Raw genomic sequence first — 130583 nt, forward strand, 5'->3', positions numbered from 1 at the left:
CAGTAACTTGTGAGGCGAATACAGATGTGAAGGATCGAGGGGGTCAGAGAGAGCGAGAGAAGCAATCACGTTACTAAAAATCCGGCCGGCGCGACGAGAAAGAGAAGCTCATCTTTCACTGAGGCAGAGGTGTCGACTCTGCAGGCTAAAAGGGGAATAAAGGAGGGCGACGGCTAAAAAGACAAAACAATAAACCCTGAGCGAGCACTTCTCTTCCTGAGCCCGGTCACAATTACAAGGAAAGGAGAAAAGTGTGTGTGTGTGCGTGCAGGAGAGTGTACGCGTCTGTGGTACTGCGTGTGTTACACAGCAGAACTGCACGTTTGTTACCTGAACTACTCTTACAAATGTTCAGTTACTACAAAAGTCGATGCATACGTTCTGTATTTGGACAGCGAAGCACTTTCTGTTGTGACTAGAGGAACGGTTGATGCTAGACCATTCAAAACGATCATTTATGGCCTTTTGTGATGCTACAATGTCGCTATTTCAAGCTACAAATTTAAGCTGTTACAGTTAATAAACTCACAGCAGACTGTAATAAGAAACAATAGTAAGAGTACAGTGTGATGTGAGGGCGCATTCAGACCGAAACAACGCAGCGGGTCCAGCGGCCAATCACGTGCATGCGAGGGCCGATTATCTTTAAACATGAATGCAGTATTTCCACTGTTTATCAGGACATCAACACAATGACAGATGATTACTGCGCTGATCATTTTTTAAAATCCTGAGTCTCATTATGAGCCTCTGCTCAGTGTATACATGCGAGGCCCGTTAAACAGCCTGAAAGCTGACAGGCAGCTCTTTAAACTCCTCAGCTTCATTACAAATTGAATGGCTTTGTCTATAAAGCCATAACCGAAAAATGTCTCAGTCTGCATATTTACAAACTGCACTGTGAGTTCATTAAACAGCTCATTACAGAAACTATTTAAAACACTTCTCAAACTCTCTCTCACACAGCCGTTTGTTATATTTTTAGCTCTATAGCTGCTTTGTGGGAACGTTTGTGAGTTTCTGTAATTGATTGCTCGGGCGTGTAACTCTCCAACACTTTGTCATACGTTAACAACACACTGCCCCGAAGGCTGTAATAGATGGATTGAATGATGCAACGCTACAATAGTAAGAACGCAGAGGAAAGTTGAAGCGAATCCAGAGCTGGGATAAATGTGCTCCCACTGAGCCCGGACTTTATGGACGAGATAAATCAAAATGGAGAACTTACCATCTTCAAACGGTGTTCCCACAGGCCTGCAGGAGGCAGAGAGAGAGCAATGAAATTATTTCCAAACTCCAAACATCCCCAGTGCTACCAACAAGGCCTTAGCTTGTAGAAGAAAAAACACAACCATTAGCATCTACCCTTGAAGGACTTGCTCTGCACAGACACCAGAGGCTGTATTTACTCAGCTACTCACATTCACACAGTCTGTGTAAAGGGGCCAATTAAATCAGCCGCCTACGCGTTTTACATTTCTGGCAGCTTCCCCTTTGACTCTGAATTAGGTGAGGAACTATTAGCAAGTCTATTTCTATTTTAAACCCGAGTGTGTCGCTCTGGTTTGTTTGTGCTGCACCCCGCTGCTGCGCCTTGACTTTTCAGTCACACTCTGATCTTGCTTTCGATCTACGTGTGTTCTTGACGTTTTAATATGTTTTCGCTTCGGCTTTTGAATTTCATACCACCGGGATGCTTTCTGAAAACTGAAGAGTTTTTTTTATAAAAGCACGCTTCTTCTTTCAATTGCATTTCAAATTGTGAACCAGGAGAGATTACAAATTTGAAAAAAAAGGGTATTTGGTTTGGTCTTCATCAATACTTTTCCTTCTTCCAGCCCTTACTTGACCCCATCCACACGAGCCCTAACAGTGTCTCCCAGTCGGTTCTTCCATCAAACACCCACTGAGTCTCTACATGCTGATTTTCTAGACTGTTCTGTGCCACAATCAGGGCTGTAATCAGAAATATTATAATATTGCGGAGGGGTGGGTGGGTCGGGGGAATCTGTGCATCACAATCACAGTGGCACAGTAAAGACAGCAGGGCGGAGCTGGATTTAGAGGATGACTCACCCAAAAATAACAGCGTTCCAAAGCATGATGTTGTTCTCTGATGGTGCTCCACTCACACCGGTGGGAGGATCTTCTTGAAGTCTGGGCAAGACGGAGACAAAGAGACATGGTAAGAGAAGAACAGGAAGAAAGAGACAGAAGAAGGGACACAGAAAGGCAGCAGGAAGACAGACAAAGACAAATGAGAACAGAACAAAAGGGAAAGGTGGGAAGCAAAAATAGACAAACGGATAAGGGGACGTTAAAAGATGAGAGACAGAATTGAACGGGGATGGAAAGAGAACAACAAAAAAAAAAAGACACGGGGGAGAAAGAAGGGCGAGACGAGGAAGGGAGAGAGTGCGAGGATTTTAATTAACACCTTGACTGCAGGATAATTGTCAGTCAAAACACGAACTGCTGTATCAACATGACTTCAGTGGACGGGCGGGATCAACGGCACGCTGCCCGTCCCGCTGTCACATGTCAGTTCACATCAGCTGCACATTTAACACTCGTCTGAAGCACGACTGCACCGTGAGCGTGACCCCCAGCAGGCGTCGCAGACCTGGACGTGCTAATCGCTTTAGCCAGTGAGTCAACCTTCGCCTGAAACGACTCCTAACGAGCGCTGTCATGGTCAAGACACCTGGATTAACCCACAAACCCCGAAGGCTCGTCTATCTATACGTGTTAGCTTTTACTCTCCATTGCTGACCAATAAGAAACACAGATGACCGAGTCCACGAAAGCTCTGGACGCTCGGTCTGCTCTTCTTCCAGGACACACAACCTGGTGCAGATGAGCAGATGTGTTTTACATTTGCAGCAGTGGCGACACCGGAGTGATTGGGATAAACAGAAGAAGTGGGCAGTGAGCAACAGCAGCGCAGGACGTCGAGAAACTCAACAGCACGAAATCCAAAGAAACAGTGATGCAACGTTAAACTGATTGATACATCACTTGATAGAAAGTAAAAAATCGGGGGGTTAAGTGATCAATTTTTTATGTAAGTTAAAGATGTTGCTGGTTTCACTCATGTGAGGAAAAAAAGACTATTTCAAAATTAAATATTTGCTCGAGTTTCAAATCAAGCCTCAATTTTCAAAATAGGAGCAATTTAGAGACGTGACATTAATATTTCTTTTCCAGCCCAAGAAAATCTGAATTAGGATAATAATCATTGGCTCCAGCTCTGCAAAGGAAACCGCCCAGAGCTGTTTGACCGACGCGCCATCGCACAAGCGCCACAGCAACAGCTGCCGAGCGTCAAAAAGGTCAACAAATCAAAACACATGGATGCGGCCGGTCAACATTTTTAATGAAGTTTCCGACGACAGCCTCTTGTTTGTTGAACTATTGATCTGTAGGCAATAAAGCGGGTTCCGGGTGGATTAAGGCCACGCTGGCAGATAAAGGCGGCGCGTTGAATTGAGCCTCATTCCTCAGAATAAACCACAGTCTGCTCTGTCGGGCTCCCTGTCGAAACACAGCGTACGTTATTGTGTCACGCTGCTGCAGATCACCAATGCATGTAGGCCAAATGTGGAATCACCACAGACGACTTAGGCCTACAATCCCATGCCTCGTATAAAAGCTGGTTTAATAAGAGCTTACAGCTATAAAACAAGGTAGGCTGATTTGTGTGTGTGTGTGTGTGTGTGTGTGTGTGTGTGTGAGGATCCATGTCCCTAGCTGCAGACAGACCCGCAGCAATTAACCTCATTTACCATAATCTGCCTGAGCTCTGCTGGTGGAGGATGCTCCACTCAACTTCCCGACTAGACTGAATGATGGTTACTTTAGTTTACTTGGAAACCGGGGATTACTGACCAGCCTGCAGGCAGCAGATTAGCCAACAGCATGAATGTGATTTTTTTCTTCAGTCCTTTCGAGGGTGATGTGGGTTGGGGGACATAGCGCGATGGTTCGTTTTGTTAAAAAGCTGAAACAAATAGTTGATTAATCAATTAGACCAGTCTCTCACTGGCCTCGTCAGTGATAATGAAAGTAATTTTAACGAGATGAAACATCCGGGTTACAGAACGACAAAGTAAACACAACACAAACACTCAATGCCAACAAGACTTTAACTGAGGTTAAATCGCTTGTCGCTCTGGAAGAGGTTGCTCTAGTTTCTCATGATCAATCTAAATTAGACCCTTCAGCTACAGCAGCCTCCAAACCGCCGCTGAAGACTGATGGGTGTTAGTTTCGTTATGTCAATCGCATCTAAGAATACACCTGGAGAAGAAATGAAAGTAACACTTTGCTGAATGAAATCTGAAGAAATTCAGATGGTTTCTGAGCTGATTGTTCAACAGAAGGGATGAACAACTAATTGAAATATTATTAAAAAAAAAAAGTAATATCCCAAGTGCAATTGCAGGAGCTGCAATTTTTGACAAAGTGTTTGATGTGTTGATTAATCAATGAGTTGTTTCATCTACAGAATGTCAGAAAATGGTGAAAAATTACATGCTCAGATGTCTTGCTTTGTCCACTACCCACAGATAATCAGTTTACTCTCAAAGAGGAGTAAAGAAACCAGAAATTATCCACATTTAAGAAGCGAGAAAAGAGAATTTGGACCTTCTTTCCAAATAAATTAGTCTTACTGATTAATTAATTACCTAAATAGGTGGTGATTAATGTAATAGCAGACAGCTAATTGGTCAATCGTTGCAGCTCTAATGTGTCACAACATATCATTATAAATGAGGCATAACAGAGATGCCCCGGGCTACAAATCATGTCCTCCAGACATAAGAGAACATGTTATTTTGGTACAGATGCCAGCAAAAATCACATTTCTTTTATATGCAAATATCACCATTCCCACTAAAACTGAGACTCCTATCACAAACACAACATCTGCCAAAACAATCGCAATCCTATTTTCTTTGCATATTGTTCAGCTCTATTTAACAGAGCCACAAAATTGCTTTTTTAAGCAGGGTTTTCGACGCCAAGGTGTCATTTCACGTCCAAGGCACTGTGCCAAAACATCACGCCAAAGTGCCGCTGCTCAAACAATCACATAGCTCAGTTTCAAGACACATATTGAGCAAATAATTTGACTTACAGATCAAACAAGGGAGGTTAGGCAATATCACGCAAGGCTGAGTTCAATCAGCCAGCCTTGGCGTGGACACACAGGCTGATCCAGGAATGTGCTATTGTGTTTTCCTGGCCTCAGTGTTACAGTTTGCTGCCTGGGGACTGGCACAGCAGATGAGAGCTCCGGTGACACATAATCTGACCTGCTTCGTCGGCTCTTCTTAGTGGAATAGCTTAGGATCCTTTTTCCACTGACAGGTGTGTGTGAATGGCACAAACAAACACACACAGGTACGGCAGGATGCCATATGGAGCAAGACAACAGATTGGGGATAGCAGGTATTACGAGCAGCCCCCTGCCAGGTGTGACTCTCCCTGGAAACACAAACATATCCTTCCTGTCTTCACACCACGAGTTTGAGAATATACAATGGGATAGCTGAAATATGATGATTCTGAATTAAAAATAAGTAGCATATCTTGCCATCCTAAACATCTATATGGAGCACACAGGCGGAGTTGTGCAACACCTGTGAGCCACGTTGCTACCAGGGGGGACTGAAACCATGGTGCTGGCTGGCTGGGTGAACTTAGCTTCCTTCTGAAACAGAATTTAAACCCCACAGTTTGCAGACTATGCGGAGAAATTAACTAACGTCAATCAGGGCCAGTACAAGGCAAGACAAAGGCTGAACTGCACACAGGTCTTTCGTCCAGACAAATTTAAGCCACCTCAGGTAACACCGGCTAGCTTACGTCTCACCTTCCCAAACAAACAAAGTAACGTCAGTCAGAAAAAAAAAGGGAAAGACCAACGTTATTCCCTGGACAGAAAACACTGCATAAAGCCAGGGTACCCTCTTCGGATACCGCTAAAAAATACAGAAAATATACAATGTCCCTTCTATCAGCCCCCTCGATACCAAGTGCAGAGACAAACCACACAAACCAACGGGTTTAATTCACAATAACTCGCCAGGCTTTATATTCTTTGCAGCAGCAGCTAACGCTAAGCTAAAGCTAGCTGCTTCATCAGCTACCGCTGCTAGCTCCACACACACAAACAGAGATGTCTGCCAAAACGCTGCGGTACCTTTTAAAATCTCTCATAAGCCGTCTCCTTGCCGGGGTCGACATTATTCAAAACGTATAAAAAAAAACAAAAAACTAAACCAGGACCATAAATCGAATACTGTCCGAAACTAAATCCGCTGTTTCTTCCGCTTGTAGCCCTTTTCTTCTTCTTCTCCCAAAACAACTGGCTAGCTTAGCTGCGTGCGGTGACGTCGGTGGCTTACAGCGCTGGCCAGCAGAGGTACAGCCCCTTTTATGTCACAGACCATGTCCGTGGCAATTATAACATCAAATGCTAATTATAACGCTTATTCTACACTACATTTCTCTTACTGTGAGGTATACGATTATGTAACTTAGCTCAATTCCGTTTATTATCTGGAAAAGGACCATATTATTATGCTGCGAGCAAAGGTAACCAGCAGTGTGTCATCATCTCACAGAGCCATTTAAAACACATTGAAGCTGAACTGATGTGATATCTGTGATTTATTTTTGAGTAACACCCGAGCATAAATACACTATATTACTGCAATGTTTCTATTTAAATTTAAAGTGCTACTGTAATACTTATATCAAAGCATTTTATGTATAACCCCATGCAGCTAGTATCACTAGTATCACTGTAAGTGAATCGGTTTCTGCAGTGTGTCTGTCATATGAGTACAAAGTGATCTGAAGATGCTTAACAGTGCATTTTTGCATCTGCTATGGTTCATCAGCAGATTCTGAGAAAACAGAAGCTACACCAGATATAGAAGACCTCTTTCTTCTGTCCGTCTAAAGAAAAATGTTAATAACACTTCAAACAGAGGCTCTGTCTTCAGGGCCGACTGACCGTTTGGGCCCCTGGGAGTGTGCCTGGTACACTCTTATTTATTATTATACTCAATACTAAGTTTATAAGGACCTTATCATCATCCCAGTTTTCATATCCAATGTTCTGCACTAGCCTGTGTAATTCCCTTAATATAATTACAAGGTGCTTGTCTTACTGCACGTTGCATTTATCACCAAAGATAACTGCAAACAATTGGTGAAGTGGAAAAAAGCACACAGTGGAGAGAGGGTGCAATGTTTTTTTTTTAATTTTAATGGACTAACAGTATCACTCATGTCATCCATCTCTTCATGTGTGCAGAGGGAACCTGTCATCCACCTAATACACTCACCCCACTTTGACTTCTGGGCAGATGACAGCTGAAATAAAAATTAATGTGCACCAGTCTGATAATCTACTCAGCAGTAAGTGGCTTACCTTAAATTTACATAATCCATCTGTCGCTAATGCACTCTGCCTGCACGGTCCTGCTTGTAAATTGATTAACATCAAGTCAAAAAACAGCATGGACGAACTTTTAAATGAAATACAGTGACTTCACCTGTTGATGTTCTGCTGCAGCCTTTGCAAAATGTGCTTGTAAAAAACGAGTAAAACTACACAGAAGGAACAAATGAACAGTGACTTTGATACATGCACCTAAGAAATATACAGTTGTGGTAAAAATGCTTTCTTTCAGTAATGAAAATGGTTTCATTGATGCAGAGTTTGCTTGGAGAAAATGTTCCAGGGGTCTAAACTGTAGATGGTAAATGTCAGGTTTTATGACGAGCTCCTCGGCATCGAGCAGCTTTTATGGCTTGCTGCAGAGAACCTGCTCCCCTGCCTGTCCACTGCAGCTATACAGGGAGAGGTGAAAATAAAAAATGCACCAGCATGCACTGCAGCTATAAGACAGGTAGCCTTCAGAGGAGGGAGTGCAACTTTTCCCTTTTTCCCAGCTCACAAATCTCTCACTCGCTACCCCACACTGCACATATCACCTACAGCTGAATGCAAACAAGCTCTCGGGAGGTTTGTAAAAGGCACTGTGGGAACTCATTAACCGAAGCAGATGAAGAAAATCCACAACATGGCATTCAAAAATAATTGTTGGAATGCATTGAGCGTCATAGATTGATGGCGTGTAATTGTGGGAGAGTGGACGTTTACTGCAAATAGGAGTGCTTTCAGTGCAAAGGCATGAGATATCGTCGTATAGGAAGGACATTACAACCCTGCTCTGAGCTCAGTATCAGGCAGCACTTCTGTCATTAGATTAGAAGACAGCAGAATAGAAATGTCAGTGGAATTGATGAGAAAAATACATCACAACGTACCAAACATAAAAAACTCCTCTTGAAGTGTTCAGAGTCAAATGTTTTCTTGCCTTCCCCTCCGTCACACTTGTTGATATGTGATCACAGAGCGCGTGTGTGTGTGTGTGTGTGTGTGTGTGTGTGTGTGTATTTGCACAGCCATTGTCCATGAAAATTACAAATAGCACGAGATAACTAACCGTCCTGGCTTTCATGCTCGCGCAGTTCTCCACGATTAGGACAATACTGCAAATACAACAGGCCGCATGTAAACACAGCACTCTGTTAGTGTGATTATGGCTGCAGTCAGGGAGAAACAAAGCAAAGTATCTGTCTGCCAATGCTGTCGGATGTTTTCGTCACGTGCTCTTAATTGCTCTGTGGTGCTTTCCTTTTTGTTGTATCACAATTATCAGAGTTTTTATTGTGTGTGCTGCCTCCCTGAAGCGTCCAATCACTTCTTCCGGTAATTATTTTCCTTCCAGCTTTTATCTGTCTTTTGTTTTCTTTTTTCTTCATCTGCATTCCCCTCAACAGCTCCTCTCGTCTCTTCTTCTTTTATTTGATGCCCGGGCATTTTAATTGACTTGCCTGGTGGGTTAAATTCACCTTCATAGATCAGTAATAGACACGCTGAGGACTCCGATGACAGAGGCGAGCCAGAATATGTTTACAAATTACAGATATTACAGTTACGTGTGTTCTCAAAATGAAGTGATTAGCTGGTTAATCAGTTGTCACATGAAATAATCAGTAGCCCGTCTCTCGCTCACTGTGATCTGGAATCGGCTACAGCCCCTCTGCAATCCTTCAAAAGATAAGTGGCTATTGCTAATTGATGGATGGACTATTTTTTATTATGGATCGCTCGTTTTTGACATTTTTCAAGCAAAATTGCCAAACATTCCCCCGTCCCAGCCTGTCAGTTGTGAGCATTTGCTGCTTCTCTTTGCCTTATGTGACAGCATGCTCTCTATCTTTGAGATTTTTTCACTATTTTCTGACATTTTATGGTGCAAATGATTCACCAAGAGAATAATCTGCAGATTAACTGATACAGCAGCAGCTCTAACATGTTCTGCCATCATTCCGGCACTTCTGTTTGAATTAATATGATGCAGAAAGCAGATATAAAACAGTTTATTTACACTGTTTTATGCCATCACTACTTTTATTTTAAAGTATCTGCTAAAGTTACTGCAGACCTTTACATAACTTCATCGTCCTCTTTGACCTTTAAATGGAAGAAACTGTTGCAGGAATCGACAAAGGCCAGGATCACATGGCACGGCTCAATACCGTGACTCACACATTGAGTTTGCTGGAGCAACAGTCCCACTGCAGGGCTTCAGTGAAATCCCACTCAAAGCTCCAGCAAACTGTCTATTTAATCTATCTTAATCATTCTCTTGACCATTTCCCTGTGGCAGTCCAGATCGCTGCTATCAATAGACCCACTGCCCTGTTAGCGTTTCACTATTGTGAGAATGTAGGTCACACATGGACAAAAGGGCCTGGCTGCAGCATTAGTCCAGGAATGAGCCAGGAATGAAAGGCATGATCTTTATGTAATGCAAAACACATTTACATCATGTGCTGCTCTCTGGGCTCTTGGGGGAGGAAACAGGTCTATTTATGGGATTTCATCACCATAAGAAAAGCTTGATTTTATCAGCTGGGAAACAGAGACGGGGTGTTTGTTCAGGGAGGTCTAAGAGGCTGGTTGTAACGGATAAAGGTTTTAATCAAGCGTGGAACATTTTTAAAGCTCACTCGACTTGAAATAACAATATAGTTTTGTAATACTCGTCTGGCTGCTTCATAAAGCAAAAGATGACTCTGTGTGTCTGTCTGTCTGTCTGTCTGTCTGTGTGTCAGAGGCTGGACAAAGGCCTGGATCCAGCCAAAATAGGCAGGAAGAGAGTATCATAGCTGAGCTCAGGTGCTTTTAATAGAAAGGGCAGAGAAATGGTGCATTGCTTTCTCTCACTAACATACTGAGGGAGACTGTGGTGTGTCTCTTTAGCTCTCTCTCTCATGGTATACCTACATACTCTGGATGAAACAGTAGATATGTATGATCACACTTTTTTATGGGGAGTTATGATACTTTAACAACTGATGATGATTTTGGACATCAAGAGTTATTTTGTGCATAAATAACTCCTCATGCACTATGAACTATGCAACAGATTGTGGTTTATTGTACAAATTCATGTAATACTTCAAACATAGGTTTCAACTTGAGTGGAACTTATCTGTTTTCACCAAAGAGCTGCTCTAGAGAGACTTTAAAAACCTATGAATACACTGTATACTAGTGAGAAACTTCATTAAAATTGAAATCAGAAGCCTTGAGGCGGAATAAATTGATGATATATGATGGTAATCTTAAACTCTCCCTGAGTCCTGTGGGACCTGAGGCTTCTGAAACATTTATGGACCATCTACATGCAAGTTATTACAGATATAAAGCAAAATGCATGAAAACTCATATCTAAACACACATGCATCTTTAACATCACCATCATCTATAATGACATACAAAGCTCAGATGTTGTTGTATGTTTGAGTCCATAGATGTTAAAATTGGGCTTATACTTCAGAGTTAAATACTGACTATTCAGGTCTCCTCCAATCACAGCCACCTAAAGTGATCTATGGATTTGAAATGAATGTAGTGATTTTCATTTACATGGCAGGCCTGCTTTTTATTAAAGCAGCGAATTGCATCATTTTGTCTTCAGTTGCAGAGCAGCCTTCAGTCGAAAAACATCAGTATTTCTTGCAGCATTCAAAGAGTTTAACGTACGTTTCCCTCCCGTTCTCTCCCTCCTGTTCTGTGGATGGGGAGGTCACTCAGGCCTCTTTACCTCACTCATCAGTCGTACTCTAATGATCCATTAGTCTCCACAGAAACCTGCTGGCGACGGCTGGAAGACTCCAGTCTGAGTGTTAGGGCGGGGCCGTGATGGAGCCATTAACGTGTTCTGAAGCCATCAGTGCTAATGAGGAGCGAAGCTTTAAGATGGTACGGGCTAATTGTCTCATTAGAGCAGCAATGTCTTGTTACATCTGCATGGGCGATGGCGGTAATTAAATTACACAGCTGACTGGGAGTGTTTGGGCAGTCGGTCAAGCCTGCAGCCGGGTGGAGTGTCTCGGTCAAATTTTTGGATCTGTGAAGGGCAATGGTGCTTTCAGTGACGGTGATGAAGCTTAAATTGATTAAAATGAAGCCTTCATTGGAGCTGGAGGAAATTAGATAGAATCTCTTTATAAGATGGCGTGAGAGAGAAAATGTTGACAACAGAAAGGTGTTTTTCAGTTTTTTTTGTTGTTGCAGGATCTGCAATTTGTCAGATGCTAAAAGTGTCTCTTTAATTTCTGATTTATGCTCAGTCTCAGACACACATCAGCGTGGCTCGATGGATGTCTGTCATTTCGGTTCAGACTGAAATAGGTGGGTGGGTTACAATGAAATTTGGCACAAACATTCAAGTCACCAACAGGATGAACTGTAATAACTTTCATTTTTTCATCATCGGGCATTTGGACGTTCCCATCTGTCTCAGCTCTACTTCGTGTTTGGTGCAACTAATTTAGTGAACATGCTAAATGTACATTCTTAAGATCAGCGTGTTAACAGTATCACTGTGACCACCTTAGCATGCTGATGTCAGCATTTTGCTTAAAGCGCCACTGATCAAAGAGCCGCTAATGTGGCTGCAGACTCATGATCCTGTTATCATGTAGCATGTATCTCTTGGTAATGTGGAGCAGGATGTCTTCATTTCACCGTTCTGTTATAAAACATGGTGTCTCATGGAGGAGCGCAGGACGAGATAAAGAGATAATATGGACTCCAAGTCATCAAAGAATCCATGTTTTTTTCCCGTCACATACTTTTCATAGTATTGCTATTAGAAGCCTCTCACAACCTCTAGATAATTTTGAAGTTGCAGAAGACCAAATGCAAATGTACCATTTTTGATTACTATGAGCTGCAATTCATTATTCATTACTGATGCAACAGCAGGGCTTTCTGTAGCAATACCTTTCTCTGTTTCAGTGAGGCAGGAAAAACAGTGCAGTTTACAGAGTATCAGAGGTATATTAAATGTTAATACACACTCAAACACTGCACCAGACCACAAACACAAACTGTGCCAGTTGCACTTCTGTTGCCCTCTGCCAGTCTTTTTATATCAGGTCTCAATCAAGACTTGGGGCTCTCTGCACCTCTAACAAGATTTGGATTATTGTTTTCATCATGTAACAGAGGAGCGTTTGTTTGTCTGACTCGCTGCAAAGTTATGTGGTTTAGAGAGAGAGAGAGAGAGAGAGAGAGAGAGAGAGAGAGAGAGAGAGAGAGAGAGAGAGAGAGAGAGAGAGAGAGCACTCATCCCAGGAGAAGTGCCTCCTTTTCATAATCAGGACTGAATTTGTGCTTTCAGACCTCGAACTCTCAGACTGGATCCACTAATTTACCCCAAACCAGTTTCTGAGCCTGAAAGTTCATTCTTTACCTTTGGGAAATAGTAATCTGGAAAAACAATTTGAATTCAATGATTACTCACTTCTTTCTGAGTTTTCAACAGCATCTCGTGGTGTTTGTCCTGTTTTTGAACAGAGACAGGAGTCACAGTCTTCCATATACGACCGCCTCTCATCACTTGACCCAAGATCAGTACTGAGGGTGTGTGAGCAAACTGACAAACACTGTGAAATGCTGTTGAAAGATGAGGAAAAGCTAGTAAGTGGACCAGGAGATAAGATCTTTTTTTGTCGAAATAGCCAGTTCCTGAGTGAAATCTTTATGAAGACAGTAAAGCTGCATTCGGTGATGTATGTCTACAGAGGCAGAATTTACTATATAAATGCTGCAAAGTGCAATAATCAAATACATAAAAAGCACATGAAAAAGGCTAACAGTGTCTCTGTGGCTGAGCTTTAATATGCTAAAACATTCAAACTCCATGTTTCTGGACTGTTGGTACACATTAGTTTCCCAAAGCTTGTCCTCAGCGGGACTGAGGACGTTCTCTTTGTTAACACCAGATGGAGCTCAAGATATCAGATGGGACCGTAACCTGCTGTTGTCATGGTTTCAGGTATCCTGGAGACACAATACTAGATGCTAATTGGTGGAAAGAGAAAGAGAGAGAGAGAGAGAGAGAGAGAGAGAGCTGAGAGGTTGTTGCTGTCTCTTTCCTTCTTTCTTTTTTGTTTTATATCTGTGTCTCTATATTTAGCCCGCCATGTAAAAACATCAGCAACAGTGACTCCAGTAGACAAATAAGATGAGGGAGATGGAGGAATACTGCGGGGGAAACATGAAGTTATAACAATGAAACTAAAAAGAGTGAAGATGAGATGTTAAAATTGTGGAAAATGTGGCGCGGCGTCAGCCGATATGTCCCCTGCAATGTCCTGTTATGCACATATTATGTGCCGCTTTACTTTTTCCACACCTTACTTGTGTGGCTGCAACAACATAAGTTCTTAAAAGTGATCATAAGTGTCAGCTTGTCTCATTTGCAGTGAATTTGGACATTTATATCTAAAGCTGCTACTGAATAAACTTCGTCTGTGAGTGCATGTACATATCTGTCTCTCTGCCTCTCTCTCCTTATTTGGAGTATCTCAAGGTCATGCAGAGAGTAATCATCACATGACTCCCCAATCCACCGCTGATGTAATGTTATGTATGTCTGATAAGCTGTTGTTATACAAGCGGTGTTTGATTTGGGGGGTGTGGACGATGTCTCTGAGTCCCGGCCCTCTCAGGGTTCTGCTCTCCTCCTCTCCTCTGACATCACAAACAGTATCATCACCCAACCATCCAAAACAACCCATCCATCATGAGCCTTCCCGGGACACATCACAGACATATCTCTGATGGTGCTGTTCTACAAAAAAGGTTCAGCCATTTTATCCTGATAGCTTGGCGTCGGCATCAAACGTGCGGTCTGCATCTGCCTGCCTGGAATTAAAAGGGCTTTTGTCCAAACCTCCTTGGCACACGCAGAGAATTTAAATTTAGATGTCGAACAGGAGCAGCAGTAGGTACCTGAATAGCTGGAACAACAACAAAGAGTAAGACCCAGTGATAAATTACAGCCGTTTGATTGGTGGTGATAAATGAATGATGGATCCCGGTGTGTCCTTAATGGCATGTTGGAGCTCACAGAGGCTCCGACCTGCCACGGTGCAGCTGAGAATTGTGTTACTTGGGATTAAGCTCCTGTATTGTGTTGCCTGCCTCTGTCCATGGCCTCTTCATGCAATGCTGGTCAACATGTCATCGCTCCCATATCTAGAAATAAACCTGTGAGCCACTCTGTCATCACTGGAGACTGGGTGCTCCACCTGTCCACGATGTCTTTTCCAATGATTCAGTTTTGTTTTTGTTTGTGCAAAGTTCCAGGTGCCATTTTATTGTTTAACGTGAGTCATTCATACTTAGAAATACAGGGCATCAAAGGGCATATAGACCAGCATAAACTGTGGAAGAAAACAAAAGCAGAAGGAAAGAAAAAGAAACAACTTCATAAACTTATTCCCACTTTCTTTACGTCTTCACTGCAATAAGATTTCAGCTCAAAAACCTCACAAAGAGACGCACTAAATAAAGGGCGTCCGGTCACATGATGAGGCTGGATGAGCTGCTGGGGTGTGCCAGGTTGGACGCCTGCCCGGTCTGCTGACTGGGGAAACCAGGGCCACAACAATCAGATGAGCTCGCTCCCAAATTGATTGATGAAATGTTAATGTGGAAAACAACGATCCGCAGAATGCTTATCATGGTCTAAAACAGGCTGCAGGGTCACTGTTTAAGAGACTTGACACTTGATGGACTGGTGGCTCATCGTGAGTCAGACAGCTGAGGAATGAAATGTGGAAAACTGCATCATGAGCCGGATTTTTTTTTTTTTTTTTAGGAAAACACAGTGGAGAGATTGGAGATAAACAGAAGAATGATCTGAAATTCAAGTCTGAAGCTGATTATCATGATCCAGAGGGAGACGCCGGTTAGGTGTTTTATTTAAGTGATGCAGCTTTCTGCGTCTTGTCTGTGCAAAGCTGAGAATCATCGGCCGGTCTCACCGTGAACCTGCAAACGGAGATTTTCAACTACGAAGCGAGTACGCCGCTGACTGTTGCAGAAGAAGCTCAGTCAGGAAAACAGAAAAACCACAGTGCAGAGGCATCTGGTTCTGCCTGGCACGTTTTATTTGTTTTTAAATAGAGAACTTATGGAGAAATGTGTCATTACAGCACACACACACACACACACACACACACACACACACACACACACACACACACTCTAGGACTTTGTGATTGCTGTAGGAAGAAAATAGATTTGATTGCTTTCAAAATAAAGCTGAGCCAAAGCGGAAGATGGACCCTGTAACCTGCTGCACTGCTTTGAGGGTATCTTTACTTCTTGACCTGAAGTCTGATGGTTGTAAATGAAGATAAGGGATGAGAGAAATAAGAGATAAGATAATCCTGCATTAATCTCACCACGGGGACATTTTCAGTGTCATAGCAGCAAAGTGGATATCGCAATAGCCAAAAGCATTAGTAAAAAAAAAAAACAAGATATGATAAATAAGTGGTTCAAATTCACATTACTGAAGAGGGACCAAGTGTGCACACATTCAGGCAACAATATTCAGGTGTGAGATAAGAAGATTACTGCAGGCAAAAAGTAGAAAGGGTCTGCACACTGTTAGGCTCCAAATAAATATTTTATTTATCTCTTAGAGACATGAAACCAGCGATCTGTAACTACTGTAATTCACATTATTGCACATAAGGAATATTGATAGTGCACACTTTAGTATGCACTCATATTGCACATTCACACATGAATTAGTTTCGGTGTGTGTGGTCTGCGGGGAGCAGTGTTGATTGTGCAGTCTGACAGCAGCAGGAAGGACCTGCAGTGTGTCTCCTTCACACACTGTGGGTGAAGCAGCCTGTCAGTGAAGGAGCTGCCCAGTGCTGTCAGAGCGTCCTGCATGGGGTGGGACACGCCATCTCCTTCGAGGGGGTCAAGGGGCCATCTCAGGACAGAGCTGGCCCTGCGCTTATCTGCAAAAGTAACCTGCCGACTGCTGTGTGCCAGCAGTGGAACAGTTAAACAAAGCGACCTTCCCTCCTGTTTAATTTCAGCATATATTGCCCGCTGCTCCTGCCATTTGTCACCCTCTGTCATCTTCCCTTGTGTTTTATCATGCTTACAAAGGAGCCTAACAGGTTTGATTCAAGATAAAATGATTATTAATTAAGGTGATTAATGAAGGTGCTGCTTGTGCGTGTCTCAGTGTGTCAGCGAGTGGCCCTGAAAGGCAGATTCAGCCTTTGATCGCTGCTTTTGTTTGATGTGCGGCATCTTTTAGTGGAGACTGAGGTTTGCATTTTCAATGGGGGACCAAATGGACCAGGAAATATACTGTAACTGGGTTTGTGTCAAGTTTTCACACACACACAAACACACACACACGCAGTATGCATTCAGTACAGAGGAGAAAGTGGAGCATGCACGCATACACTCCTTTCCTTAACTGGGTGTTGTTATTCATTTTAAATGACCTCTGTCAAGCCCTGCTTAAAGCATTCCTGACAACTCTCTGGCACAGATCCCTCCCACTGAGTTATGGTGGACTTTTGCTAAAGCGAAGAATCAGGTTATACTGCAATTTTACTACAGAGAAGGGCCTGTCGAGCAGAAATCCTACAGATCTAGAAAAGAGATCAGATAAGAGATCTGCGTTCGTGTCTTGATATTTTGTAGGTTAGGAGGATACTTATTAATGATCATAAATAGGAACTGACTATCCTCATGCGGAGGCTTGTGCAGAGGCACATTCAGACCGCAGCTTGCTGAGGTAAGGAACAAAACATTTTCCTCAAAGAACGCACTGTACCTGTGATAATCCCACAGACATGTATAAAATCTGCTGGCAGTGAAGTCGAGACAGCAGGAAATGTTGTGTCAGAATGTTGGATTTGGTTGGAATATATAGAAATTGATGAGTCACAACCTGAGGCTTCTTACACTGGAAAAATAAAGACGAAAAAGTCTTTAAAAATGGCTCACAAATATACACAACCATTATAAAAGACACTAAATCATTTCCTAAAACGGCTGGGCACTGTCGCTTTTAGCAAATCTTTCACAAACAGGACTAAATTGTGGAAATAAGGGGACTGTTTTTAGCAGCGGATTAATATAAATTTTTTGGCAGCATAACAGTCTATGTGGGATGGACTCCAAATAAGTTTCAATGGCCATGTTCATCGCAGTGAAGAAACAGGTCACCCAGTCTAACAAGGTGGCTCATTTATGTGCTCTTAATCATTTTGGGACAACAATGGAGGTCTGTGGCGCTGAGGAACGAACTGTATCAGCTTTTGGATGAACAGGCAACGGTTTAATCAAGACTTCTATTGATTAAATTCCAGGCTGAGGAATAAATATCACGAGGCTTTATAGGACTACAGTCTGAATGGGAACAATGCTTAAACACACTGTGCACATCAAATATATCATATGAGAAATGATAAAGCATGTTAAGTGGCTGTTGAAGAGCTTATATTCATGATTAAATGAGATGAACCTTATGGAGGCGCAGGATTCAGTTAGAGGGATTAGCTGCTGTCTTTGACTTTGTTTACCTCATTTTGGCTGCATGTGAAACACTGACATCATTGCCTCACCATAAAATTCACAACATGCTGCCGGGGAGCGATGATGTATTCTCTCTGGGATGTGTCGGTAACTTCTCTATTAAACGGTCAGCCAATTAAACTGCAGTGGAAGCAGCGCTCTCAACCAATGGCAGAATTTTCGTCATCAGTCTCTGGTTGCTATTTGTGTCAGACGGCGCACTGCTGCTGCGTCAAGCTCAACACAATCAACCAGAGGGAGACCGGAAGCTGGGAGATAAAAGGGAGGGAAACTTTGCAATAAAAACTTCTGCTCTATTTTGGCTGCTTTAAGGCTGCTTAGGTTTTCTATTCTTGGGTAACAAATGCTGCTATGCCTCTGAATGTCCCTCTTTGGAAAACTTGGACAGCTTTCCTCACCCTGTCTCAGAACGTAGACCCAAAATGGCCAGACAAGGAAGAAATCAGAAAAGCAGATGCAGCTGCAGAGACAAGCGTGTCACTACAACTACAAGTACAGGGTGAGAAATCTGCCTTTACTGAAACCAGGAGACAGTGTTACAGTGAAGATGGACAATGGAGCCAGTTGAGGATCCAGTTCTACTTACCTGGTGGACATGATGAGTACAGATGAAGAAGACGCCATGACACACAGTTTTCTCCATTACCCCTGACAGACCAGGATGAAAGCTTGCGTGTGTGTGTGTGTGTGTTTGGATGGAAGAAAGTTGTCTCATATATTTGAAAAAACAAAAATTAGTGGGCGTTGTCTCACTCAAAACAGGAGCAAAGGGGGCAATGCTTTTATTTAGAAAGTAATATCCGGAAGTACACGGTTTTACTGCAGTCAGCTCCACACAAACAAACCAGCAGGGTGGATCACCAACTGACGTCTCTCCCTCCCTCCCTTCACTTTCAATTCAGTCGAATCATAGCGACCTGAAAGCCGGAGGTGGTCACACGCGTCTTTTAGTAAGACAGCAATTAGCAGCTTGTGTGTCCGCTCCGTGAGCTCTGGAAGAGACGAGAACATCTGGGGGAGTCGTCTCGTAACGGAAAGCAGCCCACCGCGTCGGCAAACGAACCGCAGCGACCCCGAAAACACACAGAAATGGACGAAAAGACGTTCACGAAAGAAATCGATCAGTGGATCGAGCAGCTCAACGAATGTAAGCAGCTGTCGGAGGGACAGGTGAAAACACTGTGCGAAAAGGTGAGATATTTCTAACCTCCCCCCCAAGCCCCAACTTACTGTCAGCGTCTTCTCCCTCCTTACCAACGCCTTCCAGACATTCTTAAAATGGCGTCTATAGTGTAGATTTCATTGCGCTGTGCGTATTTTTGACAATCATATTGAGCGGTTGGTCGTTTTCTTTTGCGGCATTTCGGCCGTTGCGTGTCAGAAATGTCTGGAAATAATGAATTACGAACACATGTTGTCGGTTGGTCCAGTTTCACATGCCAGGAAGGGTCCGTCGTACTATGGAGTGAACCACATTCCGCATTTACTGCCCCTCATTGAGACTGTCACTGTGACCTGTAGCATCTCTTTTAGCTTTAGCTAGCTGCGCCACTGACATGTCACTCAAGTTTTACTGTGTGCGACTTCATTACTGTGCGTTGTGTCTCATGTTGTCTGTCTGTAAGCAGAAAACGAAGCGGCAGGTCGGTGTTGGTGTCAAACAAGCATTGATACGTGAAGGGATATTTCAAAAAGCAGCTTTTAAAGCCTCTCCATCCTAAAAGGCTGTTTGTTATTGTGAAGAAAAAGGTAAATGTGGCTGGACTGAGCTCATGTGTCATCCTGTTTGCATGTTTACTACATGATTACTCTGCATTTGTCAGAGTCCAGAAAGCTGCTGTAAACATCGGTCCCTGTCCTTCATCTAGCTTCTTATTGACTTCTGTAGTCAATAAGTGGTGAGGCTGACTTCTTTAGTAGCCCATAAACTATCAATTTTCAACCTTAAACATGACTCTACATGGCATAATTCGTGGAAACTCTTAACTTTTGAACCTTGTTAATCCTCTGCTCTCGTTTCTGGTTTACCTATTCATGTTGAAGGACAGTTTGTGGACCTTGTTTTTATGCTGAGACTGGAAATGACTGATTTGATGGTCAGACTTTTCCTCTGATCCCACAGAGGTGCCTCATCTTAGCAGGCTTTGACCTCTCAGCCCCTTCGCCGGTGGTTGCTTGTTGCTGAAACTTCTCGTTCAGCCAGTCAGCTGATTCTGCAGACTTCTCTGGTCTGAGCTGAAGCTTAACCCCAATCTTCCCCCTATATCCCTTCTGCTCAGACCACCTGCTGATTTCCAGCCCTAAATGTTTTGGCTAAATGAAAAAAAAATCCTTGCTGAACTCTTAAACTGCTTTTTATCATCAAAATGTGGTGTCTTTTGTTTCTTGAATATCTTAAATGTGCCATCTATAGAAGACTTTTCCAGAAAATCCTGCACCACTGATCCAAAGTGCACGGTGTTATTGCTGCCTTATGTCTGCTCTGTTCAGGCACCGGTTGCTGGAGAAATCTCTGTCAGTGATTGTTGGATGTCAGCGTGAGAAGTCCTGACTGACAGGAGAGCCTGATGTCAGTGGCTAAGTTCATCATTCGATTTTAAAATTGCTGTTAAGATTAACCCTGATTACGGAGGCTAGATTTGGACAGATGTTTCTGCAGATCTGTTTTTTCATCCCTTAGCGCAGCTCTGTCCCTCTCAGCTCATAAAGGGACTGAAAAACCAGGACCACTACCATGTTTGGAGTGCTGTGCGCTGAAGGTTAATGGCACGCTATTTTAAAGTGGTTCGTTAATCCCCACATTTGTTTTCTTTTTTTCCCCCTCATATCTGATAAGTTCAGTTCCAGTAGTTTCAAGTACATTATTCAACCCAGTTTCTTTCTGTCAGTCAAGATCCCAAACTGGACTCTCTCCACAAGACAGACAGGTGGTTAGTGCTGTGACAGCCTTGTATCTGCACATTTTTACCTTTGTGTTATCTCCTATTTAATGTGGGAAGCTTGGGATGACATGAAGTTGTCTGCTGTGCCTTTTGGAGGGAAATGTCACTTTTTATTTGACTTATTTTGACTTCACAAGCTCCTTTTCCGCTGATGTGCTTTGACATGTCGTTGCATTTGTCGGGCTTGCAAAGCTGGGCAGTCTGATTGATTTGTAGCCCTTGTCAACAGTCGTGGTATGAATCCTCAGGAGAAGTGACACCATCAACTCTGAACACGTAGAACTGCACAAATAATTTTGTTTTTTTTCCTGTTTTCCTTTCCTTCCTGCTGCTAGTTGAGAGGAAAGAGGAAAGCTGCAGTTTCCTCACCCTGAGGCTGTATCATTGCCACAGCTCCTACGAGCTCGCAACTGCTCCAAACTACTGTCGACGTGCATCTATCCATCCATCCCCCTGTGACTTTTGTTAATATATTCAGCAGAACGCACCTACACAGCATCCCCCCTCATTTAAAAATAGAGGATATGATTGATTTTGAGTTGCATCACTAGCATAACCAAAGCCATTGTTGCTGAGGGGATCAGAGTGTGTGACTCAGGATTACACTGTTCATTGTGACTCAGAGAGAGGCCGTCTCTGTTTTTGGGATGTATGGGGGTGTGAAGGAATGAGATGTGCTGTGTAATCTGTCCTTAGCCTTTTCATTTCTGCTTTCCAGCTTTCTAAAAGGCCCAACATACCGGGGTTTCTGTCTGGTGTCTAGTGTGCAGGGACGAGGGAATACTTATAAGCTTTATTTGGTTCATCGTGATCAGTGCAAATTTGTCAGTTTTCAGCATTGCAGCATCTCCTCCCTGTCGGGGCTCTAGATGAATTTTGCCAGTGTTGTTTGTTCCTAAAGTAGTGACGTCACATGTTTGATCATTAGCATTTAATCTAGTTGCTGTGTTTAAGTGGAGTGACTGCAAACAGTACTTTGTTCACTGGAAATTGGTTTTATGTTGCTGTCAGTTATGCTGAGTAGTTTTAATTAAATGCGTTACACATGCTTCAGACAGGGCCGTATCCTTTTGGTGACCTTTTGTTTTGTTTCCCTCTGCAGAAATAAACCTTTTGAGGTTATATAACCACTCAGACATATTTCTCTGTAAGTTTCAAGCCCTGTATTGTTTATATCTTTGCTCATTTGATTTCCTTATGAGGTGCTGTGTGCTAACCATTTAGGCTAGATCCAGTTCATTTGTCTTGTCTTGACTTCGGTGCTAGGAAGATGTTATGTAAGCCGGTAAATGATGCAGAGCCCAGCAACAATACAGAAGTATAAAAAGAAAATTTGTCATTGAAAGATGGGGGAAATTTGTGTGTCTTCAAATATTAATGTCTAATGACATCATAAGAAGTGTGTCAGAGTGATGTAATGAATTCGTCATGTGGTGACATGTTGCCACACTTGCTGGAGCTGAAGTCCCCTGTATGACCTTTGTTCATGTCCAAACCAGTTTGATATGTCTTGCCAAGGCAGAAAATAATGCTTTGTTTGCCAACAGAGGGCACGGTTTGACTCAGGAAAATTAGTCAGTGAGAAGGGCCGTTCCAAATGATGATTGGTGTTCCAGCGTCTAAGCAGAAATCCCAAGGTAGTGTGACACGATATCTGGAAAACATTACGAATGGATATCAACAACACAAATGAAAATATGCAACGATGCAGTGATCCCTGTGAACACCCTCCAACCAGAATGACTGACGCTGACAGAAGGTTGTTAAATGCATCTCAGCAAAATTCACAAACTGATGGTAAAAAAGCTGACAAACACATGCTGCTGCTGATTCTTACACTGATTATAGTGGTGTTGACAAGAAGATGTTTAACTTTTAACGACCATAATTGCCCTGCATGAGGTCATCGTTTGTGGTTGTAGCTTTGCCTAGTCGTCGAGCTTAATTCCCCCCAAGTTGTCTTCAGAAGAACCTCTGGCCCCGTTAAACTCACTTTAATGGGATTATATTGCGGCAGTCGGGAAAATGCTGACTTCACTTCTCAGCACTCGGCTAAGCAGTTTGTTGACTGTGTGACGTCTGATGTCTCGGACATGGCTGTAATCTGGGTCGAGGTTCCCTCCCTGCAGGCTGTCTGTGGCATTTCTGTTACAGGTGTGGTCTGCGCTTTGGGTGGAGCGCTTACGTAACCTCTGCCCTTATCCTTTTTGTTTGCAGCTGGACTGGCATCACCGCACAAGCTGTGACTCACCGTCTCATGCGTAAACCAGTCTCATACAGTTTGAGGTGGTCGCTTCGTCCAAGCTTAAATTTGTAGGAAATGTATTCCATTTTTATAAGTGAGGCAAATTAGCTGTTTACTGATTGCAGTGGAATTGTCACAAATGAAAAACTTGTAGCTGGAACCACGATTGCAACCAGCTATAAAGACAGATATCATGAGTTTTATTTACAGCTGCAGGGTTTTGACTGAAGGTTAAAAGTCTCTTGAGTGGGCAGGGAAATAAGGGGATAAAGACTGAATAGAAACGAAATCAGTGGTTCAGTGCAGCATACAGAAAGAAAATAGAACTCGCATGTGTGGTCAGAGAAGCTGGCAGAGCGCTGGCCTCACACGAAGTGCACATTAACCAAGTTATAATCAGTTGAGCCAGTTTAGTACACAGAGGCGATATCTGATGCGTCACTGAACCTATTACTCATACAGTTCAGTGAGTTTTACTCAGCTGTAGACCTCTTAACTGTATCATGAACTTGCAAAGAAACTTGTAGAGTGTCCTAACGTGTTATTGGTGGAAAGACTTGATTGTTCTTTACACTTAAAGCTCAAAATCATATCTATTTGCAAGGTAATGCTAAGTTCTGCTCTACCCAAATTATACCATCTTGAATTCATGTTCTAATCAAACGTTTTAATAAAGGAGAACAGTGAAAAGTGGATTACAGTCTGACCCAGCCCACTTAAAATGCATGTTTGTTTATTTTGCCTGCCCATGTTTGTTTATTTTCCCCTTATGTAGAAGTAACACAGATGAAAATATATTTTGCCACTTTAATACAGGCATGTAGAATATTCCCTCTGGTTTAGCCTGGTCAGTCTGTCATCGGCAGCCCTATCATTGAAAGGCCTCCTGCCACATGGTTGCACGGGCACGTGGAGGGCGTGTATGAGTGTGTAATTTAGGTCAGCATTGTGCAGCGCTGCAGTCCGCCCTGGTCACTCTGGGTCAGTCTCTCTCTGTCCCATTTGTTGGGATGACAGGCCAGCTTCAGCACTCTGTCCATGTCAGTTGTCACTTTCTCTGTTTTGGTTGTTTAAAGGAAACTATGAAAAGACAGGTGGCTGCTCAAAATGTGCTGCAGGCAAATCACCGGGCATTTTGTGGGGAGCAGTCGTGTGTCTGCCCAAACCAAACTGGGTGTGGCTTTCAAATAGTCCATCATGTGATAACAGCTTTCCACTTCGCCCAGCCCCTGCTCTCAAGCCTATCACAGATGTACAGCAATCACATCTCAACAATCACTTGAAAATGGTTGACGTACGAAGAGTTAGTGTGATCCTTCATCGCCTCCCTGTTTCCATTGTCCACCTGCCTGTGGTTTTGCAGATGCCTTGCTCTTCCTGCTGGGTATCTCCCATGTGGCTCAGACATGTCCGGTGGTCATTCAGCTCAGAGCACTTCTCTTGTAGCCCGAGGATTTGTTTTCTTCAAAGCTCCTTAAAAGAGCTCATCCAGATGACTGACCCCTTAGTCAGACCTGCCAAACTAGACCGACTCCAGGAATAGGCCTTGTTGTGGGTCTCCAGATTTAGTGTTGGTACCGTTTAAAGCTTTACCACTATTTTTAGTTTTGTTTTAAAGGGGCAAGTACTGGTAAAGGCTGCGTAATCAATCGACACCCGCTTTGTGAAAATGATTAATATTTCTAAGTTAATTGTGCCAAATGCACGTCGTTTCTCCTGCAGTAGCTGACCAGCGAAGGAAAATCCTCTGCATATTGTTTCATCTTGTTTGCACTGAACCGACAGACAACAGTAACCAAGTGTTTTCCTCTAAAAACTCTCGCTGTAGGCCACATACTGAGTCATACGCTGCTGCAGCAAGTTTTAGTCTACGCCTTGATGCATTCTGGGTAGAATGAACCGTGTCCAAAAAAACATTTTTGACAGTTCCACTTTTAGATGTAGTTGCTGACTGTTGTGCTGCCATTGCCCTCCTAGCTATAACTGAGTCCTCTTAAAACAACGATCTGAAGAAAACTATGTGTTTCATCCAAAAACACCAGCGACTGTTTCCCCCTCTGTTCTCGGCTTTTGGAGCATCACTTGAATAGATTTTTGCGAGTTGTTGCTGTGCAGCCAGAGCTGCCTTGCCAAGTGCTGCAAGGCATGCCCACAGGAAATGACACGCACGCACACACACGCACACACACAGGGTAGGGGCTTATTTCCTTGGAGAGATTATGGCGGTGATGTTGGGGGTTGTTTTTGTAATCACTGCGTAGCATCTTAATGCTCACCCCACTGGAGGCTGATGTGGAAATTGTGCAAAGGGGTTGGCAGGAAATTGTCCATTCCTGAAATAAAGATGGAGAACAAAGAATAACATAGAAAATTACAGTGTGTAGAGCATGTGATTACAGAGCAGGATCACATGGATTCTCCTGCATTTCAACAAGCAAAACAGTGGAGCGGCACAAAATGTATACACTGTGCAAAATTTGCTTTTGAGCTGTTTTGATCCCCTGTGGGTTTTTATTGACCCAGGGTTCAATGTGTCTCTCTTTCTCCAGGCGAAGGAGATCCTGACCAAGGAGTCAAACGTTCAGGAGGTGAGATGTCCGGTGACGGTGTGTGGCGACGTGCACGGCCAGTTCCACGACCTCATGGAGCTGTTCAAGATCGGAGGGAAGTCTCCAGACACAAACTATTTGTTCATGGGAGACTACGTAGACAGAGGGTACTACTCCGTAGAAACCGTCACTTTACTAGTAGCACTTAAGGTAAGTAATCATTTAAACCGTCCTTGGAAATTTGAATTGTTTCAAAACGGACATTTTACATTCAGCTCTCTTCTCTGCTTGTTTCAGGTACGTTACCCGGAGCGCATCACAATCCTCAGAGGCAACCACGAGAGCAGACAGATCACACAAGTCTATGGCTTCTATGACGAGTGCCTAAGGAAATATGGTAACGCCAACGTTTGGAAGTACTTCACAGACCTGTTCGATTATCTCCCCCTCACTGCCTTGGTAGACTCTCAGGTGAGAATACATGTAGGCTGGTTTCACACATATGATAAAAAAAGCCTGAGCAACCACTGGACAGGAATGTTGTGACAGAGTTTAATGTTGCATCGCAGAGAGGTCAGACACGGTCACAGAGAAAGACCACTTACGCTCAAATTTCTTCTTGCCCTTGCAGATTTTCTGCCTTCATGGAGGTCTGTCACCGTCAATAGATACTTTGGATCACATCAGAGCACTGGACCGCTTACAGGAAGTGCCACATGAGGTAATTTCAAAAGCAAAGTTAAAAGTGCTTCGTGGCCAGGAACAGGAAAGTTAAGTGCAGTTACACAAAGAATTGAACAGGAATCGACAGGACTTGGTTCTTAAATTAAAATGTTTGTCAAAGCAACTTGATCCTAATCAGTACCTGAGAAGCAAAAAGGAAGCAATGTGACGATTTCCCTTTTCTCCATAATTCAGTATGTTTACAGTTTAACATAATGAGGGCTGTGTAGGTCATCAGTAGCAGTGTTGGTGTCTTTTTGTTAATTTGCTCCTCTTACTCCGCAGGGTCCCATGTGTGACCTGCTGTGGTCGGACCCTGACGACCGCGGTGGCTGGGGCATCTCCCCTCGAGGAGCTGGCTACACTTTCGGCCAGGACATTTCAGAGACTTTCAACCACGTCAACCGCCTCACACTGGTGTCCCGTGCCCACCAGCTGGTCATGGAGGTACGTGTCTGTCTACAGTATGTGAGCAGAACTATTGCGTATCTGCTGCTCAGGATGATGTCGTCTGGATTTGCATCAAGTTTAACCAGGCAAATATCCATTTTAGTGTAGTTCAAGACTGCAGCTGTTAGAGTACAGAGGTTTCCCAGCTATAATGAAGAATTACCCACTTCAGTGATGTTTATTTATTGAGGAAATGTTTAAGAAAGTCTTATTTTCACAGAACTGTCTCCCCAATCCCACTGCTACAGAAAACAATAGGAGAAACAGTTATATATTACCAGCTAGCACTCTCACTCTGAGTTCAAAAAGAGTTTAGATTTGCATTATAGTAGCAGTCTCTCCTGAATTATACATCTCTGGTGAATAATGCATCTGCCTCCCTCAGGGTTACAACTGGTGCCATGAGAGGAATGTGGTGACAATATTTAGTGCTCCCAACTACTGCTACCGCTGTGGCAACCAGGCAGCTATCATGGAACTAGACGACACCCTCAAATACTCATTGTAAGTATGAAAAATAGCATGTAATTCAGTGGATCCCTAAAAGCTGGATTGTACAAAAACAATATACAACAGGCAACACGTGACTTTAAGATGATGGTCAACCAACAAATCTTTGGTTTTTCTCCTTCCTTCTCCTTGTAACCAGCTTGCAGTTCGACCCCGCGCCTCGCAGAGGGGAGCCTCACGTCACCCGCCGCACCCCAGATTACTTCCTGTAAAGTCTGACCTTTGGCCCTCGTCCAGTCAGGTCCAGCATTGCCATGATGTATGACCTTCAATCGATAACAACATGAATGAGGAAGAGGAGGGTGAGAGACTGGGGTGGCTACACAGCAGTGCACATTGTATATCCACACAAAGACCTATTTAAGCATTTAGCGAAAACCATGTCTGTGTGTCTGTGAATGGACCAAAAGGTGCGTGCCATAATCATTACAATATTCATTGCTGAGGACTTGTACTGAAAATCTCCCCCACTATGTAAAGCAACAGTGATGTTTGAACTCCTCATCCTGCACCTGTGTAGCTAGACCGATGGCACCGAGGTCCAAGGCGGAAATTTGCTCCTTCGAATGCGGCTGTTTGAACCCCACGCACCATGGCTTCTATTTCAGAGATCTGAACACGATCTGTTTGCACACTTTTGTAAATCTAAAGAAATGTAACATATATCAAAAGAAGGAAATTATTTCACACTACATGTTTTTTTTTTCTTTATTTTTTTTTAAATTACAAATAAAGCCCCCATCAGGCAAATTTTACACAAGGTTTCTTTATCCTGTGTAGCTTTTAAGGAAGACTCTTCTTATGCAGTCACCCAGCTTGGTGTATATGATAAGACAGATGATGGAGTGTTCATCCACATCAACTCACTGACTCCCTCTGAACTACAGAGTCTGTATTAACCAAACCATTTGAATAATAAAGATGAAGGTGGCTCCTTGATGTGACTGTGGTCTTTCCTTTCTTTTCTCTTCATGATACTCCAAGTCTTCGCCCTGAATGAAATGATAAGTGGTGCTATGGTTGGGCCTTCAAGGTCCCTTTGATCTGTGGTTTAATTTTGAAATGAACCAACTGGAAGTCAGCCAGTTCACCAACAAGTCAGTAGGTCAGCCATCTGGGCCACAGGTTGGCTGGCAGTTTTACAATTGAGGAATTAGTTCAGGGTGTGTTTTGGAGAAGTTTGCGTACCGATTACGTTCTTCCTCTTGGAGAGTTACTGTAATATAACTAAACTGTCTCACAGCTCGTTAGCTTATCAGGACATCTTGGCTAATATCCGAAAGGTAATTTCATCCACAAATTTTAAAGATGTGCACATAGTTATTTTCAAGCTTCAACACTTCATGAGTATTATTGCTCCTGTGTACTGTAAGTCCAATTTATTAGTAGGATTCCTCAGTCTTTACCTCGGAACAGTTGCTTTTAAATGCTATTATAGATACTGGTATTATGATTAAAACTCACATGGAAGACCCAAAAAAGGTCACAGCACAGAGAAGTCACAAATTCATGGGGTTGAAGAAGTGTGATGTTTTGTGGGCATAAATGCAACTTACAGTAGAATTGATGTAATGAAAATATTACAGTTTGTTTTCCTATTTGTCATGCGTGCACAAATTTATTCCAGATGAGCATGCTGTGTTTTATTTTACCTACACGACAAAACGTACTTTTAACATTTTTATTATTATTATTTTTTTTTTAAGGAAAAAATAGCAGTAGTGACGCACCAGTCAGAGTCAAAGCAGCATTAATGCACTCAAAACTGGGGAGGAAAAGCTTTCGAGGAGCACTTGAAAGCACCATGGAATCTGCTCGAAAGGCTCTGAAAAGAGGAAAGCGCCACTCCATGGTGGCTTTAAATACACTAAATCCACTTTTCAATACAGTACAATTCAGTACACTATGACGACACACCTGCACATAGACCTAAAGGACGTTTTCTATTAGTTTTAAAGTAAGTTCATACTTTCTAAGTCTAAATTGATTTAATGTATAGCAAAACCGCCCGAATGCCTATGAATTGCAACTTACGGCAGACTTTGCATAATGCATGCAGCTAGAAACAATTAAATTAAACCAGTGTGGCTGTACATAGTAAAATCTTAAATATGAAAATATGAATAGATATGCTGTGATCAGAACATCCAGTAAAAACATTTCAGTTTTTATTCAATAATCAAAATGTCATCCATAAAAATACAAACTCGCGCATGCCTCAAAATCTTAATAAAGATTACGCAAATGTCAGAATAATTTAGTATGTCAAATGCCGAGGTTATATATATATTTTTAAACTGCTTTAGGTTAACAGGAAAAGCAGCATTCGTGTGGCCGCCCCTTTTAAGCGAAGCATCTGACAAAGCGAGCGTCAGCCTCCGGGCGGCAGGCTCACTGGGCTGATTCAGAGACTTCCAGCCGATATTGGTGCCTACACGTCTGCCAGGCCGTGCTGTTGATTACAGAGGAATTTCACCTCTGGGTCTGAGTTGAAACATTTACGGTATGTAGCTTCGCAAACCAGAATGTGTTTTTTTATATGTTGTTCACTTTTGGGAATTTATTGTATTTTATTTTTTACATTTTGTTTACATCTTTGTTTGAATAGCCGTCGCTGAAGGCCTCACTGACATCGTAAGGTGCTAGCGTAACATGAAGCTAAGATGCTAGCATTGTGCATGGTAATGCTAGCTGCCAGCATAGCCTACATTTTAATAAACATTAGATACTTGTTTTGGTTGTAAAAACACACATTGCAGCTGTTCTTTAACACGTGGACCCGTTTAATGCAGTAGTGAGCACCCCATCAGTTAGTTTTCGAAGGAATCGAAAAGTAAGCAAGCTACTTAGTTAGCATTATCGTCGTTTAGCCTGTGTTAACAGTTGGCTAGCCGAACGTTGGTTAGCTTGGTGCTAGCTTGATCTCGCTCATAACAACGCCCTTCTTGGTAATATTAAGATATGTTTGCGTTTGTACCAGGTGTATCATTAGTGCTGTAGCTACCTGACTATGCTGTGCAACGTTTCTGTTTTTAGCGGGACAACAGGCAAGCTGTCAGCTAGCCATCACGTCAATATTAGCTTAGCTAGCTGAGGCGTTAGCAATGAGCTGGTGTCAGCTGTTAATGTGAGTGTACGCATTTGGCTAATCACATTTTGCAGAAACAGCTAGTTACATTTTAGTGTGTCTAATGATCTTGTTCTGTTCCACAGATAATGCCCACAATAAAATTACAGAGCTCCGATGGAGAAATCTTCGAGGTGGATGTTGAGATAGCCAAACAGTCGGTCACCATCAAGACCATGTTAGAAGGTATAACTTTTTAAATCATGACAAACTTTGTAGTCCATTGTTTCACTTGACGGTTGACTTTACATGGTATCCTATAGCCTATAATGTAGGCTTTATGATTATATTTGTTAGATACATTAGACAGATGAATAACATTCATTGATTATTTGACAGATTTGGGAATGGATGATGAAGGCGATGATGACCCAGTTCCTCTCCCAAATGTGAACGCTGCCATCCTCAAGAAGGTACAGAACACACACACACACACACGCACTCCTCATGCACTCCTCATGCACTCACCTGTGATGATCAGTGTTCAGCAGGCTTGTTTGTTTAATGAAAGGGGCTGGTTTTGTTGGTTTGTGTTGTGACATGTTTTTTTCTGCTTCAGCAAACAAGCATAAGTTAGTGCTGGATGTTTATGGGTGTTTTTAATATCTTTGATATTTGTGCGTTACACTGTGATGCAGCTTAAAGTCAAATCTACCACACAATGTAATTTGTATACGTGTACTGGTCACTCAGTTGACAGATTATTAGTTGTATTGATCAGCTTTTGTTGAAGCTGTTTGAGAGAGATGTTGATTGATCTTAACCTATTTTGGGAGACTAGTGTGTGGTGCTGTTGAATTGTTCTGCAGATAGTGAAAGGTTTTTCTAATATTTCGGTTCAACAACAAAAAAAAACCATTCTATCCCTCTTGTAGGTATTAAAGTTCCTTTGTTTAAGTGAGGCGGGCTGAAAAAGCTGTCAGATGTGTGCATGGTTTGTCTTCAGATTCTCTGCCCATTTTTACCCACTGAAGCAACAGCTGTTTGTTCCCCCTCTCCCTTGTTAAATCGTTCTTGCCTGTAAACCAACTAATGACATCTGTGGGAGCAGAAGGCTGCGATGACCTGTTTCTTTTGCCTCTTCTACAAGTTCATGCTTGTGCTTCAGAGCTGCAACTACTTCACGAAGGAGATTTTAAGATTATTTTGTTCACACCTCTGTTGGAGAACTGAAACACAATCTTATTAATGATGATTTTCATGAACACATTTCTAAGAAAGTTTTCAAAATAAGGAAGTCAAACAAGGCACACAGTGCAGTGTTTAATATGTTGGTTGTGCTCCAGTTGTGCTTATTGATGCCACAATATTTTTGCCTGCTGATGACCACTGTAACTGGTTAAACCGGTGCGTGTGTTTGTGTTTCCCAGGTGATTCAGTGGTGCACTCATCACAAAGACGACCCCCCACCCCCTGAGGACGATGAGAACAAGGAGAAGAGGACAGATGACATTCCTGTATGGGACCAGGAGTTCCTCAAAGTGGACCAAGGCACCTTGTTTGAACTCATTCTGGTAAATACAGTCATTCATTGTATTACACTGATCCACGTTATTCAGGTTGACACTAACCTTAACCACAACCGTTACAGCCCAAAGCCCATCCTCACCTAAACTTTAACTCAAAACAAAACTGTATTAAGTAATATTTAGCATTGCTATGGCTTTTCCCCCTGCATGGCAGGTGAGTCCTCACAGTGGTAATTTATAATGTTATACAGTATTACTAATTAACAGACACACATGCAGATGGCCACTAGAACTAAGCAGTGGTTTGTGTATGGTGGGCTGAGTTTGGCACTAAAGCCTAAACCCCATAAGTAGAATTTCTTTCCCATAAATCTGTTGTTCTGATGTTTTTATGTAATTTATGCATTTGAAGTTCAGTTTGAGTGAAGAAGCTTAGTGCTGTTATGCAGACCATGAAGACAAGTCAGCACAACTACATGATGAATATAAGATACTGTATCATTGGTGCTTTTTTTCCCCTCCGTTCTAGTGTCATCTTAATGGAAAATAGAGTTAATACTGACATAAAGAGACTGCTTTAATCAAAACCTTTCAAATGGAGAGAGACCAGATTATAGTAGCATTAAAGTGACTCTCTGGAGTGCTGATTCAGACTTATGGTAATCTATAACTTGATATCTGAGGACATTTCCTGCAATACACCTTCATATCACGTTGCCATTGCAGATATTTTGTCGCTTCACTGCCTCTTTGTGTCACCTGTTTAAGTGTGTGTTTTCATTTGCAAAGCTCGTTTCTCTTGTGATGTTTTCCATCCACTGCTGTGGCAGAGCGTTTTCCTTTGGTTAGCACAGATACAAAAGTAGCTTAGCAACAGCTGGAAGATTGGTGGTTTGGGCAACTGCTGTGGAAGAGGCAGGGGTTTAAAAAGAGTGTTTCAAGGTGAAAACCCACAGGGAGTTTGTACAAACCCAGGAGCAGGGTTTGTACGAAGTCTTGAGAGTAATTTTAATTTTAACCATTATGTTTTCAAGGTCAAGAACATGCTGGAATTTGAATGAACCCTCTGAGAAATGTTTGATTTTCAACATAATCTGGTGTTTCATCTTCAAACTCACTCACGTAAACCAAAAATCTGGTAATGTTTGAGAAGAAACAAGACAGGCATCATCTCAGTCTCGTTGTCTTAGCACTGTAGATGTGATGATAAAGGCTTCAAGAGCCTGGAACTTTTTGGCTAAGGTACTGCTTGAATTTTACTCTTCAAAGCCGTGTGTACCCTGTGGGACTTGAATTGATTTTGGGCAGCAAGTGACGGTAAACAAGCACGTGAACGGTAACAGAGGTGGCCTCTGCGAGTGATTGGGAAATAGGTGTTGGACAAGCTGTGGGCTTCCAGGAAGTGAAACACAAGTCGGGGTGTTTGTCAGTTTTGATCAGCTGTTTGCTTATGTTGACATGCACAAAGTGACACATGCACGCTCTAATTCGTGGTACTTTGTAACATGAGCGCTCATTTCTGCTGTTTACCTCATGATTGTCAAATTGGAAAGACTGCCGTTGTGATAATTCTCCAGAGTTGTAAAATCCTGTCTCTTGATAATCTAAACTGCCTTGCTGCTTTGGTTTCTGATAAGCCTTCAACTTTACAGATCTGTTACTCAAAGTGGCCTTCCTGGATGTTGGGCCCCATTTACACGTTGTATTAATATGATCCATGTCTGGATAATGACATCTGATCCACAGGCCTTTGTGTATTGATCTGATATTATTAACCTTTCCTATCTTGACTCAGTGAATCTCAGTGTGCCTTTAGTAGGTGGGCTGGTGGACAAGTACACATGTCAAGAAAAGCGATGGCATGATTCATTTTTAAAGAACTTTTTGTTAGGGAGGATTTGCTAGCTACTGCTGCCACTTGTTGCTTTTGCCTCAGCATTTAAACGCTGACAGTGAGAAGAAACAGTCGTGAAAACCACCAGGAGCTTCACGTGTTGTCGTCCCTGAAATGAATCCAAAGCAAAAACGCCCTCGGCTGGCTGTTAATGTAGCTGTAGGTGTTGATATTTTCCTTGAAATGCTAAGCTATCTGTCTGTCCTCGCTCCCCTTTTTCTCACCGCCACCCCCCTCTGCTCCTCTTCATGTCAACGTTGTGTTTTCCTCTGTTTAGGCCGCCAACTATTTGGACATCAAAGGCCTGTTAGATGTCACCTGCAAGACAGTGGCCAACATGATCAAAGGCAAAACCCCAGAGGAGATCAGGAAGACTTTCAACATCAAAAATGATTTCACAGAGGAGGAGGAAGCCCAGGTAGCTATTCCACCCATCACCTGTCTGTTGATGAAGTCATACGAGAAATGAGCAGCTCACTTTGGAATGATCCTGAATATCATTTAGAAAATAGACCCTTTTATTCTGCATGAAGGGTCACAGCTTCACCAGTTGACCCGCCGTCCACGTATTTTTGGAAACTCAGCCCGTTTGTCTGTCCTCTCGTCCGCAGGTACGCAAAGAGAACCAGTGGTGCGAAGAGAAGTAAAGGGGAAGATCCTGCCAACACTACCACACTGAATAGGAATTGTCCCTGCTAACTGGTTGCACTGGCGTTGTTCATACTTGTCAATATTTACATTTAGTATATTTAGAGCCACATACCCACCTCCCTCCCCTTCCCTCAATTTCTGTATACCAATAGCATGAGCAGTTTAACTTGGCTGTGTGTTGTAATTTAAATAAAAGAAAAAGCTCTTTTGTTTCAACTCGTGTATTCACATTAAAAATACTTCTGGTTTCATGGCTTTGTACCCTTAAAGATTAGAAGACGGTCCTTTCATACTTCCCCTATTATTAATCGCAGTGGTTGTCTTTTTTACTGGACATGTTCGTTTTCTTTTAGGTTAATTGATTGAATGAAATGACTTTTATGACAATGGAAATGAAAGGGTGGATATTTTATTTTTTGCTCTGTACATGCATATGTTCTGTGAATCCATGTTGAGAGAGGTTGGGCTGTGCAAAGGAGATGTGAAGTTTGAGGTGGAAAGATGTTTTTTTGGCATAACGTCCTTTGGACTCGAAGTACTTGAGCGTTGTCACACAGCATTGGGTAACTCATTCCTAATTCATGTTGTATTGAATTGGAAACTTTTCTCAGATAAGCTCTGATGCTGGCTTTTGGGATGATCAAACATAAACTGAAGGAGTAAATAAAGCGTTTAAAAAGGTTGAGGTTTGTCGTTTTTGTTCTGATGGTGCCAGTCGCAGAGGAGCTCGACCTTCTTTGGGACATTTAGCTTTATTTCTTCAGTAATTTGCCTCAATGAAATCAACATATTTGAAATGTCAGTCTTAACTACAGTAGACATGGACAAGATATTCAAAACACTTTAATACATCAAACAAAAACAAGTAATACATCAGAGGCGTAAAAAATACAAAAGACATCCTCGAGGTGCTGCCACTGCTGCGGCGAGACACCCTCCAAAATGAAACAAGCTATTTCTAGCACAAGAGCGCGCTCTGCTGGAGGAGAGCAGTGTTGCTGTACAAAAGCTCAGCCTACAGTCGCAAGCAGGACAGCAAATTAAAGCCTTTTTAGTTGAAACCTATTTTTGTTACATTTAAGTCGGAACATGCACAGATTGAGAACACAAGATATCATCTGAACTGCCGCAGTAACACGTGACCAAGGAAAGGTTCTGCACGAGAGGACAAACACGAAATGTTTAAAGAAATAGTAGAAACTAAAAATCTTTTTTTTTTCGTTATTTCACTTTTTTTTTTTTTTTTACATAAAAACATATAAAAGTTTAATTATAATAGGGAATTCCAACATTTATAAAACTTTACAACACAATGCAATATAATAGTACCCATTTGGTCTCAGATTAGTTGACGGAGCTGCAAAATGTTCAGTCGAAGGAAAACAGCCAAGAGACATTAAAAAAAGAAAAACCTTGTCTTTCATCTGACCTAAAAATGACGTGAGATTCATACAAATATGCCAAAAGTTATGAGACGGCAGACTGGAAATGTGATGATACAGCGAGAGACTGACATGCTGAAAGTGCCCAAAAGAAATAACTGATCCTTTCTTTTTTTTTACCTGATGAAAATTTGTTTTTTTCCTTTTGTCAGCACTAAAAAATGTTTGGAAATGGAATGAAACTGAAGTCGAACTGTTAACAAAATGGCAGCTAAAAAAAAAAAGCCGATCTGTGGCTCTCCTTAGACCTGAGGTTCTGCTGGTCTGCGCTCCCCTCGGGTTTGGTCTGAGTGATAAAGTGTATCATGTAACAGCACTGATCTCTGACAAAGAGTCTTCTGCGGCGAACCGTCTCACCTCGATGCCAGAACTCATCTCTGCCTCATTTTTCGGTCTGTGTTCGTGTGGAATATTTGACAAAGAGCTCATTTGCAGTAACGATTGTGATTGTCATACAGGTCGACGGCTGTCCTCAAGGCAGAACTGAACCAGGCCCAGATTAATTCTGCCTCTGTTCAACTTGAACTCTTTGTGACGAGCTGGGAATCAGTCGCCAGTTCAGGGGCTGGATCCTCTCAGGGATGTGGCTCAAACAGCGGGTCCTTCAGTGGACCAAAGGCCTCTCACAGACTCTGCTGTCTGCCTCGTTAACTTCTAAAAAAAGTAATTCAAAATTCACGACCAGGAAGTCGTCCTCATACCATCACAAAATACTTAACTGGGACAAGTTTAGAATCACTAAACTCACACTATGACAAGGTAAAGTCTAAACTTATGTCCAGGCTGGCAATGATTGAACCAGCATCTGCCAAATGTGCTGTGGTCATGTGACATTTCCAGTCTTTCAGGTTGAAGACCACCTGAGTGCTTTATCAAAGAGCCGACAATTTTTGAAGACTGGAGAGGATCCGGCCTCTGACCTGAGACACAGCCACTCTGGGCCACATTAGTGCGGATGCTTGGAGAAATGAGGAGGAGGAGGAAGATCTTCATAGCTCTGGGGGGAGCTGAGGTGGGCGGGGTCTGGGGTGTGAGCGGACCGGGGCGATCACTGAGTCTCTGTTAACACTTTGAGAGAAAGTCCTGCGGCCTTGGCGGCCGACAGCGCCGTCGCCGGGCTGTGCGTCTGCTTGCCGGACAGTTCCAGGTGCGCGTGGGCGTGTTTGGTCACGGGCTGACGGAGGTCGCCGCACTTGCCCGCAGGCTGCTGCAGGGGCAGGCGTGCGTGTAAGCGTGTGTGTGTTGGCGGAGACAAGGGGAGGCATGTCGATGGGGAGGTGGGCGGCGGGGAGCTGCCCGGGGAGGGGGGGCGCTGGTGCTGGTACAGGCGGTGGCGGGCGGGGGACGGGGGAGAGTCTATAGCACTTAAATCTGAAGAAGTTGGGCTGGGACAGCCTCCTCCTTGAAGGTAGCGAATGCACTTCTTTTTCCTCCTAGGGACAGTCAGAGAGAGTTATCTGTGAATAAAGTGTGGATGGTAAACGTCAGCAGGCTTCAGTGAAGATGCATCATTCACACGATGACAATGAACAGGGACACACATGATAACAATGAACGAGACGAGTATTAGTGCCAGAGGGACATGTCCTAAACTAGAGCCTCCTATTCTAGACAGAAAATAATCGAGTTTTTGAGAGTTTTTGAGTCTTCTCTGTCGCTCTCATTATTATCGAGGGATAATCTCTCTGTCAAACGTTCCAAATCACACCCGTCAGCACCTGCAGCTCACTGGTTTACATGTTTGTATCTCGTTGGTTTGAAATGTGCACAAAAGCAAGTGAAGAAAAGCAGCAGTTTTTGGCTTTAGGAGGAGGAACATGCTGGAACGAGCTCTTGGCGACTTCCTGGAGTTTTGTTGTGACCTCGAGGTTGCCAGGCAAGATGGATAAACATAAATGAACAGTTACACTACATTTGTCTGTGATCCAGCTGCACAAGTGAGACGTACAGTGTGAATTACTGAGCTTTACAGGTGTTAGCAGGTGTTAGCATGTGCATCTTTGAACTTCAGAGGGTCAGGCTGCCTGCTTCCCTCTGCCTCCAGTCTTCATGCTGAGACAAGAAGACATGGCTCATGCTAACACAGAATGATGACAGTCCTTTCATCTCACTTCAGGTGAGAAAGTGAATAACATTTCCCAAAATGCCGAGCCACTAGGAGGATTTCTGCTATTGTCTTTTTTATTTGAGAGCAGGGAATACCACTCAAATCTTAGTTCTGTTAGCTCAGACATGGAGTTGCCCCATTCTAAGCATCATTAAAGCAGTGTTTATTGCGCCACTGCGTTATACAGTCAGATGTTTCCATTTTTTTGTCCACCCCATGTGCACAGTTCTCCTGTTTGCACCGAGCACGCTGCAAACAGGAGTGACGTGCTGCGCTTGGTGAGGTGCTGTACTCAAAGGCAGACCTGTGCACCGCCGAGCGCAGCATCAAAGCAGTTAACAGGATCCCATGATCATTACCAGAACATGAAATGAGTCACCAGGTTGAACCGCAAGGAGAGGCGCTCGGCCATATTTAGACAGAGGGAGAGAGGGAGGAAGAGTGCGATAGAAAGTGATTTCTAAATGTCAGAGTTCACCATCAAAAGGCGCCTCTTACCACATCGCATGAATGGAGAAAGTTGAAAGCAGATGGGCATGAGAACGCCGTCATAATGCAAAGCTGCAGGGAGTGTGTGTGTGTGTGTGTGTGTGTGTGTGTGTTGAGCTGTGGTTATAAGGATTTGCTCTAACCACATTCACCCCCCCTTTGTTCTCTCAAACCGAAACACACACACAAACACGCTTAGATTTCCATGACGTGGTGGTGGGGAGGACTGCAGGGCTGCAGCAGTGCCGCGGTGCTGGGAGCTTTTTCTGCAGAACCCCTGATCCCTGATCCTGATCCTGATCCCTGCAGCGCCCCGTGAAACTACTGTAAGACCTGCTCTGCCTTTAACGGAGCGGCCTGTTTCTGATCAGCTCTGAACCGAAGTTGTTGTTAAGTTTGAGGACACTCAAATCAGGTGATTTTGGGTGCGCAGCCCCTGCAGATCAGTAAATCTAACACTGTGGTTTCTGGATATTCGCGTATCCGCGTCCGGGGGCAGCAGCCTGAGAAAGGAGGCGCAGACCTCTGCTCCGAGCTCCTCACCTCGTCTCCACGGCTGAGCGCAGACACTCTGCGGAGGAAACTCATTTCGGCCGCCCGCGTTTGCGAGCCTGTTCTTGTTTCAGGATATTTCATCACCAAATTAATCATAAACTCTGCAAACCAAGTTTCCTGATTTACTTTTCGGACTGTGAGCACTGAAAGCAGTCAGGCTCAGACGAAGCCTTTGCTCGCAGTGGGAAATCCCCAGCTTTAGTTCATAATAACAGGCAGGAGAGAAACGCGGCCGCTGGCATGATGTAACGGCTCTGATTTGGCAGCCTTTGCTACTGAATTAGAGCAAAGCTTCAGCGACTATGATGAAACGTTTGTGACTGTTTGACCTTTGACGCAGGTGCTGCAAATGAGTCTTAATTGCTGCTGCTGATTATGTCAGAGACACAGCTGAGCAGAGGCTCCATGTGGGCTGTTTTTAGCTGAATTTACAAGCTGCAGCAGAATGTTTTTCCTTGTGGAAAAGTCTGACTTTTTGGGCATTTTATAGCACAAACTCATGTGAAGTCATAAATCTGTCGAGCACATGTTGTGAGTTGCCAGGAACAAACTGAAAGGCCTTGTTTTGGTTCAGTTTTGATTGAGGTGGAGCAACGTATGAACCTTTCTTTCTGATATCACTCCCCTCACATGCAGGTGTGTTTTCACTGAGCCACTCTGCAAACACTGCTTTGTTACTGAGTGGTATTCCCTTTTACCCACATTAACTGCACGGGGCCCGGATGATACGGAGCATTACAGCTGCAGAGAAGAACCCAAACCACCTCTGACATTTAAGGCGAGACATCACAGGAAAATGACGATGAAACGGGAGAAAATCCGGGTTGATGCCTCGCCCGAAGTCACAGGATATGACAAGATTACTGATCCTGGAACAGCAATCGTCTTGAGCCTGATCTTACTGACTTTAAGTGATTCCAATCAGAATGTGTTTAGTCTGTTTACACATTTCTTGGCTCTAATGCCTCCGTTTGCAGAGCAGGGTTAGTGACAGACAGCATGCAGAGCTCAGGTTGGATTCTCAAACGTCCTCCTGAGGCAGAGCTCGACTGGAGGCAGATATCATCTCATTGGTTGGGTTAATAGTCAGTGGGTGGAGGAAACTAAACTGATAAAGTCTTTTGAATTTGATCAGATTGAGGAGATCATTATCACTGCCTCCAGATCAGCTCACCCTCTGAGAAGTGTTTGAATAACCCAGACCCCATCGGGGGGGTGGAGTGATGGCAGCAGACGGGTTAAATGGGAGCAGAGATGAGGACGTTTGTTGGACGACAGCAGCGCGGCGCGATGGAGTGGGTGGGGGGTGGATGTTTGGTACACACCTGCAAGGACCGCACCAGTCCGTTTGTTGGTTGAGGCCGAAGCGAGCCCGGCATTTCTTAGGAGAGCCCGGGTCTGAGCGCAATGCACAGCATGCACAGAACGAGGAGGAGGAGGAAAATAGAGAAGAGCAGGAGGAGCGGAGACGGGGTTAGAGGGACGAGGACAGAGGGAGGAGACATAAAGACAGGAAGAAAGAGACACAAGAGCTCATCAGGGCAGGGAAAAAAGCTCCGACCGGGCTGTCCGCTCGGAGAAAGCCATCTGTTAGTAGCCGGTTACAGCACAGCGAAACAACCAACAGAGGCACCAAACAAAACTCACACACAGCCGAGTTAAACAAACAAGTCAGACACCCTGGAAACAGGAAGTTAAGAGAGACTCAGGGGACACTCTGTTAGTGCAGGGCTTCAAAAGGTGTTCGCAGTCACCAACCGCCTTCTCACGAGAGAAATCCAGAATACTTCACTACGTCTCTGACGCTGGAAAATATTCTTTTTATTGATGAAAATCAGATTTCACTTGCTGCACTTTAAACTTAGTTTTAGTTCAGCAGAGGCACTAAATCTGAGCTGGCATTAGATTGCGGGCATCGCTCATGCTTCACCATCACCAGCTTGGTTTATTAACAGCCATTGCTTCCTTCCACGCCCTTATATAAAAGACCAGAGATCCTGCAGGACATTTAAGACCTGCTAAAAGCTGCCACTTTCTCACTTTTGATGCTACCTGCTAATGCTAGATTCCACCGTATCGTTGGCATGAGCATTCACGCACAGTCAGCGATCTACTGGGGACGTGTGGAGGACTTCTGTGTGTGTTTTTCTAATAGTTAAGAGATGGGAATTTGTGTTCGGCCGCCCTCACACGCTGAAGGAAAGGGGGAAATGCCCTGATGTGTGACATTTTAAAACTTGCACAGCTCAGATCAGGACATCAGATTCTGTACACAACGTTTAGAATTCAGGTTATGTGGAAAGCCGAGTGGGTGGGTGGTTTGACGTTAGAGACACATCCTGCCTCAAAAGACGACGAGGTGTGCTGCGCAGCGCCAACGCAAGTTCGAGCTCAACTGAATTTTCTCAAATACTGCCGAGCTGACGCCGGCCATTTGTTTTCTGACACTGAAACATGGTGTGGTGACGTCTGTCTGACAAGAAAAAGGTGTTTTCAGATAGTTTACCTGCATTGGAGTCCTGCAGCTTCTCCCTTTTTCTCCTCTTCTTCTTGCCCTGTGGGAGAAAAAAACAAAATCCCCCCAATGAATTACTTATTTTGTCTAATGTGACATTATTTCTAGATTCCCCTTTGCTTTCCCGGTTAGCTTAATATGTTTGTTTACTACCCTTGAGTGCAAGCCCCCTTTGAGAGCGACACTGACAGGGATGAAACATAGTCCCAAACTCTAACAGAAATCTGCACCATATGAAAAATGCAGGTTTCTTATGTGTCAAGTTAAAAAAAAATGCAAAGTTGGAAGCAGCAACCAGGTCAGGCAACCGTCTTTAATGGTCTACAAAAGCAAGGAAAAAGCAAGAAAGATAAAGAAAAATACGCTAATGTCACTGTTCACTCAATTCATGCAAGACCCGATGCGTCGTCACCAAAAAGCAATCCCTGAAAAGGAGATCTGAGACGCTCCCAAACTCTTGTTTTCATATTTGCAGCCACATATCTCCAGGCTTGACTGTATTGTGCGACTGTTGAGGTGAACATCAGAGCTGTTCACGCAGATCCGGTGATGGTGGAGTGAGGCCTCGTATTTGGGTGATATGAAGGATGTGGGTACAGAGATCTACCGCCTACGCCTCACTGTCTGCCCTCCTCGGCTCGCTGTCAGCATTGTCTATGTGGTTAAAACAACTGCACCTTTCTGAAGCTTTGTGAGGGTGGGCGTATGTGTGTGTGTACTGTGTGCAGGCTTTTTTAGGACTCGGAGGAGAAACCCTCCACAGCTGCGGGGGCGATATATGGAACTTCCTTCCTGCTTTGCTGGCAGGTCCACTGACTTCTTTTTTCTAACCTCAGGAGGAGAGCAGAAGAGAGGGGGTTTCTTAAAATATTGTCTGCTGCACTTTCAAGCACGGCCAGAAGCCCTGAATGCTCGTGTATACGGACGGGTGACAAATTAAAGGAAAAACCAACACAAAGTGTTGTTTTAAGGAGATGGACCACCATGTGCTGCCAGCACAGCGTCAGTGCGCCTTGGCATTGATTCTACACGTCTCTGGATCTCTACTGGAGGCATGAACACCATTCCTCCAAAGCATCTTCCCTCAGTGATGATGGTGGTGAAGAGCGCTGTCAGACATGTCAGTCCGAAATCTCCCACTGGTGTTCAAGCGGGTTGAGATCTGCTGACTGCGATGGTCTCAGCATGTGATTCACATCCTCTTCATGGTCATCAGACCATTCAGCGAGCCCCCGTGCCCGATGGATGGAGGCATTGGAAAGACGTGTTCCATCAGAGGATAAAGGTGATCGCACAAATCAACAAATGTGTTGGTTTGCAGTGAGCCTTCCCTCTAAGGGGATAAACCAGCGTAACAGGATCCCCTCAGGGGTCCAGCATTCAGGCCTGCACTCTTCTCTTGTGGACGCCACACATGCATTCGCCCACTGAAGGGTGATACGTCTGACCACATCACTTAGTGTCAATGGCTTTTTCACCGCTGACCTCTCTAATGTGCGTTCATCTTTGCAATGAGGGGTTCAAACCTGGACTAATAACCCTCTCTATGTAACTGTTGACTGCTAGGTTTGCCCTTTGTCACCCGTCCGTTTGCCGTCTTTGCACGAGTTGTTCTATTCTACACATGCGAGCGTATCACACCCTGCTGCCCTGCGCCTGACAGGACAAATCACTCATGTTTTTGGTTTCTTTCTTCCTGTCACTCAAAGGTTACAGCATAAAGTGACCTGCCCAACGCGCCTTTAAATAAATACTGTGAAGACGAGCCTGTCAGTGAGCCACCACGTGTGGATTATGCTCACACATACAGCTACACTGAGTCCTCATCAAGCACCATCCACTGTTCCGTCTTGCTGAGCTGCTGGGAAAATGCTCAAAGCTCCATGCACACAGCAGCAGCTCCTACACCGACTGTATGATCACAGTTTACTCCAGCTCTGGTTTATAACACATTCAGAACACCGTGAGGATGTTTTGGAAAAGTGAGCTTCGAAGTAACTCTCTACGACGAGTGTTAGGTGCTTTTATTTTGAAATATTAACTGGCACCGCGTTGTGCTCCTCTGTCAGCCACAGCACTGAAAAAAAGTGATGAAAACCAAATGAAGAACATTAAAATGGAGCCGGTGTGCATGTTAGTGACATGAAGCGCTCGTTTAGATGCCGCAAACGTGTTATAAACCACAGCCAGAGTGAAGCGCCACCATAACTCGTGCGTCATGCCTGCCCCTCTACAGATCTCAGCCCAGTCAGACCAAGAGGGAACAAAGACGGTACAGCAGAGAAAAGCATCAACAGGTTAACACTCTGACAGTGACTGAGAAGCAGCTCCTGTTACAACCAAAGCCTGAGGGGGACACTTTCCTCATCGTCCTCGGCTAGAAAATATTCATACATTACAGTTATTAGAAAAGCAGAATAACAGAAAAATCACTACTTAATGTCAAAAGGTTGTGCGTACCATACGAACGTGTGTCAATGTCGTCTAGCTACATTCATGACAAAAATGAAGGTGCTGTGTTTTAAAGGGATGCCCATTAAAAATAAGGAGGCAGCGAGGCCAGCCATGCAGCCCTGCTCTCTGTTAGTTGAGCAAAACGGGTCGATTTATACCTCTGTGTGACTCAGCGTTTTACCGTTTAACTGACTGGTGGTCAAAACCATGGAAATGTGCAAGACTTGGGTGAAACGTGTTCTTAACTGACCAATCAGGTGTGCCCTTGCAGCTGCTGTTCCTCGTGTTGTTGCTGCGAGGTTGACGTGTGTGAGTCATTAAGGGTTTTTGGAAGGTGCATGCAAACGTTGCACAGGAATACCCACAACCCCTTTCATGCAGCTCGTCACATACTCATGTTCTCCCCACCACAGAGGCATAAATCCACCGTAAGACGTGTCCCTACCCAATCAGCTTTACTCTTTTCCCCTGCGACCCCGCTAAGGCCCGCCTCCTGCAAGAGTTCAACAGCAAACTGACAAGTCAGAGGCACACAGCAGCCCAGATACAGCACATCCCCAAAACATGAGACCAAAACACATGCACCACACAGGTTCGACTTCCTCCTACAGTCTGGGAGACCAGTTTAGTCTTTTCATGCCATAAAAGTTAGGTTTTATGACTTCTGACTGACAGGTCTGGGAGCCAATAATCATGCAGGTTGTTGAGACATTAGCCAGGAGGGGAGGGAAGCTGAGGTGGGAACAATGACATTATTAAACCCAGTTTAAAAAGTTCTGGTTTTATTGAATTGATACCGTCCTGTTTTCTCGTCTTGGTTGTATTTACAGGGAGTCAAACCAGAGAGAGAAGAAGTCAGGTGGTTGGACCACATCCTGGTGACATCAAATGTTTTGGACTCTTCACAGATTTTGGCTTTTTATACTCGTCGTGAAATGCAGTTTAAGCAACTGCGTGTCACTACTAATATAGTAAACACTTCATAATATAATAACTTATCAAAGTATAAATAGCTCTCATTGCTTTCTTACTCTTATTTTGAAGGGGGATCAGTGGCTTTTATTTTCATATATTAAAAAAAAATTGAAATTCAAGTTCAAACAACAATCAAAATGATGTCCGTGAAGGATAATGCAGCACCCCTGACACGGGTCGACAAAGACATGACATATAAAAACTAGTTTAAATATAAAATAATAGTATAAAAATGAATCTAAATATCTTTACGCTGATATAATTATTACACAAGCACATCGTTTTCGAAGGTAATACTAAAGACACAACACGTGACTTCTTCACTCCCCGACAGCCCAGGTACAAAAATCAAGAAAACGCCTCCTCCGCTTCAAACTTTTACATCTCCCTGGTCACGTTTGGTTCAGATCAACTTTTAAGAGGGTGTCTTTTTTTTTTCCAGTCAGTATGGAGGAAGAGGAGGAAAGAGGAAGAACGAGAAGAGAAGTCCTTACGTAGTTGTCCCTGGCAGACCAGGTCGGGTAGAGCTGCATGTGGAGTTGTCTCTCTTTCCTGGCCAACTCGTAGTACTTGGCCTGCTCCTCCCGGGTCAGTGCATGCCACTGGACAGACACACACACACACACACACACACACACACACACACACACACACACACACACACACACACACACATCAAGAGAGAAATAGTTAGTATTTTGATCTAATTATCAGACATAAAAACAAGGCTCTGTTTTTAATTCCACACAGAGGAAAGGTGAAAACTATGTTTTTACCTAAATCTAAAATTATGAACACTGCAGGAAGTAGTATTTTTTTGCCTTTGATCACTCTACTACTACTACTACTACTACTACTACTACTGCTTCAACGAAGGACAAAAGAGGCAGTAATAAAAGTACACAGCAGAAAGTAAAACCAAATAAATGAGATAAAATAATATATATTATATAGATACTATATAAATATACAAAAATATTTTTTTTTATAGCACTTATGTACTACTATTAAAAACAAAGTAGCTCTTCCCACAGTTCCTAAGTGTACAATACAACATACTTCACTGTCTTATCGTTCCACAGGATCCCAGTACTACCAGCACTACCAGTCAGTGCTCTGATCTCCTGTCATGATCCGTATGTGTGAAACCACAGACTGACCCGGAAACAGGATTAGTCTGCGTTTAGATGTTGAACGTGTGTGTGTGTGTGTGTGTGTGTGTGTGTGTGTGTGTGTGTGTGTGTGTGCATCCCTCACCCTTCGTCCCAGAATCTGGTTGATGGCGGCGCTCTCCTTTAATGTGCACTCGGCGATGACCTTCGCCCTCATCTCCTTCATGTAGAGCATGAAGGCGTTCAGGGGTTTCTTGATGACCGGCTTCTTGGGCTCCTTCTCCCGCTTGACCTCCTGTGGTTTCCTGAGGAGGAGGAGGAGGAGAAGGAAGACGTGAAGAAATTGACGCAAGGATGGAGCGAGAAGCAGAGCCTCTTTTTCCTTTTCATTTGTAGATTTGTGTAGACAAAGAATTCGAGTGTGTGTGTTGTTCACAAACAGGAAGTTACAGGAAACGTATGACAAAACAGACACATCAAACAAGTTTAAGTGTGTCAGCGAGAGGGAACTTTGACAACAACGAAGCAAGTGTGGCAATACTTACACATACATGCCTCTGTCATACTGGTCATGATGATCCTGTTTGCCTGTAGGGGGCACTATGGCTGGATGGGGGATCCCTGTGGGATGCATGCCTGATGGGCCCAGCATCAAAGAGTGAGGGAACCTGGAGGTGGAGGTGGAGGAGAGAAGGGTGGAGGAAGACAAAAGGAGAAGAGTTCAGAGAAATGCGTCGAGTCGGGGGCCCAGGGGACGGCGAGCGTCAAAGCAGGAGCAGGAGTTCTGCTAAGCTGCGCTGGAAAGCATGTGTCACCACTAGAGGGCGTCCTAGCATCACTGAATGAGTACATCTGAATCATCCCTGTTCATCTCAGCCTCAAAGAAGGCCGTGTGAGGGACTGTGTTTCCTGATAAGTCTCTCAGATAACAGACAAAAAGATCTTTTATGACAAAAACGGGGTTGTTTCAGTGCATTTACAGACTGTGGAGATAAAGAGGGGGGAAACACTGACTGACACTGAAGCGGCACTGAGCATCAGCTGCTGGCAGCTCGTGGCAGACGACTGAGCGTCAGGGTCAAATAATAACCACAAAATATTCATATTGTTTGCTCCATCCTGCGGCTCATAGGTGGGTTCACTGCGCTAACTCAGGTATTAGCATCAGAAATACATAAAGGCTGACAATTCGGTTGAAGCAGATCATATGACACATGACCTTTTTCTCAATTTAGACTCTAAAATCTTTACTGGCTTTTAAGTTGGTGTGATTTTCTAACAACCTGACAGCCGCTGGGGCAACACCCACCTATGTGGCCTGACGGAGGGCTGAATGAACTGTATGAAAGGTTGGTTGATGTTTGGTTGCCGTGTGACCGAGGCCTTGTGCATGAGGCCCTGCAGAGAACCAGATGAACTGGCAAAGCGCTGCGGCGAGAAAGCGTCTGTCTGCTGCAAGCTTCCAATCTGCATGTGTGATCTTTGCCGGGGGTTCAAGATCGAATGTGTCGCTTTAGATTCGCAGCTTAAGCAAATATGCAAAAAAGAAAACACCTGGCCGGACAATGTGAGGACTCTCTCGAGCTCACGGCGGGGGTCGCCAGGTTAACGCTGGTATTTTTTGTGCTCCTGTGTGTCCTTGAAAGACAAAAATGCCCACTGCTTTTTAAAAAAAATCTAGTTTCATTAGCGAGGGTCAGGGATCAGGAACACACACAAAACAGAGAATGCATGAAAGGGCGGCAAAGCGAGGAAAAAGCTGTTAATTTCCGGACGGTGCTCAACATGGAGTGTGTGTTTCTGTGTGTTTGTGCGTGTGCATGTCAGCCTTTTGTGTTCTGCAGCGGCGGCTTGCTTGGCTCGGCTCGGTTTGCCTCGGCTTCTTTTTGGCGAAACGCTGAACTCGTCCTGTTTATAGCACACTGGCTCCGACGGGACAGCAGCTGCCCGGCGAACGCTGACACACGAGCTGAACACGAGCTCGGCCAATGGAAAAGTCCGGCTCAGGCATTCTGAATGTGCTATAAACAGGAGGCGATGATGCAGAGCGGTTTGTGCTCCCGCTCTTTTGGCTCGGGCCGGCTTCGTCCGACCAGCCGGCTACAGTACCTGGAATAGGAGGAGGCGCTGGAGAGGTTGGAGGTGTAGGGCTGCCTGAATCCACAGGGGGACAGGGCAGGATAGACTGGCTGGCTCTGCCTGCCACAGCACAGCAGAGGGGAGAGACGGCAACAGTTGTGCCTTTGAGCTTTACAGGTACAAACATCTGCTGATCCCCGCGGGGACGTTTGGCCATTAATGTCAACTTACTTCAACTGTAATCTTGATTTAAATGCAATTTCATCATGAAGATACACTGAAAAAACACTCGACAATGATACAGAGAAAACTTTTTTTTTTTTGCATTTCATTGTTAGACAGCAGGAGAGTGAAACAATCTTCATTTTCTTGACATTTCTTTGCCTTTTGGAGTTTTAGGTAAGACGTTTGGACAGCTTCCCACCTCCCCTGTTCAGCTGTATGTGTGTGTGTGTAGGTGTGTTTGATGTATGAGTGTATTCATCGTTTACATTGCTGTATTTTGTAACACACAAATAAATATCTATGCAAATTTGAAAACAATCTCATTTGTCAATATAGTGGAATCTCGTGGTTTAACGCTGCTTTGATTTTTCTTCCCATCTATAGAAGTATCTGTTGTAGAGGCTCTTGTGATGCCGTGATGCATGGCGATCCCCCGTGGAGACTCTGGATCAGCACTGTTGACAGCTGTGTGTCAATACTTGGCTTACCGGGAACAGAAACACACACACTCACACTCCGCGGGAGGTCGAGAGTGGGGCTGGGATTCAAGCGAGAGCCTTTGATATGTATAAAACCACACTTCTACCTCCTGAGAGCCAACACGACCAGCCCCCGCTTTCAACTGAGTCGCCCTCGTGCTTCAGCGTATGCGCACACACACACACACACACACAGGCTCCAATCCACATCCAGCATTTAAACCACCTTCACAATCATCGTCATCACACATCCTCCATCTGCAGCCCCAGGACGCCGCACAGACAGTAAAGCCCAGAGGCCTTCAGCTGGGGAGAGATCTGGAGATCAGAGCTCCTGGAGGACCACTGGTGATGTAATCCTGTTTTACACTACAGCTCAGGTCAAGTGTTGTTCAGATACGGTCGGTTCAAACTGAGCAGGCGGTCCGCTCTTCATCTCTGCAGGCGGCCGCACGCGCCGGGTCTCAGAGTCCATCAAGAGGTCCATCAATTAATGTGATTTAATGTGAACAGCCCTCATACGGGCCACCATACAGGTCACACACACCAACATCCAGAGCTGCAGAGTGACGCTGTCGCCACACTCCCACAGAAGCAGACCTCCCATGTGACAGGCATGGCTGGCCAGAGGAATGCCGGGAATGAAAGGAAAACGAGGCCGCCTGCTCCGCCGTGCCGGTGAGCGCCTTCAGTGACAACAAAGTAAATACGTCCCTGCAAGCTGATGGACTCAGTCAAAGGTACGCAGCCAACACGAGCTGCTTGTCCCGACACCGCAGGCCTCAGAGGCACGTCTGACTGCTCTCCTGCTCTTTGGTTAAAGGACCAATGCACAAAAAGTGACCATAAAAGGTGAATTTTGGCTTTATTTTCCTTCTTTCTGCCCATTACTAAGAATTTTAGGCACACCCAACGTTCAGAGTCCTGCATAGTTGCAATTTCAGCCGCTCGATGATGGAGGACGGAGCAAACAAGACGTTTCTGCGACAAAGGCCGAACATTTTGTCCTTCAGGTCTCTTATTACTTCAGTAATTGCCGGTGTGATGTGTTATCCTTTCGCTGGAGCTCTCTGTTCTTATTGCTTTAACTGCTTGTGTCACTCAAAGCCGCAGCACACTCCATCAGGACGGCTGGTCGGATCATTTCTGAAACCCCTTCCCCCGACACCTTCATGGGGGGCAATCTGACGCTGCGATTGGTCGATTGTGTGGAGAAAGAAGGCAGGTTTGAACTTCTCTCTCTAGCTCTCTTTTTTCTTTTGCTACACAAACTATTTCTGTCACTTGGACGAGGTCTGACAACACGTATGAACCAGCTCCTTCCGACCTTCGGGCCACCTTCCCTGTGTGCCGCAGCCTCGCTTGGCTTTGCTTTCTACAAGTTAAAGAGGCTTTCTAACATCCCCTTCAGCTCTTGTTTCACACTGTATTTAATAATGCAACATGTTTGGGAGACTCCCACCGCAGCGGTCGCCACCGCAAAGCTGCATCCTCACAAACAACAAAACGCATCTCAAATAATTCCTGACCCCCCTCCTGGCGCGGGGCAACTCACCCACCAGCCGGCAAGCCCTGGGGGAGATGCACGGAGGTGGTCATGGAGGGACAGGAGGGAAGGGAAAGGGTTTGACATTTAACCACTCATTCTTTTGAGCTGTCCCCTCCTCCAGCAAAGAAGCCCACTACAAGAGGCCAAAACAAGCAGATAATCTGGGTTAAAGGAGATTAGCTGTTAATAATATTTGTGAAAATCCACAGTGAAGTGTGTGAAAAAGATAAAACGTCCATAAATCACAGTCTTGAGAACTATCTGGAGACAGAGAGCTCGTCCTACAGAAGCATGAAAAACACACACACGTCAGCGCACAGTTTTAAGCTCCCGTTCCAAATCTGCGTGACATTTGATGTAAGCCTTTAACTGCTCCTGCAGGGGATTTTGTCCAGGCACAGATACCGTAGGTTGTAATAAATGGATTTGTGTTGATCCATAAATCAGTGGAAGTCTGACATTAGAAGTCACAATCAACCAGCATGACATCGCGAGCTCACAATCAGACTCACAACTGATGGAAACTCCAAATGAAACGACTGAATATGGACCAGATGTGGCCGTTTCAGACGTCCCGCGCTGCAGAGAGCTTTCTGCTGCTGCTGCTGCTGCTTTATAATGTTCATGAAAGGCCAGAATCCACCTGAACCAGCAAGTCCAGCATATTGCATGAAGATGAGTTCTTGGCAACAACATCCACTTGAAACCACGTTAAGTTTCTTCATCAATAACTCGATGTTCTTGAGTAAAAACATGCACTCAGAGGTGAAAGTAACACTGTCGGTAAGACAGTTTGTGCCAGTTTCTGCTTTTGGTTGACATTTCATTTAAATCCTGCAGTTGTGCACATTCCTTTAGTTCTGACCAGAGGCCACAGGTTGAAGGAAGAGTCCCAAACACAGAGGATCAAAGGGGGTGGTTTCAATGCCAACGGGGCCTCGGGTTCGCTGCTCTGACACCAGGTGAGACAGTGATGTATGCAAGCCTGACCTGGGTCACGGCGCGTATGGGAACGTGTGTGAGGAGATGATGACGGGGATGACTGTGTTCGGGAAGGTTGAAGTGAGGCCGTCAAGACTTTTCTGGGAAAATGAGTGTTGGGGGGTCAGAGGTCACAGGTTCATGGTGCAGACTCTGTGTCGACTTGGCCTCTTACAAAAGGTTCTTTTCATTTTTGATTGAACCGCTGATTATCTGCTCGATTAACCGCTGCGCTCTCTATCACTCATCACTGCATTTCCTTGTTTGCTGTCGATGTGAAGTTTCACAAATGTCAGACAGAGCTGCAAATTACTTCAGTTATAACCAACGTAAGTGTCCAAACACCGATTGTTTGGTCCATCAAATGTGAGGAAGTGCTGAAAAACTACTGTCACTGAAGGCTAACCAGGAAGGTCTTTGCATTTAGAGGCCGGAGTCAGTGAATTTCTGTATATTAGCTGTATATTTTTATTCTCTCCCTGTTGATTTATCAGCTAATAGTTTCAGCTGTAAGTCAGCTCTCAGGCAACAGACAGACCTTTAATGTTAGGGAAAGACTGAGTTACATGATCATCATGACTACACAAAGGACTCAGTGAGTCACAGTGTGTGTGTGTGTGTGTGTGTGTGTGTGTGTGTGTGTGTGTGTGTGTGAGAGAGAGACTCACCAGCCCATGGAGGGAGTGATCTGGCCGACGCCGCCTGGGGGGAGGGAGTAGTACCCTGAGAGGTCCTGGGACTGGTGCCTGTGAACGCCTGGAGGAGACACACACACACACACACACACACACACACACACACACACACATATTAACATCAGTATAATCACTCTCTTTCATTTCGTCACTCAATACATCACAAGTACACACACGCACACGATAAATAATTTCTCCATCTTTTTGTCTTTTGAACACCCTCGTTAGGTGAGGTCAGCGGCCCCTGGCTGTGGCCCCGGGTCTGATGGACTATTAGCGCTATTAGCAGTCTGGGAACCTGGCATTAAACACAAAGATGCCCTGAACACAGGTCACACACTTCTGTTCCCATCCCTGAGATGACGCTCTGTGTGTGTGTGTGTGTGTGTGTGTGTGTGTGTGGGACCCTCCACTGGGAGCTGATGTCGCCAGTTGGTTTCACTGGTTTATCCTACACAAGTTACTGGCTGTGGTAAAAGTTCCCACATTTTAAAAACACACACAGACACGGGCAGACACACACCCAAACATGCACACAAACAAACCATCTCGCGTACTTCGTCTCTACTTTTAGCAAAAATGTTTTCCAACAAAAGAAACACAGACAGCTCGACTCGGTGCCCTCACACAGTAAATATCCAGACTCCCTCTGTCTCCCTCTTTGTGCCCTTCAAAGGAAGTCATTTGTCAACAGGCAGCACCTAGCACTTAGCGCGGCCCGGCTGCTAACCTGTGTTTGCAGCAGAGGAATGCTCTCGATGACTGTAATTTGGCCGCGGCTCGGGGCCTGTTTCAGGACCCCGAGCCGCCATAAATCTGGACGACAGGAATGTGACTCAGTCGGTCGACCTGTCTCACCACTCCGAGCCTCCCTCCCCTCCGTCTGTCTGTCCCGCCACGCCCTTCCTCCCTTCTCCTCTCCTCCCTCATCCTTTCTTACGGCCCTCCGCCCTTCCACTGTCCAGACCCTCGTACTCCTCGTTTCGTCCTCCTTCTCACCTCTCTTTTACCTTTTACCCCTCTTTTCCCTCCGTCATTACGACTCTCCACCCTCCTTTATTACTCTCCCAGATTCATTCTCGCCCTCTTCTCTAGTTTATTTCTCTACTGTATAACAAATCCATTCCCTCTCAAATAAATGTACTTGACTCGATTAACTAGACTAACTAACTAACTAGATTAACTACCCAGCGATGGAGCTAATTGAGCATGAATCTAATTGGTGTAAAACAAGGCAGTAATGGCTTGCTGATGAGACATCATAAGTGTCTTGTACTGCACATTACTCAGTGGACATGTGGCGAATGCCTCTACAAAGAGCTGTGAGAGCCCTGAAGGAGGCAGAGCGACTTTTGGCTCTCTGATCCTTGCTGTTACATCTTCCATCACAGGTCTGCACGTGTCTCGGTTACATCATGGAGGAGGTTTCTCAGCGGCTTGTGTCAGACACATAAACAGAGCTCCACACACAGAGGCCTTTATCAGGATGAAATTCCACTGGTTATAAACGCAGGGTTTACCCTCAGGCTGCGTTCAGAATGACAGCACGGCGTGGCAAAACACGGACCCCTCGTTTATTTCTGTGACAGCAGCGAAGCAAACAAACACGCACAAAAACAAAAACAACTAAACTTTGATCGGAAAGTTTGGATTCTGGCTCATCTTTTGTCGTTTGGCACCATCAGCCAATTAAATAAGTGCAATAAGTGCAGACTATAGAGAAGTGAAGTGCAAAGAGCCTTTTATTTTCCTCATAGACGATGTAATGATCAGGCCCTTTTTGGTCATTTCATGTGTTCTCATGCTCTGATCTTTAGCCTACGTGGATGTCCTTCATAGCCTAGAGCCGTAAGGATAACATGGCTGGTGAGAGCCACTTCTCATAACAAAAAGGCAGGTGGCACACTGGTTGTTGACAGTCTCGTCTCCTCTTCTCTTTTTGTGATGTCTATTGCATTTAGATCCGTCAGTCACGCCTTGACCAATTATATTATGTAACGTATATCTGATTATTGTACTGGGTTGGTCAAACCCAACATGATAAATGTGAACTTTTGTATGACAACTGGGCTCATTCTGGCTGAGATCCTCAGGGAACTCTGACTTTTTGAGACCAGCGCTGCATTACTTTATATGTGACCTCAATAAATACTTTGACTGTGAACTGAAGATTGCTTCAGACTGTTCTTGGGCTTCCAACAAAGAACCGGCCTAACAACGATATTACATGACTCACAGCTGAGCACCTCTGCGGCCTGCGTTCATTACACCTTCAAAGTGTAAGTTAACAGTATGAATTTCAGTAAGAAACATCCATTATAGAGCTTAAAAAAAAAAGGAAATAAAGATTCGAATTCGCTGCTGCTCTGATTGGCGCCTCTGATTGGCTTCTTCTCCATGGCTGAGGCTCATGGGTGTTGTAGTAGTTTGAACCAACTCCCGCCCAAAGTGATGGACAAAATCATCATCTTGCTATCGTCAGCCTCACTGCGCCCTTCAGATAGTACAGATTTTCTGTGTCAACATTATACAGGATGAAACAGATAAATGAACTCAACATACTGCCCCATTAATCTGTGTATGAATGATATTAAGTGTTAAGAATACTTGCTGAAAGCATCAGTAATAATGAGCGTTCACGCTCTCTCTGAACGTTACATCTTTGTTTTCCTCCCTGAAATGACTGCAGCTCACACGAAAGCTGAAATCTTAAACACAATGCACAAAAGTTTTATTGTGACCGTTATAATCTGTCACATCTGAGTGGTGGAAACACGACGCCGCTTTCTGTAAGTCACGTTTTTGCTATCAGCCCTGTTTGTTGTTGGGAAACCTGAAGGGGAAAATTAGCAGCAGTAATGGGGCAGTTTTCTTTGGAATGCCCCTTTTAAAGCAGCCGTCTAATGACGACTACAGCAACTATCTCACGGTCTCCAAGTCAGCGTCTCGGGAAACAAACAAAAGGGAAACCGTTTGAGTCAAACCGGCTCTGCGTGAGCTCGCTATCAGAACGTGTGCACGCTGAACCGAGAGTCGAGGAGATGAAAATAGTATTCCTGCACTGATAATGCGCTGCGGTGGTTATAACCACTGAGAGTGCAAGTGCTGCAGCATCTGAGCCTTTAAATGACTTGACAAGCAGCCTGTGTGGTGTACATAAAAGAGCTCAAGACCAGAAGACACTTTGTAGTGTTTTGTTACAGTAAGGGCGGGAATGGGTGCTGACAAATTTTACTCAAGTACAGGAACTTTAGTTAACACCAAACATCAGAAGTCACAGTAATAGTAAAAGTCACTTTTTTACAGTGTAAAACTACAGATTATAAAAGCCATTTCTAATATGACTCTTGTTTTTTAGCCGTATTATTCATTACATTTCATTTCCAAATACACAGTTTCCCTTTTTCTCATGTTGTTTTTAAGCAGAGTGACTCAGAGTCTCGTCATCAATTCAGAAATGAAAAAGGAAAAGGTGCCATGAGCACATGTAGCCGTGCAGGATATGATGTTAATGCTTGATCTTTGCTTAGCATTTAACTGTTTCAGCCATTTTTAATTTGCATTCATATGGTGTATTTTTGGCTCCTTGAGCAACTCATTTCCCTTTGGACACAAATGCAGTGCCTGGAAGAGAAAAACTGAAAGATGACAAAAGTATAGAATCGAGCATCATCTGCAGAGAAAACAGTGAAAGGCACAAATTTCTTCAGAAGGCAGTTACTTCACCGTGTTTGTAATTGCAGGAGCTCTGGTCTCAACGTTAAGCTCGGAAATAAAGCTCAACTGAAAACTGAAACTTGACATTTTAAACTACAGAAATAAAACAGGAAAAACTGACTCAAAGGATGTGGCTGCCACTGTTCTCCATGTAAACAAACCAATCAGCGATGCTTCTGTCTGTCCCTGAACGCACCACGCCGACTGAGTCCTGCTGAGGATGCATATTTAAAGAACAGGTCCTAAAAGTCCGCTTAAATAAAAGGTCAAATTTCCTAAAACAGCTGGGTATTGTAGTTTTTAGCACACTGTATTTACAGCTACAGGATAAAAATAAACTGCTCTGTGTGTGTGTGTGTGTGTGTGTGTGTGTGTGTGTGTGTGTGTGTGTGGTAGGTATTAAAGGCACATTGGAGCAGTGTGGCTCATCGACTGAACAGTTTTCAGGTAAGAACGAAGCTCTACAGTAATGGAGGACTGCAGTTTTTGTTTTACTCTTACAGTAACACAGCGATGCAGCGACGAGCCAAAGCTGCGCTCAGGTGACTGAAGCATGCAGCACACGTACAGTAATACCTGAAGACCACACGAGACTGCACAGTAAGTGTTAATCAGAGTTAATCTTGCACATAAAAGCGTGAGAGGGAGCAGACATGTTTCACTTCTGCTTTTTTCTCTCAGTATTTTACGCTCCGCTGTCCGAGCCAACAGTCATATCTGAGAACAGTCAAAGCGATGTGGCGGTGCCAGATCGGCTGCGACCGGCTACTTCTGAATCACACGCTGAATGTGGTGTCATGGCTGGCTGAAGAAACGACTGAAGTGACTGGACTGACCAGCTGGGTTGCACAATGTCAAGCACGGCGGCCTTCCAGAGTGTTAGATTAGTGAGCCACAACTATAAATAAACCAAGTGAATCTAACATAAATGCTTTCAGTGACTGCATCCTTTGCTGGATTCGGCTTTTACTTTGCTGTGATCTAACGAGTTCGCTTGCATGAGAAGGCAAAAACAGCAGTGTACACAGACACAGGCTCTCTGGTTACTCTATGGCATCCTTGCATCCCAGTCACTGTCACTCTCTTACGTTAAGTCTCCGGCAGCGTCGTGGGGCGATGATGTAAAGCGGGGGGCTTAGGTGTGACAGAGCGTGTACCTCTGCTGTCATGTGTGGAAGCTGCACTGAAGAGCTGGGATTAGGGAAATCTTTACTTCGCCAAACTTTCTGCAAATATGTTTCCACTTGTCTGGTTTATTAAGTTGCTTCTGATGTTCCAAAAAGGTGGAAGGTGAGTTTTGAGTGAAATAATGTCTTTTCTGTCTGATACAGGGAAATTAAAAGGGAAAATTGGGGGTTTTGTGAAGCTGAAATACAATTAAAAGTTTTCTAGGCAGCGGTGAAAACAGACAGCGGGCTCTGATGGAAAGAGCACAGGAAGTAAACTGCGCAGTGAGAGTATAGTGAGAGCTGCGAGCTCGACGTACAACAAAGGAGGTTAAAGAAAGAGAGGTTTCAGCTTCAGGCAGAAATAGAAGCAAAGGCTTTCACTGTTCACAAACACTTACGCTTATTCAAGCAGCCTACAACGCGCTGCGTTCAGAGTAACATCCGACTGGCTGCCGTCTGCGTGACGACACGCAGAGCGGGACGGACAATGTGATGCCTCTGAGATGAATGATGAACTTTTCTACTGAAGGTCAGCCCCTGGATTTCACACATCACTGGTGCGGTGATGTGGAGAGACTGACGAGGCCACAAGAAAGATTAAGAGGAAAAAGAAAAATGGCAGCCGCGTCTGATTCTCCTTCAACCTTTACATGCAAGTGATGCATGAGTGGAATAATTAGAGGCCAGGAGAGCGAGAGAAAGAGACAGAGCGCAGAAATGACAAGAGATCAAAGGATTAGACGACGTGAGTAAAAGGTGAAGCGTAAGGAAATGTATAAGTAATGTGAGCAACAATCGGGTCGGGCGACGTGTGAACGAGCAGGCGGAGTGATTAGATGGTGACCGCACTGAGATGCTATTTGAAAAAGATTTTCTGTTGATGCAGGTTTTGCATTGGGTGACGTGAACCTGCGCTGACTCATGTGCATGTACTCTTCTTCTTCTGTGGTAAAAACTGCAAATCAGTGGACCAAATGAAACCTGAATCTGTGTCCTGCAGCTCTGTGAACATGCAGCTTTGCCTGCTTTGACTTTGTCCCTGCTGGCCACCGTACGCTCTCTGCACGAGGGCACCGTCAGATGACGGCAGAGCAGATCTGCATCTCGGTGTTTCATCTTTGGTGAACTTTGACCGGAGCAACCTCAACCAATAGTGATATTTATTTATTTATTTTCCTGTCTTTTCTCAGATTCTTGCTCTCTTCTTGGACCTCCTCTGTTTTCAAGGAGAAGCAAGATTATTTCTACTAAATATCACATTTCTCTGAAAACTGCATTTGAATTATGAGGAAAAACGGGCCAAAACAACCAGTGATACCAAACACTGCATCTCCAAAACATCTTTAAATCTGATGCTGCTGCTTGTTTTTTAATGTATTTTCAGCTCTCCCACTGCACAGACCCAGCGCTCATGAGTCGATATTTGAAGTTCTCTGCGTACTGGAGTTTTAATCCTCTGATTTTCTGTCGACAGGTATAAAACTTCATTGATCAGCGTTGAGCTCAGCGATGCAGGAGAGCGCTGAGAAGGACGGAGCCGAAAAATGGCATCAGTGATGAGGTAACCCCGACCTGCGACGAGCTGACGAGTGATGTTAGGAGTGAGGTAAGACGGGCCGTGTGTGTGTGTGTGTGTGTGTGTGTGTGTGTGTGTGTGTGTGTGTGTGTGTGTGTGTGTGTGTGTGCGTGCATGCTGCCGTGAGTGGAAACGTAGTCAGAATTCAGGTGAGATGATGTGAGAAAGGTTATGTGCAGCAGCCAGGTGTTAGCACTGTGTGTGTGTGTGTGTGTGTGTGTGTGTGTGTGTGTGTGTGTGTGTGTGTGTCAGGGGTTAGAAGCAGGTGGCTCAGTCTGTCATTAAGCGCTGAGTCACTGCTAGCGTCACGCACGCACGCACGAACACACACACGGAGTCTAGACCAGACAAGGCGAGCGTTTTTGTCGGGTAAGGGGAATTTCCAGACGGAGCAGGCTGAAGATGGCCTGAGGTCCTGAAGAGGTTCTGATTTCCCTCCGTCTCTGCTCCTCTTTCCTCCTGTGCTTCGTCATCATCATCACTATCAAAAGAAGCTTCAGCTTTTGGTGCGGCAGTTTCGCCTCAGCGTATCGGCGAGCGATTTCACGGTTATCAGCTGAGAGATGTGACGCTCCAGCTGTACGGTGCCTGCACTCTCTCCCCTTTTTAGTATTTGTTTTTGGCACCTTTTGTTCTGTCCTCCTCCTCCTCCTCCTCCTCCTCGCGTTTAAATGAAATAATCACTACCAGCATTGCATAATCGGAGCTATCAAACCATCGCCAGTGTCGTCGATTTCAGCATCAAATTAACTGAGGAGCAACTTCTGGCTGCACTTCAAAGAAGCTTTTGACCGATAAAAACGTCGGAGAAAAACGCTGCCTGGAACAAAAGGCACACGAATGATTCAGGCTTCCTCACACGTCTTTAAAACAGCAGACTGTCAGCAAAGACTCCAGTAACTGCACTGAATTACACCAAATAATTACAATAATAAAAGTGTCCAAAATAAAGAGGTCATGTCTCATGGATGTACTAAGAGAAGTGGATAAAGTGTTCCAACAAATATTTTTCTCCTCGAGGTTTCCCCCCTGCTGCGAGGCCCGCTGTGCATGTGCAATTAGCTCGAGGCCAAAGATCTCTGTGGTTAAAAACTTCATATTAAGCTGATGATAGCTCTGCAGCAGAACAACAAAACGGCCGATGTTGGTTTGCTGGAACAAGTCATCTGCGAAAAGATGGAAGCCCACGCGAAGATCCTGCACTGCTGTTCGCTCTTTATCTCTGAGGCTGGACTACAGCTCTGTAACAGTGTCACAGCAGCAAATCTTTCCTCTGCTTGAGTGCCTGCAAGGAGAACTGAAAATGCTACGAGCTACATGCTACGAGTTCCACCTAGAGGTGCATTTTTACCCAGTCTGTATTTTTAATCAGTGCTTTATCAAGACTAATAAAGAGCCAACAACACAAACTGAATAATCGACCTCGTTTTCCATTAGTTTTATGGATGTTGCAGAAAATGTCCTCTCGTGCACACACGCACGCACACACGCACGCGCACACACGGCTCTGGGAGCAAGTTGTTGTTCAGTTTTTTGCTCAAGGACAGCGTGTGGGCAGGCGCAGCCGGGGCCTGAACCACCGGCCTTGAGATTAATGTGCAACCAGCTGCCCCTCCTGAGCCACGGCCACCTGTAGAGCACTCCATCGATGCAGCACGCACTCGCCCAACACTGTCAGACTCTCAATGGACAGTTAGAAAAAGGCGAAGACTTCGTGCAGCAGAAGCAGAGGTGTCATCTTTCTCTACCGGCAGTCAGCCTCACTTTGAGAGTCTTCTCAGCGGCTAACGTAGCTTCGAGCTGCTAGCCTAAAGCGGAGACGAGGAGCGGCCTACGGAGGTCTGACTCCAAACACAAGCCTTCAGACCCGACCGACCGATTTATCGGATTTCGCGCAGCTCCCTCTGGAACATGTTTCACATATGCAGCCGAGCTCCCCGAGATCTGAAAACAGACTTTGATGTGTGAAATCAGTGGAGCTCCTCTTTAATACATGTGTGGTTGGTCTTCTGGGGACGATGAACGTGCTCAGCAGCTCCGAGCTGACAATGATTTCAGCTTGAGACTGAAAGAAAAATGCTCCGGGATGATGAATACGTAAGTAAGTAAAGTGAGACACGCAGCGAGAAGGACTGTCCGACCGACACTGGCACCCTTTTAGCAAAGCCCGAAAGGCCCAAATCCTCCAGTGTTTAAATGTCAGGGCGTGTTTGTTTGTGACTTTCAAACAGAGCACAGTGTGTGTTTGTATGTGCAGCGCTTGCTAAGGAGAACCTTGTGTGTGCTGCAGCGATGGCTTGTGCGATTGTCACTCTAATTGTTTCCATCTTTGTGTGTGTGTGTGTGTGTGTGTGTGTGTGTGTGGCTGGCGGTCCCTTCAGAGGACCAGGCCACTTCAGAGCAGCCATGGAACCGCCACAGGCTGACGGAGCCGGTACTGCCACTTCACACACTGTGTGCGTGCCTGAGCGTGTGTGTGTGTGTGTGTGTGTGTGTGTGTGTGTGTTCATGTGTGAGGAGGGAGATGGGGTTGACAAACATGAATGTAATGCATGTGTGTGTGTGAGAGAGAGAGAAGGAATGAGAAATACAAAGAGAGAGAAAACAAGAAGATGAAAATACTGCTATATTTCTTGTGTGTGTGTGTGTGTTTCAGTAAAATAGGACAACGCTTGTGTGTGTGTGTGTGTTGCATTTGTGTCGGTGTGATGAATGATGTGTCGACAGCACAAATAGATCGCAGTGTGTGTGTGCGTGTGGACGAGGATTTCAGCAGCTATTCAGCAGCTGTCTGGAGTACGTCTGTGTTTACTCGTGTGTGTGTGTGTGTGTGTGTGTGTGTCTGAGAGAGGGGCCTCTTAAATGTGTGTAATTCAGGATTTCAACAAGAATTCAACATCAGTAATGACGGCTGGGTGTGTGTGTGTGTGTGTGTGTGTGTGTGTGGTCTCACCTGTCTTCTGGCTCATGTCTGTGGGCAGGTGTGGAGGACTCGGGCTGAAGTGCTCGTTGCTGTAGGGCAGGAGAGACGTCAGCGGGTGCATCCCATGAGACTGCTGCACCACCGACACTTTGTTGGACTGTTGACGAGACACAGAGACGCAAAATTCACTTGCGATGGCAACGCTTTCACGCAGTTTCCCCCATTTTTTCCCCCACACACACACACACACCGACTCGACGAGGCGCGGGCCGGTTTCAACCATGTCACACCAAACAGCTGTTTTACGATCAGCACACTCAAAATGTAGCTGCTCCCTCCTTTATTTTCATCACCTCCTGCAGCGTGAACCTGCAGATTTGTTCAGAGCTGAAGCAGGAAGCACCTCTTCATGATCTACGACAGCAAGCTGGGGCCAATCACTGCGGCTTCAGAGGGCCACATTTCCCATATATCAGCTATTAAAGCGTGGAGTGATGTTAATAAAGGGGCGGCGAGAGTTATACAATAATACAAAATTATCAAAATGATGCAAATAAGCAGGGCTGATTAAGACACTTCAGCGAACTTAACTTTAATGAAAAGATATTCTCAGAATTGTTTTTGCTGATTCATTTTTAAGAAAATATTAATTACTGATGATGTTTGAAAACTGTATTTCAAGACAAGTCGCTCAGCCACAGACTGCTGAACACGATCAAAGACGCTCAGCCTCCTCTCCTTCATTTGCTTAAAGGAGATATTACACTAAAAGCGACGGCAGTGTCTCCGAATATTTCCTGCATTTATCTGCACATGTGGGGACATTTGCTCCGAAAAAAAAAAAAAAAAAAAAAAATGCAGCTGAACACAAGAATGAAAGCAAGAAGGGAGGAAAGCTGGACATTTTAAACATGGTTTGGGCTGTGCTTTCAAAACCCGACTGGTTTTCAGTGGAGCAGGGAGGTGGAGGCGGAGGAGGAGGAGGAGGAGGAGGAGGAGGAGGAGGAGGCCCATTTGATCGATAAGCCTTTGATGATCAAGTGAGGCTGCGTGCAAGCTTGTTTGCTTTCATGTTTCTGTTTACAAATGGCTTTCAATAACTTTCGTGAAATCCAGTTATTTCTAATGCTCACAGCATGCTGGCTGACATACGATATGTCACAGCGGTTTGCAATGTTGGAAGCAGCTAACCAGGCGGCCTGGGACAGAGTTACACTGCATATGTTTGAACCGGGCCGTGAGTGTGTGTGTGTGTGTGTGTGTGTGTGTGTGTGTGTGTGTGTGTGTGTGTGGTGTGGACTGGGCACTGTAATTGTTTCTGTGGGAGGCGAGTATAAATATGCGTCTTTCTGTGCGAGTGTGAATGTGTGTTTGTGAGTGGGTGGATGCATATGGATGGATATATTTGTGTGTGTGTGTGTGTGTGTGTGTGTGTGTGTCCAAGCTGTATTAAGTCTTTGACAGTTTGGCAAAGAAACGGTGATTTTCATGTATATGAATATTTCTGAGAAAAGTTTTTTAAGTTGTTTTATTTTGTACACTGCGATGAACATGCATGTGTGCGCGCGTGTGTGTGTGTGTGTGTGTGCGCGCGCGTGCGTGTGTGGGACCATTTGCATGAGTGTCTGTGTGTGTGAAGTGTGTAACATCAGCACTACAGAGGGGCAGATCTGGTACTACTTGCTGGGCCCCCTGCTGAGTTACAAAGTGAATACCTTATCACTTAAAGTCAGAGCTTCCACACGCTGCACTCCACATTAACACACACACACACACACACACACACACACACACACACACACACACACACACACACACACACACACCAGCGGACCCTCATGTGTATGCTACACGGCCGCTGAGATCAAACTGCTAAACCGCTTTTAATGTTGAGACACATGAAAACAAAACGCACTGCCTCTGCACCGGAGAGCCGACGGGCGGGAGGTTGGAGGGTGGGGGAGGCCGTGCAGGGGTGGAGGCAGTGTGGGAGCAGGGTGGAGGTGGTGGTGAGGTTTAGATAAGGTGGTCTGGATCCATTATGACCTGAAGAAGCACCTCTGAACACGCAGAGATTTTGACTGAATGCTTAGCTGATAGCGCGTCATTAAACACCGTCCTCGTACCCGGCGTCTTCAGCCCCGCTCACGCCTCCGTGTTCTCCCACCGTCACAAGCTAATGATGGCTAACGATGAGCTCAAGTACTGAGTATTAACACCCAGAAAAGTGCATTAAAAAGAGTTTTCAGCTGATGTGACGCAACTCTCACGTGACCACCCGCATCACCGCTGCTCAATCTGAAACATTCATTCTGATTTGTTCACTGACATCAGAATGTGTGTTTACGGTGATGCACAACTGGGCTTTCAATTTAAAGTCAACCTCCATTCAAAACATGTTTTTTCTCCTTGTTCCCACAGTCGGACGTTTCAGCTTCGCTGCGCAGGATGATGTATGTTTGACACTGGAAGGCTGTTTGCACACTCTTCTGCTGAAATCCAGTTGTTAAGAGGCGGGCCTACCAGCATGACAGTGACATCACAGACAGTTCGGTGGCCAATCCCGGTCCAACATTCAGAAAACCCTGGGAGTTTTCTTTAGGAGACGTCTCCTGTGAAGTGGTTAAACCTCTGAAACGACGCATGTTTGCATGCTCATAGATTCATGATTTTTTAATAAGAGTGAAGGAGTGCATTCAATTTGAAGGATTCTGACAGATAATAGATTTTTTTTTTTTGTGGGAAAACCCTGATCAGGAACACATTATGAATCAAAGCGCAGCCTTTTTCATACATCTTAAACATGAGGGGGGGTCTCTAACGGGACTGTGGAGCCATAAAAAGCTGCCTTACATCTGAACAGTCTCGACACAAGTGTTAACTCTACTGTGAAAACACAACTAAAACACCCTACGAGCCAGACAGCCACTCTTCTCTTCTCCTTTCTAAAGGCCCCCGACTCTTCAGACACAAGTCAGTGGGGTCAGATTTTATCAACAGTTTCCTTCCTGTCTGTCCCTTCATGCCTCTGCTGCCTTCAAAGCATTTCAACTTTCAGAAGCCTCTTGATAAGTCACAAATCAAAGGCTTTTCAATCATTTCTGCCAACGTACGGATTCACACACGCCTGTCCTGGGAAGAGGAAATGACGCGGTGTTACATCCTCAACAGCAGCGATGACATTTTGCAGGGAAAATCCCAAAACTGGGTAAAGAGCATCAGCAGCGAGCGCCATCAGAGCGCATGTGTTACACGACATTAAAACATGACGGAGCACGAACGTGAAGCAGGAGTCAACAAACGTCTAAATGAGTCTCCGCGTGTTAAAAGACTTCACGCACACACACTGGGAAAACAATAAACCTGCAAAAACATCTGCATTCAACAAGACACACACACAAAACGCACACACCTCACCTACACAGCACGCACACGCTCACACATATTCTGCTTCTCGCCTGATTTTGCACATATGGATGCAAACGCACACGCACGCGCGCGCACACACATCTGTGCAGGGCTGTTAGGAGCCTTCAAAAGTAGCTGTGGCTCCGTTTCACGTGCTGAGGTTGATGTAGCCATTTTGCTGTAACATTATAGCCGCAAAATCGTCCATTTATGTTTCCTCTCTTCCTCGGGGTAATTAGCCGGCCTTGAAGTGGCTTTAGCTGCGCCTTCCTTTTTTTACACACACTCAGGGAGGCTGACTGAGAGCACTCATTTAACCCATAATTATCAACCCCTCTGTATTTAAAAAAAATCCCCCCCCCCCTTCCCTCACCCCACCACACACATACACTCACACAACTTACACATAATTACCTTAGCTGGGACAGACATGTGTGTACCTGCATGTGTGGGACACTCACACACACACACACGCTCGCGTAAGATCGAATAACACTTGCAGCATCTTTGAAACGGAAACATGCAGCTTGGTTAAAAAAATAAAAAACCCCCAGAAGATTTATACACACATGTTCAGGTACACGCACACGAACGCACTGCACACACACACACACATGCGATGGAGGGAAAAGTTCACCCACCCTTTAATTTACAGGAGTCGAGTTACCCACCCTTTGCAGGCTGACATAAATCGTCAGGGAATAAAGTACAAATCAATAGTAAATACAGGGTTTAACTCTGTGACTGCCTGAGCCTTGATTTATTCATTTTTTTAATAGGAACATACGTGCTCTTTCAGAAGTCTGCTTAGGACAGTCTGAGCGGGGGTGAAAACACATTTTCAGATGGAGGATCTGCTTCACACATTTTTCAAGCTTCTGAAACACATCGACGCTCTGCAGCGGCCGACCGTTCGAGTCCAGCAGCGGGGACGTGATGAAAGCGCCGCTCCATGTGCGCTGACGCTGGGAAACAGGACACTAAACGGGCAGATCATGACACGGCGCAGAGCGCGGAGCTGCCCTCAGACAGCTCTGGTCATTTTGGACGCCGCGCTGTACTGGACGGTGTAGCCTCTTTAAACTCCCTCTGCAGGAAACACCTTCCTTAATACTCTCAAACTGATGTCTCTATTTAAAAGTACCTTGAGAAGTTTTCTGCCACTAGGGGCGCTGTGGAGCAGTGTCTTCACGAGCAGGGCCCTGCTTAGTTTCTATCGTTCATGCGCATGCGAGGACACGCGTGGGTGACGTGTTACACGCTCGCTGGTTTCAGGCTATTCGGCTGAGCGACGGTTACAAATAAAGTTTTGTTTCCAAGAAAATGGCAAGTTACCTTTAACCTGAGTGGCGACTTCAGACAGAGACAGGCGGCTGTATCAGAGCTCTAAATACACGCACACAAGTATGTTCATGTGCATCTACATGCATCTATGTTGACTGATGAGTTATACTCATTAAAGAAACTCACTTCATCCCATCAATCACTTCATTAACTGGGGATTTTGCTTGAATACTTTTTATTTTTCTTCTTCACACGTTCAAAAGTTCATGCGAAAGCCTCAAAAGAAGCTTCACCAGTGGAAAAAAAGAGACCTTCAGTGCAGCTCTACTGTACATACATTGATCATGTAAGCAGCCACACACACGCGCTGCCAAACAGCCACCGCAGCAGCACCGAATAATAAACCTCCTGTTTGTTGATTACATCAAAGATGTAATTACTTCAAAGACGCGATTACTTTAAAAATTCCAATTAGATATCAGCACCTCTTTATGTGCGTCAGGAAATCGTAAATGTAGCCCTCAGTCTCTCTGTAGTCTAATTTCACTTGAAAGGCCTTTGATTTATCAGCATATTGTTGCTGCCTTTTATCTTCACTCTATTTGAACAGAAATCTGCTGCTGAATACAAGAGTTAATGGGATCTCAGACATCACTTGTTTGTAACGACGGCCCTCCACCTTGACCCGGACACGCACACACACTCGTACGTATGCATTTCACGTACACATGTGTGCAAAGAAACGCAGTGGCGTGCTCTTGAGTGCGCGCACACACACACACACACACACGCCTTCATTTAGAGGACCTTATGCTGATAAAACACCTCTAATGTATTCTTTAGTTTTCAGATGACACACTAAGTAGATCTCTCTCTTTTTATATTTGAAGCGGAAATTAAAGCGTCCCCTCTTTTGTTCCCTCCTCCCCGAGAGCTTTTGAGTCTAATGTCTTTAATCTCACATTTCACGGAGATGGCACATTCAAACCACTCATTCGCTCTCTTTCTTTCACGGTCATCCTTGCCCTGGTGTGGCGGAAATAAAAAATAATAAAAAAAAAGGAATAAAAAAACAGTTGCGGGGCATTAACGGCGGATTCACCTTGCTCTCTGCAATCCTTTCAAGTGGCTGCAATCAAACTGCTTTGCAGGAAGGGGCTCGCTCACAAAGAGATCTGAGCACGACGGCGTCATGTTTTGCCATCAAATGAATCGGGATTGCACTTAATAAAGCGTCCGTCAAAGACAAACGAAAACAAGCATTTACAGATGGCGTTCAGTTGCGTGATTTGTGAATTAACTCTTGCAACAAATGTCGTGTTTGAGAAATAAGCCGGTGGCTCCTTTCAGGGAATAACCGCTCGAAAAACGTTCAAACTTTCATAGACTTCATATGATGAACTTGGTGCCATTTGAGCAGTAAACTTAAAATGACTGAAACCTTCAATGCCCGTCTTTAACAGAGAATTTGTCGTGAGAAGGTGGAAACCTCTCATGACATTTTTTTTTTTTCCTCCCTGGGTCACTAAAATGAAAGTGAAATAAAAGACATGAGAAAAAAAAAGTTCTGAAATCAAGCATCCTTTTCCACTCTGACAGTCAGAATCCTCTTGGGGTGTTTTCTCATAAGCACCTGTTCAGTCCGTCGGCGGCCCCGCGGAGCGACTCGGCGTGCAGGTGAGACGCGGCGGCTCGGACGCTCGCCGCGAAGCTAAACGCGCGCCGAAAAGTGGAGAGTCTGAAAGCTGAGGCTGCGTCCAAAGCCCGACGGCCGGCGCAGTGAGGAGCCATCACTCTACTGAGGATTCAAGGAGCTTTTCAGTGGAAAAAAACTATTTCATCAATGATTATTTCACACAATGTGTTTTTCTGTCTTTGTCAGAGTAGTGCAAGACAAATGTCAAGGTAGCTGGAAGTGGAATTTTTTTTTTTTTTTGCACCTCTTCAGTGTCCTTTAATAGACACAAAGGCGCTGCTCTAAATACAATTCTGCTTCATCTGAGAGGTCAGGGTAAGCTGTTTGAATGTTGAATAACCGCACACACACACACACACACACACACACACAGTGTACACACATGGGTGTTGGGGTCTGTGGGTGCACAGGAGGGAAAAAAAACCTCTGAGTCTACAAGCGCGGTAAAATTCCCCACACCTGCACGCAGAGAGAAAGTGCACAAGAGAAAATGAGAGAAACCAAGACAAGACATGCAGAAAGAGAAAGAGAAAAACAAATGTGAGCAGGGGGGGAATACGAGGCGGCGACGCCTCACAGAAAACCCGCGAATGTCGCAGAGCATCCGATCCCACGGAAACTTGTGGATCGGACCGGCATCAGATTCAACGTGATCGGATTTTATGGAGGAAGGTGAACGCATGCGACACGAAAAGGCTGAGATGTGGGAAACACCTGAATTGCGTGACATTGAGTCGACCAATTTTGAAACTGTCCCGGATGACTCAGACAAAAACATTGATATGATTAATATGACTCTTAGAAGTTTGCTGACTTTCTGAGGATGAAAATTTGGATTATTTGCCAAAAAACCTCTTTGGTTTTGTCACAGACAGCAGAAATACAGCACGTTTAGTAACATGAACCACATTTCATGGATTATGACTTTACTTTTATTTAAATATTTCAGCACTTTTACTTGAGAACTAATTGAAATGGAACAACTCCCATAGTGCAATTCTCCAACCAGACTCCTTGTATGATTTCTCTCATTTTTCCTCCACTGCTTCAATTTGAAAGTTCAGTTTAAAAGAATACAACTCACACATTTCAAGGATTTTTTAACATTGCAATAGCCTAAAATTAAACAAACAATGATAAACAATGATGACTTCTAAATATTAAATTCATACACAACTTATTTGTTAAGTAAGAAGTTTAAAAGATTGTGTTCTTGGTAAAATATAGAAAAAGTCAATGCAGATTTGAAGCACAAGGCAAGACAGGACGCAGGAGTGCTGCGCTTCGTAGATTCGCATTTCCACTTGTGTTCAGCACATCCACCATCACCCCCAGTACCACCAGGGTGACCTGCTCTGCCCGTCATGACCCCCCACAGCCCGTCCTACCCCAGCAGTCAGTCTTGAGTAGTGAGTAGGTCTCCCAATCTGGAAGTCATTGCCTTCTCCAGAGTCAGGAGCCCAAAATGAGAGCCTCTTAGTTGGAGGTTTGGGCAACATCAAAGCGCAGGCAACCATAACAACGCGGCTATGTTTAAAAAAGGGCCAAACACCCCCCCAACACGCCCGCCCACTCCCCAATTACACACACACACACACACACACACACACACACACACACACACACACACACACGCACACACACACAAAAGCTCATATGCATGCATGAATGCATGTATGCAAGGACACGCCCAGTGCTGCGCATGCAAATACACACACACACACACACACACACACACACACACACACACACACACACACACACACACACACACACACACAGCACAGTCCACTGCTGCCACACACCACTGGAACATCTGGGCCGCGGCCATGATGAATCAGTAACCACTGTTTGTAGCTAACAGACAGAAACGCTTTGTGTGTGTGCGTGTGTGGACGTATTACTATGCATACTACGCTGAAATGTCGCTCACAAACAGCGAGTCCGGTTTCTCCTCAGCGCCTTTATTTTGACGTCCCTGCGAGGACGGAAACTTGATCCCAAACGTGGGTCAGGAAGGACGTCGCAGCGAAAGTTAAGATCTGTGATCAGTGTTTGGTTCTGATAAGGAAAACCACGTTCGTTTGGAGCGAGAGAGGAAAAGATGGCGAGAGAAGAGGGGATCTGAGGGGGTTCAGCCCTCTCGGGGAAGTTTACATCTCCTCTTGGTGGATATTTTATAAGCTGGTTCCAGTATTTTTAGACCATGTATGCCATAATAAATAAATTAATAGTGGATTCAGCATTTCACCACCAGTGTTTTGTTCCTGGCAGTGTGAAGAAGGCTTTGGAACTTCATGCTAATGATTTACAGCTACTGCTAGTACTACTAACGCTGTACTTTTAGTAGTGGAGCAATGCTCAAAACAGCATTTGTTTTACAGACTTGCAGCTGAAAGACTCGTTCACAACCTTTTCATCTGAGCCTGCCGCTCCTTTTCCATCCTTTCTAATGCATGATTCATTTCTTTAAAGGAGATCTTTGCACAAGCCTTCAGCTCCTCTGCACGCTTATGGCAGCACTGTGCTTTAACTGCTCCGTCTGCCAACACTTCTGCTGCAAGGCTGCAGAAGGAAGATGATGCAGGAGTGATGGCGGCAGTCGCAGTTGCAATACGAGTTAAGAGAAAGAGAGAAAAGGGGCAGGAAAGAGTGCAGAGAGATTCACTTTTCACACTTAATCTGACATCACAGCTCAGGCTCCATGCGGTGAGAAAACCTCCGGGCTCTTTCTGAGAGACGGCGCTCGGCTCGGCTGCAGCCGGCTCCGGGGGACACGGATGTGACTGCGTGCAAAATCAAATCCAGCCAGTGCGATGGCATTTCGAGATGAGTTATTGCTCTCTTAATGAGTGGACGGAGACAGACAAGCAGGCAACTTTCTCCTTCCAGACTGCGGTGACGCGCTCGCTCGGCAGAAGTGACCTCTAATGATCGGTGCTGAAGCGAGCTAATTAATGGTGTACTTGTTTATTCCTATCAGAACGTTCCACAATTAACAACTTGTTTGTGACATTTGAGCAATCATCCGCAACAAAAATATTGACACAGGGAGACGGGAGGAAATGAGGCGACCACAGAGGACATAAATCCTCTTTGAGACACACTTCCTCCAGGGCTTGGTTTACTCAAACAATAGATACTACTTCAGGCCACAGCCATATTTGTCTGTCTTGTGGGAGCCTGTTAGCAGAAGGGAAAAAAAAAAATCTAGCGGTTTGATAACAGCATTGTCAAAAAGGCACCAAGGGCTCGCCGTGGTGGAAAAGGCGTCTGTGTTTGCATTTATTCTCAGACAATCCAGATTGTTTCCAGTGTGAAATGTCAAACTTCCACAACTGTGTTTATCTGACCTGATTTATCTGGTGGCTGCGGCTTGGGATGAGAAGTTTTACCCAATCAAGAGTGACCTTTCGGTGAATCTCCTCCTCCACGAGGGACGGATGCACCGGGCGTCAGAGCTTTGGTTTTGTTCTTCTTAAAGATCCCCTGAGCGATCGCGATCCCGTCTGCAGGTTATGTGGTCTCGTCCCCCGCCGAGATGACTGAGCGCGTCTGTCTCTCACTCATTGTGAAACCTTTCCTGTGCGGCTGCCGAGGACAGCTTTCACTCACCCGCTCAGCCTAAACACCACACCATGCGGCAAAATGGGAAATGCCGCCACACATTAAAAAAAAACCCCTGCAGTGACGCGCTTCCTGTGTGCCAGTATCTATTTATTACAGAATTATGGCCGCCGGATACCACAAGAAAAGAATCATGCAGGTCGCGGTGAAAGTTTTTAACCCGCTCAGAGATGTTCAGCAGACGGTCGGGAGCTGTGCAGCAAATCAGCACGCGCAAAGCGACGAAATCATGAAGGATGCCAGCATGCATGGGAAGTTTCTACGGTGGGACTGTCCGACAACGCTGGCGACCTTCAAAGTAAAAAAAAAATAACCAACAGAAACATCTTGAAAGAACAAAAGAAAAGAAAAAGATAAATCTGGAAAAGCATTTTAGCTTTTGTTGCCTTTGCAGACTTCAGTCGTGCTCATGACGGCGGTCTGACATCAGCTGGAAAAGAGGAGGAATAACAGAGTAATTCTCCCAAAGTCTTCATCAACGCAGCCATCAGTCTTTGTCTTTACATCTACACCTGCCAACAGTTTTATACGTCTTTATAAGCATGAGAAGACGTTCCAAATGAAAAAGGAAACACACGGTCGGTGCATGTTCTCTTGGCATGTGTTTGCAGCCATCAGGGCGTTGACGAGGCGGTCGCACATGGCTGACTCTACATGTATGCCAACTGTTGTTGAGTCAAGTTTTGGGGAAGCAGACGACTCAATCAGCTTACATGCTTTCTGGCCTCTGGGCCACCGGTTCACCTCACGTGCACGGTGCCTTCTGTCTGATCCGCCGCTTTGATGTTTGTATCGAAATAATCTCAACCCCGGGCGCTCGGGTGTGATGGGAGCGTTGAAGGCCACGCAAAAGAAATACCTGCAGGGCAGAGACTGCTGAATGGCCTTAACATCCCTCTAAACAGGAATATTTTTTGGGTTATGCCTTTATTTTTTTCTTTTAAATGCGCACACACACACACACACACACACACACACATACACACACACACACACACTCTGTGGCGCTGTAAGAAATATTAAAGGCAAATCGACTTTTTGAAAAGCGAGATGTTTTTCAGCACAAATTTGCACTTGATTTTATAATTTAAGTGGCCTTTTAAAGAAAAAACAGCCAAAAACCAAACTAACTAAAACATTCAGACGAACTGTGAGTAACTACTGTTTTTTAGTTTGTTCCATGTTGCATCATTTTAAGAAACAGAAAACAGTCCTCAACACTTCCTGAGGCGAATCAACAGCTGACTGAAAACCAGCTTCATCAGATTATCCTGCTTCACACGGCCGAGGCTGCTCCTCATACTCAGAGAGACTGAATGAATAAATACGACTACTCTATAATACCACCAGGAGCCAGTTCATGGACAGGAGGAGGAAAAAGCAGGGACACCAAACCAAACCCCACCAGACGACGCACAAACCAGCAGACGCGCTGCGTGGACGAGGCCAGTCATCAGATGACATCAGGGACAAACCAGAGCCCCGAGGCCGCTGTCCAATCAGCTCATTCCTTTCATCGTCCCTCGGAGAGATCAAGCAGTCCGACTCATTTAAGAACCATCCTTCACCAAGATTACGGCGGTTGCGGCGAACACTTCAGAGGACCGGTCGTTCATCATCACTGATGACTGGTGTCCACAGGGGGGGCTGAAAGGGTCTCCTCAGAGGCCCCGATGCAAAGTGGCCAAAGTGGCGACCTCTGACCCTCACCAACCTTCAAACTGGCTGCAGACCAACATTCATGAGAATAACTGCAGTTTTTTGGTTTTTGGTAACTGGTTTTTATTCAGTTTTTTAAATTGCACTAACAGTTCTTGACCCGCGCTTCACCTGCGTTTTCATCCATTTTTCATTCATCCCTCACAAACCCGACACTCGGAGCTCTGCAGCAGCCTTTCAGAGGACTCATCCATGGCAGGAAACTTTAAATTTCACAGTGAAAAGGTTGATAAAAATAGCACTTTTCTGAAATCTTTGAAAGGTTTTACAGATTCTTTGAATATGTAAAATTGATTTACTAATATATTTCTGAATCATGTCCAACTGTCAAGGCTACAAGCTGAATCGGTGCTGTGTAGCCGCTGCTTTGGAGGAAACTACTTTCCCTGCCAATAAAACACACTTGAATGAAAGCTGACTGGAGGAAGGGACCAGTGGAAACAGGAGATGTAGAGAAGAAGGAGATGGAGGAGGGACGCCATCATACTGATTGTTTTGTTTGACGCATGATATTAAATGTATTTAAAAAACGTTACAGAATCTGTAAAAATACTCCCATTTCAAAGCAGAACAGAAGCTGAAACCAGTGAGATTTTGACATTTAACCTCGAAGACTGATTAACGACGAAGCGATGATTGTGGCATTGATTACTGCTGCAGTTGACGGACTAATCCGCTAATTGTCTCAGCTGTAGACTGAAGAAGAAGAAGAAGAGACGGAGGAGGGAGACGACAGAGGAAAGAATGGAGTGATGGGTAGATGGATGGATAGCAGTGTGGAGGGAGGGCTGGATGTTGCTCTGTCTCCCCCTCTCTCCTTTCATGTCCTAATTTATTCTGTCTGATTAATTCCTCTTACCCCAGCGGCTGGAGCGATTCCTCTGGATGTGCGCTGCGCCCCACCTCCCAGCAGCCCCTGCTCTCCTCTCTCTCTTTCTCTCTCTTTCCACTGTACCTTTCTTCCCCTCTACCTCTCTTGGCCCACCTGCTGGGCTGGTCCCCTCTCTGCACACCATGCAGCAGGGAGGAAACAGAGCAGGCATGGGGTAACCATGGCAACCTCACCCCCCCCCCCCCCCCACCACCACCCCAGCCGCAGGCCGCAAAAAGTCCCGACTCTTGATCTGAGATCTGTTGCCCTTCTTGTATTTGTGTAGACGGAGGGAAAACAATGCAAAGAGCAACGTGGATGCAGAGTTCAATCGTTAAAGGGTCAGTTCACCCAAAAATGACACAACTGAAACAATATATTTAATGTTTTACCTCATTAACTATAAAATCTGCTTATTCTGAAGTTGATGCAGCAGCGTGTTTCAAACAAGTCGGGACAGGAGCCACTACAGACTGTTTGGATCGTTGCACAGGTGAACAGGCTCAGTGGTAACAGGTGCTAGCATCATGATTGGCTATGAAAGGAGCATCCTGGAAAGGCTCAGTGGCTCACAAGCGAGGATGGAGCGAGGTTCACCACGTTGTGAACACATGATTGTATGAAGGATGTTACTGCGTGAGCTCAGGAACACGTCGTAAAACTGCTGTCAGTAAAAACAGTTTGTTCGCAAATGACTGCGTTGTGTTTTTATTTATGTTTTATAGAGCATCGTTCTTGGAATCAGGGCTGTAATTTTGGTTTTATGCGACACAGTTATGATTTGTCATTACTAGAAGAAAGTGGAGAAAATGCAGCTTGATTTTTGGGAGTTAACCCTTTCGCCCACAGTCTGCTACAGAACTGCAACTACTGGTCTCAATTATATTAACAATGATCAGAATAATCATTACAGCTGTTAACTGGTGACTATCTTGATGTCATTTTTCAGGTACTGGGAGAACTGGCTGCTTTTCCTCATCTTTCAGTACAATAAACTGAATATTTTGGGGGTTTTGACAGTTGATGACATCATCATATGAATTGAACTGAGATGATTGAGTTGGAACCTCGAATCATAAAAATCGAACACAATCTAACTCCGACTGTCTGCGCCAGAGAGCAAGAGGTTAAATGTGCTAACGAAGCTCGGCAGGAGGATCATCTGCGACCAAACTGCTTCTATAATGAGCCTGAACGCTACGCTGCACATTCACGACCAAAAGAAACCGATTTCACAGTTAAACCCGGAGAATTTTTAAGGACACACTGCTTCTTAACTTCTTCTGTTAGTGTGTGCAGTCGGACTGTTTGAGAGGCTCAAAATGGATAAATAAATCCAACGTTACATGACTCCTTTGAGCTGGAGCGAGCAGCCAGAGAGCATCAGATGGACCTGAAAACTATACTCTGGAGTTTCGTCCAAACACCTGGAAAAACAGCTTCAGTTTCGCTCTCGACGCTCATTGATGGTTATAAGTGGTTGTTACCACAAGTGGTTTGGCTTGGTCTCGGGGGATATGATGCTTTTCTCTATGATGGATAACGCCTGCAGTCAGTTACTGTTACGCAGCTGCATCGGTGTCCTTGAGCGAGACACAGAGGGCCTGAGGTTAAGAAAGAACACGTTTGCAAAAAGCACGTTCTTCCACATTCGATTTCATTCCCTCAGGTTGTCTTTGCTGATTTTACGACGCTGACAGACTCTGACTTGATACCGTTTGACTGCTGGGAAATTTCTTCATGAGAAAACCTGCTCAAACTCAGGGTTTCGGTGCATTTCGGCCTCAAAGCGAAGTGGATTTGACTTGTGCTCGTGAATCTGATCACATAATATTCTCCCCGTTCAGTCGTCGCCGCCCTTCCCTGGTGTGTTTTCTATCAAAGCAAAGCAGAAACGCCACAAACACAATTTGACTCTTTCGGCCGAGTGCTGGGACGCTCTGTGTATTCACTCCAAGACATGATGGTGAGACATATTTCTTTTCTCTCTCTCTGCGATACAGAGATGCACTTCATGTGTCTGGCAAGCCTCCTCGCTGTAGTTTGACTGGCTTGAATTATAGATAGGAGACGCGAGCCACCCGCTGCTTGTTTGTTTGTTTGAGTAAGGGGGGGGGGGCAAGAGGAACGGAAAGAGAGAGATGAAATGGGATGGAGAGCGCGGAGGGAATTAAAGGCAGAAAGAGAGGAAAAAAGGGGGACGGAGGAAAGATGGACAGAAGGAGGCGGCAGGAGAAAGGAGAGGAACCGAATCCATGAGTTTGAATCTCAGGTCGGGAGTTTTGACGTTGAACTAAAACCACTTCATTCATCCTGAGCTGCAACATCTGCTGTTCGGTGGAACATCTGCATGATAGCAGCTTGAAACGCTTCTCCACTGTGATTTTAAGATGGTTTCAACTGTGGTGGAGTCATGTTGAACTTGGCCTCCTTGACGTCCGTTATGGCTGAGAAAAAAAGGGCTCATCGCGTACGGGAGGCGCACGAGAAAGGGTCGCGAAAGATAAAAAGAGTCAAGAATCGGCAGCAGGGAAAGAAGTGAGCGACGCAGCGACGCGCGCTGCCATCATGGTGGCAGAAAACAGCCCCATTAAGAAGTCGCCATACCCGCAGCCATAATTGTTTGTTACCGAGCGCTGCCTTACATCATCGACCGCCTGTCCCTGCGCTGCACCTCAGGGGCGGTTCTTCTCAATCCAAGGGGGAACCCTCCTCTGCCCATCCAGATCACATTACACAAGGCACAGGGCTGTGATGTGGCTTCAGACAGAGAGCGTACAAACCCCGGCCCACAACCACACGGCCCAGCTCAGCGCAGGCCCCGTCCTGCGGTCTCCTCGCTATGAAAGAATATTTTTGAATGCCTCGTACATTCCCTGACTGTTCCCACCCCCCTACATGCTGCTCTCATTTAGATGGGGTTTTTACGAGGGGGGTGGGGGCGACGGGGGGGGGGGAGGGGTGACAAGTTGTTCTGAAGGGATGTGCGCTGCGTTTCATCGGGTTTCACTTCTGGACAGAAGGTTCTGGTGCGTTCGGGTAGGAGCTGGACGGACCGAGAATCACTAATCAGTGTCAGGGCTGAGGGTGGGGAGCAGATTGTTTGAGTTTTCCTTCTCGGAGGCATTAATCAAGTTATTGGAGCGAACTCGCAGCCTTTATGGACTGCGAGCAAACTCAAGAATTAACCGAACTCCAGCCATTGGAAGAAGCAGCTCCGGTCGTAATATCGCTATGAGTGACGACTTGGTGTCGTATATCAGGCAGCTCCCATCTGCACAGACGAGTTTAATTCAACCCAAAATATCATATCGTGACTCTAATGTTGCTGATACAGATGAGGGCTGAAACTAACGGTTGGTTTCATTAGTGATCAGTCTGACGATTGTTAAATGGTTTCATCTATAAAAAAAAGCCTGTTGTGATTAAAGTCAGCCATCGGTGATGTATTCAGACCGCTCGCTCTGTTTGAACATCGGCCCAAAACCAAAAGATATTCAGTTTACCTCCTTATATAACGACGGAAAGCATCAGATTCCATCGTTGCGGCTCCGTTACGGACCTCAAGAAGTATTCGCCTTGCGAAGGAGCTGCATCACGAGAACAAAAGTGACGCTGCTATCAGAAACTTTCATGGAAACGAGGCAAAGCGAACTTGCTGCGCTGATGTCTGATTCCAGTCGGCTTCAGAAATGCGTATTTCTTTCTCCACGGTGCTTCATTTGGATCGGGGTGGGCAGCTGCGGCGTGTTGTGTTCGTGTGCTGTGTCACATTCACTGCAAACATTTTGTCTTTCCTGTCTCAAGGCAGGAGCAGCACAGGTGTAACCAACAACATTAGCGATGGCTCGGTTCAAATTAGGTGTCCTATTAAGCCACCATGCACATTATCAGGCCACTGGAGCTGGGACGTCTAAATGGAATTCAGCCATGATTAATGTTATTAGCCACACTTGTGTTTGACACTAGTCAAAAGGTCAGTCGTGAAAAAGGACAAATTAATTTGAATCTCCTCCACAATAACACACACACACACACACACAGGCTGGTGGGCAGCTTGTTTATCATCGCGGGCGTGATAATGCTGTTCAGCAGACATGTGCTTGATGCCTTTTAGTGGATCAAAACCAGGAAATTTGAAAAGCAGGCTAATGAAAGCAGGCAGGCCAGCGGGTAAGAACTGCATGTGGAGGGAGAGAAAGCCAAAAACTACAAAGCAGAGAGCTGCAGAGAGGGAGGCTCGGGCAGACAGAGGGGAGGATGCAAACATTAACGTACAGATGCACACGTAAACACAGAACAGGATGCATGTTTAAACAGGTGGATGAATAATTGAGATGCTAGAATTGCTAAATATTTAGACAAATGGACTCTTACTAATGGATGAGCTCAAAGAAAGAGATCCTCCACGCACACACGCACACACACACACACACACACACACACCCCATTACAACATCGTCAGCCCTCACCTTTTCATCCGTCCCCCTTCTCCACATCAATTAAATCTCTTTCCACTGCCCAGGTCTGGTTCTGTATTAGCGCCCTGCCTTCCTTCTCTGGATCTGAACGAGTGTCTCTTTAATCTTCAGGAGATGTTCCCATTGATGGGCCTATTGATTTGATGTTGCGCCAGCTGCTTTTATCTCCAGGAACTCAAAGAGGTGCTGGAGAGAAGAGATGCACTCCCCGCCACGTTTAACTGTGCAGACTCCGGCTCGTCCTGCTGGACAGTCTGTCTCATCGCGAGGTGGTCGCAGCTCTGAGGACAGATTTTATTGTTTTCTTTTGCAGTTAATTAGCTAGTCGGTTACCTTTTTTTAATATATTTGCCCACTTAGCCGAAAATCTGCTCCACGGCTGTTAATTGTGTCATTAATGATGCTGTTTCACCGCTGTTTTCTCACATTAAGTTATCAGATTTCTGTGACGAAGGCAGGTGTTGCTGCTAAAACCGTGACGCAGCTGCAAAGCTCCCACAGACATACAACTAGTGCCACACTAATAAAGGCACTGAGCCTTGTAGGCGAGAATACATCTGTCAAAGGCGCAGAGATAAAGAAATGACACCTCAGAGTCAATCAGCAACCCTCTGTGACCCCGAGCTGGTTTTCTATTTGAATCTAGAGCTTCAAACGGCTGTGACGAGAGGCAGAAAAGGCTTTTCTCTCAGTTTGGGGCAATAAACTGCGTTGAGGATTTCGACATGGCACAACTCCGCTGGAATCATCTGTGTATGTTGGGAGAGCGAAGCGAGGGCGCTACCATCTAGCTGACCACATGTGGAGTCTGTCCAAACCCGTTGGAGAGCCAGTGCTGGTCGTTCCACCGCAGAGCTGCATGCTCAGGCCCAGGGGGCCTCGCTGAGCAGCGGCATCAGAGAGGCCGCCTATCACCACTCGCCATCTCTGGGGCACAATGTTCTCTCTGCCGTGCCGTGTGTGTCAACGTATTTATGTGTTTGAACTGGATGAGCATGTCCATGCGTTTAGATGTGTATCCATTTATTTCCTTTAGCCTATTTAGGAATGTGTGCACGCATGATTTTATACTATGCGTGTCCCGTCATGTGTTTGTGTGCATGTGTGCGTGTGTGTGTGTGTGTGTGTGTGTGTGTGTGTGTGTGGATGAGGGTCCCTCAGAGAGCAGGGCAGGCCTGTGGTTTGCAGAGCGCCTGCCAAGCTGCCCGGTTGGCTAACAGAGGGGTTTGATATTCTGCTATCGATCATGTGAACTAATAACATGGTGACTCGCCCACAGTGTGTAATTATCACCCCAAAATAAAGTGGCCTGCTCTACTTAGGCACATCTGCCTTTAAATCAGCTGTTGTCATCTGCTCGCTCCTTTCTTCGCCTTCTGCCCCTTACATAAGAATTCACCCTGTGCACCTTAAAGCGTAAATCCTCAGACTGTTCTCCCCGTGGGCGTCATGTGGGAACTGAAGACGCTTTTCTGTGTCAGATTCTCCCGCAATTTTCCGTAAGATTTCTGGAGAGCTTCCTCCACAGCTGTGGTGGGAAAAGCAGCGGCAGGCGCAGGGCAAAGAGGAAAACTTTGACGTGTGTCTCACTGATGTATGTGGGAAGAGATCTTTGACTTATAACTACTTCCATACCTGGATAATTTAAGACACCTTCTATGTGTGGAAACTACTGGGATAGCTTTTCAGGCGGTGCCGGAGGAGACGGGGTAAGGGGCAGCCCGGCAGATGGTCGTAATGTAACGCTTATGGCTGCCAACCACCATAAAGAAAGAAGATGGGCCGAGGCCGGATGTGTTTGTTCATGGTGGATGCCATCTCTTTATTATTTACAGGACCGTGTCCGGCGGGGAGCTGTCAAGAACTTGTATTGCTTGTTACGTATCAAATCACCTGCAAAAGCATTGGCAAAACAGCCGGGAACAAGTCCCACAAATACACCAAACAGACCATCAGCAGAGTCTTTTCTTTTCACTGATTCCAGCTTTTTAAATGTCGTCTACATGACGGCTGGTCGTCGACATAACAAGCAGTTTGAAGAAGCTTCGTTTGGCGTTGGAAAACCAATTTGTCTACGAATCAATGAACTGATCAATCAAAAAAAAAGTTTGGACAGTCGTCTTATTAATATAGCATATTGTACAAAAATGAATGGAAATCAAGTTCCTCCAAAAAAAAAAAAAAAGCCCTAAAAATCAACAGTTTCCATTCAAAGATGTTCGGCATTCTTGTCACTCGTCCATCCATCCGTCCCTTCTCGTCTTTGTGCTCTCATCCCTGCATTCTTCTACCATCCCTCCGTCATTCTTATCCGTCCATCCCATCTATAAAAACGTCTGATGTTTGCATCTGCGGTCGGCTGAATTGTTTAGTCGTGATTTGTAATGTAAATATGTGGCTGCGTGTGAGAGCACCGCTCCCTCTGGATGCCCCCTGAACACACGCTTAGTCACACACACACACACACACACACACACACACACACACACACACACACACACACACACACACACTCCATATTCAACCAGCAGCTGCCTGGCTCAGCTCTGTTACTCCTACTAAGCCATAATTGTTACCGGGCCTCCGCTCTCTCAGTGCTGGTCCACCCGAGCCAAGCGGCTAACCATCAGCAGCCCTTATGGCTCGCTTCGCCTCCGGGTTCCAACCGCCCCACGATGGAGTCGATAGTCTCCGCACAAGATGCAGCACGCAGCACGGACGGCACTCGAAGACGAGGATGCAAGTTCCATTCTTACGTGATTGAATCACTCACGGTCCACAGAGCTTTCAGGTGACGTAACCCCGGCTTTGGCAGCCATATTGGAGGTCCGCGCCTTTTTTGGCTGCAGCAGTTTCATTTCATCTCATAATTTATGACTTTGTTGTGTCATTCTTGGGCTGCGACAGTGATTTTGTCTCTGATCGTTGTCAAAATAAGGACACCCAAAGACCAGATACTCAGTTTGTCTGAATAAAAAACAACTTCGTTATCAAACTTGGTTCTGTGACGTGGCCTTCGAAACTTCTGCAGACGTTCTGAGTTTCTCTCACTTCAAAGTCCATTTAGCAGCTGTCACAGAGCTTTCTATCATTTTGATCCCATGATCTTCACCACCAGTTTTTTTTTACATTATTAATCCCTTTATGTAACAAAATGACCAATAAAACGAGCTCCAGAGACTCCTCCACCTCGTCTTCAGCCTCACGATGTCTCTCCCTCTATCTCTATTTATCTGTTCCTCGGCCTGGAAGCTCCTTCCTATCTCTCCCTCCCTCGCTCGTTTCATCTCAGTCCAAAAGAAACATGGTTGGGAACCAAAAAACCAAGCAGCTCGACGGAGGCCAAACCAGAGATCACTGCTCCCATGCTGCACTCCTTCCCTCCCTCCAGCTCCTGCATGCGACGCTGCTGTGAAGCACGAGCAGGCTTTCAACACTTCACCGATCAAACTCGACGATTTTTCCGCGGCTGGCTCGCGAAGTCCGCGGCCGACGCGTTAATGAAAGATTTCACAAACGCTGTTTTTGAATTTTCCAGGACTTCTGCTTTTGCTCGCCTGTGCTCTCATGCAAAACGTGAACACCTGGGAGCCTCAAACCTGACGTGTTTCCGTGGTGACAGGCGATGAACCACCTCCACCTTCTTCACCTGCCTGGCAGCTCTGCAGAGGAACTGATTCTTCCACGAAAACTTAGCAGAAAAACAAAATTGCATTCATTTAAGACAAAACCTTCAAACGTAGCTGCAGGTTTAAGAAAAAAAAAACTCATCTCCCATTAATTATCACACACAAACATGCTGCTCCTTCCTGGTGACAGACTTACGTATGAATAATTACAGTTATGATGCAAAGAGTGAACCACCTTTGATTTGATGCTCCCTCTTAAAAAGCCCTTAATTTAAAACGCTGGTTCAAGCCGGATTTATAATTTCTCTTATCACACATCTAAAACACATCACTTTCTACAACTGTACTGTTTCTATTTATGTTTTTCGGCTACAAATCATTTTCCACTGCAGCTCAGACGCTCGTGCAGACGGTAACTTCTCCATTTAAAGCGGCGAAAAGGAAAAAAAAAAAGGAGACGCAGTTGAGCAAGTGAAGCTTTAAAAATTTTCCACCAGCACAAGAGCAGCACACGGTTAGGGAGGAGCTGTGTGTGTGTGTGTGTGTGTGTGTGTGTGTGTGTGTGTGTGTGTGTGTGTGTTACTCAGGTGACAATGAGACTCGAGGCCTTTATTTTCCATGGTAAACCACAACAGGCTTAACCTCGCCTAACTGTACACAACATACACACACACACATGCACACACGCACGCACACAGAAAGAGAGAGCTGCACTTCAGAGAAGACCCTTATTGTCAAAACGGGGTAAAGATTTTGCCCTCGGTACATTTTCTGTATCGCAAACACAAAATGGAAGTCTCGCTCTTCTCACCGAGCTTCAAATAACACTTAAACGCGCTCTTAAGCTCTGCCGAAGCCGCCTGCAATGCCTCTCTCGCCATGAGCAAGAAGAGGAGCGACGACTGTAACATCCAGATTATGTCTGATGCCGCAGTCTCGGCCACTGAGGAGATAAAAGCCAAAGATCACTCTGGGGAAACGAGACAACCGCCATCCGAGGTTAAATAATGAAATGAAATGAAGTGGCGCGCTTTGCCTTTTACTGGCTCCTGTGCGCAAACCGCAAGAACTCTGCAGATAAAACAACCTTTAAAAAAATACTACGAGTGGGTATAATTACTATGAAATAACTGTTTGTGTAACTGTGTTTCGTAGATACTGAGCAACCTTGTGCAAATAGGAGCGCAGGGTGGTGGAGGGGGTTTTTAGAGGAAGGAGAGAGGAAGATAGGAAACGTACTTGTGTGTGCATGCATGCTCATCTCTCTTATTTTGATAGATTCATATTTCTCCAATTTTACATCCGTCCATCGCCTTCCAGAATGAGGAATGAAAAGCTCTGAAAGGAACATCATCTGTGTTTTTAGCTCAAAACTGACTCCATGCTAGCAAACATGCATGTGAGTTATTCTTCATTACTTTATATAGTTCTAATGCTAATAATCAATCGATCTCATCTTGGAATCAAACTCTTGTAAATGACCTAAGTGGCAGCGAGGAGTCTCCAGGGACGTCTGAGGACTTTCTCTCCCCGAGGTGAAAATCACGAAAGAAAAAAGGAGAAAAATAAAATCGACAGTCTTCTTCTTTGCTTCCTCTAATCATAACAGCATACCGCTGACTTGATGTTCAGCTAATGGATGCTTAATTGAAACCAGTACTCCCTCAACTGGCCTGGGATTAATGGGGCTCTGCGGGGGGATCGAGTGGAGCCGGGATGGCACTCACGCCGCGCCGCTTGTTTGTGACAGTGTCAGAGTTATGGCCGTCTTTAATTGGCAGCATTAAGACCCCGGGCGCACTTTTAAAGACAAACAGAAGAGGAACGAGAGCGGGAGACGAGGGAGGACGGGAGGAGGGTCGGGGATGGTCGTCTCGCTCTGCAGCGCAGCGGGGGGGGCCAACGAGTCCTCTGGGGTCCTCACAATGGACCGACTGTGCCAGTGCCTGCTGTAAATTCGCTTCTGTCTGGGGGGGGGGATTCGGCAAGGGGGCCATAAAAACGTCATGGATGGAGTCTGTCTGACTGACTGTGTGTCTGTCTGTCTGTCTGTCTGTCTCCCATTCCCTCTGAATGCATTTAAAAAAGCTTAATCAATGGCGCCTATTCCACAAGAATTACAGCGTGACATCTGCAGCTTGAGGAAGATGATGGATGCGCAGCTTCAGCAAAACAAGTAAGTTCCCATCGACGCATCGGATTCATCATTCGTCTCTTTATCAGCGACTTCTGTGGAGGCCTCAGCCATCGGCGTCAGAGTTCAGCTCACCGGATTCAATAATTCACGGCTCCAGAGGCGCGCTGAAAGCTCGTTTGGTGCCGTGCGCGTACAGGCGGTTTTGATTGTCTTAAATGGCGCTCAGCACACAGTCGGGTTATACGTGACACTGCAGATGACTTTAACTGTTAAATTCCCCATCAAGCTGTTTTTCATACTGTACTTTCCCCCACATTTCGAGCCACCCTGAGGGACCAAGAGAAGCCGTGCAAATGAAAACTCTTCCTCTATATAGAAACCTGGGATCTGATCAATATGACTGTTACCGGGGTTTATTTTTAACTGAAATTACTCAATGCAGTCAGCATTTAGCATGCTTTGATTCCACTTCCTCTGAGTGATGCTCTGCTGAAGCAACACGGCATAAAAACTGATAGCTGCTCTCCAGACACACACGCAGCCTCAAGACATTTACTGTTATAAAGTTTCAGTACGGTTTCAGAGTGCAGAGCGCATGAACGTCCAGAAGTCCGAAACACTGTAATTATGATTTCTGCTGCTCAGGGTTTGCAGCGCTGCCGTAAAGGGAGCGCTAAACAGTGTTGCGAGACCTTGGGAGGATTTCGATACCTGTGCCAAGGTATTTCAGGTATTTCAAACGATGGCCCTGTTTTTAAGGCGGGGAGATGCAGCACTGTCGGCATGTGAAGAATCAATTCACGCGAAACACGGCAGAAAAACATGCGAGAGGAGAAAATGTCTCAGTCTTGTGCAGCAGTGCCGAAGGGGAAACGGTTGACACTGATTGCTATCTGATTTCTAATAAAGCCAAACATTTACGCAATAAATAAACTACAAACGAGAGGCATCCTGTCAGTCAGTGCAGACGAGGGGGGGAAGAAAAAAAAAACCTATCAAAGACAAACACAGCGAGGAGGACTCGGTCTCGACCATTCTGGCTGCGGCAAGTCTGCTGCCCACTTTGGTTTCTTCTAACAAATCCACTTCCTATCGCAGAAAGCAAAAACTGGCTTTCAAGACGTGAATTAACCCTGGATTTGGGTTCGTATTCCTTGAGTGCGGTGGTGAAACGGTTAAAGGTGTTCTTAAGGTGTCAGAGTCTGTTTCAACTGGGGCTGTGGTTTTTGCTTTACCAGGTGCACGACGCACTAACCGCTTCTCATTGTTTACTGCTAACTCCCTTCCGCTACTGCAGTCATCTTCTCTTCCTTCATCGTTCTCTCTCTCTTTTTCAGCCTCTCTGCGTCTGCCGAACTCTCCCAGACTCCTCTGCAACCACTTTCTCCTTTTCTCCTCCATCACCTTTTCCCTCCGTCTGATCAGCCCGATCTGTACCCGTCTGATAAATCAGATGGTGTGTTTCTTTTGTTCTTCGCTTCCTGCCCACCCACCTCTTCCCTTTCATCCGTCCTTGGTGTGCATACAGTGTTTCCCTCATACATGGCCTGTACTATGTGCAACACCTACACTGTCATGCACGCCCACACGCTGTCACACACACACACACACACCGACCACAGTGCAGTGCACATCACAGTTGCTCTAGTTTTTGTTTGGCCCTGAAAAATGCTCACACAAGCCGATTCACCACAACAACTTCTCACACACCTACACACTCTCTGAACACTGATTAAAAATGCTTCACCAGCGACGTAGCTTCCTGAGACGAAACACATCAAGTTCTGGCCGCCAGTGTCTGAATTTGTCACGAAAGCATCTTGTTTTTTTTTTTCCCCGTCTTCCTCTCAGCATTTCACTCCTCCTCCTGCTTCCTTTCTCTGCTCCTGCCTCGACCCCTCCCTCCCTCTTTTTTGCGAGACAACGCCGCCCCTCCTCATCTCTCCAAGGCCACCTCTTCTTCCTCGCCGCTTGTTTCCATCAACTCCGAAATCCTGACGCAAGTGTCGGACGCGCGGCGCACATTTTCTCCGCGTCTTTGTCTTCCCTCTCCTTCTCAGACCGAAGGCCGATGGGAAAAATCCGCTCTCATCGCGTGTCCGTCTGTGTTTGTGCGTGAGCGCTGCATCCCTTGAAAGCCTGAGTGTTTTCTCTCAGTAGGCCAACAGAAAAGGTTCCCATGGCCACAAAACGCGGGGATGGGTGTTTTTCCCTATTCTACGAAACAGGCCAAAACAAAGGTAGGAAATCAATTTGACGCATGGCCCAGCTCCTTTTGAGGAAACCTGTTGAAGAGGGAATTCCTCCCTCTCCCTTTTCTGGCTTAAAAATGACATTACAACATGGACCCGCTGCCAAAACATATGAGCTTCCACAGACTGGCCAAATCACAGCACAACACGTTCACCTGGGACTCGTTTTCCTCCTCCTGTGCCACCCTTTGACGGCACAACACGGTTATTTTCACATCACTAATGCAACTGCCTTCAGGTAATGACACAGTCGCTGACACGGCATGGGAGCGCCTCGCCGGCTTTGCGGCGCAGAGCAGGAAGAGGGCGCTGGTCTTCCCTGCGCCGTCAGAGCTTCCAGAGGAGAAAACCACAGGACTCGGCCGCAAACGGGACATGTGGTAATATTTGTAAGATGCAGGTGGTTTAAGGGGATTTAGTGTTCTTTTCAGGTAAGAATAAGTCACACATGCAATATACACAGTGAGGCGGCAGCATTTCACGACCCAGTTAATAGTTCCCATTTTGTTTATACTGACTTCTCCGGCTGGGTTAGCTTCATTTTTCAAGTTACAACAGCCTCAATCAGCCAAAGACACACATTCACATCCTGTGTTGGGCATTCATGAATTTCTTAGTAACATGTTAGAGTAATGCAATCACTTTTTTCAATAACAGGTGGTGCGATTGATTCAAGTTCAGCAGCTACCCTGCAGCTGCTAGAGTCAGAAACTCTGCGTCTTCGCTCTCTTAGAGTTGGATGGAGGGTTGATAATTTCGAATCAGTGCATCCAGACTAGACTGAGACGTGTTAGCTTGGGCTCCAGAAAAAGAACAGAAATGTGACTGTTGGTAAGTCCACAATTTCCCCTGTTGTGTCTGTGTAGCTGCCTGCTAGCATGTAGCTTTACCTGCACTCTGCTGGTAGGGTGGAGGGTGCGTGGACGACAGGGCGTCCTGAGAGCTGTGTACAGTTACCGTGGGGCTAAGCTAGCTCATTTTCAATTCCAATTACATGACGTGACGTGTGGGTGTGGGGGCTTTGGAGCTGTATGGAGTGACGGAGAGTAAACCACAGCGTTCATATCTGGATAATTTAGCTATAAAATGTTTCTCAGTTTCCCAAAATTAAATGTGTGTGGATTAAAAGATGGACTAACAAAAAACAGGAAAAAAAAAAATAAAAAAAAAAAAAATAAAACATGATTTCTTGTCCCTGTCGGTTGGGGTCTTGTGTGTGTGTGTGTTTGTGTGTGTTTGTGTGTGTGTGCATAATGTATATCAGTGTGTCTGTGTGCATGAAGAGGAAGAAGGAAGTGAAGACGTACAGTACAGCTTGTATACACTGTGAGTGTATGTGCTGTACGTCAGTGTGGGTCTCTGTGTATTAAGTGTGTGTGTGTGTGTGTGTGTGTGTTTTGCAGGACTTTTGCATGTATGTTTATGAGTCATGTGTGTATATATGTGATGGTTGAAGCTGCTTCCTTTACTCTGCAGATGAGTATCATACGAGGGAGGATTAGACTGCTGCTCCTGTGTGTGTGTGTGTGTGTGTGTGTGTGTGTGTGTGTGAGATCACAGCCATGTGTGCTGGGCTGCCTCATGCGGCTGTGGAGGCTCCAGCTGGTCTGGGCAGAACCACGGGCACGGGGTGGAGAGGGGCGGAGGAGGAGGAGGACGGGGTTTCGACTATTTTTGCAAACACTATTTTAATAGAGTGCACATTAAAATGATGATAAAGGTCGGCTGAGGTTTGGAGGGCGAGATGAGCGGTGGAGGGGGGAGGGAAAGTCATCACAGGACGTTATCAATTACTAACACCAACACACCAAAAGTGGATGTTTACTCACACTGAAAGCCCACGGCCACGAAAATGACTATCAAATTATTTTGCTGTCTGTTTTTGAGTCATCCCTCAGTTTGTTACCATGGTAATCGGATCATTAGCAGTTGATGAATCAATCAGCAGCATCCAGACGCATCGTCACAGCAGGGCTGGATGATGCGACCAAAACACGTTAAACTGCAACAAATGAAAACATCAGCAGGTTAAACTTTCACTCTACGCGGGCTTTTTTTTTTTTTTTTTTTTTTTTAAAGCGTTTTGGGAAATGTGCTGATTGTCTTCCTGGCGATGAGTTCGATGTTAGCCAAGAAAAAGTCCCACACGTACGCTGAGCTGTCACTGTTACGCTTCAGTTTTGGCAACGTTCAGACAAACGTGACGTGTTCATTCGTGAGCTTTAGGAGACGCAGGCAGGTGGATTCGGTTATCGTTGCATTGAGCTGCAGGTGAATCAGCGTTTTTCCCCAAAATTTCGCAGGTTTTCTTCGTCTTCTCGGACGTTAAAAATGATCTGTTTGGGTTTCGGACTGTCAGTCGGACAAAGAAAGCAGTTTGAATATGTCAGCTTGGGTTTTGGGAAATTGTGATAAGCATTAAACTCCCGCGGCTGCTTCATAAAGATTCCTTCAGAGATCACAGCCTGTTTTCATGTTTGTGCTGTTGGGTTTCTCGTAGGGACGTGTGCGATTAGTCGGCTAGTTAAACGCCGCTACCCTCGCTAGCCTGCACCAGAAATACTAGTCAGCTAAACTTATTATTATTCCACTAATGTCCACATTTAAATTACAGGATAGTGTGTTTGTAATGCACAGCAGGGTTTCCATTATCGGGCAGCTGCTATTCACCCCTTAACAGGGAAAACCCGTTGAAGTCCGACATATTTAAATCTCTCCGGTCATAATCTCCGTTGAAAATAAATTCAAAAATATTCCGGCTCTACACGCCGTTTTCCCCGCTGCTTCTTTGATGTCCGCCCTCTCTCTCGCTCCTCTTCCGATTCGGTGAATTAAGGGTTTATTTCAACCAAACCAGAGTTGGTGGTGATCGTTGGAACAAGCGAGCAAGGAGGCTTTGGTGACTTTTATTTTGTTTCTGTTGACTTTGAGTGAAATGTGTTTTACGATGATAAAATTACTGTTTCTGTAAATGGAGTCTGGTGGCTTTGGCGAGAGCGGTATAGCGACTGTTTCTGGTTAAACAAAAAGGATCTTAGTCTTTAACAAGAAGGGATCATTTTCATAATGTTGTCAGACACTTAGAATAACAATCTGAGCCTGTCAGTGGCAAAAACAAACACTTGTAGCGACGTATTTTGTCCGTTTCGTGCCTGGCTGCACAATACTGGGAAAAACTTCAAGAATTGTTGTCTCCATTAGTCACTTAGGCACAAAAACAAAGGAACACAGGGTCCATAATCAGACATATCTGACCAGAAGTTCTCCCATTTGTCCGAGACTCTGAAATCTTTTGTTATTGAAAAATGTTTTAAAACGGCTCATATAATAGACACAGTGTTTTAGGGACAATGTTTAACCTTATAGGTTCAACTGCGCTCAATTTTGAGTCTTTTCTTACTTTTAGACTAGTCGACTCGTCCAAGTTTAAATTCCGGTTTAATCTTTGAGGAGATTCATCGTTGGGAACATCCTCAGTTCCTGTGCTCGAACGGCACTTGTGCTGAAGGACTCAATTCAAGCAACAGCAGAACGTGTTTTCATTGCCAGGTATTGAAAGAGAGAGAGACAGAAAACAGGGCAGAAAGTCACAGCGCCCTCTCAACCCTCCTAACGAGGGAAATAAGGAAATTAAGTCACTAAGTGTAAGTGAAGTCAGAAGATGAAAAGCAACCACCAAATGAACAACACATGCAGACATGCCCATGCAATAATCAAAGTACCATCCTATATCGGATCCGCACTCAAAACACACACAACCAGATGTGAAGTGAGCTCCACTCACTCTAGGAACACACACACTCACACACACACACACACACACACACACTCACACACACACACTCACACACACACACCTCCATCTCTCAGTGGGAGAGTGTAAACAGGCTGTAAATTTCCTCACTGGGACAGATGAAAGAGGCACAGCACATGGCCAGTCGTCATGTACGTTCACATACGCTCGTCACTCTGACTGTGTTTGCAAACAGCAGGAGCGCCGGCACGCAGGCGAACGCGGCGTGTGCGGCGCACACTCACGCTCGTCATGTGTGCTGCTGGTGTCAGTGGATCCGTGTGTCCAGTCCAAGCTGAGGTGCATGTTGGGTAATGAGACAGGTTTGCTTTTCTTCAGAGTTTTAACTTTACTTCCTGCTGTGCAGCTTTGCATAATGCAAGTCAGACTTGTTTGCAGCACGTACACGTGGAGATGTGGCCCCACGACCAAGTCACACTCTCAACTTTTCACCCCATGTGAAGCTAAACACGACCTTTGTCTCCACGCTGGTCTTAGCCAGGGTCGTTCTATAGACCCGCCACTGCTGAGACTTGGACTGTTCATGCTGGAAAACATTGTATAAAGTGTATTTTTAATTTCTGTAACATCTTTCTATGTCACATTAGTTTAAACGATGTGACATGCAGCTCATGGAAAATGCCCGGTTACACAAATGTACCTCAGATTTATTCTTGTAATTCTCTTTGAAAGAATCTGGTGCTATACATGATTTGGTTTCCTTTTATTGGAAAGTACAGGGTGATTATGTGTGTGTGTGTGTGTGTGTTTCTATATGCAGAGTGTGAACCACTAATCTAGAAAGGTAGTGACTGCTTTATGAAACTGTTCAACAGGCTGATTATTGACAGTAATGAAGAGGAAATGAAACAAGACTTTAATTCCCATAGGCCACGTGATTTCTTTAAAAAAAACTTCACTCTCACTTAAACAGAAACCCGCAGGGTGTGATCATGTCAATATCAATTTAACACGAAAACAAGTGCGAGCCGGTCAGGAATCAGTGCTTCGAAGAACACAAGTCCACACGCTGCAGGTTTCTCATGGGAGAAACGCCACTTCACATTTTGATTTAATAAAAAATAAACCTCGTGTTTGACTTGCTGCATGTCAGAGGGAGAAAGCAGAGAAACGCTGCACAGATCTAATCAAAGTGGACGCATGCATCTCCACCTGAAACGCCATTTAACCTGCTCTGCATGGGTACAGGCGGGCTGACGGCCCATTCGACCGTGCACTTTGAAACTCCTCGCTGAAGGGCGAGGGAGGGGGGTTCAGCATGTTTACGGGTCGTGTGTGCGGCCCACTAACCTACAAACTTTGCGATGTGGGTCTGTGTGTGCATGAGCCTTTTTTTAGGTGACTGGCATAACAAAAGGGCCACCGGCTCGTCCTGGAGAGCTGCTGAACATCCAAACATGAACACAGTGACGAGGACACACCGGGCGCCTCCTGCTAACTACCTCCTACTGCTGCTGCTGCGTGGATATATTGATTAGATATCATCAACTCTGTGTCAGGTTCTCATCATATTGAGTGACAGAAGAATGAGAATAACGACCACAATGTGTCAAAAGGAAAACCTTCCTCGTTAAGCTGATTCGGGCGGACATGAACATTTATTATCAATGACAGGTTCGTTCGATTTTCAAGCATCATTTCTGTCTGTCGTGCCTTTTTAAGCTTGCTCCTATTGTAAACATGTCAGCGTACGCAAAAACTGGTCCTGAGTCTCAACATTGGGAAGCGGCACTGAAAAGGGACGAGTGATTTAACAGAGCTACGCGTTTATGTTTTCACATTTTTAAATGATCTTTGCACCGCGTGTGCAGTATGAATGAGAAGATCTGTGTGACTATTCTCAGACCTACGGGTGTGTGAGAGAGACAACGCTGTCACTGATTAACTACGTGCTGAGAACTCCCAGCTGGGAGGCCTGGACAGCTCGCTCTGTAAACAGCGACGCAGGAGAAACTGCATGGTTTCGCTCCACAGGCCAATGACTCACCTGGGTGCAACATCCCTCAACACACACACACACACACACACACACACACACACAGACAAGCACTGGAGCCCAAACAAAGAGTTGCTTCTCGAAACTTGCCCTCTGTCTTCCTCTGTCTCTGTTTCTGTCTCTTATGAAAGTTTCAGTAAGCCGCCGTCTCCATTTAAATGAGACAGCGCGGGATGTTTCTTTTCCAATTATCTCCCTTTGCAAAGCAGCAGATCTCCATGTTTGAGAGGCCGGAACCAGAACATGTGCAGCCTCGATTAATGACTTAAGTGTCAAAAACAAAAAACATCATTTGAATTTTGTCGGAGCTGCATGCTCTGTAACACCTGGCCGCAGGCGTGCTGCTTTCCTGAACACCAGCATGAAACTGGAATCCGGCCACTAAAAATGAAGCTGAAGCTCTGAGAGTTTATTTGGTGAAAAGTGAAAGGTGGATGGAAAAAAAAAAAAAAAAAAAAGAGACATCCTGCAACACATTTGACCTCTAGCATCCTCTTGGTGACAGGAAGCGTGGGAGGAATTATGGGAAACGTGGTCTTAATCTAGAGAAACACTAACAACCCCACACAAGGTTACCAACCGTCTCAGCCTGCTCTTCTCTTTTTTTAAACACTGCAGCACCCATTGAAAACATGGCTGCTCAGATTGCTTGGTCTAAAGTAATGCTGCATGAAAAAACAAATGTACAATCATTTTATGTATTAAAATTATCAAACTTTGCAATGAAAAAATGTTATTTATGCTAACTTTGTCAGCATTTGCAGCAGATGCTGCTCCAATGTACTGCTGAGGACAGCGGCGGCAGCAAGACCATCGCCTAAAACCACCCAAAAAAAAGGTTTAGCTCTACACAATATTTAGGATGCTTTCACGACTTTGCCGTCAGACAGCCCTTTCCGACGGGGAACTGCAGCCATTCTATCCATCCATGATCTCGTCACAGCCACCAGACTCCTTGGACAAAACCAGTAATTTTACTGCGCAGAACACGGGAGTCGCTGCTCTCTCGCTGCGTCGACTGTTCGTGTTGTTGTGCGACTTCGGTGTTTTAAAGGGTTAGTTTGGATTCAAAGTCACACAATAACACTAACCAGCTAACCTATCGAGGCAGCGGTTCACCGGCAACTCTCACATTCTGCGAGGTAAAATGACTGGTTTTGTCAAAGGACTCTGGTGGCTTTGAAGAGCGATAATCTGACAGCAAGGTAAAGGGCTGAAAATATTCTAAACACAGCGTCCTCTTAAAATGATACTGCTTATCAGTTATAGGTCATCCAAACTACTTCACGCTGCACTTCCTTTCCTCAGCTACACCCCCCCCCCCCAAGTGTGAGTCTGATGGGATGAAGGGTAGACAGACATGTATACAGACAGACAGACAGACAGACAGACAGACAGACAGACAGATTCCTTCCTTTATCCCGACATGAAAAAAGTCAGTTAATAATATCAATCTAATAAACCAACACTTCCTTCACCAACACCTGTCTTTTACTGCTCGACAGTTTCCCCCCCGTCCCACCTTCTCCCTCTGCGCCGGAAAGAAATAAGTGGATGAATAATTACAGGTATAAACACCTCGGGGCCATCTGAAGGGGTTTTTTCCCTCTTCTTCTGATATTCTTTTCAACATTTCCGCCTCTCGAAATAGTCTTCTGAACAGTTTCTCTTTAGGTGCCTTCACAGCCCGCTACTTCAAAGCCGACGGAGCGATGAGGACGCTCTTATGGTCATTTGTATTTTAATCTTCTCCCCTCCCTGCCCCCCCCCTCCCTCTATAGCGCTCTCTTTACCTCTCCAGCCGTCCCCCTTCAAACTCTCTCTTTGCAGTCTATTTATCTGTTTTCATCCACATCTATTTTGATCTCTGGCTCGTATTTCCTGTCCCTCTTCAAAGCAGCGGGGGCCTCGGTCTACCTGGGACTGACTGTACGTGCCAACCTGTGACACACACAGATATTTACATATTTAGTAATTAAATACATTTCTGCCACATCCCTCCCTGCAGGAGAAAGCCCTGATTTAGGATTTCTCTGCTAGAGATAGAATTTAATAACTTTTCAAGTCTTCATTGACACACGCATGTTTAAATGGAGACATCAGAGGCTTCACTGGTTTTTCACTCCTGATTAGAGCTAAAACTATTTGTCCATTAACTGATTCATAATTTATACGTCAATGAGCTACAATTTTGCTAATCTATTAAAAGTCATTTCTCGGGCAGCTTCTAAAATGTGAATATTTGCATCTCTTTGTTTTCTAGATGAAGGTGAACTGAATAATCTTTAGGTTTCGCTCTGCTGGCCAGACAAAAAAAACCAACGTATTCAAAGATGCCACCCTGCACAAGGACATTTTACCCTCATTTTATGATATTTTCCAGCCCAAACCAAACCTCAATTAATAAAGCAGATGAATAATGGAAGGTTGGTTGCAGCCCGACTCCTGATCTCGTCAGGTCAGGAAAGCGCTGAATCCTCAATGCTTGAACAGATAAATACGTTTTATTTCTCTCAGATTAAACTGCACCGATAAGCACGATAATGTTGCACCCTCAACCTTGTACAAAACTGTGTTTTGTGTACTCCTGCAGGGCACTTTCAAGGTTTAAAAGCTCAGCAAAGTCTATTATTTGGTTATTAATGTAATAAATACAAAAAAACTGAGATAACAGCATGAAGCATGATGTGTGCTGTGAATAGAAAACTTCCCCTGCGCTCTCAACACAAAGAAAAGGGATTTTTGCATGTTTGGGCTGAGAGCAGTAAGAGAGATTTGCTGTCCTGTCATCAGCCTCATTCCACTCAATAATCTTAGACTTCATACAACCATAATCTTGCACTTACATACATCCCAACAATAGCAAGTTAAGACTCTGCCAGCTCCTCCGTCCCACAGCGCTCTTATACGTTGGAAACATCAGCAGCTTTTGAGAAGACTTTTTATTTGGACCACATGGATGGAAAGACAGATATTACTTAAAACGCATTAAGTCTCCAACTACATATTTAAAACAAACAGCCCTTAAGAAGACATTTGGAGATTTTTTGCTGCCTTCTAGTGAAAGCTGCTTTTCTTTTAGGCCTCTTAAATCTGAGTGGCGGGGTCCTTATCGTAGCCAGTCAGAAGCAGGGAGGCCCCAGCGCCGCTCATCCCAGCCCCTGGGTGTGTATGAAGGGGGGATTAGGGAGGCCTCAGCCTGTGTTGCTGCCATTGTTTACCGAGGGACTAGGGGCTGGCTGAACAACCCCCCTGTCAACACTGCAGCACAATGGGAAACAAGGAAGTGGCAAGATCCTAGAGACGTTCACACACATGCCATTCCCTTGATCTCGGAGGATCGACTTTGTATTATTTGGGAGACACAGGGAGGAAAAGGGGGACGGGGAGGGGAGCTTGTTAGCGACAGCAGCTGATTTCTGAATGGATACGAGGAAGAGGAGGAGGCATGTGAAAAAGTTTATGGGCTAAAGCCACGAAACTTCACATCCTCCCCCAAATAATTTAAAAAAAAAAAAAAGAAAAGCAAACAAGCCGTCAGCTGAAGTGGGTAAATACAATTAAACTGCTATTTCCTTTCATGATTTGGAAATTCTGCTTTGGTTCAGAAAAAGCCATGAAGGGGCATTTTTGAAAGCCCAGATCCACATTTGAAAAACTGGCTGCAGCTGAGCCTTTGCAGTCTTAGAAATGACGAAGATTCACCCCTACCCTTCCCAAACATGTAAACTGTCTCTCAGCAGTCTTCCTGTCAATTTTCAATTTTAGTCTGTGAAACGAAATGTCAAATGAGCAGGAAATTCCCCCAAACCAGACAGTGACACTGCACACTGAGCTGTTCACCGCCGGCTCGTAAATTCCAGTGACTAAATTTACATACTGCCAAACAGCACTTAAAACAAACACTTCACTGCCTTCCCAAATGAGCTGCTGCGTACAGTAAGAGCGTTATCGTCCAGGTACAGCGAGCGGGAAAGCGTTTCAGAGCGCCGTGTTGTCTTTGGAGCTTGTTGACGTCTTCGTGTGACCACAGCTTCCACATCAGAGGGAGTTTCACAGCCTCTCTGACGGTGAATAAAACTGCACGCCGCCGAATATCAGACGACAGCTTTAACTGCTTCCCAGTTTTCAGAGAATGACCTTCAAGCAGGACGGGCTGACCGTCCCTCAGTCCGGCGACAACGTGTCCGAAAATCAGCTGCTCAGAGGCCAAATATGCGCTGAGTGAAATATGTTAAAGCTGCTCTAAATGCAAAGAAAATTGTGCATCTTTCAAGCAAAAGTTATTGATTCAAATCTAGTCTCAATACTTCAAAACACAACCACTAACCATCCATCACTTCCTGTGAGTCACTGGTCGCCTCAGAAAATGTACAGCATTGTTTGTTTGAGTGGACGGGCCACCCACGGATGTCGAGCCAAACACCCGCCGATCAACGACCAGCCAACGTGACTTTTTCCTCTTCTCTCTTTCTGCTCTCGCCGTTTTCTGATCGGCTGCCATTGGCCGCGCAGTCAGAGTCCGCTGCGTAAATATTAACGTGGTGCGTCACATTAAGAGCCTTCCAGCAGCATCGCATTGGTAGGCTTTTATTGTGAAGCAGCTGCAGGAAGCGCAGCTTGAGTCCTGGAAACCAAGTGCCAACTCCATGTTTGATTAGCAGTATTTTTGGTTTTCTGCACGTTTCTGTCGACCAATCGGATTAAAATAGTGAAGGCAGGAACGGGAGAAGAAGCTGATAACACAAAGAAATGCAGGAGGGGATGTTTTATCAATTAGGCCTGTTACAAACAAACACATCTGCGCTCCCTCTAACCTGTAAATAACCAACACCGTCCACTAATATCAGAACCTTTAGGGGAAACACGACTTAGTCATCTGTGGCAGTGCAAACATCTTTATTTAAAGGAATGGCCGTAAGGTTATGCTAATGTGATATTCATGCAAACACGCAGCAATGACACTTGATAACCAAAGTGTTGTGCCATGCAGAGCTCTGTCCCTCATCCCTCCCTCCCCAGCTCCTTTTCTCTGCTCCTTCTGTTTACTCCCTGTATGTCCACTTTCCATGAAAACTCCTCCACAAACCACAATCGAGCACTGGACAACAGCAGCTACAAACACCGTGATAACTGTGGATCAACACAGCAAAGCATATATTTGCTCAGCCGCACAGCAGCGCTCCCCGAGCCGGTGGAGATTCAGCAGGTTGAAAAATGCCACCCTGCGCGTCTAAATTAACAGGGAGTCTTTGCTGCCTCTCAGCTTTCTACCTTTTTATGGCTGAAGTGATCTCGCGCTGATGATGGAGGCAGCAAAAAAAAAAGATGGACACAGGTGGAAAAGGCACAAAGCAAAAGGGGGAAAGATGCTGAAGAGAGGAAGACACTCTGCCCTCCGCTGGGGTTTGACTCCACGAGGCGACAAAGACTCATGATCCCTTCAAAAACACGGTCTGCTGGTAATCCACAGCAGTGCGCACACACACACACACACACACACACACACACCATACAGCAAACATTAACGCATAAAACACACCATGAACCCTGGATACAAACACAAGCCTGTGGCAACAAACTTGAGGAGAAAACATGCAGATGAAGCCGCACACACACACACACACACACACACACACACACACACACACACACACACACACACACACACACACAGAAATCAAGCCAAAAGCGTAGATACATACAAATTACTTAGTGTAATGAACTTAAACAGCAAACACACTCACACTCACACACAAGCGTCTCCCACACTCCGGATAAAGCTTTATCCAAAGACAACACGCTGAGGGAGTCCACTCGTATCTCTGAATGCCACAAATCTGCCTCTTTGGCCATTTCCTGTGAAGGGACAGCTGATATCTACATTAATATAACAACAGTGAGGCGCCCCATGAAATGCTGTAATGGGAGTATTATCGCTGACTGGGATGAGGAGGGAGGAGAGTTTGCAGCGGCCTCACTCCTCAACAGAGATTAGAAGCTTTTCTGCAAGAGATGTTGAAATTAATACCAGAACAATAAAGGGTGAGGTTTATCCGTCTTTGTTGTGTGTTTCAGACAATCTGCTTCGGGTGAACGTGGGAAATAATATGTTAATCTTTTCAGAACGACGACAGGAGTTTTCTTAATTTCTCATTCGATTTTTGTGCCTGTTTTGTGAAATGTGACCCCCCCGATGGTCGAGATCAGAGACAAACCTTCATTCTGGGATAAAAATATATATAAAAGATTTAGAAGAAAATAGAAAAAAAAAAAAAAACATTTGAAGGAAGTGTGGAATTATTAGATTAGTGTTGTAGCAGAGAAGATAAACCCCCACGGCGTACCCAGGGGAGGGGATGGAAAGATACAAATATTACAATTAATATCTGACTTGCAGCCATTCAGCTGATGCTCTCACAATGAGTTTAACTGTTTAGAGCAGTTTACAGGAACACACGCAGGTTTTGAGAAATTGCCCTTGTTGGTGTTAAATGGTAAACGCTCCCACTGACTTCTGGAGGATTACCGTCACTGCCTCTCAACAACCTGGCTGCAAATAAAAAAAAAAAAAAAAAAATCTCAATTGTGGACTTTCCTTGTGTAAAAGTAGCAGAATCAACAATTATCTTCACTGTCGAATCACCACACAGATTATCTTGTGGGGTAATCGCTCGGCCTATGAAACATCAGAAAACTGTCCCTGAAAATGTCTCAGAGCCTTCAGACGGGTCCGAGCAGCAGTCCAAAACCCACAGACATTCAGCTTACGACGCAGAGAAAAACAGCTGGAACCAGAGATGAGGACAAAACAGTCTAAACTGAATCCATATTTCACTGTTTTTTAGCATTTATCAACCACTGAGGCGTATAATAAAACTCATTAATTCTTTTTTTTTATTGCTAAAATATCAGCTTGAAGCATAGGAGCGGGGACAGGTGGATGAGAGGGGTCTTTGGTCTTATCACTGGACGGGGAAGGCGACCAAGAAGACCCCTAAAACTGACACCTGGTGCTGAAACAATGGGAGTATTTGCTGCTTTTTACATCCCTGTTACACAAACTCTCTTTGCCTCCAGTTAAAGAATCAGCAGGCGTTATTATTATCTGACATTTTACGAGCTAAATAATTACTGAAAAATATCAGACCACCTCCTTGACTTGCAGGAGTGAGGAGGGAAACTTCCAGGACAGACAGGCAGCAGTTGCAGACACGTGCAGACAGAGACGTAACATGCGTCGCCTTGTCCCACGTTAACACCACAACACTGGGAAAACACCAAACACAAGGCCGTTTTTCTGTCACTCTCCCAGACCTATAGTTTCCGATCCATCTCTTCCATCCGTAATCATCAGCCCCACCCCCCCAAAAAAGCTCTAAACCACTATTCTCAAGCCTTTCAAGTGCCAGGTAGACGGGGCCCGATGCGCCGCTCCCGCCTCACAACCGGCGGGCTAATTACAAGGGAAGCAGCAACAAGTGAGCATTGTGTGGAGTCTCGAAGACACACGGGGGGAAAGAAAGTGCTCTTTATCTTGCCCCCGCCATCCCACCCTCAACAAAAACAATCTCCGGGAGGCTCTGCGGTCGGCACGCCAGGCTCGGAGAGTGGAGGTGAAAGAAGTGGAGAGGGCTGACGAGCAGCACATGCCATCACGCTTGCTCACCGTGTTTGTCTGACTCGACGCCGGATGTGCCGCGCTGCGCGGCGAGGAGAGTGAAGACGTTTAAGGAAATAAGAGCACGTTCTGTCGTCGCGGCAGTGTCCTCGATCACAGAGGAGGGCTCTGAGCGGCGGGCTGAAGGAGAGCGGGATTTCCTGGGAGATGCTCGCTCGTAAACAAATGCAGCTTTACATGGAAAAGCCGAACAAGCGGAGCGGCTCAGTGTTTAGGATTTTCTTGCCAAGACAGAACACTGCACTTTAAAACAGAGGCTACCTGACCTTTTTCCCAGGTGACTGGTTTATTCTAAAAGTTCCACGCTGGCAGCTTTAAGCCAAACGAGAACAAACAAATATATCATTCAAGTTTAAGAGCAATTTATAGTCAAAGCGAGGGCATAAATATTCGTGCTTAGGCTCTATTTGTTGACGTTTTAGGCAACTGTAGGACTAGAGCTTGAAATTTTAAACCTTTAATTTCATTTTTTAAAAAGTGGGAGCTTGTGTTTTTAGAGGAATTGTTTCATTCAGTCATAGACATCTTCGTCCGTGACACTTTAACGACCCGTTCCAAAGCTCCCGTGACCCACGGCTGGGTCTCGACCCGGACTTTGAAGAGGACACTGTGGTGAAAAACCCTCTGAGACGTCATCAGCAGATCTCATTTTCTGGCCGTGAAGCAGATTTTGTGATACAGCAGATTCCTGTGCCTGACACCAGATCAGCCTGCAGCCCATGTGATCCACAAACAGGCATGTCTGCTGTTCAGCAACGTCTCGTCTGCTGGGAGCAGGGGGTTAATTCAGGCAACAGGATTACGCAGCACGTGAAAAATGAATTAGGCACAACCGCTCATGTTTGGTGCAATTAGTCAGCCTATCCATGGATATTGGTTCTTATGGGTGACTTGAAGGGATTTTCTGATTAATTTTTTAGGGCTGTCTGGCTGGATGAGTGATACTGCAGACTTGAAATCTCTCCACGAGCCTTTCTGGTGTTTGTTTTAGCGGTTTAACACTCAGATCAGCCATTAAGGCGGCAACAAACCTCTTGTCATTCACGCCGGGCGCAAACAGATGGAAAACGTCATGCGGAACGGTTCACGATGACGACACCAATCATATTTCAACTTCAGCAAAGGCGTAAACAAAAACAAGCGCTCTCTCTGGTTTCCCTCATGAGGCTGCGGCGCCGAGCGTGTTTTAAATACCGCTTTATTTCATAAGGCAGACGGGGGGGGGGGGGGGTTTCAAAGCCAAATCGCAACTCATCCTAAGTTTCTTACTGATTTGCAGTGCCGTGACTGTGATCTCACACTGCCTCTTTTCAACATGAACCGCTCATCACTGTGTTAAACGACAGGCGGGATCGAGCGCTGTGCTGGAATAAATGGACGCCATGTCATCATAATAGGTCTCAATCACACAGAACTGCAGCCAAAGAAACACGACTGCATAATAAATTTGACTTGTCTAGAAAGAAAGCCATTAAAAAACATCTGTGTATTGAGTGAAAATGCTGGTTTTTTTTGGAGAGGTAAAATGTTTTAAATGTGACAGATGAGGCCACAGTTTGCAGATCAGGCAGATTTTTTAGGCAGATGTGGGTGGAAGTTTTCTCATTTGCAAGACCAGATCCATTAATTGAGGACAAATTATGAGGAAATACCAAGAAGAAAAGTTATGCTTTTAACCAAAAAGATCTGAAAAATCACCACACTGTCTCTGTTTGCCACTATTAAACACTGACTTCACCGGGTCAATGTGCTGCAGCCAACAGTGAAAAATACCAGCCGGCTTGCATCATGCGCGCACGCATCACTGGATATCATTAAAAAGTTCATCACGTTAAACACCAGCTGAAGCACCAAACCATGTTTTCAGTGTTTGGACTCGACACCAAAGAATACAAAGTGCACCGGAGTCCACAGCAGGACGTAAACAGGGGCAGACGAGGACCTCGCGCCGCCCTCAGCGAGAACCCAGCAAACAGTGAGCAGTGCAGGACAACCAGCAGGAGAGGTCAAACAGAGGCGCACTTACAGAGGGAGACACCGAGCTGTTGGGGAGGTAGGGGTCAGGCAGCATCAGGAACGGATACCCCGGATACGCCGGCGTCTTGTACATGCCTCCATCTTGGTGCTTGGACACTGAGGTCAGACATAAAACAAAAACAGCAATGAAACCTCAGAAACGCTTTAATGGGACCATTTGTTTGTGGAGGCTGCCTCGTTTGTCTGAACTACATGTTGTATCCTCGTGTGAGCAGAGACTACAATACTTGAGATAAAAGCGTTAGAAGTGTCACCTCGCCCGAGAGGCGTGAACTCCTGTAGCCTATGTGCTAATTTATCTCTCACCACCCATATTAAGCAGCAGAGGCCTCTCTGTGGGTCAGCTGCAGCTCGTTTCTACCTGGTCTGCGTGAAACACACACACAGGAAACTTTTTCTCTGTTTCGACAAATTCCCTTGACATTTATCGAGCTTTTCCACAAGGTGCCAAAACTTGTGCAAGCGGGGTGGCATCATTTACGTGGGGTTTGACCTTTTCCAAATTCGAAAGCTCAAATCCACCTTTGGTGACGTTTGAGCACAAGGTGAAAGCTTTTCTTCCCCTGTTAGAAATGACTGAAATGAGTTGCACCGCTGCAGTTAATCCTGCCTGCCTGTTCTCTAAACGTGGACGGCGAAGCTGCTCTGCTCTTTTGGGAAACCATGAAGAAGAAAGAGTTAAACCTCTCAAGGACCCTGGTTGATCCCACTTTGGGCAAAGTCTGGCAAAGGCTACACTGCAAAAAATGTCAAGGGTGGACTCTTAAAAAGGAAAACCTGCAAATCTAGACGGTGCAGGCACATCAGAGCAGGGCAGATCACACTGGAGGTATGGAGACAAATCTTAAAGATGCTTCATTCGAGCTGATTCCAGCTGCATGAGAGTGGGCCGATCTCATCCTTATGAATACATTTAAGGCCAAAAGCCCTCCGGAGTCCACGCTGCACTCCACAACTCCTTAAAATTGACATTCAAAGCGGGTTCTTTCTGCTCGGATCTCTCTTGAGGCGTGCACATTTGAAACAGAAACAGAGGAAATCTCCCCACCGAGTTACTGATGTGAGCGATTAGCTGCAGACCTGAAGGCATCGCGGACACCTTTTGCAGCGTACACCTGAAAACTTTGAAGTTTAACACTGCAACACGTGTCCCGGTGACCAAAATACTCTGACACACAGGAGGGGGGGGGGGTCGGTTTTTATCGCTTCTCAGCTGTTTAAGCTACTCGAACCGGATGAGAGCGGCTGTGCTAGTCTTACCACCGTCCAGATGCTCCCGGTGTTTCTCGGCGAAGCTCCTCTGCTCGCCCTGCTGCGCCCGTCTGACCGCCTGGAAGGGACCGACAACAAACACGGGGGTCAGACACTCGGGGAAAAAGTTCAGAGAAAGGCGATACACCCCGAAACAAACAAACACACGCGTAAAGCAGGACGTCAGGGAGAGTGAGGGCGAGTTTAAAGCGAGCGTTTCACACTTTATGCTGCGTTTTTTGATGATATCGCATCCCCGTCCTGTAGTTTCACCACTGTGACCCTGAAGGCATCACGCTGCGCTTTTTCGCTCTCATTCAACGCTTGTCAGCAGCGTGGAAAATAAAACAAGCTTTAACACACACACGAACAGAGAGAGACACACACACAGTCCGTGCCACCTACCGCCGCGCTCGGACTTTGATTTATTTCCGACTCGTTCACCAGGGAGGACTTGAGGTCGGCCAGGTCCCGCTCCGTGAACGCGTTTTCTTGGATTTTCTCCTCCTGCTCGCCTTCGTCTTTGAACGCTATCATCTCATCATTCGCTCCCAGGTCGTCCCCGCCGCCGCTGCTGAGCTGAGGCATGTCTACTTCCCCCCACCCTGCGATGCGTTACACACTTTTAAATAATATAATAACCCAGGGGAAAAAAAAGTATCAATAAGGAAAAGAATCAATGGACTTCTTCTTGTCTTAAATCTCCTCAGTCTGGGGCGCCTCCAAAGTGCAGAAACCCCCACCACATGCAGGAAAAAAAAAAAAAAAAAAGTTGAGATGCGGCCGGTCGGTCGGTCGGTAGAGGACTAATGTTTCCCTACAACAGCAAACAGCTCATTTGAGCCCAAGACAGAGGAGTCCCGACATCAAAGGGCGCCGACCGGATGATTGACAGCTCCGATGACTTGTTGGGGGGTTGTACGATTGTTTCGGCGGAGGGCTGAGCCTCTTAAAGAGACATCACCACCCCGAGCCCGGCTGAACAGGCGCTATTCATGACTTCCAGGGGCGCGCTCACACCGCGCGCGGTCCCTCGGCTGCAGACTGATATTCTCTGAGGGAAACGGCGCAGACGTGCAGGAAAAACGTTAATCCTGGTAGTTTGGTTCAGTTTTGTGGTCAGGAGTGCTGATTACACGTATGTGCTTTGGTTTAGGGAAACAAAATCGTAATTATTATTTTGCATCTGCACTCTTTTATTCTTTATTTTCAGTTTTAGAAGTATATTTACTCAAGTACTGTGCTGAAGTACACTATGAGATATTTGCAGTTTACTTGAGTATTTTCGTTTCAGGCCTCTCTAAGAGTCTAGTGCATTTATATAACAGGTACAGTTAGTTTAAAAATTAAGGTTTTGCATGAAGAAGTGTATGATGAGCCAAAAATAAATCAAACTACCCAACAGCATATACAACAGTGAGAGCTTATTAGGCCCACCGAGCCCAACTACAGCAGTAAAAAGTTACATACACATTAATGCACTGATAATTATTTAAAAGTATAATATCTAATACCACACAGGGGGCATTTTTTTCTGTATTGAGTACTATTGATACTGTAGGTGCATTGTGCTGATTAGACTTTTAAATGTAGTATTTTTACAGTGTGATATTGTTGTTTTTACTTAAGTAAAATAACATTGTACTTCCCCCTACCACTGATTTTTTTAAGTAGCTGCATTAGATTTATTTTTTCCTTCCGTTTTGCTGCTGATTTGATTTGTTATTTACAATACTGAAATGCCAATCCTTACCTCATTTCTTTGGAGCTCAGCCATAATCCTAAAGCAAAGTTTGCACAGAATCTGTCCTTTTGTTTTTGTCCCCAACAGGTTTAAAAATCAAATCATCTCCAGATGACAATGATCCACCTCGAGGAGCTCAAACTGGTTTTCTCATTTGAATGTGAGAAAGAGGGTTTTCTTCTCGACTGTGGAGTCAGTTCATTACTGCCCTTGTTGCTCATCTTGCAAAGGTGGATTCCCTGCAGGCTTCTCTGAACTTAAGCTCTGGTCACACGAGTGCACATTCACCAGGACTTTAATCTTAAGTTTAACAAACCTGCAGCATCACTTACAGATGCATAATTATTGATTAGAAATGTACAGATGATAGTTACCTTTTCATCAGCTGCACTCACATCAGTTTGTAAGGTCCAGCTGCAGCTTGTTCCTTTACAAACACATAAAGAACTCAGTATTAAATGTATTTAAAAAAAGAAACATTTTTACTTTCACATCCTGCATTTGAACGCTTTTATTTTGCAGCCACACTTCGCCTGTGCATAATTATCACCACACATACATTAAACATATCGGTAAATAATAAGAAACATTAATATGAAGAACATGAAAGATGATGAGGCGACCTGTGTCTGCTGACATGCGGGGCGATAAACTGCGAGTCTGTGCACCGTGCATGTGCTTCTTTGCTATCTTCAAGTGTTTTCAGCTGCTGAAACATGCAACATTTTGGCTAAATTAAAACTGATGTGGATTAATGCACAACACACGCACACACACATGTGCACACACCCCATCAGCTGCCTCTGGCACATGAGACCCTGCCCTTTCTTTCTTGTGATTGGTCCAGAGTGTCTTGTCATGAGCGCTGCATTTAAAGGGCGACCTTTTCTCACTGGTGAACATACTTTAAGTGATTACCACACAGCTCGATTAAGAAAAAAATCTAACTGTATTTTTTTTTTCAAAACGCCAAAGATGCTAACAAATGTGACATCCTCCTCCTCCTCCTCCTCCTCCTCCTCATCCTCATGACATTAGCTGATAACTTTGGTAATTATGCATTGTGAGTTTTACTCCTATCCCAGCAGTCCTTTTGTAGCGGCTGTTGTCACACTCTTCAGTTGGTATTTTTCGCATTTTGGAACAAAACTCCTCATTTGCATGGACAGAAAAGTGGCAGCTCAGGCAAGAAGCAGCAAAATGTAGGACAGTCTGTGAAAAAACATCAGAAGGCACGGCATGCTCATCAATAACAGATACACAGCATGTTTTTGGCTGGTCCTTACATTCCCCAGATTTTGTAACAGTCTCCAAAACAGCAAAAAGTGTTAGCTATTGCAACTACTTGATTGGAGGAGGGGAAGAAAAAAAAAACACAGTTCAAAGATGTAAACTTGAAGTTCTGATTTCTTATCAAACTCTGAACTTGCTTTCCCCTATTTTCCTCCCAACGCCAATGCATTTTTAATGCTGATACAGTAGCATAGCTGGTCTTCTGAGTTTTTAATTGAGAAATATTTATACACTCCCATGCTGTGACTTAATACGCGACTTAATCTGAGTCGGTTGCCTTGAATGAAAATGATGATCCACAGCTGGGAAACAGAATTAAATACAAACAGAAAATGGGCCCGGTATTTGCATAAAACTGCATATTTATACAATATCATCAATGCATATTAATAAAAAGATTAAAATGAGCAGTTTTAATGTATGCAAATCTAAATTATAAATGAGTTGTTTAAACTTCTTGTTTATTCGCCTTGATTAAATATAGACAGCTGTTTTTCCAGAGAGACAGCACCTCTCCTGCACGGGCCACGCTGCCTCGTGAGCTCGCCGCGCTCTGATCTCGACGGTTTCCCATGAATATCCGCGCTGATGGTTCATCACATTCATCACATGGGTTCACGGGTTCACCTGAGGCTGTAGGCTACAGTCAGCCTGTCTGTCTCTCTCGCAGACAGACAGAGAAAACACAAATCCAGAAATGAACACAGTCTCTCTGCAAATGCTTTCTCTCTTGAAATACTTTGTGGCGCTCTGACCTACAAACACTTTCTCTCCCTTTATATCTCTCTCTCTCTCTCTCTCTGTCTCTCTCTCACACACACACACACGCTCAGTTTTGCTATGAGCGCTTTGATTATTCTTGTCAGATCAGACATATTTTAAGTTCACACCACCCTGCCTTATCAGCCCAGAGTTTTTATGACTCACTCGCACCCTGAGCATCCTCATTGTCGCCTTTTACCTATCTCCAACTCTAATGACTGTCATGACATCAGCCATCATCTGTAGGAAGGAAAGGCCAAATAAGGACACATGCAGCAGATAGAAAAGATAAGCAGCCCACACAGAGAGCAAAAGGATGCATGCTGTGACCCCAGAAGGCGAGCTATTCACGTATAGGCACCGATACAAATGCTATATCTGAACAAGATGTGGTTGTTCTGAAAGAAGAAATGTGTGTGATGTAAAGATATTTGAGTTTTTATTTATTTAAAGCTTATGGAAATCTAGCAGAGAAAGACATACCTGACTTATATTATGTCAAGCAAGCAAACACACATGTTCCAGTTAAATATTCATCATGACACACGATTGAAAATGCATAGCAAGCATAAGATATCAAAATATTAAAGATGGATTTTGCTGTTAAAAACCAGTAGTTCCCAACTGGGAGGTCTGGACCCCCACAAGGGACCGCAGGATAAATCTGAGAAGAAAAATGTATTTCAGTCTCTCAAAATTCTGTATCTTTACAGACTTTCATCACTTTTTTGTGAATTGTCTTCTCCTTAAAAGTTATTCAAATAAAACAAGGAAATAACACACAGTTGTTGAACTGGTCACAACTTCTACGTGCAACCTATGATTAGTGGGGCCCCGAGTAGACTTTGCTTCGGTTTAAGGGGCCACAAGCCTTAAAGGTTGGGATCCTCACAGTGGTGATAGGAACTATAAGAGGAAACAGGATAACAGCCTGTGCTCTTCAACCCAAACTTTTGTTTTCTTAAAAAAGAGATTAACAGTGTAAATGAATACTTCTCACTGCAAAAGACACAGAAATCCACCGTCAGTGTGTAAAGGTCTCGTTTCAATGAGTCCCTTAGCAATCCTCAATCATCGGTGGGGGAAACGTTCCTTCTTCAACATGTTTTTTTCTTCAAAGATGAATCACAGTTGGTTCAAAAAAAGATTATATACTGTGCTTTCTAAAGAAACATCAGGCGCATTAAAGCTGCAGAGTAATTAAATCATGTCCTTTCATTGGGGTTAAGCCACATCCAAGCGAACAGCTCTTAACTGGAACCACTTGTGTGCTTTTTATTGGTAGTTTTCCTACAATCAAAACCATGTCCTTCAAGGCAGCATCCAGTCAGCAATATGGAACCTCAACAAATCCTTTCAACAGTTTCATTTAGTGTCTCAGTGTCTGCTACGAAACGGTGAACTAATCTACTCGAATAGCAAATAGTCAACAATAAAATGGTTTCAGTGAGATTAAACACTGATTAATGTTTGTTTTAAAATTTTCAGATAACCACCAATCTGTATGCAAAAAAATGTTCAAGAAGATGATGTTTAGGCTCTGCGGAGAACAATAAGGGTTAACCAGGTTTTAATCAAATCAATCACACGTCTTAAAGGTCTTCACCAGATGTTATCCTACTAATATGTCACCCAGGCTGTGTTTCATGTCTACAGTTTGTGTGTCAAATGTAGAAACCACACTGAGTTTGTGCAAAAAGCTTTTTATTTGAGCAAAGAGGTTAAGTTGAGTCGTTCATTGATGCAATGCCATGTGCTCCTGTGAGGGTGGGTTTGATGCCTGTAGGAGGCTGAATAACCTGTGAATCATTTCAGAATTTCAAACACTTATTTAAGAAGTGGCACACAGAGGTGGGAAGACGAGAAGCAGCTGCAGCACAGTTTTACCACCAAGAATTAAGGTTACAGCTTGAGACCATGGGACTGAAAAGGGGACATGGGGGAGAAAAGTTTCCTCCAGCAGTTCCAGTAAAGATGCCTTCGAGCAAAGCACTCAACCTGCACCCTCCCCTGTGAAACCAGTCACACCGACGATACAAAGACTGGTTTCAGCCCTCGTGTGTGAAAACTGAAAATGGCGCGCACTGGCTCAGCAAATTAAGCCCAAATTTAAAAAAAGAGAGCGAGAACTCGATATGTTGTGCCAGATAACGAGGCTTGTTCAAGTTCTAGTTTTGCTGAGTGTTTGCTGATTTGAATGTGTCTGTCTCTTTTGATTTGGCAGAATGCAGTCCCTTTACCTCTTCGTTAGCTCCTTATCAAAGATTTATGAGCTGATAGCACAGATCTGCGGAGGGCTTTGGGGGTGAAATCAACAAACATAAACAGTGGAGGAAAAGAGCTTTGAAAACGCAATGCTGGTCTTCAGTAGAGGATCAGTGGACAAAGACGCAAAACACTTTATATGTGACTTTGACTGCGGTGCAAGATCTGAAATGTGGTGGATGTTATTTACTAGCTACATCAGAAATGTCGCAGCTCTGGTTAATAACACATAAATAAAGTCGTTTGATAATGAAAATAAAAGCTATGAATCAGTATATTTATTATGAAGGAACGGACAATGCTCCTCCAGATTAATGGGAGATTTGGCCAAATTTAAAGCACAAACTGGAATAAGTAAATAAATAAATAAAATACCGAATATCCAAACTATAAAACTGTTCTTTTCTTTGGCAACAGAGGACTCGACTGCTGAGTTTCACAGAATCTGTTCCAAGGATCGTCTTCTAAAGTGCCATCCTTTTTTCATTTTGTGCTAGCCGTCACTGCGTTAAGAGGAGATTACCCTCCCTTTCTTTTATTTTGAACCGTCTATATCTCTGTTTGGAACAAAAGCCTTCTGCACCCAGTCTGCTCTCTTCTCAACAGGCGAGCTGTGGTTGGAACGGCTCCATCTCCACTCGGGCCCGCTTCGGTTCATGAACTTTTTAAAGACGCGCATTAACAAATCATGCCCCAGCTTATGAAAAACAGGTCTGATAGTGACTGGAAATAGCAGCAAAAGAGCGTCTGCGCCACACAGTGTCACCACGCGCACACACACACTCCCACACACACACACACACAGTGCGTCTCAGTGCGTCACTGAGCTGATTGAGGTGAGGTGATCTTGCAGGTTGAAGCGTCAGGTCTGAAGGCAGGTCGAGCAGTTGGGAGATTATTTTTGAAATGTCTTCCCCGACAGGTTGCTGATAACTTGCTTGCGTCGACTGTCTCACTTCTCCAAGTTCACGTCAACTAACAAATAAACTGCATGGGAGTCAGTAATTGTGCTGAAAATATCAAGTGTAAGCCAGGAATGATCAAAGTGAAAGAAGGGTTATCGAGGGAGGAAGATTGTTTGGTAGTTTTCATATGTTCAAAGCATTGAGGAAGATTCTCATACCTTCACATCCCTTAGATTCAAGCCCTGAAAAGAGTTCACATAATGCTGATTAAGCCTAACAATGCCAGGTTAATACCACCGTTTTTAGGTGTCTGTGGTAATGTTCCTGTGCTAGTTGTGATGTGTTTTAAGTCAACCAGCAATGGTCAGTTTGCAGAGCTGAAGAAGGAGCAATATGGCGACAGAGTAGGTGACAGCAACAGCGTCATAAGCACATTGAGAGTTTGCGTAATTTGCTGCCTTTATATGGAACTTGGAGCTTGCGGTTACAACATGGGACGTCGTGTGCATGATATGCTAGATGTTAACAGGTTAAGTCGTGCGAACACTGCTGCTAGGCGATGGTGAGATGTTGGCTTCTCGATGTAACCGAAGCTAGCAATTTAGCAAGCTAGCGAGCAGGGAACGTAGTGCAGGAAATGCAAGGACAGAGAAAAAAGATGAGGAAAATCAGCGTTTTCCTCAGACAAATTCTGCAATTTTGAAGATAATCTGTGACTAAAATTTCAATGTATTAACTTAGCATCCACCAAAAGATGGACTTTCCTGGCCTCCACCATTTCCAAAAAGGTCAGCAAACACACAAGTCACAAGTCGCACATTCGGAAACTTTCAGAGAATTTCCACTTACAAGGTCGTGAGCACCACATGAAGGGGGGCGTTCATGTGGTCTCTCCTCGTGAACACGGTAAACACGACCCTATCTGAAGGCAGCAATTACTCTCACTGCCACACACAAAACTTCTGCACTGCAGGTTTTAAATATCTGTAAACAGATGGCATTTCAGCTACTGCTGCTGAATCCAATCTCTCAGCTTTAGCCCCTTTTTTTCCTCCAACATCCAAGTCAGGAATCAACACGTGTCTTGTTCGAAACAGCTGCATTATACTAATCATCGAGTATTTACAAATCTCATATCATGGTTTTGTTTTCTGCTGTTTTGAAGGAACTTTTTAATGATGCTGTAGTTGAGTTTATTTTGCATGTGTTGCGTAAGAGCCACAGTACCCACAAGAGCAGTTTACTGTGATAGGAAAGCAGATACTGACAATTACTGCACCGCTACTTTGACGCTGCATGGCTTTGTCTGCATGGCCAAAATGAGGAGATAACTGACATGAAGATGAAGAAGAATTACATAATGCAGGGTGAAAACGTGACAATAAAACAACAACAATAGAAACATGTCATTTTTCTCCAGAAATGAACCTCATTCATCAGGTTGTCTGAAAAACTTTCCTCAGATCAGCTTTCCTTTTGGTTCCATTAGATGAGCATGATGATGATGAGGAGGAGAAGGATCAGACCTTGGACTTTGGTTTACAGGTTACTTTGCCCCGCGCGCGTGCACACACACACACACACACACACACACACACACACACACACACACACACACACACACACACAGCTCACTGGCAGCACGGGGAGAGACGTGCTGTAATCTGGGAGGCAGGGAACAAAGGGCCTCGTTAATGCAGAGACTTGCCGGGCCCTTTGATGTGGAGCCAAGTCATTCACTCCTCGCTACTCACACACACACACACACACACACACACACACACACACACACACACACACACACACTCTCTCTCTCTCTCTCTCTCTCTCTCTCTCACACACACCTACAGAAAGACAGAAACATGCATAAGTGCACACGGAGACACACAGGAGGACGCGCACACGCAGCCTGTTACCACAGCACGCCTCAAACACACACTTTAGCAAAAGAGAAAATGCTGAAAAGAGTGTAATCTCCCCGCGTTGAGACAACGTGCCTGCTATTTAAAGCTCGATACATTAGATCTGAATCAGCCGGCTCTGCACACGCTCGCACTCTGATGAACCGCAAGGCTGCAGCTTGGCTCGATGGAAACAAACTTTTCTTTTCCACTGCACGTTTTCACCCGTGATGATATCGATTCCCACTGTTTTACCTCAGCGAGGACAAAAGTCGTCTTGTAAAATCAAGAAATTAAGAAGTCTTTACCAGGTAAAGAACATTTTCACAAGGCACCAATGAATTGATGAATCAAGTTTTATCACTGTCATGCATGCATGAGCTTACGAGACACCACAAACTCATGCTGCATCCAGAATGCTGCTTATAAATTTTCAACAATGCTTCCTTAAAATCCAACAAAAAAGAAAAACATGTCGACCAGCTTTCACACTCAGCTCACTGTGTAAAACACAATCCATAAGTTATCACCAGAAAAAGGAGGAAATCAATGGAAAAATGAATTAAATAGTCCGTCTGACCTTCTTTTTCAGACTTTTGGTAAAAATTTAGCAAACTTAAGCACATCAGAATTGAACCAGCAGTCTCTGATCATTCAAACACCAGAATATCTCACCACTGTGTGCACAATACAAAAGTAAATGGAAAAACGGGATAAAAGAAACATTTTGGAAGTCATTCCTGTGGATAAGACGGCACATCAGCCTCCACAAAGACCGAGTGGAGCCCTCTCTCTCGTGGACACCTGGATGATTTACTCCACATGAAAACCTCATTCATTCAGTCACAAGGCATTTCAGTTCACAGACATCATGTCATGTTTCCGTCCTGCTGACCCTCATATAAGTTGCAGATGTAGTAGTAGACGAAGTGCTTGCAGCAGTAGATGCAATTATGGTAATTTCTGACTATAAGGAGATGTGATTTCATGGCTGACATACAGTATATTGAGCATCTTATGTCCAACATAATAAAGGGAACCCATAAGGCACCAAATTAGCCACGGAGTATTCAGTGGGACGTTAGATCTCGTGACCTCCGCAAAGTTCAAAGCACGCTAATTAAAAAATCACTGCATGTCCTTCAACAATGCTCACATTACTCTCACAGCTTCAAATGGTTTCCTCTTAAGTGGTTTGTTTCATGAATTTTATTTCCTTCTGCATAAAATGACCAAATATGAAATTTGTTAGGGGGAGCCACACAAGATGCATGCGATGCAGCAGGCCTGCGTCCTTACTGGGTCCTTAATTAGAGCCTTTCTCTATTATTTCACATTCGATTTTCCAACCAGCAACAGCATCGGATTGTTTTTTTTTTTTTTTTAAAGAAACGAAACGTGTACAGTTTTTATCCCGGCTTAGTTGTGCTGTGGTTTCATATCTTTGGCTGATCTGTTGCAGGCTTTCTTTGTCAATTTAAAGCTGCACAGTCAGGTCTTTAGGTTTTATTTGAATAAAATCACAGAGTTGATGTAACTCCAGGTCTGTGATGGGAAACATTCCTCCACAGAAATTTAGAGATATTGAGGGGTATTAGTACTTGTATTGCGCTCTTATTGTATCTATTTGCTATTTTTAGCCACACGAGTCATCACACATTGTAAATTTCTTTGTATGTATTGTTTATTGTTAATTATAATATATATTTTTCCACTATTTAACTTATTGTCCAGACTTTTATCATTTTTCTGTACAATTACATTGAACGCAATGTTTAAACCAGAGTCAAATTCCTTGTATGTGCACACATGCTCGGTCAATAAGGCAGATTCTGATTCATGACTTTGGGGACCCCCTGACTTCTCCTCTAGCGCCACCTTGAGGTCGACAAATTTAGATTTTTTACGAATATCTTTGCAGCTGTCGAGCGGATTGCCGTGAAATTACACCAGATAATTGAGGTCTCTGGAGGTCAAACTGTAATAAGTTCCCTGAGTTTGCATCTAGCGCCATCGTCGGGTCAAAATTAGCCCAGTACGTCGGTATCCGCAAGACTAAAGAGGTTTCCATCAACCTCATCTGCATTTGTCTTTAGTGCTAATTAGCTAATGAGCAAAAAGCTGATGTTAGCATTTAGCTCATAGCGCTGCTGTGCCACAGCGTAGCCTCACTGTGTGGCGATAGGCTTGTTATCAAATCGTCCTCATGTAATAGATTTTGTGTATCTTATCTCATCTTTTCAATTCTCTGTTAAACATCACTTTTGTTTATAAAAACAAAGCCAGCATCTAATACTCTTCGGACTATCAGCTATCATATACAACAATATCTCCACGGCTGCAGCTGTGGCTGTAGCTGTGTAGTGGTCTTATGATAATTATTTGTGCTATTGTCATCAGTATTGTTGCTGTTATTATGCTAGCTGAGTGGCTAATCCCTCTTCTAGCATATTGTGATGCAGGAAGCTGCAGCTGTCTGGTTAGTGTGGCTGTGCTGTTGTTCTCCTCTGCTGAACCAACCTGATATTAGTGGTTAGTGTGTTCACCACAGCCAGAGAGGCCCGACTCTGTCTCTGATGAAGGTTCTGCCCAGAGCTTAAATCCACCAGAACGCAGCACACTGCATGAAAACAGGACGTTAATAATCAAAGTCTTACTCTGTCCTTCTGTTGAGCTTCTCCTCTCCTGTCTTCTCCGGTCTGGTCTCATGCATTCACTGTTTGATGTGCTCAGGTTTTAATTTCATATTTAAATCTTTATCTTTTGTATCTTCCATAGCCTCTCCATATTTTTTCCTTGTTGGCTTTTTGACTCTATTGTATTTAGAATAAAAGCAGGAAAGAAATCATCTGCTTTCAATGGTAAGACCTCACTCAAATTACAGCAGTTTTGATGGTGGTGGCACAGTTTATGCTTATGATTGCTCTCTCCTGACACACATGTCAAAAACCAACTACTTAGCAGAGTTATTATTGCAAAACCAGCTGATTTTAGACGCTACATCCTTCAAGAACAGCTGGTTTTCTTTCATACATTTTATTCTTTTTATTGTACTTTACCTGCCTTGGAACAGCTGTGGGGTCACATCTGATTTATAATACTCTTAGAATAAACCCACCAGCAGGCTCTCACACTCATTCCCAGCCTCCCGTGAAAGCCATGTTGTTTAAAACGGTCACTGAACCAAATCTCAACATTTGTCTTAGCTGCGTCCACCTTTACATGTTGGTTGAATCAGCCGCCAAGAGGCTGGAAAATGGCACAAAAAAAAAAAAAATCACTTTGTAACTGGCACAAAGAGGAACTTGTGGTGATGCTAATGATTTAGCCATGCAGAGTCCCCAGATGGTCCATTATGTGGAGCTTGGTATAAATGGTAGAGCAGGGCAGAGAGTGTGGGTGGCCACGTCCATACTGGAGCAGTGGGCAGCTCAAGGGTAGTGGTGACTGATGATGACCACACACACACACACACACACACACACACACACACACACACACACACACTGCATTCATAATTTAAACAATGAAAAATGACGGAGCCTCCAAAATGTTGATTTTCCTGTGACAACTTCAATACTTCTGTGATATCCGACTGTGTGTTTGTGTGTCTTGAGCTTTTTCCTCATAACCTAAACTCAACATTAATTACTTTTAAATTTTGTGGATTTAATGGGAACCAGGTGGTGTATTTTTTTCGAATGGTGGCATCTCAATTTGAATTTAAAAGTCGCTGAATGTTTGCCAGCAGCCAGTTCTAATGGCTGCATGTGTTCAGAGGGAAGAGCGCAGACCTACATGTATGCGAGCGCACACACACCGCACACCACACACAAACCCTCGATGACAGCTGCGACATGCCAGACAATTCACCTACAATGACAAGGAACAAAACTAAAACTAAAATCACAATTACAGCCTCGACAAATCCACCATTGTATTCGCTCTCCTTGGGGTTTTTTCAAAAAAAAGAAAAAAAAAAAGAGGAGCGTCACAAATCCAGAGAGAGATCAGAGCGCTCTCAAACTAAGCCTCCATTTACTCTGATGGCAGGCCTATTAAATGCATGCGTCCACAGTGGTCTCTTTCTAGTGGTGAGTGGGCGGCTCAGAGTCCTGCAGTTGACAGTTAGCAGCCGATTCTGGGATCAGTTTTTCCGCAGCAAAGGGACTGATGTGGCCCAGAGGAGGATGTGGATTCGTATGATGGATCATTGTTTAGGTTTGGGGAGTGGGTGTGTGAGCCTGCGTGTGTGCGTGCGTGAATGTACATGCGTATGTGTGTGAGTGTTTCCATGCGTGTTAATGCAGCTGAAGATCAAGGAGTCAGGATCGGCCCCACAGTACATACATACATGTGTGCAGGCAAACATCTGCATGGAAGCAGCAAACATATGTACTAGTTTGCACACTACATGTATGTGCATGTACAAGCACGGACACACACGCGCACTCACGCACACTTGAGATGCAAGAATGAAGTCATGAGTGGAAAAGTGTAATTTCTAGATCCTCACTTAAAGCACCACTGGTTTATTCTCCCATAGAGCATTAATCACCGCTGATGCTTCTGTCCAATAAAAACCATGTTGCTCCATATTTGGTGATTTTTCAGTGTTCAGATCAACTGAAAGAGTTAATGTTCCCTTATGGATTCAGAAAAAATGAGATAAAAAACTGTTTCTACTCCTGATGTTTGAGATTGTTGGAAAATGTTTTGTTATCAGACTCAGTTAAAGCTGTCCTGGAAATGTGATCTGATATCAGAGATACAAAAACACATCAGACAACAGCAGGACCCCAAGAAATACATTACTGATAGACATACTTTTAACAGTTTTTAGGATTTTTCCTTTAAGTCTGCAGCATCTGGAGGTCTTCAGTTCCCCTAGAGTCAATTCTAGTCATCAAGTGCTAATAGTCAGAAAGTCTGCCAGTTAAATAAAAAACAATGGTTAAACCCATAGAAAATCCTCCTGCATTTCAGGCTGATAAAATCATCTAAAAACTCCAAATACATTTTCACAAAGTTTAAAGAAAGAAGAAAAAAAAAGCTGTTTTTCTTAGATACATGCTTTTCATGTAATATAACCTGTTATGGTAGACGTGTCATGCAAATCTGTTTATTTCACAAAAATACCTGTTTGTTCCTGGATTAGGAAATACACCTGAAATGTGCAGGAAGTGCAATTGGTTGAACTTACATTCTAATTTCTGATCCAAATAATTCAAACTGAACAATGCCGATTGCAAAAAGCATTTCCACGTGAATAAAGAGACCAAAAAGCTTCCATATGGGAAGAGGCCCAGATGAAAATGAGCTTAATTCATTCTAAGATGCCGTAGAAAAAATCTGAGAAAGCAGTTAACGAATATCTGAAAAGTTCTCTTTCCCATTTCTGCATGCACTTTTAAGACGGTCCCTAACTTCAGCTCATTTTCAACCTGCCAAGTTGCGTCAGGTGCCAGACTTCATTAGATCATTAGGTGAAAATAACGCCTGTGCAGCATCAGTACACAACAAATCTGGTGGAAACTGACACTGATGAGAAATTCAAATTCTAACGATGATGAGACAAGATCTCAAGTTAGAAAAGACGCCTGGTTTGACTGATTTATGGACGTTTAGTCTTGATGTTGAGGAGCTATGACTGTAAGATGAAGGTGTGTAACACTGTGGCTAAGTCTACTAATCAGGTGAAACAGGCAGTATCCAATAATATATCATATTCAGGTACATCCCTTATATATTTATTTAACATTAAAAAAGGATGTTAGCAGGATGTGAAGCTGGGTTTGCCTTTCATTACAGCGCTGCACACATATGATTAATGGCTTGTAGAAATTCATCTTTCTTTATCGTGATTGACAGCTCACACTGTCTCCTGCCTGCAGAAAATATTTAATGAGTCGGACTGATGAAACATTGCAAAATGTCAAAATCCACACAAAAGGGAAAACGCCCCTCTCTCTGAGAAACAGATATTTGGAGACGCAGAGGATTCTGCAGGGCTGTGATAATATGACTAAAAGCTTCGACTGGAGAGAGGACGCACTCTGTGGAGCGTTTATATGAACAGAGAAACCAATTAGAGCCTGCGCTGATCCCGCTGATCAGAAATGATAGACTCCTGTAAATTATGCAACATGAGAGAGCTCAGACTGATTCAACTGTTTCCACGCTGGTTTATGAGGAGCGTCAAAACACTGTTGGACGTCTGTATGTCGGTGAGAGCGACTGGAAATCTGGGGTGATGATAATTTGAGAGTTTCTTTACAAAACCAATATTCTGATGAAACGTTAAACATATAGAGAAAATAAAAGTTTAAAGAATATTTTGCAATACTTTGCAGGAAACTAATCTCTGTATTTCCTGCTAATGCTAAACATAGCAAAATTGGACACAAAGGGGATAAATATTGGAATTTTCTGGCCTTCATGTGTTCGGTTGTGTCTTATTTTCTCACCTCCACGCTGCAGCTACAAGAAGTTTACTGTAAAGAATAAATGGGAAAGGAGTCAGAGTGCTGAAAGTTGTAGCTGACATCCTGCGGCTCTTTGTGATGTTGTTAAATTTCCTTAGCATCAGAGAGAGAGCCCACACAGCCTCATCTGAAGCCAAGGTCAAATGTAGGGAGTGTCGCGCAGGACAAAGAAAACATCCTGCCAATTCAGTGTTTTCTTCAGAGAACTGGCAGCAGCCGCGGAAAAGACTCAAAGAGAGGACTTCTGCAAACTGCATTCCCTGAAGAAAAGCACTGAAAGCTCGCACACTCCATCTTTTGAGTCTTTTAATTTATGGCTCAGTTTGGTAATAAGTGCTTTTATCCATGTACATCGCTGACTTGATTTTAGCCAACGACGGAAACGGTTGTCTTCAAGGTAAAGAGACGAACGCTCATCAAAGAACTGCAGAAATATCAACGCCAAAAACTTCCATCAAGTGTGATGAATCACATTTAATCATTTCATTTCATTCTTACTCGTAAACTTTTTGAAAGGTGCAGGAGGTGATTCTAGAGAAAGTCTGGGTCCAGTAGCCAAACCTAAGCATCGGTATTTGATTACTTGGGAATGAGACTCAACAATCAACGGATGCTGATTGGTTGCTTTCACTCAGGTGTCGTGGATTCTTACAAATGCCATAAGGAACCAGAGGAGCCTGGTTTTTCCACTGTTTATCTGTCGCATGTACTACTCTCAGGATACAGTGACAGTTTCAGGTTACCCTCATAAAAGTTACCTACTGACCCTTTGAGGAAGGTGGTGGCAGCAGGTACAAATGCTAACGAGAAATCTCCCTCTTAGATCATCTTTTGCTCATGATTCCCCGCAGCATGCCTGCATAGAATGGGCCTGAAGTGTAAACAAAGCGTAATCGAAGCAAAAGATTTCTAGACAAAACAAGCAGCTTTCATCCCCAACTGTCACATGTCTCTTGGCAGCATTGCTTTCAGGTCTTTCAAAGATGCCGTGGGTGGAAACTTGTTTGTCTCTGCTTCTTCTTTGATGGATTTCTCCCTGTACATTTGTTGGACATCACAGGAAACTCTTTCTTTATTTTTTATTATGCTGGGCTGGTTCCAAATCCTGTTTCTGCTACCGATGTTGCCCTTGATCTGATATTTTCTTAATTTCTTTCATTTTTCAGTGCAAAAATACATCAAACGACATTACCTGCAGGAAACAGCTTCCGTACTGTGTGGATTTCTAGCAGCATCAAAGAGGTTTATGATTTTTCCTTTCATTAATTACTTTTGGGGTCATGGCTTTGTGTGCAGCAGGAACAGCTTTGGGTTGTCTAAGTGGTCAGAAAGCTGTCAAAGGACAATTCTTTGGGCTGAAATGACCTTAAATGAGGCAATCAGTTGAAATAGATCAATACGTATCATCATAGTGGACTGCACTGGCTTTCATTCAGAGAAGAAGAAGTTCAGTAATAGAAAGCTAAAGATAAGCACGTTTCTGTTTCCTCGCCTTGATGCATGCAGACTTTGATTACTATCATCGCAACAGAGAGTTTCAGGTTTCTGCTGGTCTCGATCTCAAGCTGCAGCGCTGGTCATCAGTTCAGGTGGTCAGCCGCTGCTGGCACAGGGAGCTAGACTGACCTCTTGAGGCACAACACGGAAATGAATCTGAATGAAGGCCCTCGGCAGCAGGCGTGAGCTCCACCACATCGCTGCAGCAGAAAGACGAGGGGAGGCTTGTGCTGCAGCAGCTCTGGCTTTATTCTCTGCTGAAGGTTAAAATTGCTCTCTGCCTATTTAAGTGTACCTCACTGAAAATAAAAGATTTTTTTAATCAAAAGATGCTTAGAGGTCGGTGTTATGATGTCTAAAAAGTAAAAATAAAGGCACTCTCAAAGCAAAACTCGCATCTCTCAGCCTGAAGAAAAACCTCTTGTTATTCTAACTTATGCAAAATCAGAAAGCTCATGATTCATCGTACCAGACTTTGAAAAACGATTTGGTCCCATCTGGGTTTGATCGCCAAGTCTTCACAATACTTTTCAGTTTTTTTTCTCTTCCTCTGCTCATGAAGGGACATGTAGTGTACGAAACAGAAAGCCCTCAGGATTTATGGGACATTTTACTATGGCTGGAACACTAATGTATTACATACTCACACATCATTTTTACTGTGACTTCTGTCACATGAAAAAATATAGACGCCACATGAGTTATGGCTCTGGGCTGCTTGGAGAGGCTGATGAGTTGGTCTGTGAAAACCCGATTTATACTTGAAATGTAGTTTTATATGGACTATTATTGACCGAATAAGTTTTACGATCCAAGTCAAGGACCTTTAAAACCCACTTAAAACACGCTGCATGATTCCAGAATTTGCATTGCATGGTCAATGGCAACGGTCGGCAGGGATCTCTAGAACATTTAGAGAGCGAAGACTTTCACAGGGCTCAACGCTGCACGATGAACTGGTTTATGGTGCAAGACAGGACTGGAAATCTTATTTGTATGTGAGCGTCACAGACTTTTTTATGTCCACTGCATAACTCAGGGCGCAACATAATCGGGTACTGTATGTTATCGGCTGCTCTCCAGAGTTGAGTTAAACTACTTTTTTTTTAAGGTATGGGGTAAAAAAGAAATTGCTGCTGTGAAGCCATATGAGCTGTAAGAGAGGACAAACAATGCTCCAGTAAATATATGTACATTTCAAATAACTCAAACTAAACTGGAAGTATCTGTAGTGGTTAAAAAGCAGAGAATTTGCAGACAGTTCTTCATTCCTGTGCTGCATGGACTGCAGAGCGCTCGCTGATGCGCCGTGGGAACTGTCAGAGGGCGATTTACATGTCAAGCTAAAACAAAATATAATCCACTGATATGAAATCTCTGAGCCACTGTGCTGGGTCGGCGGCGCTGCATGTATGAGAAGCAGAGGCCTTGTAATCTTTTCACTGTGACTCGCTTCTTCTGTGCGACACCGGGAACGGGGTGGGGGGTGGGGGGTTAATTACATTAATCCAAAACAAATAAATGGTTGGCAGCCCTTGAAAGGCTGTGGGAAATGGTTGGAGATTGAACCGACTTTTGAGTCCCCAAACCTCAAGCTTTGATGGTTTTTACTTGACTCAGAGACTGAGAACACAGATTGGAAATCCAACTGGAACCGAACTGGTCGTCTCTGGCTGCCTCTCCTTCTCTGCATCTGCCTTCCTCTCAGTATTTTTCTTTCCTCTCTTCCTCACCCTCTTGCCTTCTCTCCTTTTTTCATTTACAGCTTCCTTTTTGCCTTTTTCATGTCTCTTTCTCTCTCTGGTTTTATTCTTTCTTTCTCGGTCAAAGTTCACACCTTCACTTTACAAAACATGTGGAGGAAACAAACGACTGAATTCAAATCTGAATCAAATGAATTTTCGTACAGAGATTATGGAATAACTTGTTTTTTGATGTATGAAACTGTCTGAAGCTCTCCTGAACACTGCATGTTAATACACCTTGATGCTAACTTACCCATAAAATTTGATTCTTTCCAATTGGTTCATACTGAAATATCTCAACAAATTACCATGAACAGACATTTTTGCTCTTTCTTCTATTATTATTGATATTAATATATTATTGTTTGCTTGATATCCACAGGATGAATCCTTTTACTTTGGTGGTCTCCTGATATTTTATACAGATATTCATGGTCCCCAGATGATGAATGCTCATGATTTTGGTGACTTCATCACATTTTTCCTGTGGCACCACCATCAGATTTTCAAAGTCAGAATATCTCGATGGCTGCTGGATGGATTAGCGGTGAAGATTCATGGTCCCCAGAGGATGAATCCAAATCCAAATCCACTATGAAGTTGAAATTTGTGGTTTTGAGTGAAATGTCGACAGATTGCCACGAAAGTTGGTGCAAACGTTCATGTGTTTGTAAGGATTGCTATAATTTTTCTCTAGCGCCATCAACAGGTCAAGTTATTAATTTGTCTAATACGTTTATGACTGCAAAGATAATGACATCCCCATTAGCTTCAGCTGTGCTTTGTGTTTAGCGCTAATTAGCGCAAATTTCAGCACACTAACGAGACAAAAATGGTGACGATGCATAACATTTTTCCTGCTAATTATCTGCATGCTATCATTGTCATTGCGAGCATGTTGCTCTACACTCTTGGTCTTGTTTAGCCTCTGAGAAAGTTTCATTGACAAAAAAAAACAAAAAACAAAAAACAAAAAACAAGATAATATTATTTCTTGTTTCCTTGTCATTTGTTGCCAGGTCTCTGTTTTAGTGTTTTTTTTTTTTTTTTGGAGCTCCACACTTTTCACAGTGACAGTAAACAATTACAGTAATGCGCCTCATGCTTGTTCACAGCCAACAAACCCTGTAATGAAAACGGGACGATGGCCAAACCCAAACCCTGCAGATCCTGTAAGCTATGGTTGTGAAATACTTTCACTCCACCATACAATAAGCGTGTGAGAAATGGATGTGAATGGGACTCTTCTCACAGTATATCATCCAATACTTGTGGACCAATCTTGGGAACAAACATTATTCTCCCAGGCCCTGTTGTTGCAGAGTGTACTTTTACATGTTCGGGGTCATGATGATGATTTATAGTGATGGCACACTGGAAGCGATGCAAAGCCCAATTTGTTCTGGTTTTCCTGATTGGGAAGATTATAGGGCCCTTGTTGCGATGGCGACAAATGTGTCACCACACATATCTCCACGTCGGCTCCGTCTGGTTGTTATAAACACACAGAGAAAACAATCGGAAACATTTCCTGATGCGTGGCCTCCGGTGAGATTTGGCTGATATGGCACTAATTTGAATGCCGTGGTGATGTATAGTTGTTGAGGGGATTTTTGCGTGGAAGCTTTATTTAGGGTTTTTGGTGTGTAGCTGCCCTGCTTTGTGTTTGACAGAATGTATTGGCCTGGGAAGATTAACTGAGGTTTGAGGTTGCATCATCAGAAATGAAGTCAGCGGGATGGAGGAAAAGCAGAACTGGTCTTTTTTCAATGACTGAGCCGAAAGATAATAATGTACATCACAGCTAACGAAGCCTGACCGAATGGAGACGTGACTCTATGAATTACATCTGTCACAGCGTGTAATTAAAGTAAGATCTCGCTGTGATATGTGAAACCATCTTGATTAAAAAAAAGATAAATAAATGGTTTGTGTTTGCCCTGGGAAAGCATCACAAGGAGTAATGTATTCTTACATAACCCTGTTTGCATTTCATAAACTCTTTTTATCATTTATTTAATTTGCTTTCTTTTCTGTAGTTTTGCTGTTTTTGAGGTATTTAGAAAGCTTCTTTGAACAACATGCCATATAAATGAAGTTTGGAAGGCATTTTTCTTAATTAAAGTTTGCCGTAGGGAGGAGTGCTTCTGGATGCAGTTAGGATGTTTGTGAATAAAGATAAATAGTATGGAAAAGTTTAGACAGACCCCAAGCCCCAGACTTCTTAAATCATTTGTCTGCAGGTCAAATTACTTGTTAAATGATAAGAACATACACAACAGCAGACACCAAAACATCCATCAGCCCCTGATAGACTGCTGGCTCCAAAACTTTCTATAAACTGTGCTGAATACTGTGAAAAATGTTGCTTAATGTAAAAATTATTCTCTATAAACATGATATAAACACAAATGTCTGTCATGGTCACATTCGACGAGTCTTTGGCACCGGTGCACGGTCAAAATGGCAAAAAGTTTGCTATAAACAATAGATTTGATAAAGGAAAATAAAGTTATAGTAAGTAAGTCAGAAAACAATAAGTTCACTCTGTGTTACGCTACATATATACTTTCACCCTTTTTAAAGTCTCACCACTGATCGTCTGTTTCACTAGCTTACAAATCACTTCATCGTCTCGCACCAGCCGGTTTGTTTGCAGCTGTGAACCAGGACAGCTTCGCTGGTCCTCTGGTGCGAGTCTTCAGTCGTTCCAAAGCGGAGGACAAAAACATTTGGCAACGAAACTTTTCATTTTCATGCTCTGAGCCGTTGGAACAGTCTGAGTGTCTGAGAGGAGCAGAAAGTGTTTGTCTGTAAACTTACAACCTACCTCTGATTAATATCTTTTATGGTTGTCTGTTTATATCTGTTTCATTTTTTCATCTGTTTCATTGCTTTTAGTATGATTTCAGTTGTGTAACTTATATTGTTCTTGTGCATTAGTACCTGTTTCTGTCTGTCAGTCCCTTCTGCAGCACTCATTGCACTAACCTGTATGTGCAAATAAGGTTTGACTGATTGCTTTAAACCACATCCGAACATGCATGTTCTCCTCTTGTTTTGGTCTTGGTCTGCAGTAAGTGACGACGTGTTTTACACCCAGAAACAGACTTTCCAAAACCCTCTCCAAGGTGGGAAACCCGAGCCTCGTGTTTTAAAGTGGTGGAGGGAAGCAGAACTTTTCCAAACAGTGATGTGTGTCGCTGCTCGGAGCTCAGACAGGCTGGTTTGGTGCTTTGTGTGACAGTGATGCTTCGTGTCTGACAGATCAGATGGATGGATCAGACCGGGCAGCTCAATGAATGCATGAACGTGTGCAGCTGTCTCTTGGGGAATTTGCTCTCAGTGCACTAAAGGTAATAAAAATAAAGCACTTTTTGTTGCATTTAGTTTTCTCTGTGATCATACGTGCATGGATCGCATCACACACGTGTTCCGAGTGTCATTTATGTTTGTCAGGTGGAGCTCTGAGCATTAAATAATCATTGATCGACTCCTCAGTCACAACAATGACTCTCTGTGAATGGTTTCACATTTCACGCTCTCATTGACTAACGAGGGACCAGCAGACAGGTCTGAAAAAATGTGTTTATCTATTCTTTTATGGAGAACTTTTAGATAGACACAGAGGGTTCAACCACAGTCAAAGAGGTGAGCCTGTGTCCTCTGTACAGTGTTTGTACACATACGTGTATCTGCATCTGTGCCTCGGTGGGTGTGATGGGCTTGTTCTTGTTCTTGTGAGCCTGTATATGTGTGTCTGCACGTTAGTTTGAGGTGGGCCTGGCATTTAGATTTAACCGTCAGCATCTCGACAAGCAGCGTGTTTACGCCCAGACAACAGTTCTGTCTGATTTCCTCACATCTCTCTCAGTTCAAAGAGCTCTTCACATCTACACTAGATGCTCTGTGAAGACGCTGAGGCGCGTTTGTTAGGGACATACAGAAATACACAAGCAGTGAAAGATCTCAGCGCTGATCAGACCCCCTATGGAAAATGTCTTTTTACCACTTCACTGCCTCAAACTGTAACCTCCTCTCAGGTAGCTCTGCTCTCAGCATTGGTTTTGAGGTTTAAGGTGAAAAATTGCATCAGTGATTGTACAGAACAAAGCAGTCATTCTGCCTCCATTGTGAAACCTCCCAAATCTTTTTCCATCCACGTAATGGAAATATTTGCTGTATTAATTTCATTTGAGTTAATTCAAGTATTTTTTTTTTATTTGCTTTTCAAGGTTTTTATTTTCTGACCTTCTAAACACGAGTCGTTCTGACCTGAAGTCCCCTGACTTGAGATGAATAAATGTACCGCTGAGCGCTCACTCATCAGATTCAATTCGATTTCCAAAGAAACAAGATTAGCATATCAGCAGACTTCTCAACATGCATTCTTGAGAGTTGAAACCCTCCAGAGACTCTTTTTTTTGTGTGGTTTGAAGAAAACGCACATGATGGAAACTAAAATAAGTCTGTATATTTCCATAATGATAAAAAGCAGGAAGGTTAGGGACGAATTCTGCTACCCCCAGACTAAGAAGATAAAGGTCACCTGCATGTTGTCTTGATACTAACTGACTCGTGTTCGGAAAGAACATCTGTGTGTTCTTCAGTGTCACAGAACAGCTTATTCAATTTATTATCTTCAGTTTATCAAATGTATCTTCTCAAGTTCAGGTTCAACTTAACTTGACATTATTGGAAGTAATTATTCAACTTGAGTTCAGTTTTAAGGCATTTTGTAGCAGTTTGCTGACTTGGCATTTCATAGAGAAATCACATAAAGATCAACAAAATAAAGAATAATATCAGCAAAATAAAAAAAAGGTGAATAAAATAGATGAGATTGCTTCATTTAAACTGAATAAAATTGGTTTGATCGACTATGAAACCACAGATCCAGCAGAATGGATCTACAGGCATTGGTCCAGTTAAAAATTCTCTGAATATAAAATGTATGGGCGACCAGCAGAACATCTGCGGCTCGCAGTTATCTAGAGTTTTCCAGAAGAGAAAGAATCAGCTGGTGATTAAAGCAGCTGCCTTTCAGTATCTGGCTGTACTCCTGAGAAGATAAAAGGCAGTTTTGGTGATTTTTCTGATGTGAAATTCAAGTCAGGATCAAAAAGCGCACCAAGGTTACTCGCTCGGGGCTTGATGTTCAGTGCCAGGGATTTTCGGTTGGTGCACAGCGTCTCTCTCTGGGCCTTTGCTCCAGTAAATAACTTCAATGTTTGAGCAAATTGTCAAAGAGCAGCAGCGATCATTCCGAAAACATCAAAACTGGAAAGAATAGTGAGTTTTAAGTCGTTAACTTTATCCTGAGAGCTCCCTGCATTCACGTTTCAAACACCTCGCAAGTGAGTGAAGTTAAAGTGCTTTAAAATAAATAAAGAAATAAATATTAAAACACACACTTCAGCATCTAGAGCGAGAGAAATCAAATGCAGTAACATAAAAACAAAACAAAACAAAAAAACTCCTAATTCAGCAGAAATCAAGTGTAGTGACCATAAGGAGCTAATAAAGCCAAGAAAGCTTTTGTGCACTTGTGCAGCTGGAGGGAGTCACTATTTTTTTGTTTTCAATAAATTTCACTCAAGTAGTTTGACTCAAGTGAAACGTTTTGGACGCATCAGTTACAGAGTTTCCAGAAGAACGTCACTAGAAAATCAGAAATGTTCCAGCTGTGGCATCTTTATCAGTGAGATGACAAAAGTAATCTCTTATTCAAATTTCTATTTCTACAATGATTCACTTTATTTTGTAAAGTTTGTTCATCAAAGGAATATTGCTTGAATGTGTTGATGCACAGTACGTATATGCACGCTTCATTTCGTGGGAAATCTGCCATTTTTACCTTCAGCAAATTTTGCTTTCAGGCAGCAACACTTTTCTGACGATATATATAGAAACATTTCTCAAACGTTCACTGCAGAAACACTCGAAATGAGTGACATTTTAGCACTTTTTCCACTTCTCTGCACAGAATCCTAAAAAACTTGGCAAACTTTGGCACATTTTTTCATATCTGATCCTGGTGTGTGGTGTGATCAGCTCTAACCCAGGTGCTGCTGAAACCTACAAAACGCATGAACCACAGCCCTACCTGCCAGGTAGCGACGTGGTACTCATGAAATTGAATTTGCGCGGCTGCTCCCCGCCTGTGTCTTGGGGCTGAAAGCCGGGCTGTTTTATACAGTAGAAGGCACAGGCACACAGAGATACCACACCATCCTTTAGCTCCTTTGATGTTGGCGAGGCACCTGAGGGGGAGAATATGGAGAATTTGTTGATTACAGGGTCCTGTATTCAGTACACACATTGATGCTGCGTGCAGTGAAGTAGTGTATAGCAGGAAGCTCGGAGTGGCAGTTTGATAGTTTGTGGTAAAAGTGCTGGCAGGGCCACAGCTCTCCTCTCTCTGCCAAGCCTGTGGTTTCATGTTGTGATCATCAACGGCAGATGGGAATCAGAATATAAGCTCTTCCTGATCAATGTGGCCGAAAACATAGGCTTTCCTTGGACTGATTTGGTGTATTGTGTGTCTGTCTGTGAACGCTTTCATCCAAAGTGCCTTAAACAACCACGGGTGGTGTCCCAGCCCCCCCCCCCCCCCCCCACCACCACAGCGGAGCTCTGTCATTACTTACACAGGAGCTTTGCCTTTAAAGGTGCCATCTTTAAAGGTGTCTACAAAGCAAAACTGTCAGTGTTCATTTAAGTCTGAGTGTGTCACAATTAGCACTGTTTACAAAGTAAGTCCTCATTTAGCCGAGAACAGAGAGAACAGAACCAGATGTGAGCGTACAAAGAGTTAAATCAGCACTTGATTGCAGACGAGGGAAAACTCTGGTTAAGAGAGAAATCCTATGTAATCTTTAACTATTTTATAATGTTTTTATTTGCATTAAACATATTAGTAACTAGACTTTCGAGTTAAATGAGGACAAAACTGAAGTCATTGTTTTTAGAAGAAAGACTTAAGCCTGCGCTCATCCTAATAGTCTGTTTTTGAAGAGAGAAAATCACGTCAGAGATCTCGCCGTTATCCTGGGTTCAAACCGAGATTTCAGTGTCACATCAAATTATCAGCGAAATCAGCCTCCTGCTCCTGATCTGAGACTTCACGTCAGAACATGATTTAGAGGAGCTTCTACATGCTTTTATCTCTACAGGCTGGACTACTGCAGTGGACTGCTCTCAGATCTGTCTCAGACAGCTTCAGCTGATCCAGAATGCTGCTGCCAGGGATGTGACGAGAACCGAAAAAGATCAGCAAGTAACTCCTGTTCTCAGATCTTTACACTGGAAACCAGTTTCTCACTTACTGGACCTCCTGATCCAGTATGAACCTTGCAGACCTCTCATGCTGCTCAAATGTGGAACAAATTGTCAGAAGAGTTAAGACGTTGCTGAGTACTTTCAAATCCAAGCTAAAGCTGTTACTGTTGCTTTTCATTCAATTAAAAAAATATATTTGTTAGTTTTATTGTTTTTATTTTCTTTTGCTTGCTTGCTTTTATTGTTTTATTTGTTTCTTGTGCTTGTCGCCTGTGTACTCTGTGAACTGCTTTGTCTTGCCTTTGGGTAAGAAATAACTACGACTTCTACTGTGCTTATATACATTATTTCTACTGTTTTATATATTATTCTCTCTATATATTATTATTCTGTATTTTATTATGCGTATCCTGCCTGCATTCCTTTTTATTGTCTATTTGTTCTTTTTCTGTCTCTTTCTTTATTCTTGCTATTCTTGCTGTCTGCAACGATGTCATTTCCCCGGCCTGGGATCCATAAACTTATCTGTTTTCTTTCTACTGAACTGCATCCACAGTCCGTATCACTGCGCAGAAGGAAGCGTGCATCTATCTCTTAACCCTACTTTGACATTCTTGTGGAGATTAGTTTATGGCAAACAATACTATTAGCTAACTGCATGAATGTTTTCATTCTGCAATGTCACGAGCATGAGCCTCTCCCTCCATGAGCAGATGCATGCTTCCTTCTGTGCAGTGACACGGTCTGCAGGTTCAGTAGAAGAAAAATAGTTCTGACATGAAACTGCTCACGACAAGGTCTGTGGATTATCTCGAGGAACCGGGTGATGATTTCTGTGAAGAGATGTTACTGCTGCTTTCAAATGCATTTTTTGTGCTGCAACACAAGCACAACACAAGCATCCACTTCAATTACATTAGAAAGAAGACAGACATCAGAACAGCACATACATCCAGAAATCTGCTGCTCACACCAAAACAATCTAGATGGATAAACAGCAAGTTAAGAGGGAAAAAATATATCTTTTGGATTTTGGGGTGGACTTAAACTGATCTATAAGCGAATGCAGCTTATTTCACCAAACCATTCACTTGCAGTGGCTTTAATCATTGCCTCCCTATTGGGTAATACTGCTCGCACAGAGCAACTATGTAGCGAGCACTGAACTGAGCAGAGCAGCGAG

The 130583-nt window shown here is 44.3% G+C and overlaps 4 protein-coding genes across 11 annotated transcripts in view; 2 read left to right on the forward strand and 2 right to left on the reverse strand.

Annotated features, from left to right (window-relative positions):
- ube2b (ubiquitin-conjugating enzyme E2B (RAD6 homolog)) overlaps nucleotides 1–6437 on the reverse strand; it is a 9626-nt gene extending 3189 nt beyond the window's left edge. Inside the window, exons 1-3 of one of the 2 annotated variants that reach the window (XM_076750608.1) lie at nucleotides 6212–6437; nucleotides 2080–2160; nucleotides 1232–1257 (exon numbers count right to left, since the gene is read on the reverse strand). In XM_076750608.1, the coding sequence (XP_076606723.1) occupies nucleotides 1232–1257; nucleotides 2080–2160; nucleotides 6212–6255 (151 nt within the window). In that variant the 5' untranslated portion in view covers nucleotides 6256–6437. Of the gene's footprint in view, nucleotides 1–1231; nucleotides 1258–2079; nucleotides 2161–5143; nucleotides 5219–6211 lie in introns of those variants that run through there. The other variant, XM_076750610.1, reaches the window with a different exon arrangement.
- A 12423-nt stretch (nucleotides 6438–18860) lies between these two features.
- On the forward strand, nucleotides 18861–28395 carry ppp2cab (protein phosphatase 2 catalytic subunit alpha b). Its single transcript, XM_076750510.1, has 7 exons — nucleotides 18861–19228; nucleotides 25774–25983; nucleotides 26071–26244; nucleotides 26405–26494; nucleotides 26782–26943; nucleotides 27332–27450; nucleotides 27596–28395. Exons 1-7 carry the CDS (start codon nucleotides 19127–19129, stop codon nucleotides 27666–27668), a joined length of 930 nt encoding a protein of 309 aa, XP_076606625.1. The 5' UTR covers nucleotides 18861–19126; the 3' UTR covers nucleotides 27669–28395.
- A 958-nt stretch (nucleotides 28396–29353) lies between these two features.
- Nucleotides 29354–35280, forward strand: skp1 (S-phase kinase-associated protein 1). Its single transcript, XM_076751134.1, has 7 exons — nucleotides 29354–29413; nucleotides 29763–29959; nucleotides 30670–30769; nucleotides 30923–30996; nucleotides 31954–32097; nucleotides 34224–34364; nucleotides 34558–35280. Exons 3-7 carry the CDS (start codon nucleotides 30673–30675, stop codon nucleotides 34591–34593), a joined length of 492 nt encoding a protein of 163 aa, XP_076607249.1. The 5' UTR covers nucleotides 29354–29413; nucleotides 29763–29959; nucleotides 30670–30672; the 3' UTR covers nucleotides 34594–35280.
- A 142-nt stretch (nucleotides 35281–35422) lies between these two features.
- Nucleotides 35423–104253, reverse strand: tcf7 (transcription factor 7). Of its 7 annotated transcripts, XM_076751125.1 has the most exons (13): nucleotides 103928–104253; nucleotides 103532–103601; nucleotides 102261–102367; nucleotides 61670–61796; nucleotides 52228–52315; nucleotides 48356–48445; nucleotides 46792–46914; nucleotides 46392–46551; nucleotides 45629–45736; nucleotides 44605–44652; nucleotides 41697–41745; nucleotides 40516–40588; nucleotides 35423–37472 (listed from the first exon to the last, which is right to left on the reverse strand). In XM_076751125.1, the coding sequence occupies exons 1-13, from the start codon at nucleotides 104108–104110 to the stop codon at nucleotides 37088–37090; spliced, it is 1611 nt and encodes a 536-aa protein (XP_076607240.1). In that variant the 5' UTR covers nucleotides 104111–104253; the 3' UTR covers nucleotides 35423–37087. The 7 variants fall into 7 exon arrangements, with proteins under 7 accessions (XP_076607240.1, XP_076607241.1, XP_076607243.1 ...); XM_076751128.1 differs by lacking the exon at nucleotides 40516–40588 and having other exon boundaries at nucleotides 37273–37472; XM_076751130.1 differs by lacking the exon at nucleotides 40516–40588 and having other exon boundaries at nucleotides 37425–37496.
- Nucleotides 104254–130583: the final 26330 nt, after the last annotated feature.

This window comes from Chaetodon auriga, chromosome 15 (genome assembly GCF_051107435.1).
Source record: "Chaetodon auriga isolate fChaAug3 chromosome 15, fChaAug3.hap1, whole genome shotgun sequence".
Taxonomy (NCBI): Eukaryota; Metazoa; Chordata; class Actinopteri; order Chaetodontiformes; family Chaetodontidae; genus Chaetodon; species Chaetodon auriga.

Coding starts and splice junctions, on each gene's coding strand:
- ppp2cab (XM_076750510.1), top strand. CDS start 19,127: ATGGACGAAAAGACGTTCACGAAAGAAATCGATCAGTGGATCGAGCAG. Junction 19,229..25,773: donor TGAAAACACTGTGCGAAAAG/GTGAGATATTTC, acceptor CTCTTTCTCCAG/GCGAAGGAGATCCTGACCAA. Junction 26,245..26,404: donor CTGCCTTGGTAGACTCTCAG/GTGAGAATACAT, acceptor TTGCCCTTGCAG/ATTTTCTGCCTTCATGGAGG.
- skp1 (XM_076751134.1), top strand. CDS start 30,673: ATGCCCACAATAAAATTACAGAGCTCCGATGGAGAAATCTTCGAGGTG. Junction 30,770..30,922: donor CATCAAGACCATGTTAGAAG/GTATAACTTTTT, acceptor ATTATTTGACAG/ATTTGGGAATGGATGATGAA. Junction 30,997..31,953: donor ACGCTGCCATCCTCAAGAAG/GTACAGAACACA, acceptor TGTGTTTCCCAG/GTGATTCAGTGGTGCACTCA.
- tcf7 (XM_076751125.1), bottom strand. CDS start 104,110: ATGCCTCAGCTCAGCAGCGGCGGCGGGGACGACCTGGGAGCGAATGAT. Junction 52,316..61,669: donor AGACATGAGCCAGAAGACAG/GTGAGACCACAC, acceptor TGTCTCCTCCAG/GCGTTCACAGGCACCAGTCC. Junction 45,737..46,391: donor ACCAGATTCTGGGACGAAGG/GTGAGGGATGCA, acceptor GTGTCTGTCCAG/TGGCATGCACTGACCCGGGA.